This window comes from Oncorhynchus kisutch, linkage group LG17, assembly GCF_002021735.2.
Source record: "Oncorhynchus kisutch isolate 150728-3 linkage group LG17, Okis_V2, whole genome shotgun sequence".
NCBI lineage: Eukaryota > Metazoa > Chordata > Actinopteri > Salmoniformes > Salmonidae > Oncorhynchus > Oncorhynchus kisutch.
Window position 1 is genome coordinate 30399420 of NC_034190.2, and position 144179 is coordinate 30543598.

At 43.2% G+C, this 144179-nt stretch overlaps 5 protein-coding genes across 7 annotated transcripts; all 5 read left to right on the top strand.

Moving 5' to 3' along the window:
- The first annotated feature begins 25670 nt into the window (after nt 1-25670).
- On the top strand, nt 25671-56665 carry LOC116354387 (mucin-19-like). Its single transcript, XM_031793537.1, has 3 exons — nt 25671-25903; nt 29137-29203; nt 37347-56665. The coding sequence occupies exons 2-3, from the start codon at nt 29164-29166 to the stop codon at nt 56555-56557; spliced, it is 19251 nt and encodes a 6416-aa protein (XP_031649397.1). The 5' UTR covers nt 25671-25903; nt 29137-29163; the 3' UTR covers nt 56558-56665.
- A 10045-nt stretch (nt 56666-66710) lies between these two features.
- LOC116354341 (mucin-19-like) lies at nt 66711-79804 on the top strand. Its single transcript, XM_031793207.1, has 3 exons — nt 66711-68026; nt 69515-79755; nt 79787-79804. Exons 1-3 carry the CDS (start codon nt 66967-66969, stop codon nt 79802-79804), a joined length of 11319 nt encoding a protein of 3772 aa, XP_031649067.1. The 5' UTR covers nt 66711-66966.
- A 6-nt stretch (nt 79805-79810) lies between these two features.
- On the top strand, nt 79811-86165 carry LOC116354342 (mucin-2-like). Its single transcript, XM_031793208.1, has 2 exons — nt 79811-85946; nt 86108-86165. The coding sequence occupies exons 1-2, from the start codon at nt 80035-80037 to the stop codon at nt 86163-86165; spliced, it is 5970 nt and encodes a 1989-aa protein (XP_031649068.1). The 5' UTR covers nt 79811-80034.
- On the top strand, nt 85988-95974 carry LOC109906914 (mucin-2-like). The gene is made up of 7 exons (XM_031793538.1): nt 85988-93683; nt 93822-93988; nt 94315-94454; nt 94677-94738; nt 94993-95093; nt 95260-95435; nt 95563-95974. Exons 1-7 carry the CDS (start codon nt 86212-86214, stop codon nt 95656-95658), a joined length of 8214 nt encoding a protein of 2737 aa, XP_031649398.1. The 5' UTR covers nt 85988-86211; the 3' UTR covers nt 95659-95974.
- Nucleotides 95975-108762: 12788 nt separating this feature from the next.
- LOC109907431 (cytosolic non-specific dipeptidase) lies at nt 108763-130462 on the top strand. Of its 3 annotated transcripts, none has more exons than XM_020505394.2 (12): nt 108763-109118; nt 109757-109848; nt 110614-110757; nt 116916-117078; nt 123953-124041; nt 125682-125882; nt 126217-126301; nt 126642-126802; nt 127097-127261; nt 127963-128104; nt 128238-128385; nt 129482-130456. In XM_020505394.2, exons 2-12 carry the CDS (start codon nt 109789-109791, stop codon nt 129546-129548), a joined length of 1425 nt encoding a protein of 474 aa, XP_020360983.1. In that variant the 5' UTR covers nt 108763-109118; nt 109757-109788; the 3' UTR covers nt 129549-130456. The 3 variants fall into 3 exon arrangements, with proteins under 3 accessions (XP_020360983.1, XP_020360984.1, XP_020360982.1); XM_020505395.2 differs by lacking the exon at nt 108763-109118 and adding an exon at nt 109186-109245; XM_020505393.2 differs by lacking the exon at nt 108763-109118 and having other exon boundaries at nt 109627-109848; nt 129482-130462.
- The last annotated feature ends 13717 nt before the right edge of the window (nt 130463-144179 follow it).

Consider the following 144179-nt stretch of genomic DNA (forward strand, 5'->3'; position numbering starts at 1 on the left):
CTGACGATTCTCCCAGAATTTTTTTCCCGCTGCTCTATCGATTGCTACATACATGTTCTGAAATAGCTATCCTAGAAGTCGTTTGGGTCTTCAAAATGAGCGGCGTTACACAACAATTCATCAGCGATTGATTGCCTCTAACATATCTAACTAACCGGAGTATCAAAGTTGATAACATCATCATGTAGGCCACGGTTTTGGGGACCAAACAAAATAGTCAGAATGTGTTTGCGTTCTAGAAATCATTAGGGAGATGACTCAGAAGATCAATTGGCCGGAGTGATGTAGATGGGTAGTCAGGCCATTGCTTAAGATGCGCCAAGGTTTGGGATATCCGAGACTGTCATCTCAGGTTATTGAATATGAAATTTCATATTACAACAATGAAATGATTTCCCTGCACTCTGAATAGGTTGGGTAATATAAGCCTTTCAAACTTAAACTGTCACACCCTAAACAAACAAACATGATTTTGCATAGCAAGTGTAACAACATTCCTTATTAGTAAAGGCGGCTCTGATTTGAACAATTAGACAAGTTGAGTCAGCCATCCATCTGAGGGAGCTTGTATAAGTTCAGAAGTGATACATATTGCTAGTTAGAAAAAAAGGTAGCACTAAATCTTAAACTTAAACTGTCACACACCCTAAACAAACTAACATGATTTTGCATAGCAAGTATAACAACATTCCTTATTAGTAAAGGCGGCTCTGATTTGAACAATTAGACAAGTTGAGTCAGCCATCCATCTGAGGGAGCTTGTATAAGTTCAGAAGTGATACATGTTGCTAGTTAGAAAAAAAGTAGCACTAAATCATTTGTTTTCAGATCAACTATTGTATTGATCACTTTTGGGCATTGTGCCCTTTAGCTGGGTACTATCTTTAAAAGCTACTACTCCATTATTACACCTGATCTCTGTCAGAGTGACCATCGGGTTCTTGGTCACCTCCCTGACCAAGGCCTTTCTCCCCCGATTGATCAATTTGGCCAGGCGGCCAGCTCTAGGAAGAGTCTTGGTGGTTCCAAGCTTCTTCCATTTAAGAATGATGGAAGCCTTGGCAGAAGGTAGTTTGGGGAGAGGGATGAAATCGGCGGCCTTGGTGAACCGGTCAACTACCGTCAGAATGACAGTGTTGCCATCAGACGGAGGGAGCCCAGTGACAAAGTCCAGCAATATATGAGACCACGGATGATGAGAAACCGGTAGCGGCTGCAGGAGGCCAGAAAGAGCTTGGAGCCTTCTTTTGAGCACACACAGTGCATACGGTGAGGACTGCAGAGACGTCAGGGACCATTGTGGGCCACCAGAAACGTTGTCAAAGGAAGGCTAGTGTACGACGGGACCCTAGATGACAGGTCGGCCTGGAGGAATGAGCCTATTCCAGGACCCGGGACCGGACTGGATTAGAGACAAACAGCTGGTTAGCTGTGCTCCCTTCAGATCCAGGCTGGGAGCATTGGGCCTCCCAGACCAGGTTCTCAATTCCTCCAATCCACAGTGGCAGCAAGGCACAAGGTAGGGAGAATGGTTTCAGAAGTCGAGGGTGTGGCAGAGGAACTGTATAGGTGGGAGAGGGCATCAGGCTTCACATTCTTTGACCCTGAAGTTGAGGCAATTGGCTGTACGGAGATATTCCAGGTTTTATGGTAAGTCCAGACCAGGAATGGCTGTTCTGCTCCTTCCAGCCAGTGCCTCCACTCTTCCAACACCATCTTCACCACCAGGAGTTCTCGGTTGCCAACATCATAGTTCCTTTCAGCAGGATTGAGACGATGGGACAGGAAGGCACAGGGATGAAGCTTCTGGTCTTGGGCAGATCGCTGGGACAGGATGGCCCACAGTCCAACATCCGAAGCATCCAGACGCAAGGGGTCCGGATGGATGAGGATGGGTGCTGTTGTGAACTGATGCTTCAGGTCCACAAAGGCTTTGTCGACAGCTGGAGACCATTTGAACAGTACCTTGGGAGAGGTGAGTGCCGAGAGGGGGGCCGCCAGGGTGCTGTAGTCCCGAATGAAACGGCGGTAGAAGTTTGCAAAACTAAGAAACCATTGCAACTGCACCCTGGACGTTGGTTGACGCCAATCCACCACTGCTTTCACTTTTCTATCTGAACATTGCCCTCAGTAATGACATATCCCATTAAGGTGGTAGTAGAGCAGTGGAACTCACACTTCTCGGCTTTCACAAACAGTTGGTTCTCCAGGAGGTGCTGAAGAACATGAACATGTTCTTGTGCAGATCGGGGGGGGAAAACAGGATGTGGTCAAGGCACACAAACACAAACCGGTTTAGCATGTCCTGAAGCACATAATTGACCAAAGCCTGGAAAACAGTGTGGGCGTTGGTGAGTCCAAATGGCATGACCTGGTACTCATAATGTTCACTGGCTGTGTTGAAGGCTGTCTTCCACTCATCCCCCTCGCGTAGCCAAACCAGATGGTAGGTATTTTGAAGGTCCAACTCTGAAAATATGGTTGTCCCTTGGAGAGGTTCAAATGCCGAGTAGAGGTAGGGAAAAATGACAGTAATGTAATTAAGTCCCCTGTAGTCAATGCACGGATGCAGGGTCTTGTCCTTCTCCACAAAGAAAAACCCAAACGGACGGCCCCAGTGTCCAGAGACTTCTATGTATTCCTCTATAGCTTTGGTCCAGACAGAGAATACAACCGACCCCGAGGTGGTGTAGCGCCTGGGAGAATCATAAGGATGGTGAGGGGAAGGGAAGTAGCACGTGCCTTACTGAATACTTCCAGAAGTTCATGGTATTCTTTGAGGATAGCAGAGACATCCAGTCTTGCCAACATTCTGAGGAAGATGACTTGAGGAAAACTGTGCTGCTTGAAGGCAGTGGGAATGGCAAAATTGTCAAAATAAATATTGAACAAAAATAAACGCAACAATTTCAATGATTTTACTGAGTTACATTTCATACAGTTGTAACGGTTTTCTTGAGTTGAAGGAGAGTCGGACCAAAACGCAGCGTGGTTATTATTCATGGTTCTTTAATAAAGAAACTATACATGAATAGACTAACAAAACAAGAAATGTGGGGGGGAAAAACAGCCCTATCTGGTGCAAACACAGAGACAGGAACAATCACCCACAAAACCCAACACCAAACAGGCTACCTAAATATGGTTCCCAATCAGAGACAATGACTAACACCTGCCTCTGATTGAGAACCATATCAGGCCAAACACAGAAACAGACAAACTAGACACACAACATAGAATGCCCACTCAGATCACACCCTGACCAAACAAAACATAGAAACATACAAAGCAAACTATGGTCAGGGTTTGACAACAGTTCATATAAGGAAATCAGTCAATTGAAATAAATTCATTAGGCCCACAATTGCTGGGCAGGGGATTATCAATGGGTAGGCTGGGAGGGTATAGGCCCACCAACTGTGGAGCCAGGTCCAGCCAGTCAGAAAAGCCCACAAAACGGCTTTATTACAGACAGAAATACTCCTGTTTCATCAGCTGTCCGAATAGCTGGTCTCGACCAAGCAGGTAAAGAAGGCAGACTTGGAGGTCCTGGGCTGGCGTGGTTACACATGGTCTGCGGTTGTAAGGCCAGTTGGACATACTGCCAAATTCAATAAAACAATGTTCCAGGCTGCTTACGGTAGAGAAATTAACATTAAATTCTCTGGCAACAGCTCTGGGGGATATTCCTGCAGTCAGCATTCAAATTGCACGCTCCCTCAAAACATGAGACATCTGTTTAATCAGCTCCTTGTTATGCCACACCTGTCAGGTGGATGGATTATCTTGGCAAAGGACAAATACTAACAGGAATGTAGACAAATTTGTGCGCACAATTTGAGAGATAAGCTTTTTGTGCTCGTTTATTTCAGCTCATTAAACATGGAACCAACACTTTAGATTATGTGTTTATAGTTTTGTTCAGTATATTTAAGATGTGTCACGTCTGCTCCTTCTCCTCCACTCCGGCGTACAACATCGCCAGAATACTAACCAGCAGTCCTGGGATTCATCATTACGCTCACCTGTTAATCATTATGATTCACACCTGGACTTAAAACAGTTCACATGCTTCTGACTCACCGCCTCATCATTATAAGATGGCTAAAATGCCTGAAGTAATTCTGGATTGATGTGCGTATTTATTTATTTTAAAACCATTTTGAACAAACGTTGAAAAAAGCAATGAGTTTGTGAGATTGTTGGCTTTAAATGTCATGACCTAAGTTTGTTTCTTTCTCTCAGACATATTAAACACATCCAATCTGTATACAGCTATCAATTCAAAATGATTTGTGACATTTTCAAACGCAAGTGATGTGCTTCTCTTCATAGTGGAATATCTTCTCTGTGAGCAGTACAATTACACTGTTTTACATCATGAATGCCGAAGGGTTGTTATCTCTGTGTATTAAACTAATCCATGGAAACCAGTGTTCAAAAGCAGATTGAGAGTCATTGAATATTTTTAAGATGCCTAAAATTCCTGAAGTAATTGGATTGACGTGCATGGCTGTTCAGGTGATATGTCAAGTATTAAATTAGACATCAATATCACAAGTGTTAAGATCAAATATTGTTAGCTAGATATGATAGCTTTCTCAATATATTTGAATGGTTAGTGCCAACAAATATTAATTAACAATCATTTTATTTGGAGACAAAGAATTTAGACAACATTTGTTGAGAATCTGTGGCTCCATGTCTTACTTTTGGTTCCACTACAACGTTCAGAAATAAATAGCAATTCATCATAATGAAGATGCAGGATGATCAATTACCAAAATCCATTGTCACATGCAGGATGACTTTGGCTTGAGACTGTCATCTCTCACTACACAGACTGGTTGCTTCCGACAATGTACCAATGCCTCAGTTTAACACGTGTAGATGTGTGTTTCGGCATCAGTTGGGACAGAGAGGATGAGTCGGAAATGGGAAGCCCGTCACTGGTAACGTCACTGCCAGATCTGCTTCTAAACATGAGCAGAATTCCTGCCTGTTTTTTAAACCCTGCCTATCCAAACCAATTGAGAGAGTTGTCTGAAGAGGATCTTCCCCTCAACACATTTCCCCTTTTGAAAAGTCAGAGAGAGAAGCCGACATACTCCTCGGTCCTTCTGCCATTGCCTAGCTTAAGTTGCCTGACGATTCTCCCAGAATTTTTTTCCCGCTGCTCTATCGATTGCTACATACATGGTCTGAAATAGCTATCCTAGAAGTCGTTTGGGTCTTCAAAATGAGCGGCGTTACACAACAATTCATCAGCGATTGATTGCCTCTAACAAATCTAACTAACCGGAGTATCAAAGTTGATAACATCATCATGTAGGCCACGGTTTTGGGGACCAAACAAAATAGTCAGAATGTGTTTGCGTTCTAGAAATCATTAGGGAGATGACTCAGAAGATCAATTGGCCGGAGTGATGTAGATGGGTAGTCAGGCCATTGCTTAAGATGCGCCAAGGTTTGGGATATCCGAGACTGTCATCTCAGGTTGTTGAATATGAAATTTCATATTACAACAATGAAATGATTTCCCTGCACTCTGAATAGGTTGGGTAATATAAGCCTTTCAAACTTAAACTGTCACACCCTAAACAAACAAACATGATTTTGCATAGCAAGTGTAACAACATTCCTTATTAGTAAAGGCGGCTCTGATTTGAACAATTAGACAAGTTGAGTCAGCCATCCATCTGAGGGAGCTTGTATAAGTTCAGAAGTGATACATGTTGCTAGTTAGAAAAAAAGTAGCACTAAATCATTTGTTTTCAGATCAACTATTGTATTGATCACTTTTGGGCATTGTGCCCTTTAGCTGGGTACTATCTTTAAAAGCTACTACTCCATTATTACACCTGATCTCTGTCAGAGTGACCATCGGGTTCTTGGTCACCTCCCTGACCAAGGCCTTTCTCCCCCGATTGATCAATTTGGCCAGGCGGCCAGCTCTAGGAAGAGTCTTGGTGGTTCCAAGCTTCTTCCATTTAAGAATGATGGAAGCCTTGGCAGAAGGTAGTTTGGGGAGAGGGATGAAATCGGCGGCCTTGGTGAACCGGTCAACTACCGTCAGAATGACAGTGTTGCCATCAGACGGAGGGAGCCCAGTGACAAAGTCCAGCAATATATGAGACCACGGATGATGAGAAACCGGTAGCGGCTGCAGGAGGCCAGAAAGAGCTTGGAGCCTTCTTTTGAGCACACACAGTGCATACGGTGAGGACTGCAGAGACGTCAGGGACCATTGTGGGCCACCAGAAACGTTGTCAAAGGAAGGCTAGTGTACGACGGGACCCTAGATGACAGGTCGGCCTGGAGGAATGAGCCTATTCCAGGACCCGGGACCGGACTGGATTAGAGACAAACAGCTGGTTAGCTGTGCTCCCTTCAGATCCAGGCTGGGAGCATTGGGCCTCCCAGACCAGGTTCTCAATTCCTCCAATCCACAGTGGCAGCAAGGCACAAGGTAGGGAGAATGGTTTCAGAAGTCGAGGGTGTGGCAGAGGAACTGTATAGGTGGGAGAGGGCATCAGGCTTCACATTCTTTGACCCTGAAGTTGAGGCAATTGGCTGTACGGAGATATTCCAGGTTTTATGGTAAGTCCAGACCAGGAATGGCTGTTCTGCTCCTTCCAGCCAGTGCCTCCACTCTTCCAACACCATCTTCACCACCAGGAGTTCTCGGTTGCCAACATCATAGTTCCTTTCAGCAGGATTGAGATGATGGGACAGGAAGGCACAGGGATGAAGCTTCTGGTCTTGGGCAGATCGCTGGGACAGGATGGCCCACAGTCCAACATCCGAAGCATCCAGACGCAAGGGGTCCGGATGGATGAGGATGGGTGCTGTTGTGAACTGATGCTTCAGGTCCACAAAGGCTTTGTCGACAGCTGGAGACCATTTGAACAGTACCTTGGGAGAGGTGAGTGCCGAGAGGGGGGCCGCCAGGGTGCTGTAGTCCCGAATGAAACGGCGGTAGAAGTTTGCAAAACTAAGAAACCATTGCAACTGCACCCTGGACGTTGGTTGACGCCAATCCACCACTGCTTTCACTTTTCTATCTGAACATTGCCCTCAGTAATGACATATCCCATTAAGGTGGTAGTAGAGCAGTGGAACTCACACTTCTCGGCTTTCACAAACAGTTGGTTCTCCAGGAGGTGCTGAAGAACATGAACATGTTCTTGTGCAGATCGGGGGGGGGGAAACAGGATGTGGTCAAGGCACACAAACACAAACCGGTTTAGCATGTCCTGAAGCACATAATTGACCAAAGCCTGGAAAACAGTGTGGGCGTTGGTGAGTCCAAATGGCATGACCTGGTACTCATAATGTTCACTGGCTGTGTTGAAGGCTGTCTTCCACTCATCCCCCTCGCGTAGCCAAACCAGATGGTAGGTATTTTGAAGGTCCAACTCTGAAAATATGGTTGTCCCTTGGAGAGGTTCAAATGCCGAGTAGAGGTAGGGAAAAATGACAGTAATGTAATTAAGTCCCCTGTAGTCAATGCACGGATGCAGGGTCTTGTCCTTCTCCACAAAGAAAAACCCAAACGGACGGCCCCAGTGTCCAGAGACTCCTATGTATTCCTCTATAGCTTTGGTCCAGACAGAGAATACAACCGACCCCGAGGTGGTGTAGCGCCTGGGAGAATCATAAGGATGGTGAGGGGAAGGGAAGTAGCACGTGCCTTACTGAATACTTCCAGAAGTTCATGGTATTCTTTGAGGATAGCAGAGACATCCAGTCTTGCCAACATTCTGAGGAAGATGACTTGAGGAAAACTGTGCTGCTTGAAGGCAGTGGGAATGGCAAAATGGGCTCCAACCCAGGATGGTCCAAGCTGTATTCGGATTGTGCTTTTGAAACCAGGAAAATCCCAAAACCACCGCACATACATAGAAGTAATGAGGAGGAACTGTATTGTCTCACTGTGGTTACCAGTACTATGGGTGACTTCCCCTATAGAGCGGCCGTCCAGCATCCATGGGCACAGAGAGAGGCTGAGTGGGAATACCAAGCTCCAAAGCTATCTTGGCATCCTTAAGATTTTCATCATCCCCAGAGTCAATGAGCACTCGGAGAGACTTAGATTGGTCTCTCCACAGCACAAGAGCAAAAAGGGGTGTGCGGGTGATGGAAATTAGGGAACTCCCAGTCTGACTCAACATAGTACTGGTACCCACTAGAGACAGGGGTTTCCTATAGGGCAGGTAGCTATAAAGTGTCCTGCCCCTCCACAGTACAGACAATAGTTATTATTCATCCTCCGTGAGCGCTCCCAAACTGATATCCTAGTTCTTCCCAACTGCATAGGCTCAGGAGTATCCAACTCACCTGTCGTAGATTCATGAGAGAGCTCGGGTGGCTTCGACTCCGCTCGGAAGAGCTGCCTTCGTGCCATATCGGGTGCACAAGTGTGCCCTAGACCAGACCTCTCACTCTTGCGTTCCCTTAGGCGTCCTTCAATTTTAATGGTTAAAGAAATAAGGGAGTCAAAGTCCACTGGCAGTTCCTGAGCAGCTAGCTCATCCTTAACCTCCTCAGATAATCCGTGCAGAAAAGTATCGAAAAGAGACTACGGATTCCAGGCACTCTCAGCGGCAAACGTGTGAAAGTCCACTGCATAGTCTACCACAATACGGGAGTTTTGACGTCGGTCAAGCAGTTTGCTGGCAGCCTTTCTCCTGGATACCTGAGACTTTCTCCTGGATACCATGAATTCCTCTAAATGCCTGCAAATGGCAGATTGTTGTTCCCACACTGCCGTAGCCCAGGAGACCGCCCTTCCCGACACTAGCGTAATTATATAAAGACACTGAGGCAGCAGACTTTGTGGAAATTAATATTTGTGTCATTCTCAAAATTTTGGTCAGGACTGTACAATGCCCTTTTGGGTGAACTCCATCTTTACCTCTGTAGTCTGGTCTCCTTCACCAGCAGCAGTTACCATACCCGGTCTGCTAGGTGGTTGCTGCTTAAAGTCCCCAGGACATTCACAGTATTAGGCAAGACTGCCTTCTCTTCTTCTGCACCAGACGCATGGAATAATCTGCAATCCATGCTTCATCTAGATATGTTAGTACCACTGAATTAATCTAAAATCCTGATGGGAGACTCAGTTACAGAGTAGTGTAAATATTTTTTTTTAGACAGGATCATGTTGTATGTTTTAATTATGTAATGTATTGTTTATTGCTGCCTTCTTGGCCAGGTCTCCCTTGAAAAAGAGAGTTTTCCTGTGGTGAAGGAGAGGCGGAACAAAACGCAACGTGGTTAAATTGATTCATGGTTAATAAAAAAAGATAAACACAAACACTACAAAACAATAAACGTGAAAAACCAAAAACAGCCCTATCTGGTGCAAAACACAGAGACAGGAACAATCACCCACAAACACACAGTGAAACCCAGGCTACCTAAGTATGATTCTCAATCAGAGACAACTAATGACACCTGCCTCTGATTGAGAACCATACTAGGCCGAAACATAGAAATACCCAAAACCTAGAAAAACAAACATAGACTGCCCACCCAACTCACGCCCTGACCAGACTAAATAAATACAAAACAAAGGAAATAAAGCCCCTCCCCAAAGGTGCGGACTCCGGCAGCAAAACCTTGACCTATAGGGGAGGGTCTGGGTGGGCGTCCACGGTGGCGGCTCTGGCGCGGGACGCGGACCACACTTCACCATTGTCTTAGTCCGCCTCATTGTCCGCTCTCTAACCATGGCAACCCCTCTCAATGACCCCACTGGACAGAGGGCCAGCTCGGGACAGAGGGGCAGCTCGGGACAGAGGTGCAGCTGCTCGGGACAGAGGGGCAGCTGCTCGGGACAGAGATGCAGCTGCTCGGGACAGAGGTGCAGCTGCTCGGGACAGAGGTGCAGCTCGGGACAGAGGTGCAGCTCGGGACAGAGGTGCAGCTGCTCGGGACAAAGGGACAACCTGGGACAGAGGGGCTCTGGCGCCTCTGGGCTGAGGGGCTCTGGCGCCTCTGGGCTGAGGGGCTCTGGCGCCTCTGGGCTGAGAGGCTCTGGTGCCTCTGGGCTGAGGGGCTCTTTCGCCTCTGGGCTGAGGGGCGGGAGCTCTGGTAGCGCCGAACAGGCGGGAGACTCCGGCTGCGCTGGAGAGGAGGAAGGCTCTAGCGCCGGAGAGGCGGGAGACTCCGGCAGCGCTGGAGAGGCGGGACGCACTGTAGGCCTGATGCGTGGTGCTGGCACTGGTGGTACTGGGCCGAGGACATGCACAGGAAGCCTGGTGCGGGGAGCTGCCACCGGAGCGCTGGTGTGTGGAGGTGGCACTGGATGGACCGGACCGTGAAGGCATACTGGAGATCTTGAGAGCAGGGCTGGCACCAACCGCCCTGGCTGGATCTTCACCCTAGCCCGGCAGATGTGGGAAGCTGGGATGTAGCGCACCGGGCTAAGCACGCATACTGGGGACACCGTGCCAACCACCGCATAACACGGTGCCTGACCAGCACCACGCCCGCCACGGTTAGCACTGCTAGGAGCACTGTAGTGCTGAGATGGCACAGGACGTGCAAGGCTAGGGAGATGCACAGGAGGCCTGGTGTGTGAGGCTGGCACAGTCTTCACCAGACCCCTAGCACGCACCTCAGGATGAGTATGGAGAGCTGAACCAGGTGCCATTAAATCCCTGACACGCTCCGTCGGGCGAATGTCGTGCCTCATGCACCAAACCAGCAACTCCCTCATATCTCTCTCCTCCAATTTCCCCATTAACTCCTTCACAGCCTCTGCTTCGCTCACCTCCAACACCAGCTCTGGTTCTGAGCTCCTCCTTGGCTCCTCACGATAAACAGGGGGAGTTGGCTCAGGTCTGACTCCTGACTCTGCCACACTCCCCCTGTGCCCCCCCCCCCCAAAATACATTTTTGGGGCTGACTCTCGGGCTTCCGTCTGCGCCGCCGTGCTTGCTTCGCCAACCTCATTCTCCTGTAACCTTCCGCGCACTGCTCCATCGAATCCCAGGCGGGCTCCGGCACTCTCCCTGGGTCGACCGCCCACCTGTCTATTTCCTCCCAAGTAGTATAGTCCATATTCTTGCCGTCCAAACCTTCCTCCCATGTCCATTCCTCTTTTCGCTGCTGTTGCCCGTTACCACGCCGCTTGGTCCTGTTTGTTTGTGGGTGATTGTCTATGTTGATGGCTTGTTTCAGCGCAGCTCGCATTAGCTTCACGGTTGTTATTTTGTTTACTGTTTTTGTATAGTGTTTCAGTGTTCAGTGTTCTCTATATTAAAATGAATGATGAACATATATCACGCCGCATTTTGGTCCTCCGATCCTTCTCGCCTCTCCTCTTCAGATGAAGAGGAGGACGACCGTGACACTTGGTCTCAAAGGGCTTTTCCTTTAAATTAAAATAAAGATTTTAAGAAGCGAAATTGTAGGAACAGGCAGGGTTTATAACTTTGTGGCTGTTGCAACTACCATTAGTGATGACCATACTTTGCGTACTGCTTGTGGCATTTAAAGTCAGACTAGGTTATTACTCCCCTAAAGATAGATAGGATCCACACGGAAAATATGCAAAAACATTCATTTGATGAAGACAAAGAGCATATTTTCATCAGAATCATTAAGCCTAGGCCTACTAGTCGTGGCCATAATTCATCCTCTTGAGTGTTCACTGTAGTATTGTTAATCCATTTTGAAATGGTGCAATATATATGAGGAAATTTAGCAGTTAGGATTTGTTATCTGCAGTGGTTAAGGTAAATTAGACATTGTTGCACATGGTTGGTGTATATACACTGAACAAAAATATAAACACAACATGTAAAGTATTGGTCCCATGTTTCATGAGCTGAAATAAAAAAATATCCTAGAAATGTTCCATAATCACAAAAAGCTTATTTTTCTACATATTTTTTGCACAAATGTGAACGGCCGCCTCGATTCGGTAGGAAACATTTTTAATTTCCTTCCGGAAGGTTCTTCCATCTCCACAGAGGAACTCTGGATCTCTGTCAGAGTGACCATCGGGTTCTTGGTCACCTCCCTGACCAAGGCCTTTCTCCCTCGATTGATCAATTTGGCCAGGCGGCCAGCTCTAGGAAGAGTCTTGGTGGTTCCAAGCTTCTTCCATTTAAGAATGATGGAAGCCACTGTGTTCTTGGGGACCTTCAATGCTGCAGAAGTCTTTTGGTACACTTCCCCAGATCTGTGCCTCGACACAATCCTGTCTCTGAGCTCTACAGACAATTCCTTCGACCTCATGGCTTGATTTTTGCTCTGACATGCACTGTCAACTGTGGAACCTTATATAGACAAGTGTGTGCCTTTTAAATATCATGTCAAATCAATAGAATTTTCCACAGGTGGACTCCAAGTTGTAGAAACATCAAGGATGGAAACAGGATGCACCTGTGCTCAATTTCAAGTCTCTTAGCAAAGGGTCTGAATATTTTTGTAAATAAGATATTTCTGTTTTTTATTTGCAAACATTTCTACAAACCTGTTTTCACTTTGTCATTATGGGTATTGTGTGTAACGTAACAAAATGTGGAAAAAGGGAAGGGTCAGAATACTTTCCGAATTAACTGTATGTATATGTATATGTATATGTATATGTATATGTATATGTATATGTATATGTATATGTATATGTATATGTATATAACTTTATTTACATTTTATGTTTTTAAGTCGTTCTTGTCTTTTACTCTTTTGTAGAATAGCTGCTGTATGTGCTAAACCAAAAAGACAGTGAATGTTTCTGAGTGGCCAAATTACAGTTTTGACTTAAATCTGCTTGAAAATATATGGCAAGCTCTTGAAAATGGCTGTTGTCAATGATCAACAATCAATTTGACGGAGCTTGATGAATTTTGAAAATAATAATTGCCAAATGTTGCACAATCCAGGTGTGGAAAGCTCTTAGATTTTCCCTAAGAAACACAGCTGTAATCAAGATATTAGTGTTTTACTTTTCCTAAATGTTTTACAAATATTAGAATTGTTTTCCACTTTGACCATGGACTATTTTGGCAGATTTTTACAAAAACATGACAATGAAATCAATTTAAAAATAATTATATATTAAGTTGAGACATTTGTTACATTCAGCATCACTCTGTCAAAGGAAATATTGTATTCTTTCTAACAAAGATATCTACATTTCTGAATGTTGTGTATCCCTGGAAATAATCAGAATGTATGTAAACATTACAGTTTTGAAAACATGGCTTACCCACAGACAGTGGTCTCTTGGCACAACTTACCCTGGCTAAGGGGTAAGTTAAGCCACCTACAGATTTCTGTACTGATTGAAATATTACCACAATCTTTATTTACCAAACACAATTCAATAGGATAGAGAATAAGCAGAAGCATCAGCTTCCGACCTGCTCCACTACAGCCCCTTCCTGTAATCCACTATCAGCACCTTTGTCTTGCTGACGTTCAGGGAAAGATTGTTTTCCTGGCACCATACTGCCAGGTCACTGACCTCTTTATAGGAGGTTTAATCATCATCGATGATCAGGCCTACCACTGTCGCATCGTCAGCAAACTTCATGGTGTTGGAATCATCCATGGCCACGCAGTCGTGGGAGAATAGGGAGCACAGGAGGAGACAAAGCTAGCACCCCTGAGGGGCCCCCATGTTGAGGGTCAGTGTGGCAGATGTGTTGTTGCCTAACCATACCACCTGGCATCGGACCGCCAGGAAATCCAGGATCCAGTTGCAGAGGAAGGTGTTCAGTCCCAGGGACCTGAGCTTAGTGATGAGCTTGGAGGGCACTATGGTGTTGAACGCTGAGCTGTAGTCAAGGAACAGCATTCTCACATAGGTGTTCCTCTTGTCCAGGTGGGAGAGGGCAGTATGGAGTGCAATAGAGATTGTGTCGTCAATGGATCTGTTGGGACGGTATGCAATTTGGAGTGGGTCCAGGTTGTTTGGGATGATGGTGTTGATGTGAGCCATCACCAGCTTTATAAAGCATTTCATGGCTACATATGTGAGTGGTATGGGGCAATAGTCATTTAGACGGGTTACCTTGGCATTCTGGTGCACAGGGACTATCTATGTGAAGTAGCACACAACTTTCGGTTCGTGAGCTCTACTTTCAGAACTGCTGGCAAAAAATTATACAAAGTACAGAAGAATCTCTTTAAAACCAAAGAACAGTGGCTCGGCCACTTGGTAAATGACTGAGGGATGAGGCTCGGCAAATGTTATACCTCTCATAGACATTTCCTCTAATGCAAGTACTTTCATCTGCTTTAAGATGAAAATAAATGTTAACGGTTTTAAACTATACATTATTTCCAAACAAAGGAGTAAAACTAGCTTGTATTTTGTGTTCCCCCCATGCATGACAGTATGTACTAAGCGCATGTGGAATTTACAAGTTATATTTTTCAATAATCCATGGCTATACTGTTCCCAGTGAGTTTTCACAGCAACTCGCTGGCAGTGACAAATTTTAGAGCAGCTTTTTGTCCCCAGCACAAGGTGTACCTGTGTAATATATCATGCTGTTCAACCAGCTCCTTGATATGCCACACCTGTCAGGTGGATGGACTATCTAGGCAAATCACAAATACTAACAGGGATGAGGGAGCATGCAAAGCTAAGGACCCTGGGACTAAACACCTCCCTCTGCAACTGGATCCTAGATTTCCTGACAGGCTGCCCCTAGGTGGTAAGAGTAGGTAACAACACATCCTCCACGCTGATCCTCAACACAGGGGCACCTCAGAGGTGCGTGCTCAGACCCCTCCTGTACTCATGACTGCATGGCCAGGCACGACTCCAACACCATCATTAAGTTTGCCGATGACACAACAGTGGTAGGCCTGATCACCGACAATGATGAGACAGCCTATAGGGAGGAGGTCAGAGACCTAGCCTTGTGGTGCCAGGACAACAACCTCTCCCTCAACGTGATCAAGACAAAGGAGATGATTGTGGACTACAGGAAAAAGAGGACCGAGCACGCCCCTATTCTCATCGACGGGGCTGTAGTGGAGCAGGTTGAGAGCTTCAAGTTCCTTGGTGTCCACATCACCAACAAACTAACATGGTCCAAGCACACCAAGACAGTCGTGAAGAGGGCACGACAAAACCTATTCCCCCTCAGGAGACTGAAAAGATTTGGCATGGGTCCTCAGATCCTCAAAAGGTTCTACAGCTGCAACATCGAGAGGATACTGACTGGTTGCATCACTGCCTGGTAAGGCAACTGCTTGGCCTCCGACCGCAAGGCACTACAGAGGGTAGTGTGTACGGCCCAGTACGTCACTGGGGCCAAGCTTCCTGCCATCCAGGACCTCTACACCTGGTGTCAGAGGAAGGCCCTAAGGCCCTAAAAATCTTCTACTTCACGGCAAGCTGTACCGCAGCGCAAAGTCTAGGTCCAAGAGGCTTCTAAACAGTTTCTACCCCCAAGCCATAAGACTCCTGAACATCTAATCGAATGGCTACCCAGACTATTTGCACTGCCCCCCCCTTTTTACACCGCTGCAACACTCTGTTGTTATCATCTATGCATAGTCACTTTAATGACTCTACATCTATACACATATTACCTCAACCAACCGGTGCCCCCACACATTTACTCTGTACAGGTACCCCCATGTGTATAGTCTTGCTATTGTTATTTTACTGCCACTCTTTAATTACTTATACGTACTCACATTTTTTAAAACTGTATTGTTGGTTAGGAGCTCTTAAGTTAGCATTTCACTGTATTCGGAGCATGTGACTAATAAAATTAGATTTTGACGTTGACAAATTTGTGCACAAAATTTGAGAGAAGCTTTTTGTGCTTATGGAACATTCTTGGCCTCATATTTCAGCTCATTAAATAAGGAACCAACGCTTTAGATGTTGCATTGATATTTTTGTTCAGTATATTTAAGATGGATAAAATGCCTGAAGTAATTCTGGATTGATGTGCATGGCTGTTCAGGTGAGGTCCTCATTCACTGACACAAATATGTCAAGGAAAGAAATTAGATATCACACAAGTGTTAGTTTTTATGATAAAATACATTTAATTTATAGTTCAAATATTGTAGAAGCTAAGCATATGATAGATTTCTTCTTATATTTGAAGGGTTTGCTCCAACATATATTACACAATTTATTATGAAACACATGACATGAAAGAGGTTCCATGTCTTAACAATGGTTCCATTATAACGTTCAGAAATAGATATCAATTACGCATACAAATCATAATGAAGATGCAGGATGATTTAATGATCAACACCAAAACCGATTGTCACATACAGGACGACTTTGGCTTGGGCTTGAGACTGTCATCTCTCACTAGACAGACTGGTTGCTTCCGGCAACGTACCAATAATCCAGTTTAACACGTGTCTAGATGTTCCAGGGTCACATGGGACAGAAAGGATGAGTTGGAAATGGGAAGCACGTCACGTGTAACGTCACTGCCGGATCTGCTTCTAAACATGGGCAGAATTCCTGCCTGTATTTTAAACCCTGCCTTCCCAAAATAGATAAAAGAGTTGTCTATTTGAAGATGATCTTCCCCTAAACACATTTCCCCTTTCGAAACGTCAGAGAGAAGCCGACATTCTCCCCAGACCTTCTGCCGTTACGTTGCCTGACGATTCCCCCTGAACGTATTTCTGCTGCTCTATCGATTGCTACATACATTCTACATTCAGTCTGAAACTGCTATACCAAAAATCGTTTCTGTGACTTCAAAATGAGCGGCATTGTACAAAAACTCATCAGCGAATGGTTTTCTAACAAATCCAACCAATCAGAGTATCAAAGTTGATATCGTCATCATGCAGACGCATCGGTTTCTGGGATGAATCAGAACGGTCAGAATGTGTTTGGGTTCTAGAAATCATTGAGGAGGGAGGCGAATCCAGATTCATAGAGGAGAAGAAACATCAGTTGGCCGGAGTGATGTAGAAGGGTAGCCAGGCAATAGCTTAAGATGCTCCATGGTTTAGGATATCCGAGACTATGTCATCTCAGGTTTTGTTGAATGTGAAATTTCATATTACAACAATGATATTCTTTCCCTGCACTGTCTCTGTGAATAGGTTGTGCAATACAAGCCGTTCAAACGAAAACTTCCACGCCCTAAACAAACAAACATGCTCTCTTTGCCAAGCAGGTATAACAACATTTCTTAATAGCCAAGAAGGAGCTGATTTAAACAATTAGACAAGTTGAGTCAGCTATCCTCCTCAGAGAGCATGTAGAAGTTCAGAAGTGATACATGTTGCTGGTTAGAAACAAGTTGCACTAAATCATTTGTTTTTAATTCAACTATTGTATTGACCACTTTGGAGCATAGTGCCCAGCTAAAGGGCACAGTCTTTAAAAGCAACTACACCATTATTAAACCTGGGTTATTATACTGATAATAATAACAACATTTCATTTGTAGAGTGCATTTCTCAAGCTCAATTAACATAATGTAGGAGGAAAAAAACGACTAAAAACAGCATCAATACATCAAAAAGTAGAAACAAAGATCACAATGCATTAAAAAAATGACCTACTAATGAAAAAGGTAGACTTTAAGCAATCAAGCATTAGTTATTTTTTGAATGAGGAAATTGAAGCTGCCTCCTTGACATGTACAGCTAGAGCAAGATCACTTTGAGTCAAAATACAGGCCGAGATCAACAATCAGACTTAAAAATAAAAAACAGTACGTCTAAAATGTAAGCCTATTCAACATTAAACAATTAAAAACAGTTCTGTAGCAAAAAAGTTTCTGCAGCAACCTATAGGCCCAATACATTATCACTACATATTTGCTCCGCTTGAATTTAATCTTCTCAGACCATTTTGAAATTCTATACATTATTTTAAAAACGATGTATGTATATGTTCACACTGGTAATGGATCATTTGTTGTATTACTAGAGAGGCACAGCTAAGTAAGCATAATAGTTTCCTTCTATTGTTTTTACTTGATTGATGGCCCGTCTTAGTGAAGGGAGGAGCAGCGGTGAGGCTGCGTCTCACCTGACTCATTGTCCCTCCGCCCTCCTTCCCTCTGCTGAGAAAAGGGGATAAAACATGTGCGTGATAGCTCAGACACAGTGATCTGAGCGATCAAATTGGCCAGCTGTAGGCCTGCACGCTAAGAAAAGGTTCTATCTAAAAACCTAAAAGGGTTATTTGGCTGCCCTCATAGGAGAAACCTTTGAAGAAACCTTTTTGGTTCCAGGTAGAAATCTTCCGGGTTCCATGTAGAACCCTTTCCACAGAGGGTTCTACATGTAACCAAAAAGGGTTCTATCTGGAACCTAAAAGGATTCTACCTGGAACCAAAAAGGTTTATCCTATGGGGAGAGCCGAAGAACCCTTCTAGATCCCTTTTTTACAAGAGTGTATAGGTGCAATTGATTTGCTCTCTGGGCCTGCTGGGGATGTGGAGTTCAGACACATGAAATGGTTCGCTAGGGCTGCTGAATCAAGTGCACCTACCACCTACCAGCACGAAACGAATACAAAAAAAGGCACGCTTTATCGTTTTTCTTTTTATAGAAATGTTTGGTGATCAACTAGAAATGCTAGACCAGTCCATACCGATCGGCCGGTTGGTGACCCCTAAGCTAGAGCTTTCCAGTGCTGAGGGGCTGTTTTCACTTTGTCATTGTGGGGTTGTTGTGTTTAGATTGATGAGGTAAAAAAATATTGAATCAATGTTAGAATAAGGCTGTAACATAACAAAATGAGTAAAAAGTTGATGGAATACTTTCTGAATGCACTGTACTTGCTCCCAGATGGTATACTTATCCATAGATTTGGACTGAACTGTCATTTTTCTGCTGACACAAATATATACAAGGACAAATAGGGACTGTAACAAATAACTGGCAGACTGTCTAGATGCAATCAAGAGGTGGATGCAGTTGAACTTCCTGAAACTTACTTGCAGCAAAACATGTCTTGGCATATTGGCTCTAAGAGTGCATAGAGCTGGCTGAGGACATTCTCCCTTTCTCTGGATGATGACAGCATCGCAGCTTCCCCACCACCAGAATCTTTGGTGAAATCCTTTACTGTAACCTCTCATTTGAAGAACACATCCACAACATCAAGAAAGTGTCATTTTTTCATCTATGTAACATTGATTGGATCAGGGCACTGTTGTCCGCTGTGGATGCTGAGAAGCTTGTGCATGCCTTGGTAACATCTCATCTTGACTTCTGCAATGAACTGCTGGCAGGAATCCCAGTAAGGCTCCTGTCTCAACTCCAGATGATCAAGAATGCAGCTGCGAGAATAATCTCACATACCACCCCAGAAAAATAACACCTGATTTATTCAACCTCCCATGGCTGCCTGTTCAATATAGGATCAAATTTAAGATCATTCTGCTCACCTTTTAAGGTCCTCAAGGATGATGCACCTAAATACATATGCCAACTTCTAGAGAACTATTCCCCAGCACGCACTCTACGATCATCAGGCTCAAACAGCCTGGTCATACCGGCCACAACCCTGCACAGCATGAGTGACAGGAGATCCTCACATGTGGTCCCTCAGCACTGGAATGCTCTAGCTTAGGGGTCACCAACTGGTCGATCTCCAAAGCATTTCTATCTTTAAAAAACCCAACGATAAATGCGTTTATTTTTTTTGTATTCATTTCGCGCTGGTAGGTGGTAGGTGCACTTGATTCAGAAGCATTTAAGAATAAGGCTATAATGTAACAAAATGTGGAAAAGTCAATGGGTCTGAATACTTTCCAAAAGCACTGTATGTAGAGAACAGGAGTGGCCTCAGAACAGAACAGAGCCCTGTGGCTGTGGCAAGGTTTGATTTATAATTGGCAAGTGCCACAAATGATCGTTTATCAGTCAGCTAGCAGCTAAAGTATTTGCCCAAGGTCTTTAGTCTGTTGATGAGAAAGTCATGATTCACAGTGTCAAAGGCTGCTGTCATGTCCAGAACAAAAGGAAGCCAGAGTCTCCATCATCAGCTGCCTCTGTGATCTGCCATGCACGGAAGCCGGGCTGGAAGGATTCAAGGAGACTGTTGGTTGAAAGGTAGTTCTGTAGCTGTATTGAGACCACACATTCAATGATCTTTGATAGAAAGAGCAGGTTGAAAATGTCTAATTGTGTTGGGGTTTGGGGTCAAGTCCAAGGTTTCTCAACGTAGGTGTAATGAAGACAGTTTTCAGGGAATTAGGCACAGTACCTGAATCAAGAGATTCATTTATGAGTTTGGTTATAGTTGGACTGAGAAGAGTGAGGCTGGATTTCATAAGTGCTGTGAGATAGAGATGGGTATGAGTACTCGAGTACTCGAACTGACATCAAAACTCAATCTTTAACCAGGGATAAAACATTTTGGAGTCTTGAAGACATCGTTAATTTGCTTTGACTCTAGTGTTACATTTGCACATGTGCATTTGCGGGACACAAAAAATAAACCAAGCATCACACAGTTCTGCTCCCTAAATACCCTTTCCCCTCAGTGTCTCAATTGCATTTCAATGTCCCAACTTGTAACGGCAGATTTCCTCCTCTTCGTCTGAAGAGGAGTAAGGATCGGACCAAGATGCGGCGTGATAAGTGTTCATGACGATTTTAATAACAAAAGCACTGAACACTATGAAATACAAAAACAATAAAATACGTGAAATAACAAAAAACAGACACGGAAACAAACACCCACAAACCAACAGTTGAAACCCAGGCTTCCTAAAATATGGTTCTCAATCAGGGACAACGATAAACAGCTGCCTCTGATTAAGAACTATATCAGGCCAAACACAGAAATAGAAGAAACATAGAAACACAAACAGACTGCCCACCCCAACTCCCGCCCTGACCATACTGAATAAAGACAAAACAAAGAAAATAAAGGTCAGAACGTGACCACCAAAGGTGTGGGGGGGGGGGGGGGACTCCGGCAGCTCCTGGCTGGGAAACTCCGGCAGCTCCGGGCTGTCTGGCGGGAGACTCCGGCAGCTCCGGGCTGGCTGGCGGGAGACTCCGGCAGCTCCGGGCTGGCTGGCGGAAGACTCCGGCAGCTCCGGGCTGGCTGGCGGGAGACTCCGGCAGCTCCGGGCTGGCAGACGGGAGACTCCGGCAGCTCCGGGCTGGCAGACGGGAGACTCGCAGCTCCGGGCTGGCAGACGGGAGACTCTGGCAGCTCCGGACAGACGGGAGACCCTGTAGGCAGAAAACGGAGAGACAGTCTGGTGCGGGGTGCTGCCACCGGAGGGCTGGTGCGTGGAGGTGGCACTGGGTAGACCGGACCGTGCAGGTGTACTGGAAATCTTGACCACCTAGCCTGCCCAACCTTACCTGGTTGAATGCTCCCGGTAGCCAGGCCAGTGCGGCGAGGCCCAAGGAGACGCACTGGAGACCAGATGCGTAGAGCCGACTTCATGGCACCTGGCTCGATGCCCACTCTAGCCCGGCCGATACGAGGAGCTGGAATGTACCGCACTGGGCTATGCACCCGCACTGGGGACACCGTGCACTCCACAGCATAACACAGTGCCTGCCCGGTCCCTCTCGCTCTTCGGTAAGCACAGGAAGTTGGCGCAGGTCTCCTACCTGACTTCGCCACACTCCCTGTGTGCCACCCCCCAATACATTTGTGAGGCTGACTCTCGGGCTTCCAACCGCGCCGCCGTGCTGCCTCCTCATACCAGCGCCTCTCTGCCTTCGCTGCCTCCAGCTCTGCTTTGGGGCGGCGATATTCCCCTGGCTGTTTCCAGGGTCCTCTCCCATCTAGATTTTCCTCCCAAGTCCATGAGTCCTGTATCTTCGGTCGCTGTTGCCCATTACCACACCGCTTGGTCCTCTGGTGGTGGGTGTTTCTGTAATGGCAGATTTCCTCCTCTTCATCTAAAGAGGAGTAAGGATCGGACCAAGACGCAGCGTGATAAGTGTTCATGACGATTTTAATAACAAAAGCACTGAACACTATGAAATACAAAAACAATAAACAAATACGTGCAATAACAAAACCGAAACAGTACCGTGTGGTGAAAAACACGGAAACAAACACCCACAAACCAACAGTGAAACCCAGGCGGCCTAAATATGGTTCTCAATCAGGGACAACGATAAACAGCCTCCTCTGATTTGAGAACCATATCAGGCCAAACACAGAAATATAAAAAAACATAGAAACAAACATAGACTGCCCACCCCAACTCACGCCCTCACCATACTAAATAAAGACAAAACAAAGGTCAGAACGTGACACAACTGCTCACTCTACACACTTGTGCTGATAAATGCTTAAAAAACATATTTAACTAATGGGATACACAAGCAAAATTCCAAATGGAATGGTTGATTGAAGTAGGGAAATATGTGTTTCAACAATGAGCTGCAGTTTTGGAATGATTGGGTCATTTTCCACTAAGGCCACTTTGCGGTTGTAACTAGTTACCATAGACAGTAAGTAAAATGTCGAAATATTATAAAAAGTCATGAATTTAAAAGGTTTGTCATAATGTTAACAGTGTAGTTAAAGTTAGTGTTAAGGGTTAGGTTTATTAATCAGATTCTAAGACCAAAATTGTAGAAAGAGGCAGGGTTTATAACTTTGCGATCTGTGAGTGGCATTTAAAGTAAGCCTAGATTATTACCCCTCTAAAGATAGACAGGATCCACATGGATAATATGCAAAAACATTTGTTTGATAAAGACCAAGAGAGCATTTTCATCACAATCAATAAGCCTAGGCCTACACACAAAACAAAATTCGTGGCCATAATTCATCCCCTTGAGTGTTCACTGAAGTACTGTCCATTTGGGGCAATTTAATCCATTTAGAAAATTCCAAGGAACAGACATAATAAACTAAATCTAAGATATGTATATCGAAAGGAGATTTTGGTTTGTAACCCTGAATAATGTCTTTCAACTTGCCAAATTGACCTTGTTTCAAATGATCACTCTGAGAATAACTGTTCAAGAAGAGAGATGTGAACCACTTCACACTGTTCTGTTCTATTCCCTTATATTACATCATGTTTTTACTATAAAATAGGTGTCTTGACTGTGATAAGGGCTCTGGAAATATGAGCGTCTTGTCAGCTAAACTAACAAAACAAGGCTTTGCCATTGCACAGCCATAAGCTTCTACAAGCAAACGACACACTGCTGAGGTTAATACCTTTTTGTTCCAGGATATAACCAGTTGATATTGCAGTTTCAATAAATGAATCTTCAATGGCACTTGTTTTTTCATTGAAGCAATATATAGTACCAGTCAAAAGTTTGGACACACCTACTCATTTAAGGGTTTCTCTCTATTTTCTACACTGTAGATTAATAGTGAAGACATCAAAACTATGAAATAACACATATGGGATCATGAATCAAGTATCCACCCTTTGCCTTGATGACAGCTTTGCACACTCTTGGCATTCTCTCAACCAGCTTCACCTGGATTGCTTTTCCAACAGTCTTGAAGGAGTTCCCACATATGCTGACCACTTGTTGTCTGCTTTTCATTCACTCTGCCGTCCAGCTCAACCATTTTTTAATTGGGTTGAGGTCAGGTGATTGTGGAGGCCAGGTCATCTGACACATAACTCCATCACTCTCCTTCTTGGTCAAATAGCCCTTACACAGCTGATACGTTCCTATTCATTCCCACTATGCCTGTAGAATAGGAAATTAAATGAATTGTTATGATTACTGGATGAAATTAAACACCATTCAGACCAGCCTTCCTGATTAAACTTTCGTAAACTAAATTACTCCATTGTCACTTAAATCAGGCATTCGGTTTAGGAGGGCAATAGACCACAATTGGCACTGCATTTTCAGTAGTAGTAATCCATTTATAAACGAAGCATTCAAATGAGGCTGGGTTCTCTATTGGAATTCCCTTTACTTGCAATTTTGATGAACAGATCATTGCTATCCCAACTTCTCGGTGGCCAGTGTTGCGAGGCTGAGCAATGTGCTGAAAGCCAAGGGCTGTGGCCTGGTTTAATCATTTGGTTGTTGCAAAGTCTCTGTCAAGCACAGCAAATAATACATTTGATCAACAATGAAATCAGCCAAATGGGGAGATTGATATATTAGCAGAGGGTCATCTGCAGTTTTTTGTACTCTGTTTGTGATCAGTATTTGCTGGGGTTGCGTATGCTGACTCTTTGCCAAGGTCCCTGACCAAATAGATGAAAGCAGAGTAGACTGAGCATTTGTTAGATTGGTGAGGGGCCCTGTATAGCTTCTTCTGATTGGATGAGGCTCCTGCTGCAAGAGTGGACGGCTGCAGGTGGTCGGAGTGGCTGACCATGCTCCATTCTCTCAGGGGAGTTTCTAGGTCGGCAGACAGCCTGTGCATAGGTCAACCTGCCTGGCTGTGGCTCCTTTTGCAGGTTTGGGGCTGCCATGGAGGGCAGAAGTGGCCCAGTATCCAGTCTCTGCATAGGGCCTCTGGGTCTGTGAACGGTTTGGGTGTAGCTCAGTCTACCTGGATGCAGTTCTTGGGAGGGAAGAAATGGAGGGTGGTGTTGGGGGCGGTGTTTCTGGCTGTTCTCCAGCCTCTGTTAGGATCCTGTAGATACGGGTCTGGAGGAGCGTCTGGATTGTCTCAGGGAGTTGGAAGCTTCTCAGATCAAAAAGGCAAAAGCTAAAAATAAAAATGTTAAAAGCAAAGGGCAACGGTAAACCTATACCAGCACTCTTTATAAATACAGGCCCTGTTTTGTTTTTTAAGAATGTATCTCTCACACGATGGTGGTCACTTTCCGTCATATAATGTCAAGTGATTTAAGCATCTGAAAAATCTTCCTTGAGTCATTCTTGAGATAGGTGTGTGAGTGGGATTGAGGACTGTGAAACAGACTTGGTACTCACTTCAGGCCACAGAGCAAACAATATTTTACTTAAAACATTGTAATAATTATAATAATATTGAAATAAATCAATACAATATACAGTACATTTACAAGTTCATTCCACATGGCTCAAAAGTTAGGTAAATTAAAGGAAAGATTAATCCATTTTGATTTGTTACATAATGTTTGGTCATCTGAGCAATGCATGTTATATCGATTCCCAGGTTCATTTCATGTTTTCATGTGTATCTGAGCTCTCGTCGTTCACTCAGGCAGAAAATACAGGCGGTATGATGCAAAATGCATCATATGATACAAAGCGCATCATACCGGCTATTTTTCTGCATTTTGAAAGTTGTTTATCTTGCAAAGTTGATCACAGACATGCAAAACATTTTGGGACTGTATCAAGTGTGGACTAATGAATCAAATACCAAAATATAGTTTTGAGTGGATTTGTCCTTTAAGTTCAGTGAAGCAAATGTATTGCTATATCAAATACTGAAACACATTTTGAAATGTAAAACAATTGGCTGAAAACCAACAATGTTATTATATTCACACACAGATTCACCTGTCAATATTTTGTCCCACCCGTTTCTCATATTGTCCCTCCCAAAAGATTTGTACATCACCTGCAAGGCATGACAAAATTTGTGGCGTCAGAACACCTAACTAGTTTTCACCTGACCAGTTTTCTTACCAAATTAGTATCAAAGGAAAAAACAAAGATGGTATTAGCCTAAAGACCTCCCACATAAATTTACCTGCCCATTTTGTGTTCCTCCCTTATTTAATATTATCTCTTGTGCTTCCCAAAATATTTTAGTTACAGGCAAGACAAGAACTTTGGAATCAGATCAGCTCTGAAGTGATTTAACTAGTAACTACAGATACATTGGCATGACCGTATGCATTGTGAAAAGTTAGATTTCCCAAAAAACATTTAGAACAGAACTAGACAGATGATGAGCTTTTAGAATAGAGGCATATTGTGAATGTTTTTGTCATAGGCAAATTCCTTCCTCAATTGATATTTGTTGAATTTAAAGGAATAAGGAGGCTGGCAGTGGTGTTTGTTGTAGGTAAGTAATATTAGTTTTTTTTACAGTATATAAATGGAACTTGGCGGTAACAGTTTACTTACATGTTTTTTAAAAGCATATCAAATTATAATTTCACCCTGCAAAAAATACAACGCTAATGTGGATTTGACTATTATTTTATGTATTATGTGCTATATTTTAAAAACCCTCCACTTTTGATGAACTACACCTATTACTGTCACAAAATAAGTATAGAATTCAGAGTGAATTTCTGGGCACTTGCAGACCAATTGAAAACGTAACATTACTTTAGCTCTTTTATAAAGTAACACGATTGAAGTGATGCAAAATTAGGCTGATTTCTCATACATTTTTAACACAAATGTTTATTTTACTGTGAAATTTCACCAGGATGTAAAGTGCCCTCGGAAAATATTCAGACCCGTTGACTGCTTACACATTTAGTTAAGTTACAGCCTTATTCTAAAATGGATTAAATATGTATTTTTTTCTACAAACACAATCTACGAACAACACCCCATAATGACACAGCGAAAACAGGTTTTTAGATTTGTTTCATTTATTTAAAACAGAAATACCTTATTTACATAAGTATTCAGCCTCTTTGCAATGAGACTCGAAATTGAGCTCAGGTGCATCCTGTTTCTATAATGGCTGCAGTATTGAAGGTCCCCAAGAACACAGTGGCCTCCATCATTCTTAAATGGAAGACATTTGAAACCTCCAAGACTCTTCCTAGAGCAATTGGGGGAGAAGGGCCTTGGTCAGGGAGGTGCCCAAGAACCCGATGGTCACTCTGACAGAGCTCTAGAGTTCCTATGTGGAGATGGGAGAACCTTCCAGAAGGACAACCATCTCTGCAGCACTCCACCAATAAGGCCTTTATGGTAGAGTTACCAGACAGAAGCCACTCCTCAGTAAAAGGCACGTGACATCCCGCTTGGAGTTTGCCAAAAGGCACCTATAGATTCTCAGAACATGAGATACAAGATTCTCTGATCTGATGAAACCAATATTGAACTCCTTGGCCTGAATGCCAAACAGCACGTCTAGAGGAAACTTGGCACAATCACTACGGTGTAGGACGGTGGTGGCAGCATCATGCTGTGGGGATGTTTTTCAGCGACAGGGACTGGGAGACTAGTTAGGATCGAGGCAAAGATGAATGGAGCAAAGTACAGAGAGAACCTTGATGAAAACTTTCTCCAGAGTGCTCAGGACTTCAGACAGGGGCAAATGTTCACCATCCACCAGGACAACGACCCTAAGCACACAGCCAAGACAATGCAGCAGTGGCTTCGGGAAAAGTCTCTGAATGTCCTTGAGTGGCCCAGCTAGAGCCCAAAATGTAACCCGATAGAACATCTCTGGAAAGACCTGAAAATAGCTGTGCAGCAATGCGCTCTTCCAAACTGACAGAGCTTGAGAGGATCTGCAGAGAATAATGAGAGAAACTCCCTAAATACAGGTGTGCCAATCTTGTAGTGTCATACCCAAGAAGACTAAATTCTGTAATCACTTCTGGGCTGCTTCTGCAAAGTACTGAGTAAAGGGTCTGAATACTTATGTAAATGTAATATTTCTGTAAATCATAAATCAGCAACAACAACAAAAAACAACAACAAAAAAACAGTTTTTTGCTTTGTCATTATGGGATATTGTGTGTAGATTGAGGGGGAAAGACACAATTTAATACATTTTAATATAAGGCTGTAGCAAAATGATGAAAAGTTCAAATGGTCTGAATACTTTCCAAAGGCCCTGTTTATGTTTACAGCAGTTATAGTCGGTTATCAATCTGATGGCCTTAAGATAGAAGCTGTTTCTCGGTCCCAGCTTTGATGCACCTGGACTGACCTCGCCTTCTGGATGGCAGTTATAGTCGGTGTTGTGAAATAATTCACACCCTAGCAAAGTTTTCATTTTATTCTACAAAAGCTACTTTACAAAGAAGTATCGGAAATGTTTTAACTGAGATGTCTTGATTGCATTCACCCCCCTTGATATGTCATACCATATTTAAGTCTGGATTCTATTCAAATCAAATCAAAGTTTATTTGTCACGTGCGCCGAATACAACAGGTGTAGTAGATCTTACAGTGAAATGCTTATTTACAGGCTCTAACCAATAGTGCAAAAAAGGTATTATCGCTAAAGTTCTGAGCTGTAGCACGATTGGAATTTAAAGACAATGTTCCCATGTTTGCAGGATGCATTAACGGTAAACTCTGCATACGCTAAATTGAAAGTCACCTTTCTAGCATTTAGTCACCTTTCTAGCACCTTTCTAGCATTTAATCTAGCATTTAGTTCAGGTGCAAATGTTTCCTTACCAAGTTACACATTTAGTTGAATGCAGTCTGTCACAGTAGTGGTTAAAGGATAAGTAAAAACATTTACAACCAAAACTCTATTTGGTTGTTTTTTGGTGATTTAACGTTTTTGAGAAACTTACCCCAAACAGAAAATCACTTCCTTATCCTGGTTGCGTAGTATGGTGACCTGAAAAAACATGAACAATGGCTCCAAAAACACCTAAATATGTCCTTTTAGAGACAGCTCTCAGTATAGTGATGCAGGTCTTTAGATGTTGTACACTTGAAATTGTGTCATTCCGAACTTGATCTGCAATGTCATATTCCCTTTTGTGCAACGTGTGCCATTTCCCTTATCCAGCTGTTCCATTCTCTGTGCAGCCTGCTGCAACAGATAACTGCCAAAATTAAGAAAACACCATAACAAAGTGTCTTAAAAGGGCGTGGGCCACCTCGAGCCGCCAGAAAAACTTAAATGCGCTTGGCATAGATTCTACCAGTGTCTGGAACTTCCTGTGTAGAAGCACACCATGCTTTCAATATACTTTCTATCTCTCATGTGTTTCCTTTATTTTGGCAGTTACCTGTAGAATGGACAGAGAAGTATTGCTCCAGTCGCAATAAAATGTCATATAACATTGCAGATAAAGTTCAGAATAACCTGCATCGCTATACTGAGAGATTTGCAGTTTAAAAGTATGCATTTGGTTGTTTTTGGAGCCTTTGTTTATGTTTTTTGGGGTCCCCATATTACACAAGGATGAGGAAGTAATTTACTGTTTCGGTTAAGTTTTCAAAAAAATGTGAAATCACTAAACACATATCTTGCCCCTTCTATAGCATTCCATTTACATAAACAACAAATTTGTTTGTAAAAAAAAAAAAATGGAATATGACCGACCTGTCAATCTAATTTATATGTTTTTTTCTATTCAGAAAACAACTGCATGAACTGAGTTCAGAATGAAGACTCAGAATCTGACAGCTACTTTTTTCACCATGGGTATGTAGTACACTGTATTTCCTTCTTTGTTCATTTTTACATAACACATTTTGCAACTCAAACCTGAATAGATATTCATGATGTGTTGTCACGGATTAATTTAAATAATCCCAACAATGTACAATTTAAAAGGGCAGGAAGGTGATAAAATAGTCCATATCCCTTTGGATAAAGCATATGATTGTTCAAGAACATAGATACAAAATCCAAATAAAAACTTTATAAAATGTTTTAATTGATGAATATTTCATGGAGACAGTTTTGCGTGTTTCCTAGTTTACTGTAACAACCCAATGAAGAAAAAAAATATTATCACACTGCTGAATGTCATTTCCTTACATTGCTGTATGGAAAAATGTGCCATCATGTAAACAAACAAACAAAAAATGTGTGTGCTAATCTTAATAAAGTGTAAGTAATGTTCAGTAACACTTTACTGTAGGTGGTGTGGTATATGGCCAATATACCACGCTTAGGGCTTTGTTTTCGCACAACGCAACGCAGAGTGCCTGGATACAACCCTTAGCCGTGGTATATTGGTCATATATCACAAACCCCCAAGGTGCCTAATTTCTATTATAAACTGGTTACCAATGTAATTAGAGTAGTAAAAATGAATGTTTTGTCATACCCATAGTATACAGTCTGATAGACCACGGCTGTCAGCCAACCAGCATTGAGGGCTCAAACCACCAGTTTATAAAACACATTATAACATTAGTCGTACCCTGACATGCGTAGTTTTAAATAGTTATGTGTAATGGAATAAGATGTTGCAAAAGTAGTTACAATGTGTGTTATAGATGACTGTTCATCCTGTTGTCATATGCTCTAATGTCAACTGTTAATAATAACTGCTATAACACTGTCTCCATGAAAAATGTCATATGTTATTACATGCTACAGTATATAAGAGTCTAAATACCAGCTGTTATAACAAGGTGTTATGTCACTTGCCAACCTCTGTGTCAGATTATTACATTGAATGGAATTATGTGTGTGTCATTCAAAACCATGCCATATGCCATTATAAATTGTGCACAGACAGACACCTTGTTATTAATTAGAGGTGTTATAAAGCAGCTATGAATGTTCTTGTACCACAAGATGAGTTGCGAATCACAAAACATGACCATTTCAAGGATATCAAAGAAACATGGGAAAAAGGGAGCACAGATGTATTTAGAATGTTTTATTTAGACAACGAGACAATGAACTTCTTTAAGTTGTACAAACTGGACCATGTCCAGGTATAAACCCAAAAAGTATCCCGCTTTCAATGACGTTCAGCTTATAAAGGCTTCATAAAGCCTTCATAATACCTTCATAAGCACTACATAAATGTGTTACAAAACATCTATAATCGTATGTCATGTTTTATAAAGGGTTAAATGTGGCATAACTGTGTGACAATCACTCATGTTGAATATGATATAAACATGTGCTTCATAAAGGATGGCATGCACTCTAAAGTGATGTTATGTTAGTCACATTACACCTAATCTCATTCCCAGACACTTCCGCCCAAATGAACAGAAGGTCTGGAGGACCAACACATCAAACATGTCCTTCATTAGTTAGGTCTAAATTCTAATTTTAAGAAGATAAATTGTGGAAATGGGCAGGATTTAACAATAATTATGCATTTCTGACTGTGTTAAGTAGTGACAATGTCAAATACTTTACTCGGTAAGGTCACTCCTATAGAATTCTATTGTCAATCCTACAAAGCCCAACTTTGAATGGTTGATATCCCAGGCTTATATGTGCTGTGTGTTTAATAGCCTAGGGACGACATTTTACCCTTACACTTACACTTTACCCTTACACTTACCTTGATGAAAGCCCCCATACTAAAGACATTGATAGTGTCTTTCCTCTGGAACCAAGATATGTGTACTGATGTTCCTCAGTACACAATCACCCACACAACAACATAAGTTTTGCAGGTCTATCAACCCATTTAAATAGCTCTCACACCCTACAGTAACCTATGATCATGAGATAACCTTCATTAATCAGCACAGGGTTAATAACCAATTTATTTACACTTTTGTTCAGTATCCTGTAATACTTAGATTGAAGTGAGACACCTTTGGTCATTCATAAAACATCCATAAAGAGTCTGTATTGTATGACACTGTACTTAATTTAAAGTCAGACACCTTCGGTCATTTATAACACATACATAAATGCCATATATCATATGGCGCTGTACTTAAAATTAAGTCAGACACCTTTGGTCATTCATAACACATACATAAAGGCTTAATTAATGATGCAAACACAAATGTATTAACACTTAGGGAATTATCACTAACAGTTCAAACAAATAATCATTAAAGACATTTAAACCATACATTTCCTTTTATTTGTACTTTTTTTTAAACAATTCAAATACATTAAGTTTCAAAAAGTCACACAGGGCTGTGAATATTGTAGCTAGTCCCTGAGCTGGTGGTGAATTGCCTCTTGCCTCTTCCTGCTGGAGGTACTGCATGTTGGTTCCAACCTTAAAAGTAACAACAAAGAAAATTAGCATGTCTGTTCGGAAATGCCTTTGTCACACAATCTGGATAATGGCATTTCTGTGTTGCGCCAGAAACTCTAAAAGGTGAGGCTTAATTAAATGTGTATTATTATATTCCTCTATCATTTACAAACCTCATGACGTGACTATGAGACATGGCTGTATCTAAGGAGATTCGTATTTAGCTGAGCCTGCTAGGTAGCTACATTTTGGCAGTGGTGGAAAAAGTACTCAATTGTCATACTAAAAAGAAAATGATTCAAGTTAAAGTGGAAGACAACCAGTACAATACTACTTGAGTAACAAAAGTAAAAGTATAGAAAGAGGAGTGGGAGGCCACGGTGCACAACTGAGCAAGAGAACAAGTACATTAGAGTGTCTAGTTTGAGAAACATACGCCTCCCAAGTCCTCAACTGGCAGCTTCAATAGTTGTAAATGACTATTGTAGCTGAAAACGGCTCGCAAAACACCAGTCTCAACATCAACAGTGAAGATGCGACTCCGGGATGCTGGCCTTATAGGCAGAGTGTCCAGTGTCCAGTGTCTGTGTTCTTTTGCCCATCTTAATCTTTTCTTTTTATTGGCCAGTCTGAAATATGGCTTTTTCTTTGCAATTCTGCCTAGAAGGCCAGCACCCCGGAGTCGCTTCTTCACTGTTGACGTTGAGACTGGTGCTTTGCGAGCCGTTTTCAGCTACAATAGCCATTTACAACATTATCAATGTCTACACCATATATCTGATCAATTTTATATTATTTTAAATGGACAAAAAAAAGTGTTTTCTTTCAAAAACAAGGACATTTCTAAGTGACACCACACTTTTGAATGGTAGTCTATGTATATGTTCACATTGCTTTTTTAAAATTGATTTCCCAACGTTTTATGTCACTGTAAATAAGAATGTGTTCTTAACTGACGTGCCTAGTTTAAATAAAAAATAAATAAAAAGAAGACTGTCATCCATACCTTCCTAGGACCCCGTAAACGTCCCCTTTCAAATAAACGTATTAATGCCTCCCTCTGGAGGTCGGATGCATCATTACATTGATTTATATCACTTCACTGCAATGTTACTTCAAACAGGTGGTCCTTACAAAACACTTACCCAGCTTGACTGCCTTAGGGCACAGACATGGCAAAGCAATAGCTGAATTTGTCTAGAGCAGGCAAATATAAATATATAACTGTCATAGCCCTACAATAAAGAATATGACCTGCACACTTTCTTACACCTAAGTGTAAGTGAAGAAGTCATTTAACATCAGACGCAGACATATAGCATATGTTCAGGACGACACAATACAAGTCCTTTACTTAGCCCTTCTCCCCTTGTCGATAAGAGGGACACACTGTTTAAATAGTTGATTTAGACGTTCACAAATGTAACAGATTTTGACAATCACTAATGTCATGACATGTCTGGTTAAGTAATAAAGAATGTAAAATATTTTGGGTAGATGTTTCTAAAAATGGATTATAACTACATATGGACATATTATAATGTTTGAAAAAGCTTATTCATTCACATATTTGTGTGTGTTATTATATTTTATTGTGTACTAGATCATACGTGTTACATAAATAAACAATTCCAGGTGAAAGCCAAAGGTCATAGCTTTCAAAAGTCATAGCGAAACAGTGCAACACGTCTATCAGCTCAACTGGTTAACTGCTACAAAGTAATATAATTACAACAAATCAAGGTTAACTTATTTGTTTTCGCTGTCCAGTGGTGCATTTGATTTGCAAACTCATCACATGATCAGTGTCCCCGTCAGCAACACTAAAAATGTATTTCCAGATCACGGAATTTCAGAAATGTTCTAAATAAAAGTCCCCCACGTAGTAGTAGAAAAGTGTCAATAATCATATGAAAAATAATTGTTTACACATTAACAATGTTTCATATGTGTTCATTTTTAAGTGACATTTGTTTAAATTTGGGTTTTGTTCCAAAATAAAATAAATGCTCCCAATGCGAATCCCTGTATACGGAATAGTGTACATATTGGCTTTAGAGCAAGAACTATTCTGGGTGCCGCAGTAAAAGTATTGTAGAAAATATTCAGTATGGTCTGTAGAATGTATACAGTATATGGTGTCATTTCATGGGGCTCTGAATAATTAAAATCAAATCAAATTTGGAGTGTTACTGACCTTATACTCCACCCATTCCATTTGCAACGAATCACATCACGTGTGCTTACTGAAAACCCGCTAACCAAACAACAGTGCAGGACATGCTCACTGAATTAAAGGGCAACTACACTCAAAAGTAATACCCTGATGTGGTTTATGCATTGTTCTGAATTTTGATCTAATGTTGTTGTTTTTCTATAATAAAAAAAAGTGTGAAAAAAACAGAAACAAATAGGGGAAATCCGAAACCTGGAAAAACAAAACCAAGAAAATGGAATTTGGGAAAAAAACAACTATCCCTACAACAACAAAAGCCTAAATAAGTTCAGGAGTAAAAACATCACATAACACATAATCACATAATAAGTTGCATGGACTCACTCTGTGTGCTATAATAAATCAAATCAAATTTTATTGGTCACATACACATGGTTAGCAGATGTTATTGTGAGTGTTGCGAAACGCTTGTGCTTCTAGTTCCGACAGTGCAGCCACATCTAACAAGTAATCAAGCAATTCCACAGCAACTACCTAATACACATAAATCTAAGTAAAGGAATGGAATAAGAATATATAAATGTATGGGTGAGCAATGACTGAGCGGCATAGGCAAGATGCAATAGATGGTATAAAATACAATATATACATACTATGAGATGAGTAATGCAAGATATGTAAACATTATTAAAGTGGCATTATTAAAGTGACTAGTGATCCTTTTATTAAAGTGGCCAAGGATTTCAAGTCTGTATGTAGGCAGCAGCCTCACTGTGTTAGTGATGGCTGTTTATCAATCTGATGGCCTTGAGATAGAAGCTGTTTCTCGGTCCCAGCTTTGATGCACCTGGACTGACCTCGCCTTCTGGATGGTAGTGGGGTGAACAGGCAGTGGCTCGGGTGGTGGTTGTCCTTGCTGATAATTTTGGCCTTCCTGTGACACCGGGTGTTGTAGGTGTCCTGGAGGGCGGGTAGTTTGGAAGACCCATTTGTGACCAAAATTTAAATTCCTGACTGATGTCTTGAGATGTTGCTTCAATATATCCACATCATTTTCCTGCCTCATGATGCCATCTATTTTGTGAAGTGCACCAGTCTCTCCTACAGCAAAGCACCCCCACAACATGATGCTGCCACTCCCGTGCTTCACGGTTGGGATGGTGTTATTCGGCTTGCAAGCCTCCCCCTTCTTGCTCCAAACTTAACGATGGTCATTATGGCCAAACAGCTCTATTTTTGTTTCATCAGACCAGAGGACATTTCTCAAAAAAGTACGATCTTTGTCCCCATGTGCAGTTGCAAACCGTAGTCTGGCTTTGTTATGGTGGTTTTGGAGTAGTGGCTTCTTCCATGTGAGCGGCCTTTCAGGTTATGTCGATATAGAACTCGTTTTTACTGTGGATATAGATACTTTTGTACTTCTTTTCCCCCAGCATCTTCACAAGGTCCTTTGCTGCTGTTCTGCGATTGATTTGCACTTTTCGCACAAGTACGTTCATCTCTAGGAGACAGAATGCGTCTCCTTCCTGAGCGGGATGATGGCTCTGTTTATACTTGCGTACTATTGTTTGTACAGATGAACGCGGTACCTTCAGGCGTTTGGAAATTGCTCCCAATGATGAACCAGACTTGTGGGGGTCTACAATTATTTTTCTGAGGTCTTGGCTGATTTATTTGGATTATCCCATGATGTCAAGCAAAGAGGCACTGAGTTTGAAGGTCGGCCTTGAAATACATCCACAGGTACACCTCCACAGGTACACCACCAATTGACTCAAATGATGTCAATTAGTCTATCAGAAGCTTCTAAAGCCATGACATAATTTTCGGGAATTTTCCGAGCTGTTTCAAGGCACAGTCAACTTAGTGTATGTAAACTTCTGACCCACTGGAATTGTGATACAGTGAATTATAAGATCTGTCTGTAAATAATTGTTGGAAAAATGACTTGTGTCATGCAGAAAGTAGATGTCCTAAAGGACTTGCCAAAACTATAGTTTGTTAACAAGAAATTTGTGGAGTGGTTGAAAAACAAGTTTTAATGACTCCAATCTAAGTGTATGTAAACTTCCGACTTAAACTGTATGTAAAAGGCATTTGTGACCCATTTTTAGGAAACTATGCATATGTAGTGGGTCACTACTTCACAGGAGAGCCGTTTGAACGTAAACTTAAACAAAAAAATCTAAATGCGTATTCTGCCAGAAATGCCTTCTGAAACGTGAACTTTCTTGTGTCTTAATAACAAACTTGTATGCCATCTATAAATATGAATACAATTGTTAAATTACGAGGCTAATTGGTAAAGCCACAGATTGGCTGAGATAATGAGTGGGCTGGACATGCCGAGAGATGAGTTTGAATTGGTCTGCCATATAGTACACTTCTGACTATTTGAGCTGGTCAGTATGTCTAGGTAATCCTGTCTAATGCGGCGTAAAAAAAAAAAATGTATCGCGTAGTAAAACTATATTCTGATTTATTTAACACTTTTTTGCTTACTACATGACTCTATTTGTTATTTCATAGTTTTGATGTCTTCACTATTGTTCTACATTGTACATGGTAAAAATAAAGAAAAAGCCTTGAATGAGTAGGTGTGTTCAAACTTGTGACTGGTACTATATGTCTTATGAATGACTAAAGGTGTCTGACTTCATAGTAGGTACAGCATCATATGATATAAGGCATTTATGTATGTGTTATGAATGACCAAAGGAGTCTGGCTTTAAAGTACGTACAGCTTCATCACAAAGTCCGACACCTTCAGTCATTCATAACACATTCATAAAGACTATACACATAACGCCATCATGCAATATAGTCTTTAAGAGAATATGTTATGAATGACCAAAGGTGATCACTTCAAATTCTGTAAATGTGATATTTCAGTTTATATTTGTAATACATTTGCAAAAATGTCTAAAAACCTGTTTTTGCATTGTCATTACGGAGTATTGTGTGTAGATTGATGAGGGGGAAAAAAAACAATTTAATCCAGTTTAGAATAAGGATGTAACCTAAGAAAATGTGGAAATAGTCAAGGGGTCTGAAAACTTTCCAAATGCACTGTAGTGGGTTATGTCACATTTGGCATGGGTAATTATGTCACAGAGTTACGCCACATTTATAAAACCTTATAAAGCATGACATACAGTCATAGATGCTTCTTAACACATTTATGTAGTGCTTTTGAAGTTATTATGAACATAATTTAATGCGGGAATACTTATGACTGATTATGACAAATGACATTAGGTGTTATATAGATGTTATGAAGTATTTCTGAAAGCATACATAACGACACATATAGTAAAGTTTGACCTAATGTACTTCAAAATCAATAAGGAGAGTGGCTACATATAATAATTATATATAAGTGGAATTCATAACATACTGCACGCATCTGAAGAGTAAGAGTAGAAAAATCGATACTGTACTCATCAAATATACTAACCATTCATCTCATAAATCAGTGTTCGTATTCTGGAATATCCATGGAGTTTCGACAATAACCACAGCCTCCAGAAGAGCAGCTCCTTCAACAAGAGCTGCTTTAACAACCACAACTGCAGCTTCTAGGACCACATTAGCTCCAACAACAACCAAAAAAGCACCTCCTATGACACCAACCCTAGCTGCTTCCAGAACCAGAAAAGCAGCCCATACCACAACCACAACTGCAGCTCCTTGTAAAAAACATATAGCTCATTTGACCAGGACAACTAAAGCAGCTACAACGCCAACGAGATCTGCAAGAACTGCAGCTCCTACAACAACAACTTTAACTACAAAAACAAACCCAACAATACCCAATACGGTAACAACTGCAGCATCTACTACAAAAATATTTGTCAATCCTGCGACCACTACAACTGCTGAAGCTACTACAACAACCACAACAGCAGCTCTAACAGCAACCAGAATTGAAGATCCTTCTAAAATAACCACAACAACATCCCCAACGACAACTGCAGCTCCTAATACAACAACTAGAGGTCCTACGACCACTACAACAACTGCAGCACCTACAACAACAACAACTTTAGCTACTATAGCCAGCACAACAGCAGCTGCTACGACAATCACTGCAGCTTCTATAACATCTACAACAAGCACAACAATACCCCCTATGGCAACAACTACAGCTTCTACAAAAACAACCATTTTAGATCCTGCAACCACTACAACTGCTGAAGGTACTACGACAACCCCAACAGCAGCTCCTACGACACCAAAGGTAGCTGCTTCCTCAAGCACTACAGCAGCCCCTACTGAAACCAGAACTGAAAATCATTCTACAATAACCACAACAACATCCCCTACGACAACTGCAGCTCCTACTACAACAACTGGAGCTCCTACAACCACAACAACTGCAGCACCTCCTGCAACAACAACTGTAGCTGCATCCACAACCACTACTGCACCCCCTTCTGCAACAACAACAATAACAACTTTATCTACTATAACCAGCATAACGGCAGCTCCTACAACAACCACTGCAGCTTTTACATCATCAGCAGCAGCAGCAGCTACTAATACAAAAAATGTAGATCCTTTTACCACTACAACTGCTGCAGCTCCTACGACAAGCACAACTGAAGCTGCTTCCACAACCACTACTGAAGCTGCTTCCACAACCTCTACTGCAACCCCTACTGCAACCACAACTGAAGCTGCTTCCACAACCACTACTGAAGCTGCTTCCACAACCTCTACTGCAACCCCTACTGCAACCACAACTGAAGCTTCTTCTACAACAACTGTAGCACCTACGACAACCACAACAAAATCTCCTTCGACAACTACAGCTCCTACGACAACAACAGTAGCTCCTACAACGCCAATAACAACTGCAGGTCCTACTACCAATTTAACTCCTACGACAAGCACAACAGAACCCCCTACAGCAACAAGTGCAGCTTCTACTACAAAAATAATTGTAGATCCTGTGACCACTACAACTGCTGAAGCTACTACAACAACCACAACAGCAGCTGAAACAACACCAACTGTAGCTGCTTCCACAACCAGTACCACAGCCCCTACTGCAACCAGAACTGAAGATCCTTCTACAAAAACCACAACATCATCCCCTACGACAACTGCAGCTTCTACTACAACAGGAGCTCCTATAACCACTACAACAGCTCCTATAACAACAACTGTAGCTGCTTCCACAAGCACTACTGCACTCAATACTGCAACAACAACTGCAGCACCTACAACACCAACTTTAGCTAGTATAACAAGCATAACAGCAGCTCCAACGACAACCACTGCTGCAGCTACTAATAAAAAAATGTTTGCTCCTACGACAATAACTGTAGATCCTGATACAACTACTACTGCTGAAGCTACTATGAAAACCACAACAGCAGCTCCAACAACACCTGTACCTGCTTCCACAACCACTACTGCAACCCTTACTGCAACCACAACTGAAGCTTCTTCTACAACAACTGTAGCACCTACGACAACCACAACCGCATCCCCTTCGACAACTGTAGCTCCTACAACGCCAATCACAACTGCAGGTCCTAGTACCACTTTAACTCCTACGACAAGCACAGATGTAGCTCCTACAGCAACCACAACAGCAGCTAGTACAACAACTGTAACTCCTATGACCACTACAACAACTACAACAGCAACAGCAATCATAACTGTAGGTCCTACTACCAGTTTAAATCCTACAACATCCAAAACTGTAGCTCCTATGACCACAACAACTGCAGGAGCTCCTACAACAACTGTAGCTGCTTCCACAACCACTACAACATCCCCTACGACAACTGCAGCTCCTACAACTCCAGCAACAACAGCTTCTACTACAACAACTGGAGCTCCTACGACCACTACAACTGCAGGAGCTCCTACAACAAAAGCTTTTTCTGCTTCCAGAACCACTACAGCAGCCCCTACTGCAACAACAACTGCAGCTCCTTCAACAACAACTTTAGGTACTTTCGCAAGCACAACAGCAGCTGCTACGACAATCACTGCAGCTTCAATGACATCTACAACAAGCCCCAAAATACCCCCTACAGCAACAACTGCAGGTTCTACTACAACAACATCCCCTACGACAACTGCAGCTCCTACTATAGCTCCTACGACCACTACAACTGCAGCAACTACAACAGCAATCATAGCTGCAGGTCCTATTACCATTTTAACCGCGACAACAACCACAAATTCAGCTCCTACAGAAATCACAACTGTAGCTCCTACAACCCCCGCAATGTCAGCTTCTACTATAACAACTGCAGCTCCTACATTAACTACAACTGCAGCAGCTCCTACAACCACAACTGTAGCTGCTTCCACAACCACTACTGCAGCCCCTACTGCAACAACAACTGCAGCTCCTTCAACAACAACTTTAGCTAGTTTAACAAGCATAACAGCAGCTCCAACGACAACCACTGCAGCTTCTACTACATCTACAGCTACTAATACAAAAAATGTTGCTCCTACGACAACAAGAGCAGCTCCTATGACAATAACTGTAGATCCTGTTACAACTACTACTGCTGAAGCTACTACGAAAACCACAACAGCAGCTCCAACAACACCTGTAGCTGCTTCCACAACCACTACTGCAACCCCTACTGCAACCACAACTGAAGCTTCTTCTACAACAACTATAGCACCTACGACAACCACAACCACATCCCCTTCGACTACTGCAGCTCCTACGACAACAACTGTAGCTCCTACAACGCCAATCACAACTGCAGGTCCTACTACCATTTTAACTCCAACGACAAGCACAACATTTGTTCCTAAAGAAATCACAACTGTAGCTCCTATGACCACCACAACTGCAGCAGCTGCAGGACTTGCTTTCACAACCACTACAGCAGTCCCTACAGCAACCAGAACTGAAGATCCTTCTACAATAACCACAATAAGATCCCCTACGACAACTGCAGCTCCTACAACTCTCGCAACAACAGCTTCTACTACAACAACTGGAGCTCCTACGACCACTACAACTGCAGGAGCTCCTACAACAAAAGCTGTATCTGCTTCCAGAACCACTACTGCAGCCCCTACTGCAACAACAACTGCAGCTCCTTCAACAACAACTTTAGGTACTTTCGCAAGCACAACAGCAGCTGCTACAACAATCACTGCAGCTTCAATTACATCTACAACAAGCCCCACAATACCCCCTACAGAAACAACTGCAGCTCCTACTATAACTACTGGAGCTGCTTCCACAGCCACTACTGCACCCACTACTGCAACTGCAGCTCCTACAACAACAACTTTAGCTATTATAACAAGCACAACAGCAGCTCCAATGACAACCACTGCAGCTTCTACTACATCTACAGCTACTAATACAAAAAATGTTGCTCCTACGACAACAAGAGCAGCTCCTATGACAATAACTGTAGATCCTGTTACAACTGCTGCAGCTACTATGAAAACCACAACAGCAGCTCCAACAACAACACCTGTAGCTGCTTCCACAACCATTACTGCAACCTCTACTGCAACCACAACTGAAGCTTCTTCTACAACAACTGTAGCTCCTACGAAAACCACAACAACATCCCCTTCGACAACTGCAGCTCCTATGACAACAACAGTAGCTCCTACAACGCCAAACCCAACTGCAGGTCCTACTACCAATTTAACTCCTACGACAAACAGAACTTTAGCTCCTACAGCAACCACAACAGCAGCTAGTACAACAACTGTAGCTACTATGACCCCTATAACTGCAGCAACTACAACAGCAATCCTAGCTGCAGGTCCTACAGAAATCACAACTGTAGATCCTTCAACCCCCACAATTACAGCTTCTACTATAACAACTGTAGCTCCTACGATAACTACAACTGCAGCAGCTCCTACAACAACAACTGTAGCTGCTTCCACAACCACTACTGCAGCCCCTACTGCAATAACAAGTGCAGCTCCTACTACAACAACAAGCACAACAACAGCTCATTCGACAACCACTGCAGCTCCTACTACAATCACAACAACTGCAACTCCTACGACAACTACAACTGCAGCTACAACAAATGTTTTACTTATGACACTCACAACTGTAGCTCCTACTACCACAACTGTAGCTCCTGCTGCGGATGTTATGATAACAACTGTACCTACAACCACTACATCTGCAGCACCTACTATGATAACCACAGCTACAACTACAAAAAATGTAGCTCCTTTGACAACCACAACTGCAGCTCCTTCTACAGTAACTAAAGCTCCTACAGCAGGCACAACAGAAGCTCCTAAGACAATAATTTTAGTTCCTACAACAACGACCATCAGAACTGAAGCTCTTACGACAATTACAAATGCAGCTCCTACCTCAAATGTAGCTGCTACGGCGAAAACAGTAGCTTTTACGACAGCAATTGTAGCTCCTACAACCAATATATTTGCAAATCCTTCTACAACAACTGTATCTCCATTGACAACGAGAACTGCAGCTCTATCTACAACAACTGTAGCTCCTACTACCATTACAACTTCAAAACCTACAACGACAACCACAAGTGCAGCTCCATCTACAACAACTGTAGCCCCTACGACCATTACAACTTCAAAACCTACAACGACAACCACAAGTGCAGCTCCATCTACAACAACTGTAGCTCCTACGACCATTACAACTTCAAAACCCACAATGACAATCACAAACGCAGCTTATAGTACCACTTTAGCTCCTATGACAACCACAACAGCAGCTCCTGCAACAAAAACTGTAGCTGCTTTAACAACCACAACTGAAGCTTCTAGGACCACTTTAGCTCCAACGACAACCACAAGTGCAGCTCCATCTACAACAACTGTAGCTCCTACAACCATTACAACTTCAAAACCTACAATGACAATCACACCTACAGCCTCTAGGACCACTTTAGCTCCTACAACAACCACAAAAGCAGCTCCTATGACAACCCTAGCTGCTTCTAAAACCACAAAAGTGGCCCATACCACAACCACAATTCATTGTAAAAAACATGGAGCTCATTTGACCAGCACAACTAAAGCAGCTACTACGACAACGAGATCTGCAGTAACTAAAACAACTAAAGTTCCAACCACCACAACTCCAGCAACTACTAAGACAACCAAAACTGTAGCTCCTACAACAATAAGAGTAGTTCCCAAGACAACCACAACTTCAGCTTCTTCTACAACAACTATAGCACCTAAAACAACCACAAAAATCTCCCCTTCGACAACAGTAGCTCCAACAACGCCAACCACAACTGTAGCACCTACAGGAACCACAACAACAACTGTAGCACCTACGACAACCACAACAACATCGTTTTCGACAACTAAAGCTGCAACTACAACACCTGTAGCTCCTACAGTGCCAATCACAACTGCAGGACCTACTACCATAGTAAGTCCTACGACAACCACAAATGTAGCTCCTACAGCAACCACAACAGCAGCTAGTACAACAAATGTAGCTCCCACGATCACTACAACTGCAGCAGCACCAACTGTAGCTGCATCCACAACCACTACAGCAGCCCCACTGGCAACAACAACTCTAGCTCATACAACAACAACTTTAGCTACAATAGCAAGCACAACAGCAGCTGCTACGACAACCACTGCAGCTTCTATAACATCTACAACAAGCGCAACAATACCCCCTACGGCATCAACTACAGCTTCTACTACGCCAAAAATTGTAGTTCCTGCGACCACCACAAATGATGCAGCTACTACGACAACCACAGCTCCAACTGTAGCTTCTTCCACAAAAACAAGTGCAGCCCCTACTGCAACCACAACAGAAGCTTCTTCTACAACAACTACTGCAACCCTTACTGGAACCATAACTGAAGCTTCTTCTAAAACAACTATAGCACCTACGACAACCACAACAATCTCCCCTTCGACAACTGTAGCTCCAACAACGCCAATCACAACTGAAGGTCCTACTACCATTTTAACTCCTACGACAACCACAACTGTAGCACCTACCTCAACCACTACAGCAGCCCCTACTGCAACTAGAAATGAAGATCATTCTACAATAACCACAACAACATCCCATACGACAACTGCAGCTCCAACTACAACCACCGGAGCTCCTACGGCCACTACAACAGCAGCAGCTCTTACAACAACAACTGAAGCTGCTTCCACAAGCACTACTGCGGCCCTTACTGCAACCACATCTGAAGCTTCTTCTTCAACAACTATAGCACCTACGACAACATCCCCTTCGACAACTGTAGCTCCAACAACGCCAATCACAACCGAAGGTCCTACTACCATTTTAACTCCTACAACAACCACAACTATAGGACCTACAGCAGCCACAACAACAACTGTAGCACCTACGACAACATCTTTTTCGACAACTGCAGCTCCAACAACTATAGCACCTACGACAACCACAACAATCTCCCCTTCGACAACTATAGCTCCAACAACACCAATCACAACCGAAGGTCCTACTACCATTTTAACTCCTACGACAACCACAACTGTAGCACCTACAGCAGCCACAACAACAACTGTAGCACCTACGACAACATCTTTTTCGACAACTGCAGCTCCAACAACTGTAGCTCCAACAACTATAGCACCTACGACAACCACAACAATCTCCCCTTCAACAACTGTAGCTCCAACAACACCAATCACAACCGAAGGTCCTACTACCATTTTAACTCATACGACAACCACAACTGGAGCACCTACAGCAACCACAACAACAACTGTAGAACCTATGACAACCACAACAACATCCTTTTCGACAACTGCAGCTCCAACAACTGTAGCTCCTACAACGCCAATCAAAACTGAAGGACCTACTACCATTTTAACTCCTACGACAACCACAACTGTAGCACCTACAGCAGCCACAACAACAACTGTAGCACCTACAACAACATATTTTTCGACAACTGCAGCTCCAACAACTGTAGCTCCAACAACTATAGCACCTACGACAACCACAACAATCTCCCCTTCGACAACTGTAGCTCCAACAACACCAATCACAACCGAAGGTCCTACTACCATTTTAACTCCTACGACAACCACAACTGGAGCACCTACAGCAACCACAACAACAACTGTAGCACCTACGACAACCACAACAACATCGTTTTCGACAACTAAAGCTGCAACTACAACACCTGTAGCTCCTACAGTGCCAATCACAACTGCAGGACCTACTACCATAGTAAGTCCTACGACAACCACAAATGTAGCTCCTACAGCAACCACAACAGCAGCTAGTACAACAAATGTAGCTCCCACGATCACTACAACTGCAGCAGCACCAACTGTAGCTGCATCCACAACCACTACAGCAGCCCCACTGGCAACAACAACTCTAGCTCATACAACAACAACTTTAGCTACAATAGCAAGCACAACAGCAGCTGCTACGACAACCACTGCAGCTTCTATAACATCTACAACAAGCGCAACAATACCCCCTACGGCATCAACTACAGCTTCTACTACGCCAAAAATTGTAGTTCCTGCGACCACCACAAATGATGCAGCTACTACGACAACCACAGCTCCAACTGTAGCTTCTTCCACAAAAACAAGTGCAGCCCCTACTGCAACCACAACAGAAGCTTCTTCTACAACAACTACTGCAACCCTTACTGGAACCATAACTGAAGCTTCTTCTAAAACAACTATAGCACCTACGACAACCACAACAATCTCCCCTTCGACAACTGTAGCTCCAACAACGCCAATCACAACTGAAGGTCCTACTACCATTTTAACTCCTACGACAACCACAACTGTAGCACCTACCTCAACCACTACAGCAGCCCCTACTGCAACTAGAAATGAAGATCATTCTACAATAACCACAACAACATCCCATACGACAACTGCAGCTCCAACTACAACCACCGGAGCTCCTACGGCCACTACAACAGCAGCAGCTCTTACAACAACAACTGAAGCTGCTTCCACAAGCACTACTGCGGCCCTTACTGCAACCACATCTGAAGCTTCTTCTTCAACAACTATAGCACCTACGACAACATCCCCTTCGACAACTGTAGCTCCAACAACGCCAATCACAACCGAAGGTCCTACTACCATTTTAACTCCTACAACAACCACAACTATAGGACCTACAGCAGCCACAACAACAACTGTAGCACCTACGACAACATATTTTTCGACAACTGCAGCTCCAACAACTATAGCACCTACGACAACCACAACAATCTCCCCTTCGACAACTATAGCTCCAACAACACCAATCACAACCGAAGGTCCTACTACCATTTTAACTCCTACGACAACCACAACTGTAGCACCTACAGCAGCCACAACAACAACTGTAGCACCTACGACAACATATTTTTCGACAACTGCAGCTCCAACAACTGTAGCTCCAACAACTATAGCACCTACGACAACCACAACAATCTCCCCTTCAACAACTGTAGCTCCAACAACACCAATCACAACCGAAGGTCCTACTACCATTTTAACTCATACGACAACCACAACTGGAGCACCTACAGCAACCACAACAACAACTGTAGAACCTATGACAACCACAACAACATCCTTTTCGACAACTGCAGCTCCAACAACTGTAGCTCCTACAACGCCAATCAAAACTGAAGGACCTACTACCCTTTTAACTCCTACGACAACCACAACTGTAGCACCTACAGCAGCCACAACAACAACTGTAGCACCTACAACAACATATTTTTCGACAACTGCAGCTCCAACAACTGTAGCTCCAACAACTATAGCACCTACGACAACCACAACAATCTCCCCTTCGACAACTGTAGCTCCAACAACACCAATCACAACCGAAGGTCCTACTACCATTTTAACTCCTACGACAACCACAACTGGAGCACCTACAGCAACCACAACAACAACTGTAGAACCTATGACAACCACAACAACATCCTTTTCGACAACTGTAGCTCCTACAATGCCAATCAAAACTGCAGGACCCACTGCCATTGTAAGTCCTACGACAAACACAAATGTAGCTCCTACAGCAACCACAACAGCAGCTAGTACAACAACTGGAGCTCCAACGACCACAACAACTGCACCAGCACCAACTGTAGCTGCATCCACAACCACTACTGCAGCCCCTATGGCAACAACAACTCTAGCTCATACAACAACAACGTTAGCTACAATAGCAAGCACAACAGCAGCTGCAACGACAACCACTGCAGCTTCTATAACATCTACAACAAGCGCAACAATACCACCTACGGAAACAACTACAGCTTCTACTACGACAAAAATGGTAGATCCTGCGACCACCACAAATGATGCAGCTACTACGACAACCACAGCTCCTACAACTCCAACTGTAGCTTCTTCCACAAGAACAAGTGCAGCTCCTACTACAACCACAACAGAAGCTTCTTCTACAGCAACTGTAGAAACTACGACTACCACAACAACATCCCCTACAACAACTGCAGCTACTACTACAACTACCGTGGCTCCTACGGCCACTACAACTGCAGCAGCTCCAACAACAACTGTAGCTGCTTCCTCAACCACTACAGCAGCCCCTACTGCAACTAGAAATGAAGATCCTTCTACAATAACCACAACAACATCCCCTACGACAACTGCAGCTCCTAGTACAACCACCGGAGCTCCTACGGCCACTACAACAGCAGCAGCTCTTACAACAACAACTGAAGCTGTTTCCACAAGCACTACTGCAGGCCTTACTGCAACCACATCTGAAGCTTCTTCTACAACAACTATAGCACCTACAACAACATCCCCTTCGACAACTGTAGCTCCAACAACGCCAATCACAACCGAAGGTCCTACTACCATTTTAACTCCTACGACAGCCACAACTGTAGCACCTACAGCAGCCACAACAACAACTGTAGCACCTACGACAACATCTTTTTCGACAACTGCAGCTCCAACAACTGTAGCTCCAACAACTATAGCACCTACGACAACCACAACAATCTCCCCTTCAAGAACTGTAGCTCCACCAACACCAATCACAACCGAAGGACCTACTACCATTTTAACTACTACAGCAACCACAACTGGAGCACCTACAGCAACCACAACAACAACTGTAGAACCTATGACAACCACAACAACATCCTTTTCGACAACTGCAGCTCCAACAACTGTAGCTCCTACAACGTCAATCAAAACTGCAGGACCCACTGGCATTGTAAGTCCTACGACAAACACAAATGTAGCTCCTACAGCAACCACAACAGCAGCTAGTACAACAACTGGAGCTCCAACGACCACAACAACTGCAGCAGCACCAACTGTAGCTACATCCACAACCACTACTGCAGCCCCTATGGCAACAACAACTCTAGCTCATACAACAACAACGTTAGCTACAATAGCAAGCACAACAGCAGCTGCAACGACAACCACTGCAGCTTCTATAACATCTACAACAAGCGCAACAATACCACCTACGGCAACAACTACAGCTTCTACTACGACAAAAATGGTAGATCCTGCGACCACCACAAATGATGCAGCTACTACGACAACCACAGCTCCTACAACTCCAACTGTAGCTTCTTCCACAAGAACAAGTGCAGCTCCTACTACAACCACAACAGAAGCTTCTTCTACACCAACTGTAGAAACTACGACTACCACAACAACATCCCCTACGACAACTGCAGCTCCTACTACAACTACCGTAGCTCCTACGGCCACTACAACTGCAGCAGCTCCAACAACAACTGTAGCTGCTTCCTCAACCACTACAGCAGCCCCTACTGCAACTAGAAATGAAGATCCTTCTACAATAACCACAACAACATCCCCTACGACAACTGCAGCTCCTAGTACAACCACCGGAGCTCCTACGGTCACTACAACAGCAGCAGCTATTACAACAACAACTGAAGCTGTTTCCACAAGCACTACTGCAGGCCTTACTGCAACCACATCTGAAGCTTCTTCTACAACAACTATAGCACCTACAACAACATCCCCTTCGACAACTGTAGCTCCAACAACGCCAATCACAACCGAAGGTCCTACTACCATTTTAACTCCTACGACAACCACAACTGTAGCACCTACAGCAGCCACAACAACAACTGTAGCACCTACGACAACATCTTTTTCGACAACTGCAGCTCCAACAACTGTAGCTCCAACAACTATAGCACCTACGACAACCACAACAATCTCCCCTTCGACAACTGTAGCTCTAACAACACCAATCACAACCGAAGGTCCTACTACCATTTTAACTCCTACGACAACCACAACTGGAGCACCTACAGCAACCACAACAACAACTGTAGAACCTATGACAACCACAACAATATCCTTTTCGACAACTGCAGCTCCAACAACTGTAGCTCCTACAACGCCAATCAAAACTGCAGGACCCACTGCCATTGTAAGTCCTACGACAAACACAAATGTAGCTCCTACAGCAACCACAACAGCAGCTAGTACAACAACTGGAGCTCCAACGACCACTACAACTGCAGCAGCACCAACTGTAGCTGCATCCACAACCACTACTGCAGCCCCTATGGCAACAACAACTCTAGCTCATACAACAACAACGTTAGCTACAATAGCAAGCACAACAGCAGCTGCAACGACAACCACTGCAGCTTCTATAACATCTACAACAAGCGCAACAATACCACCTACGGCAACAACTACAGCTTCTACTACGACAAAAATGGTAGATCCTGCGACCACCACAAATGATGCAGCTACTACGACAACCACAGCTCCTACAACTCCAACTGTAGCTTCTTCCACAAGAACAAGTGCAGCTCCTACTACAACCACAACAGAAGCTTCTTCTACAGCAACTGTAGAAACTACGACTACCACAACAACATCCCCTACGACAACTGCAGCTCCTACTACAACTACCGTAGCTCCTACGGCCACTACAACTGCAGCAGCTCCAACAACAACTGTAGCTGCTTCCTCAACCACTACAGCAGCCCCTACTGCAACTAGAAATGAAGATCCTTCTACAATAACCACAACAACATCCCCTACGACAACTGCAGCTCCTAGTACAACCACCGGAGCTCCTACGGCCACTACAACAGCAGCAGCTCTTACAACAACAACTGAAGCTGTTTCCACAAGCACTACTGCAGGCCTTACTGCAACCACATCTGAAGCTTCTTCTACAACAACTATAGCACCTACGACAACATCCCCTTCGACAACTGTAGCTCCAACAACGCCAATCACAACCGAAGGTCCTACTACCATTTTAACTCCTACAACAACCACAACTGTAGCACCAACAGCAGCCACAACAACAACTGTAGCACCTACGACAACATCTTTTTCGACAACTGCAGCTCCAACAACTGTAGCTCCAACAACTATAGCACCTACGACAACCACAACAATCTCCCCTTCAACAACTGTAGCTCCACCAACACCAATCACAACCGAAGGTCCTACTACCATTTTAACACCTACGACAACCACAACTGGAGCACCTACAGCAACCACAACAACAACTGTAGAACCTATGACAACCACAACAACATCCTTTTGGACAACTGCAGCTCCAACAACTGTAGCTCCTACAACGCCAATCAAAACTGCAGGACCCACTGCCATTGTAAGTCCTACGACAAACACAAATGTAGCTCCTACAGCAACCACAACAGCAGCTAGTACAACAACTGGAGCTCCAACGACCACTACAACTGCAGTAGCACCAACTGTAGCTGCATCCACAACCACTACTGCAGCCCAAATGGCAACAACAACTCTAGCTCATACAACAACAACGTTAGCTACAATAGCAAGCACAACAGCAGCTGCAACGACAAGCACTGCAGCTTCTATAACATCTACAACAAGCGCAACAATACCACCTACAGCAACAACTACAGCTTCGACTACGACAAAAATGGTAGATCCTGCGACCACCACAAATGATGCAGCTACTACGACAACCACAGCTCCTACAACTCCAACTGTAGCTTCTTCCACAAGAACAAGTGCAGCTCCTACTACAACCACAACAGAAGCTTATTCTACAGCAACTGTAGAAACTACGACTACCACAACAACATCCCCTACGACAACTGCAGCTCCTACTACAACTACCGTAGCTCCTACGGCCACTACAACTGCAGCAGCTCCAACAACAACTGTAGCTGCTTCCTCAACCACTACAGCAGCCCCTACTGCAACTAGAAATGAAGATCCTTCTACAATAACCACAACAACATCCCCTACGACAACTGCAGCTCCTAGTACAACCACCGGAGCTCCTACGGCCACTACAACAGCAGCAGCTCTTACAACAACAACTGAAGCTGTTTCCACAAGAACTACTGCAGGCCTTACTGCAACCACATCTGAAGCTTCTTCTACAACAACTATAGCACCTACAACAACATCCCCTTCGACAACTGTAGCTCCAACAACGCCAATCACAACCGAAGGTCCTACTACCATTTTAACTCCTACGACAACCACAACTGTAGCACCTACAGCAGCCACAACAACAACTGTAGCACCTACGACAACATCTTTTTCGACAACTGCAGCTCCAACAACTGTAGCTCCAACAACTATAGCACCTACGACAACCACAACAATCTCCCCTTCGACAACTGTAGCTCCAACAACACCAATCACAACCGAAGGTCCTACTACCATTTTAACTCCTACGACAACCACAACTGGAGCACCTACAGCAACCACAAAAACTGAAGTACCTATGACAACCACAACAACATCCTTTTCGACAACTGCAGCTCCAACAACTGTATCTCCTACAACGCCAATCAAAACTGCAGGACCCACTGCCATTGTAAGTCCTACGACAAACACAAATGTAGCTCCTACAGCAACCACAACAGCAGCTAGTACAACAACTGGAGCTCCAACGACCACTACAACTGCAGCAGCACCAACTGTAGCTGCATCCACAACCACTACTGCAGCCCCTATGACAACAACAACTCTAGCTCATACAACAACAACGTTAGCTACAATAGCAGGCACAACAGCAGCTGCAACGACAACCACTGCAGCTTCTATAACATCTACAACAAGCGCAACAATACCACCTACGGCAACAACTACAGCTTCTACTATGACAGAAATGGTAGATCCTGCGATCACGACAAATGATGCAGCTACTACGACAACCACAGCTCCTACAACTCCAACTGTAGCTTCTTCCACAAGAACAAGTGCAGCTCCTACTACAACCACAACAGAAGCTTCTTCTACAACAACTGTAGAAACTACAACTACCACAACAACATCCCCTACGACAACTGCAGCTCCTACTACAACTACCGTAGCTCCTACGGCCACTACAACAGCAGCAGCTCTTACAACAACAACTGTAGCTGCTTCCACAAGCACTACTGCAGCCCCTACTGCAACCACAACAGAAGCTTCTTCTACAACAACTGTAGAAACTATGACTACCACAACAACATCCCCTACGACAACTGCAGCTCCTACTACAACCACCGGAGCTCGTACGGCCACTACAACAGCAGCAGCTCTTACAACAACAACTGAAGCTGCTTCCACAAGCACTACTGCATCCCCTACAGCAACCACAACAGAAGCTTCTTCTACAACAACTGTAGAAACTACGACTACCACAACATCCCCTACGACAACTGCAGCTCCTACTACAACCACCGGAGCTCCTACGGCCACTACAACTGCAGCAGCTCCAACAACAATTGTAGCTGCTTCCTCAACCACTACAGCAGCCCCTACTGCAACTAGAAATGAAGATCCTTCTACAATAACAACAACAACATCCCCTACGACAACTGCAGCTCCTACTACAACCACCGGAGCACCTACGGCCACTACAACTGCAGCAGCTCCAACAACAATTGTAGCTGCTTCCTCAACCACTACAGCAGCCCCTACTGCAACTAGAAATGAAGATCCTTCTACAATAACCACAACAACATCCCCTATGACAACTGCAGCTCCTACTACAACCCCCGGAGCTCCTACGGCCACTACAACAGCAGCAACTCTTACAACAACAACTGAAGCTGCTTCCACAAGCACTACTGCAGGCCTTACTGCAACTAGAAATGAAGATCCTTCTACAATAACCACAAACACTGTAGCTGCTTCCACAACCACTACTGCATTACCTACTGCAACCACGACTGTAGTTTCTTCCACAACCACTACTGCAGTCCTTACTGCAACCACAACTGAAGCTTCTTCTACAACAACTACTGCAGCCCTTACTGGAACCACAACTGAAGCTTCTTCTAAAACAACTATAGCACCTACGACAACCACAACAATCTCCCCTTCGACAACTGTAGCTCCAACAACGCCAATCAAAACCGAAGGTCCTACTACCATTTTAACTCCTACGACAACCACAACTGTAGCACCAACAGCAGCCACAACAACAACTGTAGCACCTACAACAACAACTTTTTCAACAACTGCAGCTCCAACAACTGTAGCTCCTACAACGCCAATCAAAACTGCAGGACCTACTACCATTGTAAGTCCTACGACAAACACAAATGTAGCTCCTACAGAAACCACAACGGAAGCTTCTGCTACAACAACTGTAGAAACTACGACTACCACAACAACATCCCCTACGAGAACTGCAGCTCCTACTACAACTACCATATCTCCCATGGCCACTACAACTGTAGCAGCTCCAACAACAACTGAAGCTGCTACCTCAACCACTACAGCAGCCCCTACTGCAACTAGAAATGAAGATCCTTCTACAATAACCACAACAACATCCCCTACGACAACTGCAGCTCCTAGTACAACCACCGGAGCTCCTACGGCCACTACAACAGCAGCAGCTCTTACAACAACAACTGAAGCTGTTTCCACAAGCACTACTGCAGGCCTTACTGCAACCACATCTGAAGCTTCTTCTACAACAACTATAGCACCTACGACAACATCCCCTTCGACAACTGTAGCTCCAACAACGCCAATCACAACCGAAGGTCCTACTACCATTTTAACTCCTACGACAACCACAACTGTAGCACCTACAGCAGCCACAACAACAACTGTAGCACCTACGACAACATCTTTTTCGACAACTGCAGCTCCAACAACTGTAGCTCCAACAACTATAGCACCTACGACAACCACAACAATCTCCCCTTCGACAACTGTAGCTCCAACAACACCAATCACAACCGAAGGTCCTACTACCATTTTAACACCTACGACAACCACAACTGGAGCACCTACAGCAACCACAACAACAACTGTAGAACCTATGACAACCACAACAACATCCTTTTCGACAACTGCAGCTCCAACAACTGTAGCTCCTACAACGCCAATCAAAACGGCAGGACCCACTGCCATTGTAAGTCCTACGACAAACACAAATGTAGCTCCTACAGCAACCACAACAGCAGCTAGTACAACAACTGGAGCTCCAACGACCACTACAACTGCAGGAGCACCAACTGTAGCTGCATCCACAACCACTACTGCAGCCCCTATGGCAACAACAACTCTAGCTCATACAACAACAACGTTAGCTACAATAGCAAGCACAACAGCAGCTGCAACGACAACCACTGCAGCTTCTATAACATCTACAACAAGCGCAACAATACCACCTATGGCAACAACTACAGCTTCGACTACGACAAAAATGGTAGATCCTGCGACCACCACAAATGATGCAGCTACTACGACAACCACAGCTCCTACAACTCCAACTGTAGCTTCTTCCACAAGAACAAGTGCAGGTCCTACTACAACCACAACAGAAGCTTCTTCTACAGCAACTGTAGAAACTACGACTACCACAACAACATCCCCTACGACAACTGCAGCTCCTACTACAACTACCGTAGCTCCTACGGCCACTACAACTGCAGCAGCTCCAACAACAACTGTAGCTGCTTCCTCAACCACTACAGCAGCCCCTACTGCAACTAGAAATGAAGATCCTTCTACAATAACCACAACAACATCCCCTACGACAACTGCAGCTCCTAGTACAACCACCGGAGCTCCTACGGCCACTACAACAGCAGCAGCTATTACAACAACAACTGAAGCTGTTTCCACAAGCACTACTGCAGGCCTTACTGCAACCACATCTGAAGCTTCTTCTACAACAACTATAGCACCTACAACAACATCCCCTTCGACAACTGTAGCTCCAACAACGCCAATCACAACCGAAGGTCCTACTACCATTTTAACTCCTACGACAGCCACAACTGTAGCACCTACAGCAGCCACAACAACAACTGTAGCACCTACGACAACATCTTTTTCGACAACTGCAGCTCCAACAACTGTAGCTCCAACAACTATAGCACCTACGACAACCACAACAATCTCCCCTTCGACAACTGTAGCTCCAACAACACCAATCACAACCGAAGGTCCTACTACTATTTTAACTCCTACGACAACCACAACTGGAGCACCTACAGCAACCACAACAACAACTGTAGAACCTATGACAACCACAACAACATCCTTTTCGACAACTGCAGCTCCAACAACTGTAGCTCCTACAACGCCAATCAAAACGGCAGGACCCACTGCCATTGTAAGTCCTACGACAAACACAAATGTAGCTCCTACAGCAACCACAACAGCAGCTAGTACAACAACTGGAGCTCCAACGACCACTACAACTGCAGCAGCACCAACTGTAGCTGCATCCACAACCACTACTGCAGCCCCTATGGCAACAACAACTCTAGCTCATACAACAACAACGTTAGCTACAATAGCAAGCACAACAGCAGCTGCAACGACAACCACTGCAGCTTCTATAACATCTACAACAAGCGCAACAATACCACCTACGGCAACAACTACAGCTTCGACTATGACAAAAATGGTAGATCCTGCGACCACCACAAATGATGCAGCTACTACGACAACCACAGCTCCTACAACTCCAACTGTAGCTTCTTCCACAAGAACAAGTGCAGCTCCTACTACAACCACAACAGAAGCTTCTTCTACAGCAATTGTAGAAACTACGACTACCACAACAACATCCCCTACGACAACTGCAGCTCCTACTACAACTACCGTAGCTCCTACGGCCACTACAACTGCAGCAGCTCCAACAACAACTGTAGCTGCTTCCTCAACCACTACAGCAGCCCCTACTGCAACTAGACATGAAGATCCTTCTACAATAACCACAACAACATCCCCTACGACAACTGCAGCTCCTAGTACAACCACCGGAGCTCCTACGGCCACTACAACAGCAGCAGCTATTACAACAACAACTGAAGCTGTTTCCACAAGAACTACTGCAGGCCTTACTGCAACCACATCTGAAGCTTCTTCTACAACAACTATAGCACCTACAACAACATCCCCTTCGACAACTGTAGCTCCAACAACGCCAATCACAACCGAAGGTCCTACTACCATTTTAACTCCTACGACAACCACAACTGTAGCACCTACAGCAGCCACAACAACAACTGTAGCACCTACGACAACATCTTTTTCGACAACTGCAGCTCCAACAACTGTAGCTCCAACAACTATAGCACCTACGACAACCACAACAATCTCCCCTTCGACAACTGTAGCTCCAACAACACCAATCACAACCGAAGGTCCTACTACCATTTTAACTCCTACGACAACCACAACTGGAGCACCTACAGCAACCACAACAAAACTGAAGTACCTATGACAACCACAACAACATCCTTTTCGACAACTGCAGCTCCAACAACTGTATCTCCTACAACGCCAATCAAAACTGCAGGACCCACTGCCATTGTAAGTCCTACGACAAACACAAATGTAGCTCCTACAGCAACCACAACAGCAGCTAGTACAACAACTGGAGCTCCAACGACCACTACAACTGCAGCAGCACCAACTGTAGCTGCATCCACAACCACTACTGCAGCCCCTATGACAACAACAACTCCAGCTCATACAACAACAACGTTAGCTACAATAGCAGGCACAACAGCAGCTGCAACGACAACCACTGCAGCTTCTATAACATCTACAACAAGCGCAACAATACCACCTACAGCAACAACTACAGCTTCGACTACGACAAAAATGGTAGATCCTGCGACCACCACAAATGATGCAGCTACTACGACAACCACAGCTCCTACAACTCCAACTGTAGCTTCTTCCACAAGAACAAGTGCAGCTCCTACTACAACCACAACAGAAGCTTATTCTACAGCAACTGTAGAAACTACGACTACCACAACAACATCCCCTACGACAACTGCAGCTCCTACTACAACTACCGTAGCTCCTACGGCCACTACAACTGCAGCAGCTCCAACAACAACTGTAGCTGCTTCCTCAACCACTACAGCAGCCCCTACTGCAACTAGAAATGAAGATCCTTCTACAATAACCACAACAACATCCCCTACGACAACTGCAGCTCCTAGTACAACCACCGGAGCTCCTACGGCCACTACAACAGCAGCAGCTCTTACAACAACAACTGAAGCTGTTTCCACAAGAACTACTGCAGGCCTTACTGCAACCACATCTGAAGCTTCTTCTACAACAACTGTAGAAACTACGACTACCACAACATCCCCTACGACAACTGCAGCTCCTACTACAACCACCGGAGCTCCTACGGCCACTACAACTGCAGCAGCTCCAACAACAATTGTAGCTGCTTCCTCAACCACTACAGCAGCCCCTACTGCAACTAGAAATGAAGATCCTTCTACAATAACAACAACAACATCCCCTACGACAACTGCAGCTCCTACTACAACCACCGGAGCACCTACGGCCACTACAACTGCAGCAGCTCCAACAACAATTGTAGCTGCTTCCTCAACCACTACAGCAGCCCCTACTGCAACTAGAAATGAAGATCCTTCTACAATAACCACAACAACATCCCCTATGACAACTGCAGCTCCTACTACAACCCCCGGAGCTCCTACGGCCACTACAACAGCAGCAACTCTTACAACAACAACTGAAGCTGCTTCCACAAGCACTACTGCAGGCCTTACTGCAACTAGAAATGAAGATCCTTCTACAATAACCACAAACACTGTAGCTGCTTCCACAACCACTACTGCATTACCTACTGCAACCACGACTGTAGTTTCTTCCACAACCACTACTGCAGTCCTTACTGCAACCACAACTGAAGCTTCTTCTACAACAACTACTGCAGCCCTTACTGGAACCACAACTGAAGCTTCTTCTAAAACAACTATAGCACCTACGACAACCACAACAATCTCCCCTTCGACAACTGTAGCTCCAACAACGCCAATCAAAACCGAAGGTCCTACTACCATTTTAACTCCTACGACAACCACAACTGTAGCACCAACAGCAGCCACAACAACAACTGTAGCACCTACAACAACAACTTTTTCAACAACTGCAGCTCCAACAACTGTAGCTCCTACAACGCCAATCAAAACTGCAGGACCTACTACCATTGTAAGTCCTACGACAAACACAAATGTAGCTCCTACAGAAACCACAACGGAAGCTTCTGCTACAACAACTGTAGAAACTACGACTACCACAACAACATCCCCTACGAGAACTGCAGCTCCTACTACAACTACCATATCTCCTACGGCCACTACAACTGTAGCAGCTCCAACAACAACTGAAGCTGCTACCTCAACCACTACAGCAGCCCCTACTGCAACTAGAAATGAAGATCCTTCTACAATAACCACAACAACATCCCCTACGACAACTGCAGCTCCTACTACAACCACCGGAGCTCCTACGGCCACTACAACAGCAGCAGCTCTTACAACAACAACTGAAGCTGCTTCCACAAGCACTACTGCAGCCCTTACTGCAACCACATCTGAAGCTTCTTCTACAACAACTATAGCACCTACGACAACATCCCCTTCGACAACTGCAGCTCCAACAACGCCAATCACAACCGAAGGTCCTACTACCATTTTAACTCCTACGACAACCACAACTGTAGCACCTACAGCAGCCACAACAACAACTGTAGCACCTACGACAACATCTTTTTCGACAACTGCAGCTCCAACAACTGTAGCGCCAACAACTATAGCACCTACGACAACCACAACAATCTCCCCTACGACAACTGTAGCTCCAACAACGCCAATCACAACCGAAGGTCCTACTACCATTTTAACTCCTACGACAACCACAACTGGAGCACCTACAGCAACCACAAAAACAACTGTAGAACCTATGACAACCACAACAACATCCTTTTCGACAACTGCAGCTCCAACAACTGTGTCTCCTACAACGCCAATCAAAACTGCAGGACCCACTGCCATTGTAAGTCCTACGACAAACACAAATGTAGCTCCTACATCAACCACAACAGCAGCTAGTACAACAACTGGAGCTCCAACTACCACTACAACTGCAGCAGCACCAACTGTAGCTGCATCCACAACCACTACTGCAGCCCCTATGACAACAACAACTCTAGCTCATACAACAACAACGTTAGCTACAATAGCAGGCACAACAGCAGCTGCAACGACAACCACTGCAGCTTCTATAACATCTACAACAAGCGCAACAATACCACCTACGGCAACAACTACAGCTTCTACTATGACAGAAATGGTAGATCCTGCGATCACGACAAATGATGCAGCTACTACGACAACCACAGCTCCTACAACTCCAACTGTAGCTTCTTCCACAAGAACAAGTGCAGCTCCTACTACAACCACAACAGAAGCTTCTTCTACAACAACTGTAGAAACTACAACTACCACAACAACATCCCCTACGACAACTGCAGCTCCTACTACAACTACCGTAGCTCCTACGGCCACTACAACAGCAGCAGCTCTTACAACAACAACTGAAGCTGCTTCCACAAGCACTACTGCAGCCCCTACTGCAACCACAACAGAAGCTTCTTCTACAACAACTGTAGAAACTACGACTACCACAACAACATCCCCTACGACAACTGCAGCTCCTACTACAACCACCGGAGCTCGTACGGCCACTACAACAGCAGCAGCTCTTACAACAACAACTGAAGCTGCTTCCACAAGCACTACTGCATCCCCTACAGCAACCACAACAGAAGCTTCTTCTACAACAACTGTAGAAACTACGACTACCACAACATCCCCTACGACAACTGCAGCTCCTACTACAACCACCGGAGCTCCTACGGCCACTACAACTGCAGCAGCTCCAACAACAATTGTAGCTGCTTCCTCAACCACTACAGCAGCCCCTACTGCAACTAGAAATGAAGATCCTTCTACAATAACAACAACAACATCCCCTACGACAACTGCAGCTCCTACTACAACCACCGGAGCACCTACGGCCACTACAACTGCAGCAGCTCCAACAACAATTGTAGCTGCTTCCTCAACCACTACAGCAGCCCCTACTGCAACTAGAAATGAAGATCCTTCTACAATAACCACAACAACATCCCCTACGACAACTGCAGCTCCTACTACAACCACCGGAGCTCCTACGGCCACTACAACAGCAGCAGCTCTTACAACAACAACTGAAGCTGCTTCCACAAGCACTACTGCAGCCCCTACTGCAACCACAACTGAAGCTTCTTCTACAACAACTATAGCAACTACGACAACATCCCTTTCGACAACTGCAGCTCCTACTACAACAAATGAAGCTGCTTCCACAACCACTACTGCATTACCTACTGCAACCACGACTGAAGCTTCTTCCACAACCACTACAGCTACCCTTACTGGAACCACAACTGAAGCTTCTTCTAAAACAACTATAGCACCTACGACAACCACAACAATCTCCCCTTCGACAACTGTAGCTCCAACAACGCCAATCACAACTGAAGGTCCTACTACCATTTTAAATCATACGACAACCACAACTGTAGCACCAACAGCAACTGTAGCCGCTACAACCACTACATTTGGAGCAGCTCCAACAACAACACCTGTAGCTGCTTCCTCAACCACTACAGCAGCCCCTACTGTAACCAGAAATGAAGACCCTTCTACAATAACCACAACAACATCCCCTATGACAACTGCAGCACCTACTACAACCACAACAACTGCGGCAGTTCCTACAACAACAACTGAAGCTGCTTCCACAAGCACTACTGCATCCCCTACTGAAACCACAACTGAAGCTTCTTCTACAACTACTATAGCACCTACAACATCTTCGTCGACAACTGCAGCTCCAACAATGCGAATCACAACTGCAGGTCCAACTAATATTTTAACTCCTACGACAACCACAATCGCAGCTCCTACTACAACAACTGAAGCTGATTCCACAACAACTACTGCAGCCCTTACTGCAACCACAACCGAAGCTTCTTCTACAACAACTATAGCACCTACGACAACCACAACAATCTCCCCTTCGACAACTGTAGCTCCAACAATGCCAATCACAACTGAAGGTCTTACTACAATTTTAACTCCTACGACAACAACAACTGTAGCACCTACAGCAACCACAACAACTGTAGCACCTACGACAACCACAACAACATCCTTTTCGACAACTGCAGTTCCTACTACAACTACCATAGCTCCTATGGCCACTACAACTGCAGCAGCTCCAACAACAACTGAAGCTGCTTCCTCAACCACTACAGCAGCCCCCACTGCAACCAGAAATGAAGATTCTTCTACAATAACCACAACAACCTCCACTACGACAACTGCAGCTCCTACTACAACAATTGTAGCTCCTACGGCCACAACAACTGCAGCAGTTCCTAGAACCACAACCGACGCATCTTCTACAACAACTATAGCACCTACGACAACCACAATAATCTCCCATTCGACAACTGTTGCTCCTACTACAACAACAGTAGCTCCTACAACACCAATCACAACTGAAGGTCCTACTACCATTTTAACTCCTACAGCATCCACAACAGCAGCTACTACAGCAACTTTAGCCGCTACAACCACTACATCTGCAGCAGCTCCAACAACAACAACTGTCGCCGCTACAACCATTGCAACTGTAGCTGCTTCCTCAACCACTAAAGCAGCCCCTACTGCAACCAGAAATGAAGATCCTTCTACAATAACCACACCATCCCCTACAACAAATGCAGCTCCTACTCCAACCACACTAGCTCATACAGCCACTACAACTATAGCAGAACCTACAACAACAACTGAAGCTGCTTTCACAAGCACTACTGCAGCCTCAACTGCAACCACAACTGACGCTTCTTCTACAACAACTATAGCACCTACGACAACCACAACAACCTCCCCTTTGACAACTGTTGCTCCTACAACAACTGTAGCTGCTTCCTCAACCACTACAGCAGCCCCTACTGTAACCAGAAATGAAGACCCTTCTACAATAACCACAACAACATCCCCTACAACAACTGCATCTCCTACTACAACAACTGAAGCGCCTACAATGCCCATCACACCCGCAGCCACAAATACCATTTTAACTCCTACGACAAACACAACTGCAGCTCCTACAGCAACCACAACTGAAGCTTCTTCTACACCAACTATAGCACCTACGACAACATCCCCTTCGACTGCAGCTCCTACTACAACAACTGTAGCTACTGCATTCCCTACTCCAACCACAACTGAAGCTGCTTCCACAACAACTACTGCAGACCCTACTGCAACCAGAAATGAAGATCCTTCTACAATAAACACAACATCCCCTACGACAACTGCAGCTCCTACTACAACAACTGTAGCTCCTACGGCCACTACAACTATAGCAGCACCTACAACAACAACTACAGCTGCTTTCACAAGCACTACTGCCGCCCCTACTGCAACCACATCTGAAGCTTCTTCTACAACAACTACAGCATCTACGACAACATCCCCTTTGACAACTGCAGCTCCTACAACGCCAGTCACAACTACCATTTTACCTCCTACGACAAACACAACTGCAGCTCCTACTACAACAACTATAGCTGATTCCACAACCACTACTGCATTCCCTACTCCAACCACAACTGACGCTTCTTCTACAACAACTATTTTACCTACTGTAGCCAGAAATGTAGATCCTTCTACAATAATCAAAACAACATCCCCTATGACAACTGCAGCTCCTACTACAGCCAATGTAGCTACTACGACCACAACAACTGCAGGAGTTCCTACAACAACAATTGAAGCTGCTTCCACAAGCACTACTGCAGCCCCTACTGGAACCACAACTGAAGCTTCATTGACAACTACAAATGAAGCAGAAATCATAACTGTAACTCATATCACACCCACAATTGCAGCTTCGACTACAACAACTGTAGCTCCTACAACCACTACAGAACCTACTATGTCAATCATAACTGCAGGTCCTACTACCATTTTAACTGCTACGACAACCACAACTGTAGCTCCTCCAGAAACCACAACAGCAGATACTACAATAACTGTAGCTCCTACCACCACTACAGCACCCACTACGTCAATATTAACTGAAGGTCCTAGTACCATTTTAACTTCTACGACAACCAAAACTGACGCTCCTCCTACAACAACTGTAGTTCCTACAATCTCTACAACCTCATCACCTACTATGTCAATCACAACTGCAGGTCCTACCACCACTTTAACTGCTAGGACAACCACAGCTGAAGCTCCTACAGAAATCACAACCGTAGCTCCGATGACCACTGAAACTGCAGCACCTACTAAGTCAATCTCAACTGCAGGTCCTATTTCCATTATAACTCATACGACAACTACAAATGAAGCTATTATAGAAATCACAACTGTTGCTCCTATGACCCCCACAATTGCAGCTTCTACTACAACTGTAGCTCCTACGACCACTACAACTGCAGCAGCTCCTATAAAAACAACTGTAGCTGCTTCCACAACTGCAGCACCTACTACGTCAATTACAACTCCAGCTCCTATTACCATTTTACCTCCTACGACAAGCACAACTGAAGCTCCTTCAGACGTCACTACTGTAGCTCCCACGATCACTACAACTGCAGCAGCTCCTACAACAACAACTGTAGATGCTTCTACAACTACTACTGCATCCCCTACTGCAACCACAACTGAAGCTCCTTCTACAACAACTGTAGCTCCTTCAATGCCAATCACAACTGCAGCTCCTACAACAACAAATCATAATCCTACAACCTCTACAACTTCAGCACCCACTATGTCATTCACAACTGCAGGTCCTACTACCATTTTACCTCCTTCGACAACCACAACTGTATCACCTACGACAACCACAACAACATCCACTACAACAACTGTAGCTCCTACAATGTCAATCTCAACTGCAAGTCCTACTACCAATTTAACTTCAACGACAACCACAACTGTAGCTCTTATGACCCCCACAATTGCAGCTTCTACTTCAACAACTGTTGCTCCCACGACCACAACTGCAGCAGCTCCTATAACAACAACTGAGGCTCCTTCAGACGTCACTACTGTAGCTCCTTTGAACCCCACAATTGCAGCTTCTTCTTCAACAACTGTAGCTCCCACGATCACTACAACTTTAGCAGCTCCTACAACAAAAATTGTAGCTGTTTCCACAACTACTACTGCATCCCCTATTACAAATCTCGCTCCTACAACCTCTACAACTTCAGCAACCACTGCGTCATTCACAACTGCAGGTCCTACTAGAATTTTACCTCATTCGACAAGCACAACTGTATCACCTACAACAACAACCACTACAACAACTGTAGCTCCTACAATGTCGATCTCAACTGCAGGTCATACTACCAATTTAACTCCAATGACAATCACAACTGAAGCTCCTACAGACATCACAACTGTAGCTCCTATGCCCCCCACAATTGCAACTTCAACTACAACTGTAGCATCACCTACAACAACAAATGCAGATGCTTCCACAACCACAAATGCAGCACCTACTACATCAATCACAACTGCAGGTCCTACTACCATCTTGACTCCTAAGACAATCACAACTGAAGCTTCTACAGAAATCACAACTGTAGCTCTTATGACCCCCACAATTGCAGATTCTACTACAACAACTGTAGCTCCCATGACCACTACAACCGCCGAAGCTCCTACAACAAAAACTGTAGCTGCTTCCATAAACACAACAGCAGCACCTACTACGTCAGTCAACACTGCAGGTTCTACAGAAATCACAACTGTAGCTCTTATGACCCCCACAATTGCAGCTTCTACTTCAACAACTGTAGCTCCCACGACCACTACAACTGCAGCAGCTCCTATAACAACAACTGTAGCTGCGTCCATAAACACAACAGCAGCACCTACTACGTCAATCACAACTGCAGGTCCTACTAACATTTTAACTCCTACGACAAGCACAACTGATGCTCCTTCAGACGTCACTACTGTAGCTCCTTTGAACCCCACAATTGCAGCTTCTTCTTCAACAAATGTAGCGCCCACGATCACTACAACTGCAGAAGCTCCTACAACAACAACTGTAGCTCCTTCTACAACTACTACTGCATCCCCTACTGCAACCACAACAGAAGCTTCTTCTACTACAACTGTAGCACCAATGACTTCAGGAACAACAGTCCCAACCACAACTGCAGCTAATTCCTCAACTGTAGCTCCTTCAATGCCAATCATAACTGCAGCTCCTACAACAACAACTCTTGCTCCTACAACCTCTACAACTTCAGCACCCACTACGTCATTCACAACTGCAGCTCCTACTACCATTTTACCTCCTTTGACAACCACAACAGCATCAACTACAACAACTGTTGCTCCTACAATGTCAATCTCAACTCCAGGTCCTCCTACCAATTTAATTCCAACGACAACCACAACTGAAGCTCCTACAGACATCACAACTGTAGCTCCTATGCCCCCCACAATTGCAACTTCAACGACAACTGTTGAATCATCTACAACAACAACTGCAGATGCTTCCACAACCACAAGTGCAGCACCTACTACATCAATCACAACTGCAGGTCCTACTACCATTTTGACTCCTAAGACAATCACAACTGAAGCTCCTACAGAAATCACAACTGTAGCTCTTATGCCCCCCACAATTGCAACTTCAACTACAACAACTGTTGCTCCCATGATCACTACAACTGCAGAAGCTCCTACAACAACAACTGCAGATGCTTCTACATTTACTACTGCATCCCCTACTGCAACCACAACAGAAGCTCCTTCTACAACAACTGTAGCACCAATGACTTTAGGAACAACAGTCCCAACGACAACTGCAGCTAATTCCTCAACTTTAGCTCCTTCAATGCCAATCCCAACTGCAGCTCCTACAACAACAACTCTTGCTCCAACAACCTCTACAACTTCAGCACCCACTACGTTATTCACAACTGCAGGTCCTACTACCATTTTACCTCCTTCGACAACCACAACAACATCCACTACAACAACTGTAGCTCCTACAATGTCAATCTCAACTGCAGGTCCTACTACCATTTTGACTCCTAAGACAATCACAACTGAAACTCTTACAGACATCACAACTGTAGCTCCTATGCCCCCCACAATTGCAACTTCAACTGTAGCATCACCTACAACAACAACTGCAGATGTTTCTACAACCACAGGTGTAGCACCTACTACATCAATCACAACTGCAGGTCCTACTACCATTTTGACTCCTAAGACAACCACAACTGAAGCTCCTACAGACATCATAACTGTAGCTCCTATGCCCCCCACAATTGCAACTTCAATTACAACTGTAGCATCACCTGCAACAACAACTGCAGATGCTTCCACAACCACAAGAGCAGCACCTACTACATCAATCCCAACTGCAGGTCCTACTATCATTTTACCTCAATCGACAACCACAACAACATCCACTACAACAACTGTAGCTCCTACAATGTCAATCTCAACTGCAGGTCCTACTGCCAATTTAACTCCAAAGACAACAACAACTGAAGCTCTTACAGACATCACAACTGTAGCTCCTCTGCCCCCCACAATTGCAACTTCAAATGTAGCATCACCTACCACAACAACTGCAGATGCTTCCACAACCACAGGTGCAGCACCTACTACATCAATCACAACTGCAGGTCCTACTATAATTTTACCTCAATCGACAACCACAACAACATCCACTACAACAACTGTAGCTCCTACAATGTCAATCTCAACTGCAGGTCCTACTACCAATTTAACTCCAACGACAACCACAACTGAAGCTCCTACAGACATCATAACTGTAGCTCCTATGCCCCCCACAATTGCAACTTCAACTACAACTGTTGAATCACCTACAACAACAACTACAGATGCTTCCACAACCACAAGTGCAGCACCTACTACATCAATCCCAACTGCAGGTCCTACCACCATTTTGACTCCTAAGACAATCACAACTGAAGCTCCTACAGAAATCACAACTGTAGCTCTTATGACCCCCACAATTGCAGCTTCTACTTCAACAACTGTTGCTCCCACGACCACAACTGCAGCAGCTCCTATAACAACAACTGTAGATGCTTCCATAAACACAACAGCAGCACCTACTACGTCAATCACAACTGCAGGTCCTACTAACATTTTAACTCCAACGACAAGCACAACTGAGGCTCCTTCAGACGTCACTACTGTTGCTCCTTTGAACCCCACAATTGCAGCTTCTTCTTCAACAACTGTAGCTCCCACGATCACTACAACTGCAGAAGCTCCTACAACAACAACTGCAGCTGCTTCTACATTTACTACTGCATCCCCTACTGCAACCACAACAGAAGCTCCTTCTACAACAACTGTAGCACCAATGACTTTAGGAACAACAGTCCCAACGACAACTGCAGCTAATTCCTCAACTTTAGCTCCTTCAATTCCAATCCCAACTGCAGCTCCTACAACAACAACTCTTGCTCCTACGACCTCTACAACTTCAGCACCAACTACTTTATTCACAACTGTAGGTCCTACTATAATTTTACCTCAATCGACAACCACAACAACATCCACTACAACAACTGTAGCTCCTACAATGTCAATCTCAACTGCAGGTCCTACTGCCAATTTAACTCCAACGACAACCTCAACTGAAGCTCCAACAGACATCACAACTGTAGCTCCTATGCACCCCACAATTGCAACTTCAACTGTAGCATCACCTACAACAACAACTGCAGATGCTTCCACAACCACAGGTGCAGCACCTACTACATCAATCACAACTGCAAGTCCTACTACCATTTTGACTCCTAAGACAATCACAACTGAAGCTCCTACAGAAATCACAACTCTAGCTCTTATGCCCCCCACAATTGCAACTTCAACTGTAGCATCACCTACAACAACAACTGCAGATGCTTCCACAACCACAGGTGCAGCACCTACTACATCAATCACAACTGCAGGTCCTACTATAATTTTACCTCAATCGACAACCACAACAACATCCACTACAACAACAGTAGCTCCTACAATGTCAATCTCAACTGCAGGTCCTACTACCAATTTAACTCCAACGACAACCACAACTGAAGCTCCTACAGACATCATAACTGTAGCTCCTATGCCCCCCACAATTGCAACTTCAACTACAACTGTTGAATCACCTACAACAACAACTACAGATGCTTCCACAACCACAAGTGCAGCACCTACTACATCAATCCCAACTGCAGGTCCTACCACCATTTTGACTCCTAAGACAATCACAACTGAAGCTCCTACAGAAATCACAACTGTAGCTCTTATGAAACCCACATTTGCAGCTTCTACTTCAACAACTGTTGCTCCCACGACCACAACTGCAGCAGCTCCTATAACAACAACTGTAGATGCTTCCATAAACACAACAGCAGCACCTACTACGTCAATCACAACTGCAGGTCCTACTAACATTTTAACTCCAACGAGAAGCACAACTGAGGCTCCTTCAGACGTCACTACTGTTGCTCCTTTGAACCCCACAATTGCAGCTTCTTCTTCAACAACTGTAGCTCCCACGATCACTACAACTGCAGAAGCTCCTACAACAACAACTGCAGCTGCTTCTACATTTACTACTGCATCCCCTACTGCAACCACAACAGAAGCTCCTTCTACAACAACTGTAGCACCAATGACTTTAGGAACAACAGTCCCAACAACAACTGCAGCTAATTCCTCAACTTTAGCTCCTTCAATTCCAATCCCAACTGCAGCTCCTACAACAACAACTCTTGCTCCTACGACCTCTACAACTTCAGCACCAACTACTTTATTCACAACTGTAGGTCCTACTACCATTTTACCTCAATCGACAACCACAACAACATCCACTACAACAACTGTAGCTCCTACAATGTCAATCTCAACTGCAGGTCCTACTGCCAATTTAACTCCAACGACAACAACAACTGAAGCTCTTACAGACATCACAACTGTAGCTCCTCTGCCCCCCACAATTGCAACTTCAAATGTAGCATCACCTACAACAACAACTGCAGATGCTTCTACAACCACAGGTGCAGCACCTACCACATCAATCACAACTGCTGGTCCTACTACCATTTTGACTCCTAAGACAATCACAACTGAAGCTCCTACAGAAATCACAACTGTAGCTCTTATGCCCCCCACAATTGCAACTTCAATTACAACTGTAGCATCACCTGCAACAACAACTACAGATGCTTCCACAACCACAAGTGCAGCACCTACTACATCAATCCCAACTGCAGGTCCTACTATCATTTTACCTCAATCGACAACCACAACAACATCCACTGCAACAACCGTAGCTCCTACAATGTCAATCTCAACAGCAGGTCCTACTGCCAATTTAATTCCAACGACAACAACAACTGAAGCTCTTACAGACATCACAACTGTAGCTCCTCTGCCCCCCACAATTGCAACTTCAAATGTAGCATCACCTACAACAACAACTGCAGATGCTTCTACAACCACAGGTGCAGCACCTACCACATCAATCACAACTGCTGGTCCTACTACCATTTTGACTCCTAAGACAATCACAACTGAAGCTCCTACAGAAATCACAACTGTAGCTCTTATGCCCCCCACAATTGCAACTTCAATTACAACTGTAGCATCACCTGCAACAACAACTACAGATGCTTCCACAACCACAAGTGCAGCACCTACTACATCAATCCCAACTGCAGGTCCTACTATCATTTTACCTCAATCGACAACCACAACAACATCCACTGCAACAACCGTAGCTCCTACAATGTCAATCTCAACTGCAGGTCCTACTGCCAATTTAACTCCAACGACAACAACAACTGAAGCTCTTACAGACATCACAACTGTAGCTCCTCTGCCCCCCACAATTGCAACTTCAAATGTAGCATCACCTACAACAACAACTGCAGATGCTTCTACAACCACAGGTGCAGCACCTACTACATCAATCACAACTGCAGGTCCTACTACCATTTTGACTCCTAATACAATCACAACTGAAACTCTTACAGACATCACAACTGTAGCTCCTATGCCTCCCACAATTGCAACTTCAACTGTAGCATCACCTACAACAACAACTGCAGATGCTTCCACAACCACAGGTGCAGCACCTACCACATCAATCACAACTGCAGGTCCTACTACCATTTTGACTCCTAAGACAATCACAACTGAAGCTCCTACAGAAATCACAACTGTAGCTCTTATGCCCCCCACAATTGCAACTTCAACTGTAGCATCACCTACAACAACGACTGCAGATGCTTCCACAACCACAGGTGCAGCACCTACTACATCAATCCCAACTGCAGGTCCTACTATCATTTTACCTCAATCGACAACCACAACAACATCCACTGCAACAACTGTAGCTCCTACAATGTCAATCTCAACTGCAGGTCCTACTGCCAATTTAACTCCAACGACAACAACAACTGAAGCTCTTACAGACATCCCAACTGTAGCTCCTCTGCCCCCCACAATTGCAACTTCAAATGTAGCATCACCTACAACAACAACTGCAGATGTTTCTACAACCACAGGTGCAGCACCTACCACATCAATCACAACTGCTGGTCCTACTACCATTTTGACTCCTAAGACAATCACAACTGAAGCTCCTACAGAAATCACAACTGTAGCTCTTATGCCCCCCACAATTGCAACTTCAATTACAACTGTAGCATCACCTGCAACAACAACTACAGATGCTTCCACAACCACAAGTGCAGCACCTACTACATCAATCCCAACTGCAGGTCCTACTATCATTTTACCTCAATCGACAACCACAACAACATCCACTGCAACAACTGTAGCTCCTACAATGTCAATCTCAACTGCAGGTCCTACTGCCAATTTAACTCCAACGACAACAACAACTGAAGCTCTTACAGACATCACAACTGTAGCTCCTCTGCCCCCCACACTTGCAACTTCAAATGTAGCATCACCTACAACAACAACTGCAGATGTTTCTACAACCACAGGTGCAGCACCTACCACATCAATCACAACTGCAGGTCCTACTACCATTTTGACTAATAATACAATCACAACTGAAACTCTTACAGACATCACAACTGTAGCTCCTATGCCTCCCACAATTGCAACTTCAACTGTAGCATCACCTACAACAACAACTGCAGATGCTTCCACAACCACAGGTGCAGCACCTACCACATCAATCACAACTGCAGGTCCTACTATCATTTTGACTCCTAAGACAATCACAACTGACGCTCCTACAGAAATCACAACTGTAGCTCTTATGCCCCCCACAATTGCAACTTCAACTGTAGCATCACCTACAACAACGACTGCAGATGCTTCCACAACCACAGGTGCAGCACCTACTACATCAATCACAACTGCAGGTCCTACTATAATTTTACCTCAATCGACAACCACAACAACATCCACTACAACAACTGTAGCTCCTACAATGTCAATCTCAACTGCAGGTCCTACTACCAATTTAACTCCAACGACAACCACAACTGAAGCTCCTACAGACATCATAACTGTAGCTCCTATGCCCCCCACAATTGCAACTTCAATTACAACTGTAGCATCACCTGCAACAACAACTACAGATGCTTCCACAACCACAAGTGCAGCACCTACTACATCAATCCCAACTGCAGGTCCTACTATAATTTTACCTCAATCGACAACCACAACAACATCCACTGCAACAACTGTAGCTCCTACAACGTCAATCTCAACTGCAGGTCCTACTGCCAATTTAACTCCAACGACAACAACAACTGAAGCTCTTACAGACATCACAACTGTAGCTCCTCTGCCCCCCACAATTGCAACTTCAAATGTAGCATCACCTACAACAACAACTGCAGATGTTTCTACAACCACAGGTGTAGCACCTACTACATCAATCCCAACTGCAGGTCCTACTACCATTTTGACTCCTAAGACAATCACAACTGAAGCTCCTACAGAAATCACAACTGTAGCTCTCATGCCCCCCACAATTGCAACTTCAATTACAACTGTAGCATCACCTACAACAACAACTGCAGATGCTTCCACAACCTCAGGTGCAGCACCTACTACATCAATCCCAACTGCAGGTCCTACTATCATTTTACCTCAATCGACAACCACAACAACATCCACTGCAACAACTGTAGCTCCTACAATGTCAATCTCAACTGCAGGTCCTACTGCCAATTTAACTCCAACGACAACAACAACTGAAGCTCTTACAGACATCACAACTGTAGCTCCTCTGCCCCCCACAATTGCAACTTCAAATGTAGCATCACCTACAACAACAACTGCAGATGCTTCCACAACCACAGGTGCAGCACCTACCACATCAATCACAACTGCAGGTCCTACTACCATTTTGACTCCTAAGACAATCACAACTGAAGCTCCTACAGAAATCACAACTGTAGCTCTTATGCCCCCCACAATTGCAGCTTCTACTTCAACAACTGTTGCTCCCACGACCACAACTGCAGCAGCTCCTATAACAACAACTGTAGATGCTTCCATAAACACAACAGCAGCACCTACTACGTCAATCACAACTGCAGGTCCTACTAACATTTTAACTCCAACGACAAGCACAACTGAGGCTCCTTCAGACGTCACTACTGTTGCTCCTTTGAACCCCACAATTGCAGCTTCTTCTTCAACAACTGTAGCTCCCACGATCACTACAACTGCAGAAGCTCCTACAACAACAACTGCAGCTGCTTCTACATTTACTACTGCATCCCCTACTGCAACCACAACAGAAGCTCCTTCTACAACAACTGTAGCACCAATGACTTTAGGAACAACAGTCCCAACGACAACTGCAGCTAATTCCTCAACTTTAGCTCCTTCAATTCCAAGCCCAACTGCAGCTCCTACAACAACAACTCTTGCTCCTACGACCTCTACAACTTCAGCACCAACTACTTTATTCACAACTGTAGGTCCTACTACCATTTTACCTCCTTCAACAACCACAACAACATCCACTACAACAACTGTTGCTCCTACAATGTCAATCTCAGCTGCAGGTCCTACTGCCAATTTAACTCCAACGACAACCTCAACTGATGCTCCAACAGACATCACAACTGTAGCTCCTATGCACCCCACAATTGCAACTTCAACTGTAGCATCACCTACAACAACAACTGCAGATGCTTCCACAACCACAGGTGCAGCACCTACCACATCAATCACAACTGCAGGTCCTACTACCATTTTGACTCCTAAGACAATCACAACTGAAGCTCCTACAGAAATCACAACTGTAGCTCTTATGCCCCCCACAATTGCAACTTCAATTACAACTGTAGCATCACCTGCAACAACAACTACAGATGCTTCCACAACCACAAGTGCAGCACCTACTACATCAATCCCAACTGCAGGTCCTACTATCATTTTACCTCAATCGACAACCACAACAACATCCACTGCAACAACTGTAGCTCCTACAATGTCAATCTCAACTGCAGGTCCTACTGCCAATTTAACTCCAACGACAACAACAACTGAAGCTCTTACAGACATCACAACTGTAGCTCCTCTGCCCCCCACAATTGCAACTTCAAATGTAGCATCACCTACAACAACAACTGCAGATGTTTCTACAACCACAGGTGTAGCACCTACTACATCAATCACAACTGCAGGTCCTACTACCATTTTGACTCCTAATACAATCACAACTGAAACTCTTACAGACATCACAACTGTAGCTCCTATGCCTCCCACAATTGCAACTTCAACTGTAGCATCACCTACAACAACAACTGCAGATGATTCCACAACCACAGGTGCAGCACCTACTACATCAATCCCAACTGCAGGTCCTACTACCATTTTGACTCCTAAGACAATCACAACTGAAGCTCCTACAGAAATCACAACTGTAGCTCTCATGCCCCCCACAATTGCAACTTCAATTACAACTGTAGCATCACCTGCAACAACAACTACAGATGCTTCCACAACCACAAGTGCAGCACCTACTACATCAATCCCAACTGCAGGTCCTACTATCATTTTACCTCAATCGACAACCACAACAACATCCACTGCAACAACTGTAGCTCCTACAATGTCAATCTCAACTGCAGGTCCTACTGCCAATTTAACTCCAACGACAACAACAACTGAAGCTCTTACAGACATCACAACTGTAGCTCCTCTGCCCCCCACAATTGCAACTTCAAATGTAGCATCACCTACAACAACAACTGCAGATGTTTCTACAACCACAGGTGTAGCACCTACTACATCAATCACAACTGCAGGTCCTACTACCATTTTGACTCCTAATACAATCACAACTGAAACTCTTACAGACATCACAACTGTAGCTCCTATGCCTCCCACAATTGCAACTTCAACTGTAGCATCACCTACAACAACAACTGCAGATGCTTCCACAACCACAGGTGCAGCACCTACTACATCAATCCCAACTGCAGGTCCTACTACCATTTTGACTCCTAAGACAATCACAACTGAAGCTCCTACAGAAATCACAACTGTAGCTCTCATGCCCCCCACAATTGCAACTTCAATTACAACTGTAGCATCACCTACAACAACAACTGCAGATGCTTCCACAACCACAGGTGCAGCACCTACTACATCAATCCCAACTGCAGGTCCTACTATCATTTTACCTCAATCGACAACCACAACAACATCCACTACAACAACTGTAGCTCCTACAATGTCAATCTCAACTGCAGGTCCTACTGCCAATTTAACTCCAACGACAACAACAACTGAAGCTCTTACAGACATCACAACTGTAGCTCCTCTGCCCCCCACAATTGCAACTTCAAATGTAGCATCACCTACAACAACAACAACTGCAGATGCTTCTACAACCACAGGTGCAGCACCTACCACATCAATCACAACTGCAGGTCCTACTATCATTTTGACTCCTAAGACAATCACAACTGAAGCTCCTACAGAAATCACAACTGTAGCTCTTATGCCCCCCACAATTGCAACTTCAACTGTAGCATCACCTACAACAACGACTGCAGATGCTTCCACAACCACAGGTGCAGCACCTACTACATCAATCACAACTGCAGGTCCTACTATAATTTTACCTCAATCGACAACCACAACAACATCCACTACAACAACTGTAGCTCCTACAATGTCAATCTCAACTGCAGGTCCTACTACCAATTTAACTCCAACGACAACCACAACTGAAGCTCCTACAGACATCATAACTGTAGCTCCTATGCCCCCCACAATTGCAACTTCAATTACAACTGTAGCATCACCTGCAACAACAACTACAGATGCTTACACAACCACAGGTGCAGCACCTACTACATCAATCCCAACTGCAGGTCCTACTATCATTTTACCTCAATCGACAACCACAACAACATCCACTGCAACAACTGTAGCTCCTACAACGTCAATCTCAACTGCAGGTCCTACTGCCAATTTAACTCCAACGACAACAACAACTGAAGCTCTTACAGACATCACAACTGTAGCTCCTCTGCCCCCCACAATTGCAACTTCAAATGTAGCATCACCTACAACAACAACTGCAGATGTTTCTACAACCACAGGTGTAGCACCTACTACATCAATCACAACTGCAGGTCCTACTACCATTTTGACTCCTAAGACAATCACAACTGAAACTCTTACAGACATCACAACTGTAGCTCCTATGCCCCCCACAATTGCAACTTCAACTGTAGCATCACCTACAACAACAACTGCAGATGCTTCCACAACCACAGGTGCAGCACCTACTACATCAATCCCAACTGCAGGTCCTACTACCATTTTGACTCCTAAGACAATCACAACTGAAGCTCCTACAGAAATCACAACTGTAGCTCTCATGCCCCCCACAATTGCAACTTCAATTACAACTGTAGCATCACCTACAACAACAACTGCAGATGCTTCCACAACCTCAGGTGCAGCACCTACTACATCAATCCCAACTGCAGGTCCTACTATCATTTTACCTCAATCGACAACCACAACAACATCCACTGCAACAACTGTAGCTCCTACAATGTCAATCTCAACTGCAGGTCCTACTGCCAATTTAACTCCAACGACAACAACAACTGAAGCTCTTACAGACATCACAACTGTAGCTGCTCTGCCCCCCACAATTGCAACTTCAAATGTAGCATCACCTACAACAACAACTGCAGATGTTTCTACAACCACAGGTGTAGCACCTACTACATCAATCACAACTGCAGGTCCTACTACCATTTTGACTCCTAAGACAATCACAACTGAAACTCTTACAGACATCACAACTGTAGCTCCTATGCCCCCCACAATTGCAACTTCAACTGTAGCATCACCTACAACAACAACTGCAGATGCTTCCACAACCACAGGTGCAGCACCTACTACATCAATCCCAACTGCAGGTCCTACTACCATTTTGACTCCTAAGACAATCACAACTGAAGCTCCTACAGAAATCACAACTGTAGCTCTCATGCCCCCCACAATTGCAACTTCAATTACAACTGTAGCATCACCTACAACAACAACTGCAGATGCTTCCACAACCACAGGTGCAGCACCTACTACATCAATCCCAACTGAAGGTCCTACTATCATTTTACCTCAATCGACAACCACAACAACATCCACTACAACAACTGTAGCTCCTACAATGTCAATCTCAACTGCAGGTCCTACTGCCAATTTAACTCCAACGACAACAACAACTGAAGCTCTTACAGACATCACAACTGTAGCTCCTCTGCCCCCCACAATTGCAACTTCAAATGTAGCATCACCTACAACAGCAACTGCAGATGCTTCTACAACCACAGGTGCAGCACCTACCACATATATCACAACTGCAGGTCCTACTACCATTTTGACTCCTAAGACAATCACAACTGAAGCTCCTACAGAAATCACAACTGTAGCTCTTATGCCCCCCACAATTGCAACTTCAACTGTAGCATCACCTACAACAACAACTGCAGATGCTTCCACAACCACAGGTGCAGCACCTACTACATCAATCCCAACTGCAGGTCCTACTACCATTTTGACTCCTAAGACAATCACAACTGAAGCTCCTACAGAAATCACAACTGTAGCTCTCATGCCCCCCACAATTGCAACTTCAATTACAACTGTAGCATCACCTACAACAACAACTGCAGATGCTTCCACAACCACAGGTGCAGCACCTACTACATCAATCCCAACTGAAGGTCCTACTATCATTTTACCTCAATCGACAACCACAACAACATCCACTACAACAACTGTAGCTCCTACAATGTCAATCTCAACTGCAGGTCCTACTGCCAATTTAACTCCAACGACAACAACAACTGAAGCTCTTACAGACATCACAACTGTAGCTCCTCTGCCCCCCACAATTGCAACTTCAAATGTAGCATCACCTACAACAGCAACTGCAGATGCTTCTACAACCACAGGTGCAGCACCTACCACATATATCACAACTGCAGGTCCTACTACCATTTTGACTCCTAAGACAATCACAACTGAAGCTCCTACAGAAATCACAACTGTAGCTCTTATGCCCCCCACAATTGCAACTTCAACTGTAGCATCACCTACAACAACAACTGCAGATGCTTCCACAACCACAGGTGCAGCACCTACTACATCAATCACAACTGCAGGTCCTACTATCATTTTACCTCAATCGACAACCACAACAACATCCACTACAACAACTGTAGCTCCTACAATGTCAATCTCAACTGCAGGTCCTACTACCAATTTAACTCCAACGACAACCACAACTGAAGCTCCTACAGACATCATAACTGTAGCTCCTATGCCCCCCACAATTGCAACTTCAACTGTAGCATCACCTACAACAACAACTGCAGATGCTTCCACAACCACAGGTGCAGCACCTACTACATCAATCCCAACTGCAGGTCCTACTACCATTTTGACTCCTAAGACAATCACAACTGAAGCTCCTACAGAAATCACAACTGTAGCTCTCATGCCCCCCACAATTGCAACTTCAATTACAACTGTAGCATCACCTACAACAACAACTGCAGATGCTTCCACAACCACAGGTGCAGCACCTACTACATCAATCCCAACTGCAGGTCCTACTATCATTTTACCTCAATCGACAACCACAACAACATACACTACAACAACTGTAGCTCCTACAATGTCAATCTCAACTGCAGGTCCTACTGCCAATTTAACTCCAACGACAACAACAACTGAAGCTCTTACAGACATCACAACTGTAGCTCCTCTGCCCCCCACAATTGCAACTTCAACTACAACTGTTGAATCACCTACAACAACAACTACAGATGCTTCCACAACCACAAGTGCAGCACCTACTACATCAATCCCAACTGCAGGTCCTACCACCATTTTGACTCCTAAGACAATCACAACTGAAGCTCCTACAGAAATCACAACTGTAGCTCTTATGACCCCCACAATTGCAGCTTCTACTTCAACAACTGTTGCTCCCACGACCACAACTGCAGCAGCTCCTATAACAACAACTGTAGATGCTTCCATAAACACAACAGCAGCACATACTACGTCAATCACAACTGCAGGTCCTACTAACATTTTAACTCCAACGACAAGCACAACTGAGGCTCCTTCAGACGTCACTACTGTTGCTCCTTTGAACCCCACAATTGCAGCTTCTTCTTCAACAACTGTAGCTCCCACGATCACTACAACTGCAGAAGCTCCTACAACAACAACTGCAGCTGCTTCTACATTTACTACTGCATCCCCTACTGCAACCACAACAGAAGCTCCTTCTACAACAACTGTAGCACCAATGACTTTAGGAACAACAGTCCCAACGACAACTGCAGCTAATTCCTCAACTTTAGCTCCTTCAATTCCAAGCCCAACTGCAGCTCCTACAACAACAACTCTTGCTCCTACGACCTCTACAACTTCAGCACCAACTACTTTATTCACAACTGTAGGTCCTACTACCATTTTACCTCCTTCAACAACCACAACAACATCCACTACAACAACTGTTGCTCCTACAATGTCAATCTCAGCTGCAGGTCCTACTGCCAATTTAACTCCAACGACAACCTCAACTGAAGCTCCAACAGACATCACAACTGTAGCTCCTATGCACCCCACAATTGCAACTTCAACTGTAGCATCACCTACAACAACAACTGCAGATGCTTCCACAACCACAGGTGCAGCACCTACCACATCAATCCCAACTGCAGGTCCTACTACCATTTTGACTCCTAAGACAATCACAACTGAAGCTCCTACAGAAATCACAACTGTAGCTCTCATGCCCCCCACAATTGCAACTTCAATTACAACTGTAGCATCACCTACAACAACAACTGCAGATGCTTCCACAACCACAGGTGCAGCACCTACTACATCAATCCCAACTGCAGGTCCTACTATCATTTTACCTCAATCGACAACCACAACAACATCCACTACAACAACTGTAGCTCCTACAATGTCAATCTCAACTGCAGGTCCTACTGCCAATTTAACTCCAACAACAACAACAACTGAAGCTCTTACAGACATCACAACTGTAGCTCCTCTGCCCCCCACAATTGCAACTTCAAATGTAGCATCACCTACAACAACAACTGCAGATGCTTCTACAACCACAGGTGCAGCACCTACCACATCAATCACAACTGCAGGTCCTACTACCATTTTGACTCCTAAGACAATCACAACTGAAGCTCCTACAGAAATCACAACTGTAGCTCTTATGTCCCCCACAATTGCAACTTCAACTGTAGCATCACCTACAACATCGACTGCAGATGCTTCCACAACCACAGGTGCAGCACCTACTACATCAATCACAACTGCAGGTCCTACTATAATTTTACCTCAATCGACAACCACAACAACATCCACTACAACAACTGTAGCTCCTACAATGTCAATCTCAACTGCAGGTCCTACTACCAATTTAACTCCAACGACAACCACAACTGAAGCTCCTACAGACATCATAACTGTAGCTCCTATGCCCCCCACAATTGCAACTTCAATTACAACTGTAGCATCACCTGCAACAACAACTACAGATGCTTCCACAACCACAAGTGCAGCACCTACTACATCAATCCCAACTGCAGGTCCTACTATCATTTTACCTCAATCGACAACCACAACAACATCCACTGCAACAACTGTAGCTCCTACAATGTCAATCTCAACTGCAGGTCCTACTGCCAATTTAACTCCAACGACAACAACAACTGAAGCTCTTACAGACATCACAACTGTAGCTCCTCTGCCCCCCACAATTGCAACTTCAATTACAACTGTAGCATCACCTGCAACAACAACTACAGATGCTTCCACAACCACAGGTGCAGCACCTACTACATCAATCCCAACTGCAGGTCCTACTATCATTTTACCTCAATCGACAACCACAACAACATCCACTACAACAACTGTAGCTCCTACAATGTCAATCTCAACTGCAGGTCCTACTGCCAATTTAACTCCAACGACAACAACAACTGAAGCTCTTACAGACATCACAACTGTAGCTCCTCTGCCTCCCACAATTGCAACTTCAAATGTAGCATCACCTACAACAACAACTGCAGATGCTTCCACAACCACAGGTGCAGAACCTACTACATCAATCACAACTGCAGGTCCTACTACCATTTTGACTCCTAAGACAATCACAACTGAAGCTCCTACAGAAATCACAACTGTAGCTCTTATGCCCCCCACAATTGCAACTTCAACTGTAGCATCACCTACAACAACAATTGCAGATGCTTCAACAACCACAGGTGCAGCACCTACTACATCAATCACAACTGCAGGTCCTACTATCATTTTACCTCAATCGACAACCACAACAACATCCACTACAACAACTGTAGCTCCTACAATGTCAATCTCAACTGCAGGTCCTACTACCAATTTAACTCCAACGACAACCACAACTGAAGCTCCTACAGACATCATAACTGTAGCTCCTATGCCCCCCACAATTGCAACTTCAATTACAACTGTAGCATCACCTGCAACAACAACTACAGATGCTTCCACAACCACAAGTGCAGCACCTACTACATCAATCCCAACTGCAGGTCCTACTATCATTTTACCTCAATCGACAACCACAACAACATCCACTACAACAACTGTAGCTCGTACAATGTCAATCTCAACTGCAGGTCCTACTGCCAATTTAACTCCAACGACAACAACAACTGAAGCTCTTACAGACATCACAACTGTAGCTCCTCTGCCCCCCACAATTGCAACTTCAAATGTAGCATCACCTACAACAACAACTGCAGATGCTTCTACAACCACAGGTGCAGCACCTACCACATCAATCACAACTGCAGGTCCTACTACCATTTTGACTCCTAAGACAATCACAACTGAAGCTCCTACAGAAATCACAACTGTAGCTCTTATGACCCCCACAATTGCAGCTTCTACTTCAACAACTGTTGCTCCCACGACCACAACTGCAGCAGCTCCTATAACAACAACTGTAGATGCTTCCATAAACACAACAGCAGCACCTACTACGTCAATCACAACTGCAGGTCCTACTAACATTTTAACTCCAACGACAAGCACAACTGAGGCTCCTTCAGACGTCACTACTGTTGCTCCTTTGAACCCCACAATTGCAGCTTCTTCTTCAACAATTGTAGCTCCCACGATCACTACAACTGCAGAAGCTCCTACAACAACAACTGCAGCTGCTTCTACATTTACTACTGCATCCCCTACTGCAACCACAACAGAAGCTCCTTCTACAACAACTGTAGCACCAATGACTTTAGGAACAACAGTCCCAACGACAACTGCAGCTAATTCCTCAACTTTAGCTCCTTCAATTCCAAGCCCAACTGCAGCTCCTACAACAACAACTCTTGCTCCTACGACCTCTACAACTTCAGCACCAACTACTTTATTCACAACTGTAGGTCCTACTACCATTTTACCTCCTTCAACAACCACAACAACATCCACTACAACAACTGTTGCTCCTACAATGTCAATCTCAGCTGCAGGTCCTACTGCCAATTTAACTCCAACGACAACCTCAACTGATGCTCCAACAGACATCACAACTGTAGCTCCTATGCACCCCACAATTGCAACTTCAACTGTAGCATCACCTACAACAACAACTGCAGATGCTTCCACAACCACAGGTGCAGCACCTACCACATCAATCACAACTGCAGGTCCTACTACCATTTTGACTCCTAAGACAATCACAACTGAAGCTCCTACAGAAATCACAACTGTAGCTCTTATGCCCCCCACAATTGCAACTTCAATTACAACTGTAGCATCACCTGCAACAACAACTACAGATGCTTCCACAACCACAAGTGCAGCACCTACTACATCAATCCCAACTGCAGGTCCTACTATCATTTTACCTCAATCGACAACCACAACAACATCCACTGCAACAACTGTAGCTCCTACAATGTCAATCTCAACTGCAGGTCCTACTGCCAATTTAACTCCAACGACAACAACAACTGAAGCTCTTACAGACATCACAACTGTAGCTCCTCTGCCCCCCACAATTGCAACTTCAAATGTAGCATCACCTACAACAACAACTGCAGATGTTTCTACAACCACAGGTGTAGCACCTACTACATCAATCACAACTGCAGGTCCTACTACCATTTTGACTCCTAATACAATCACAACTGAAACTCTTACAGACATCACAACTGTAGCTCCTATGCCTCCCACAATTGCAACTTCAACTGTAGCATCACCTACAACAACAACTGCAGATGATTCCACAACCACAGGTGCAGCACCTACTACATCAATCCCAACTGCAGGTCCTACTACCATTTTGACTCCTAAGACAATCACAACTGAAGCTCCTACAGAAATCACAACTGTAGCTCTCATGCCCCCCACAATTGCAACTTCAATTACAACTGTAGCATCACCTGCAACAACAACTACAGATGCTTCCACAACCACAAGTGCAGCACCTACTACATCAATCCCAACTGCAGGTCCTACTATCATTTTACCTCAATCGACAACCACAACAACATCCACTGCAACAACTGTAGCTCCTACAATGTCAATCTCAACTGCAGGTCCTACTGCCAATTTAACTCCAACGACAACAACAACTGAAGCTCTTACAGACATCACAACTGTAGCTCCTCTGCCCCCCACAATTGCAACTTCAAATGTAGCATCACCTACAACAACAACTGCAGATGTTTCTACAACCACAGGTGTAGCACCTACTACATCAATCACAACTGCAGGTCCTACTACCATTTTGACTCCTAATACAATCACAACTGAAACTCTTACAGACATCACAACTGTAGCTCCTATGCCTCCCACAATTGCAACTTCAACTGTAGCATCACCTACAACAACAACTGCAGATGCTTCCACAACCACAGGTGCAGCACCTACTACATCAATCCCAACTGCAGGTCCTACTACCATTTTGACTCCTAAGACAATCACAACTGAAGCTCCTACAGAAATCACAACTGTAGCTCTCATGCCCCCCACAATTGCAACTTCAATTACAACTGTAGCATCACCTACAACAACAACTGCAGATGCTTCCACAACCACAGGTGCAGCACCTACTACATCAATCCCAACTGCAGGTCCTACTATCATTTTACCTCAATCGACAACCACAACAACATCCACTACAACAACTGTAGCTCCTACAATGTCAATCTCAACTGCAGGTCCTACTGCCAATTTAACTCCAACGACAACAACAACTGAAGCTCTTACAGACATCACAACTGTAGCTCCTCTGCCCCCCACAATTGCAACTTCAAATGTAGCATCACCTACAACAACAACAACTGCAGATGCTTCTACAACCACAGGTGCAGCACCTACCACATCAATCACAACTGCAGGTCCTACTATCATTTTGACTCCTAAGACAATCACAACTGAAGCTCCTACAGAAATCACAACTGTAGCTCTTATGCCCCCCACAATTGCAACTTCAACTGTAGCATCACCTACAACAACAACTGCAGATGCTTCCACAACCACAGGTGCAGCACCTACTACATCAATCACAACTGCAGGTCCTACTATCATTTTACCTCAATCGACAACCACAACAACATCCACTACAACAACTGTAGCTCCTACAATGTCAATCTCAACTGCAGGTCCTACTACCAATTTAACTCCAACGACAACCACAACTGAAGCTCCTACAGACATCATAACTGTAGCTCCTATGCCCCCCACAATTGCAACTTCAACTGTAGCATCACCTACAACAACAACTGCAGATGCTTCCACAACCACAGGTGCAGCACCTACTACATCAATCCCAACTGCAGGTCCTACTACCATTTTGACTCCTAAGACAATCACAACTGAAGCTCTTACAGACATCACAACTGTAGCTCCTCTGCCCCCCACAATTGCAACTTCAACTACAACTGTTGAATCACCTACAACAACAACTACAGATGCTTCCACAACCACAAGTGCAGCACCTACTACATCAATCCCAACTGCAGGTCCTACCACCATTTTGACTCCTAAGACAATCACAACTGAAGCTCCTACAGAAATCACAACTGTAGCTCTTATGACCCCCACAATTGCAGCTTCTACTTCAACAACTGTTGCTCCCACGACCACAACTGCAGCAGCTCCTATAACAACAACTGTAGATGCTTCCATAAACACAACAGCAGCACATACTACGTCAATCACAACTGCAGGTCCTACTAACATTTTAACTCCAACGACAAGCACAACTGAGGCTCCTTCAGACGTCACTACTGTTGCTCCTTTGAACCCCACAATTGCAGCTTCTTCTTCAACAACTGTAGCTCCCACGATCACTACAACTGCAGAAGCTCCTACAACAACAACTGCAGCTGCTTCTACATTTACTACTGCATCCCCTACTGCAACCACAACAGAAGCTCCTTCTACAACAACTGTAGCACCAATGACTTTAGGAACAACAGTCCCAACGACAACTGCAGCTAATTCCTCAACTTTAGCTCCTTCAATTCCAAGCCCAACTGCAGCTCCTACAACAACAACTCTTGCTCCTACGACCTCTACAACTTCAGCACCAACTACTTTATTCACAACTGTAGGTCCTACTACCATTTTACCTCCTTCAACAACCACAACAACATCCACTACAACAACTGTTGCTCCTACAATGTCAATCTCAGCTGCAGGTCCTACTGCCAATTTAACTCCAACGACAACCTCAACTGAAGCTCCAACAGACATCACAACTGTAGCTCCTATGCACCCCACAATTGCAACTTCAACTGTAGCATCACCTACAACAACAACTGCAGATGCTTCCACAACCACAGGTGCAGCACCTACCACATCAATCCCAACTGCAGGTCCTACTACCATTTTGACTCCTAAGACAATCACAACTGAAGCTCCTACAGAAATCACAACTGTAGCTCTCATGCCCCCCACAATTGCAACTTCAATTACAACTGTAGCATCACCTACAACAACAACTGCAGATGCTTCCACAACCACAGGTGCAGCACCTACTACATCAATCCCAACTGCAGGTCCTACTATCATTTTACCTCAATCGACAACCACAACAACATCCACTACAACAACTGTAGCTCCTACAATGTCAATCTCAACTGCAGGTCCTACTGCCAATTTAACTCCAACAACAACAACAACTGAAGCTCTTACAGACATCACAACTGTAGCTCCTCTGCCCCCCACAATTGCAACTTCAAATGTAGCATCACCTACAACAACAACTGCAGATGCTTCTACAACCACAGGTGCAGCACCTACCACATCAATCACAACTGCAGGTCCTACTACCATTTTGACTCCTAAGACAATCACAACTGAAGCTCCTACAGAAATCACAACTGTAGCTCTTATGCCCCCCACAATTGCAACTTCAACTGTAGCATCACCTACAACATCGACTGCAGATGCTTCCACAACCACAGGTGCAGCACCTACTACATCAATCACAACTGCAGGTCCTACTATAATTTTACCTCAATCGACAACCACAACAACATCCACTACAACAACTGTAGCTCCTACAATGTCAATCTCAACTGCAGGTCCTACTACCAATTTAACTCCAACGACAACCACAACTGAAGCTCCTACAGACATCATAACTGTAGCTCCTATGCCCCCCACAATTGCAACTTCAATTACAACTGTAGCATCACCTGCAACAACAACTACAGATGCTTCCACAACCACAAGTGCAGCACCTACTACATCAATCCCAACTGCAGGTCCTACTATCATTTTACCTCAATCGACAACCACAACAACATCCACTGCAACAACTGTAGCTCCTACAATGTCAATCTCAACTGCAGGTCCTACTGCCAATTTAACTCCAACGACAACAACAACTGAAGCTCTTACAGACATCACAACTGTAGCTCCTCTGCCCCCCACAATTGCAACTTCAATTACAACTGTAGCATCACCTGCAACAACAACTACAGATGCTTCCACAACCACAGGTGCAGCACCTACTACATCAATCCCAACTGCAGGTCCTACTATCATTTTACCTCAATCGACAACCACAACAACATCCACTACAACAACTGTAGCTCCTACAATGTCAATCTCAACTGCAGGTCCTACTGCCAATTTAACTCCAACGACAACAACAACTGAAGCTCTTACAGACATCACAACTGTAGCTCCTCTGCCTCCCACAATTGCAACTTCAAATGTAGCATCACCTACAACAACAACTGCAGATGCTTCCACAACCACAGGTGCAGAACCTACTACATCAATCACAACTGCAGGTCCTACTACCATTTTGACTCCTAAGACAATCACAACTGAAGCTCCTACAGAAATCACAACTGTAGCTCTTATGCCCCCCACAATTGCAACTTCAACTGTAGCATCACCTACAACAACAATTGCAGATGCTTCCACAACCACAGGTGCAGCACCTACTACATCAATCACAACTGCAGGTCCTACTATCATTTTACCTCAATCGACAACCACAACAACATCCACTACAACAACTGTAGCTCCTACAATGTCAATCTCAACTGCAGGTCCTACTACCAATTTAACTCCAACGACAACCACAACTGAAGCTCCTACAGACATCATAACTGTAGCTCCTATGCCCCCCACAATTGCAACTTCAATTACAACTGTAGCATCACCTGCAACAACAACTACAGATGCTTCCACAACCACAAGTGCAGCACCTACTACATCAATCCCAACTGCAGGTCCTACTATCATTTTACCTCAATCGACAACCACAACAACATCCACTACAACAACTGTAGCTCGTACAATGTCAATCTCAACTGCAGGTCCTACTGCCAATTTAACTCCAACGACAACAACAACTGAAGCTCTTACAGACATCACAACTGTAGCTCCTCTGCCCCCCACAATTGCAACTTCAAATGTAGCATCACCTACAACAACAACTGCAGATGCTTCTACAACCACAGGTGCAGCACCTACCACATCAATCACAACTGCAGGTCCTACTACCATTTTGACTCCTAAGACAATCACAACTGAAGCTCCTACAGAAATCACAACTGTAGCTCTTATGCCCCCCACAATTGCAACTTCAACTGTAGCATCACCTACAACAACAACTGCAGATGCTTCCACAACCACAGGTGCAGCACCTACTACATCAATCACAACTGCAGGTCCTACTATAATTTTACCTCAATCGACAACCACAACAACATCCACTACAACAACTGTAGCTCCTACAATGTCAATCTCAACTGCAGGTCCTACTACCAATTTAACTCCAACGACAACCACAACTGAAGCTCCTACAGACATCATAACTGTAGCTCCTATGCCCCCCACAATTGCAACTTCAACTACAACTGTTGAATCACCTACAACAACAACTACAGATGCTTCCACAACCACAAGTGCAGCACCTACTACATCAATCCCAACTGCAGGTCCTACCACCATTTTGACTCCTAAGACAATCACAACTGAAGCTCCTACAGAAATCACAACTGTAGCTCTTATGACCCCCACAATTGCAGCTTCTACTTCAACAACTGTTGCTCCCACGACCACAACTGCAGCAGCTCCTATAACAACAACTGTAGATGCTTCCATAAACACAACAGCAGCACCTACTACGTCAATCACAACTGCAGGGCCTACTAACATTTTAACTCCAACGACAAGCACAACTGAGGCTCCTTCAGACGTCACTACTGTTGCTCCTTTGAACCCCACAATTGCAGCTTCTTCTTCAACAACTGTAGCTCCCACGATCACTACAACTGCAGAAGCTCCTACAACAACAACTGCAGCTGCTTCTACATTTACTACTGCATCCCCTACTGCAACCACAACAGAAGCTCCTTCTACAACAACTGTAGCACCAATGACTTTAGGAACAACAGTCCCAACGACAACTGCAGCTAATTCCTCAACTTTAGCTCCTTCAATTCCAATCCCAACTGCAGCTCCTACAACAACAACTCTTGCTCCTACGACCTCTACAACTTCAGCACCAACTACTTTATTCACAACTGTAGGTCCTACTACCATTTTACCTCCTTCAACAACCACAACAACATCCACTACAACAACTGTTGCTCCTACAATGTCAATCTCAGCTGCAGGTCCTACTGCCAATTTAACTCCAACGACAACCTCAACTGAAGCTCCAACAGACATCACAACTGTAGCTCCTATGCACCCCACAATTGCAACTTCTACTTCAACAACTGTTGCTCCCACGACCACAAGTGCAGCAGGCCCTATAACAACAACTGTAGATGCTTCCATAAACACAACAGCAGCACCTACTACGTCAATCTCAACTGCAGGTCCTACTACCAATTTAACTCCAACGACAACCTCAACTGAAGCTCCAACAGACATCACAACTGTAGCTCCTATGCACCCCACAATTGCAACTTCAACTGTAGCATCACCTACAACAACAACTGCAGATGCTTCCACAACCACAGGTGCAGCAGCTACTACATCAATCACAACTGCAAGTCCTACTACCATTTTGACTCCTAAGACAATCACAACTGAAGCTCCTACAGAAATCACAACTGTAGCTCTTATGCCCCCCACAATTGCAACTTCAACTGTAGCATCACCTACAACAACAATTGCAGATGCTTCCACAACCACAGGTGCAGCACCTACTACATCAATCACAACTGCAGGTCCTACTATCATTTTACCTCAATCGACAACCACAACAACATCCACTACAACAACTGTAGCTCCTACAATGTCAATCTCAACTGCAGGTCCTACTACCAATTTAACTCCAACGACAACCACAACTGAAGCTCCTACAGACATCATAACTGTAGCTCCTATGCCCCCCACAATTGCAACTTCAATTACAACTGTAGCATCACCTGCAACAACAACTACAGATGCTTCCACAACCACAAGTGCAGCACCTACTACATCAATCCCAACTGCAGGTCCTACTATCATTTTACCTCAATCGACAACCACAACAACATCCACTACAACAACTGTAGCTCGTACAATGTCAATCTCAACTGCAGGTCCTACTGCCAATTTAACTCCAACGACAACAACAACTGAAGCTCTTACAGACATCACAACTGTAGCTCCTCTGCCCCCCACAATTGCAACTTCAAATGTAGCATCACCTACAACAACAACTGCAGATGCTTCTACAACCACAGGTGCAGCACCTACCACATCAATCACAACTGCAGGTCCTACTACCATTTTGACTCCTAAGACAATCACAACTGAAGCTCCTACAGAAATCACAACTGTAGCTCTTATGCCCCCCACAATTGCAACTTCAACTGTAGCATCACCTACAACAACAACTGCAGATGCTTCCACAACCACAGGTGCAGCACCTACTACATCAATCACAACTGCAGGTCCTACTATAATTTTACCTCAATCGACAACCACAACAACATCCACTACAACAACTGTAGCTCCTACAATGTCAATCTCAACTGCAGGTCCTACTACCAATTTAACTCCAACGACAACCACAACTGAAGCTCCTACAGACATCATAACTGTAGCTCCTATGCCCCCCACAATTGCAACTTCAACTACAACTGTTGAATCACCTACAACAACAACTACAGATGCTTCCACAACCACAAGTGCAGCACCTACTACATCAATCCCAACTGCAGGTCCTACCACCATTTTGACTCCTAAGACAATCACAACTGAAGCTCCTACAGAAATCACAACTGTAGCTCTTATGACCCCCACAATTGCAGCTTCTACTTCAACAACTGTTGCTCCCACGACCACAACTGCAGCAGCTCCTATAACAACAACTGTAGATGCTTCCATAAACACAACAGCAGCACCTACTACGTCAATCACAACTGCAGGGCCTACTAACATTTTAACTCCAACGACAAGCACAACTGAGGCTCCTTCAGACGTCACTACTGTTGCTCCTTTGAACCCCACAATTGCAGCTTCTTCTTCAACAACTGTAGCTCCCACGATCACTACAACTGCAGAAGCTCCTACAACAACAACTGCAGCTGCTTCTACATTTACTACTGCATCCCCTACTGCAACCACAACAGAAGCTCCTTCTACAACAACTGTAGCACCAATGACTTTAGGAACAACAGTCCCAACGACAACTGCAGCTAATTCCTCAACTTTAGCTCCTTCAATTCCAATCCCAACTGCAGCTCCTACAACAACAACTCTTGCTCCTACGACCTCTACAACTTCAGCACCAACTACTTTATTCACAACTGTAGGTCCTACTACCATTTTACCTCCTTCAACAACCACAACAACATCCACTACAACAACTGTTGCTCCTACAATGTCAATCTCAGCTGCAGGTCCTACTGCCAATTTAACTCCAACGACAACCTCAACTGAAGCTCCAACAGACATCACAACTGTAGCTCCTATGCACCCCACAATTGCAACTTCTACTTCAACAACTGTTGCTCCCACGACCACAAGTGCAGCAGGCCCTATAACAACAACTGTAGATGCTTCCATAAACACAACAGCAGCACCTACTACGTCAATCTCAACTGCAGGTCCTACTACCAATTTAACTCCAACGACAACCTCAACTGAAGCTCCAACAGACATCACAACTGTAGCTCCTATGCACCCCACAATTGCAACTTCAACTGTAGCATCACCTACAACAACAACTGCAGATGCTTCCACAACCACAGGTGCAGCAGCTACTACATCAATCACAACTGCAAGTCCTACTACCATTTTGACTCCTAAGACAATCACAACTGAAGCTCCTACAGAAATCACAACTGTAGCTCTTATGCCCCCCACAATTGCAACTTCTACTTTAACAACTGTTGCTCCCACGACCACAACTGCAGCAGCTCCTATAACAACAACTGTAGATGCTTCCATAAACACAACAGCAGCTCCTACTACGTCAATCACAACTGCAGGTCCTACTAACATTTTAACTCCTACGACAAGCACAACTGAGGCTCCTTCAGACGTCACTACTGTTGCTCCTTTGAACCCCACAATCGCAGCTTCTTCTTCAACAACTGTAGCTTCCACGATCACTACAACTGCAGAAGCTCCTACAACAACAACTGTAGCTGCTTCTACATTTACTACTGCATCCCCTACTGCAACCACAACAGAAGCTCATTCTACAACAACTGTAGCACCAATAACATTAGGAACAACAGTCCCAACGACAACTGCAGCTAATTCCTCAACTTTAGCTCCTTCAATGCCAATCCCAACTGCAGCTCCTACAACAACAACTCTTGCTCCTACAACCTCTACAACTTCAGCACCCATTACTTTATTCACAACTGCAGGTCCTACTACCATTTTACCTCCGTCGACAACCACAACTGTATCACCTACGACAACCACAACAACATCCACTACAACTTCTGTAGCACCTACAATGTCAATCTCAACTGCAGGTCCTACTACCAATTTAATTCCAACGACAACCACAACTGAAGCTCATACAGACATCACAACTGTAGCTCTTATGACCTCCACAATTGCAGCTTCTACTTCAACAACTGTAGCTCTCACAACCACTACAACAGCTCCTATAACAACAACTGTAGCTGCTTCCATGAACACAACAGCAGCACCTACTATGTCAATCACAACTGCAGGTCCTACTAACATTTTAACTCTAACGACAAGCACAACTGAGGCTCCTTCAGACGTTACTACTGTTGCTCCTTTGAACCCCACAATTGCAGCTTCTTCTTCAACAACTGTAGCCCCTACGACAACAACTGTAGCTGCTTCTACAATTACTACTGCATCCCCTACAGCAACCACAACTGTAGCACCAACGACATCAGCAACAACATTCCTAACGACAACTGCAGCTAATTCCTCAACTGTAGCTCCTTCAATGCCAATCACAACTGCAGCTCCTACAACAACAGCTCTTGCTCCTACTACCTCTACAACTTCAGCACCCACTACGTCATTCACAACAGCAGGTCCTACTACCATTTTGCCTCCTTCGACAACCACAACTGTATCACCTATGGCAACCACAACAACATCCACTACAACAACTGTAGCTCCTATAATGTCAATCTCAACTGCAGGTCCTACTACCAATTTAACTCCAACGACAACCACAACTGAAGCTCCTACAGACATCACAAGTGTGGCTCCTATGCCCCCCACAATTGCAACTTCACCTACAACTGTAGCATCACCTACAACAACAACTGCAGATGCTTCCACAACCACAGGTGCAGCACCTACTACATCAATCACAACTGCAGGTCCTACTACCATTTTGACTCCTAAGACCATCACAACTGCAGCTCTTATGACCCCCACAATTGCAGCTTCTACTTCAACAACTGTTGCTCCCACGACCACAACTGCAGCAGCTCCTATAACAACAATTTTAGCTGCTTCCACAAATAAAACAGCAGCACCTACTATGTCAATCACAACTGCAGGTCCTACTAACATTTTACCTCTTTCGACAACCACAACTGTAGCTCCTACGACAACCTCAACAACTGTAGCTCCTACAATGTCAATCTCAACTGCAGGTCCTACTTCCATTTTACCTCCTACGACAACCACAACTGAAGCTAATACAGAAATCACAACTGTAGCTCCTACAACACCAATCAAAACTGCAGGTCCTAAAACCATATTAATGACAACCGCCACTGCAACTTCTACTACAACTACAAATGCAGGTCCTTCAACCACCACAACTGCAGCGCCTACTACAACTAGAACAGCAGCTCCTACAAGTACAACCACAATTGCACTTCCTACCTCGACAACCACAACGGCAACATTTACCTCAACTTCTACGGCTTCAGTGGCATCAACTAGGTAAGCAAAATCATTTAATATATATTTATTGTGAATCAAGGAAGCCTTGCAACAAAGAACAATGTATCTCTGCCATTAACCACAAATGCTTTCAGAAAAACATACAAAATGTCCAAATGTATTATCATTTTCTCTCAGATTTGGCACAGTGGTGGTTTTTGTAAGACTAGAGTTCCAGCTCAACACAGCAGTCCCCAGTAAGGATGTCGTCCTTGGTGCCGTCGACAAGAAACTGTCTACACAATTCAGGACCTTCAAAATTCAAAGAAACACTCAAGCCACCCTCCAGAATGCAACTTATATCAGTGAGTTGAACAAATTCGGCTTATATCATGAAGTATGATTTTAAAAACTTTGAAAAACACATTTCCTCCTAAAATTCAAGACAATTAAGTCTGCTTAGAATAATTGTTTATTAACAAGTAAACAATTAACTGCTACCACTTTCTAAATACTTCTTAAATGTGGCTTTTCCACACAGAATCAGCTTTGTTGAAACTCATCAATTCTAACAGGTCATTTTGTCTGCTGCTATAGTAAATTGTAAATGAGAATTTGTTCTTAATTGATTTGCCTAGTTAACTAAAGGTTAAATAAAATAAATATAGTGATGTTTTTTTTGTGCTCACAGAACTTTCAGATACTTCATTTGCTGTTGATCTTGGTTTCAAAATAACCAATGTATCCATGGAGGAGAGACTGCTTCAAAGTGCTAGAGTCACTTTCACCGATGATACCTACAGCCAGATACAGGATTCAATTAACAGCCTAGTAAGATACTTTTTCGTACTAGATTACTCAATCTAGGATATTGTACTGTAAAGTTGATCAACAGAATTCAACAGGAATGTTTAAGCGCCATATTGGCCATATTAATTGGCCATATTATTTGGCCATAATACATCTAAAAACATGGACATGAAATCCATAACCATCCATGGTCTTGTCAGATCATCTTAATAATTCATAACTTAATTTTATGTCTCCTTTTAGCTGCATGATATTCTCAGTGAACCAAACGGCAAACAATTTGACTTTCCCAAAGCCAAATTTAGGTGAGTACAACTTCAAGCCCTCTCAAAACAACCCAGTTTTCTTAACTGCACTCTTTAGAATGTCTGCTGATTTCATACAGCTGCTGTCTATACGGCTAAACAGGATGGAGGGAGCATGTGTTGTATATGTTCCAGTTGTGGATCAGTACTACATATGATTTATATGATCTGATATAATGATTATTTCCATGAATAGGTCTTGTTCACACATTCCACAGTTCAACTCTCACAGGAAACCATTTGTATCTTTACAGTGTTGTTGGCAATCAAATCAGGGCAAACGTGACGTATGTATACAAAGAGAAAGACGTCAACCTCCCTAGTGCCTTTCTAGGGGATGTTTTAAAAGTCTCAGGTACGCTGATTTTGTTGTCATTGTTGTCATGATTGCTATGCTTTTTTGATGCCAGTGAGTCATCAAACTGCATGTAACAACTTGTGTGTAACACTCAAATGTGAAAACAATTTCATATATCACAAGTTTATAATACCCTCTAAATATTGTTCACTTTGTATTCTAGGTCTCCTAACAACCACTGTTGCACCAACAACAACTACCACCACCTCACCACCTACTACCCCTTTGCTGACCACTCCTTTCAGTATAAGTGACAGAGGTTTTCCTGGCTGGGCTCTGGCCATTATCATCCCCTGTGGCATCGCTATCATTCTGGTACCCCTGTGGATCCTGCTATGTGTACGTGTAGGCTTGTGTTCACTTGTGTACTGTGTATACTATTTACATATTTTACAGAGTATTTAATAAATCTCTGCAATGATTTGATTTTACATGTGATTGATACTTCTCCATCCTTGTTTTGCAGTGCATGCTATGTGGCGGCTGTGCAGCTTTAAGGAGACGCTGGCAACGACACAGAGCTTACAACGTACAGTACACCACAAGAAACGGCATCTTCTGAGGTGACAAGACTATCAACATAACAGCCAATCATCTATATCTGCTCATCATCACAACAAATAATATATTTTTCATGTAATCCATACACCATTACTTTTGAGAAGAGAGAACAGTATTTCTCATTTTAGTCAAAGCTACAGCTGAGCTGGTATATTATGCATTTATGTAATTTAATCATTTATATACACAGAAATATTATTTTTGTCATTTCCCCTGCTGATTTAAGCTATTAACTCACTATATTTGAAAGTCTGCAATACAGCACTTGTTTCTTTATCATACAATTTAACACATGTAATAAAAGCTTTTCAAATCAACATTAACTGGAGAAATAATGTCTGCAGAAATCCTCTTAGAATTATTTAAACATTCTATAACGCAACAATTGTTAACACTTTGCTCTACGTGGGTAAGGTATTCATAACACCTTTAAGAGTTTTAATTTGAAATCGCCTCATGAATGATGTTGAATAAATGGATTACGGTTGTTATGAATAATCCTTCAAAATTCACAAAGGTCTCATGATTGGCTTCATAAAGGTGTTATGAAGGCCTTATCTGTATACGCTCCTATAGTAAATTGTTGACCAACAATTTAGCGGCAATTTAGATATCTTCAGAGTTTTTGAAGAATTACACCATAGAAGTAGAAAAAAATAAGGTGGAAGCGACACAAGTGAAAGCAGAGTTCAGGTTATCAAAAATGCTGAATTAGCAGTTGGTGATGATGGCCAGGTAAACAAAACCAATGCATGTATAACGGTCTCCTTGTCCATAGACAGCTTACAGGGAACCAAATACAATTCAGCAATTGCAAGTGATGTTGAAAGACTGTTTACAAACATACATGATAGTGAAATTGAGACCTTGTCTTGCCATTAAGAAGTACTTTATTTCATTAAAAAGGCCCAGTGCAGACATTCTCAATATCAAATCATTTCTGGGTAACAAATATCTATTTGAATGGCCCTCTAACTGGTAATTACTAGTGGGAAACTCGTCTATCTTCCTTGAACTCCAAGTGGGAGGTGGAAACTAATTGTGAAGTTGTAAATACCTGTTGGATGCATTCACCTGAACTCGTTGAGAAACACCCGATTGGATAAGGGCCAACAAGCTGTGTCAACCATAAAAGTACAGCTATCAGGCTTGTAACCCTATAGCGTTCAAAACCATATTAGCTTTTTAAAATGTTTAATAGTTGCAGGGTAATTTCCTAAGTAGGTGACATAGTAGGCCGGTAATCCAGAGGTTGGGCAAAAGTATAGAAGTCAGAAGTATTAGAGGATGTTTCCCACTCGTAATTACCAGTTGGAGGGCCTTTCAAATGTATTTTTCCCAATCGTATGTGGTAAACAGAGAATGATAGAGATTTCTTTATATGTCCCTTTATGCAACCTAAATTTATGAAATGTTTACTCACAAGTATAATTCATCTAAGTATGCAAAGCTGTGATCAATGCAAAGGGTGGCTACTTTTAACAAATCAAAATAGAGTTTTGATGTCTTCACTACTATTCTACAATGTAGAAAATAGTTTTAAAAAAGAAAGAAAAACCCTTGAATGTGTAGGTGTGTCCAAACTTGGCTGGTACTGTGTAATTATTTATATATACATACACAATTCTGACTTCCAGTTACGAACGCAGAATTAGACAAAAATGATCCTAATTAGACTTGGCAGTCAATTTTGACACTAGTCTTTTGACTGTAAAAAAAACAGGGATCTCTAAAGTTGCCCTTATCAGATATGAAGTTAAGACACAGATGCAGACCACGTCAGATAACCAATAGTTGAATAAACCAAAACGGGCAGACAAATAGACAGGTCAAGGCAGGGGTAAATAGTCCAGAGAAGAGAGGGAAAGTTACAGGACGGCAGGCAGGCTCAGGTCAGGCAGAGGCCGGTAATGCAGTGGTTGGGCAAAAGTACAGGACGGCAGGCAGGCTAAGGCAGAGTGGTCAGGCAGGCGGGCTCAGAGACAGGACAGGCGGGCTCAGAGACAGGACAGGCAAGGGCCAAAACCAAGAGGGCGAGAAAAAGAGACTGGGGAAAAGCAGGAGCTGAGACAAAGCGCTGGTAGACTTGAACAGACAAACTGGCACAGACAGAAAACACAGGTATAAATACACAGGGGATAATGGGCGACACTTGGAGGGGGGTGGAAACAATCAAAGGTAAATCAAAGGTAAAGGTAAAACAGGTAAAACAGATCAGGGTGTGACAGTACCTGGGCACATAACCGGTTGATCGGCAATGAGGGCTGGGTCCAGGATGTCTCTAGCGGGGACCCAGCACCTCTCCTCCAGGCCGTAACCCTCCCAGTCCACCTGGTACTGGAAACCCCTGCCCCGTGGTCGAACACTCAGGGAGGTGTCTCACTGTGTATGCCGGATGACCATCAATGACACGGGGAAGAGGGCCTGGAAACAGAAGGCAAAGGGCTGTGAGACACGGGCTTAATCCTAGATACATGGAAAGTGGGGTGAATACGGAGGGTACGTGGTAACAAAAGATGAATAGCAGTGGGTCCAATAACTCTAGAAGGGGAACGGGCCGATGAACCGGGGGGGAAGTTTACAGGACTCCACCCGCAGAGGCAGGGAAAAAATACATAGTTATCTGATTGTGATTAGCTCTGTCTTACCACCTCTGGAGATATATCAGGCACACATTGTGCCTGGATATCTCAAAAGTGTTTAAATCGTCACTATACCATCCTCTAAAATCATTGACAGGTAGCACAATTGACTGATGGCATCAATATGTCTTGATATAAAAAATAAAATAAAAAATATATATATTTTGAAAGCTGATGTGTCAAATAATTTACAGACAAGGACAGGCCAGGAAATCTGGTCACAATTCAGACACGCACGTCTACAAGTAAATGTTATTGGTTGCATGTCTGATAATACAAACAAAATGTGGACAAGATGTATTCGCTGGGAGTCAGGATGCAGAAGGTGAGTTTAATAATAATAAAAGACAGATAAACAAGACAGGAGAAGCGCACTGAACGAGACAAAACCAATATTGCCTAATGACTGAGGGCAAAATAAAGAGAGAGTATTCAAGGTGATGATGAGGTCCAGGTGTGCATAATGATGGGGAGCAGGTGTGCATAATGATGGAGAGCAGGTGTGCATAATGAGCAGGTGTGCATAATGATGCGGAGCAGGTGCGTGTAAGGATGGTGCCAAGACCGGTGGTTAGTAGACCGGTGACTTCGAGCACTGGAGCATTGGAGAGGGGGAGCTGGAGTAAGGAGTGACAGCTCATGACATGTGGTACTATTAACTTATGACATCAATATATGTCCTAAAATAAATAAATATTATTTTTGAAGTATCTGTCAAATAATTTGCATTAAGGGAGGGACTGGGAAATCTGTTCTCAATGCAGACACAGTGGATGGATGGGAGATCATTTTATTTGTCACATACACATATTTAGCAGATGTTATTGTGGGTGTAGCAAAATGCTTGGGTTCCTAACTCCAGTAATATCTAACAACTCACAACAATACACACAGATCTAAAAGTAAAAGAATAGAATATATAAATATTAGGACGAGCAATGTCGGAGTCCGGAGTATAAATATATATATATGTGATGGGATGTATAGACACTATAGATATGTGGATAGAATATTTTGTATATCTGCAGAATGCATAGGATAGAATAGTGTATATACAGCAATAGTTGAATAGGATGGCATTGACTAGAATACAGTATGAAATTGGTAAAACATTATGTAAACATTATTAGTGCCCAGTGATTCCATGTCTATGTTAATGTACATAGGACAACAACCTCTAAGGTGCAGGGTTGAGTAACCGGGTGGTAGCCGGCTAGTGACAGTGACTAAGTTCAGGGCAGGGTACTGGGTGGAGGCAAGCTAGACATATTTTAACCAAGTGTATATCTGACAAAAGTTGATCAGATAGTGATTGGATGATGTGAATATGTGAATGTTTTGTTTATTTATTTTTTTGCATCAAAAGATAAACACTTGCACATTTCAATTCTGAATAAAACAGTATGGCTTTTCTATCCTACATTTTAAAATAAATATGACCAAATACGTTCCACAGAACAAGAGCAACTGAGCGTACAGAATACTAAACTCAGCAAAAAAAGAAATGTCCTCTCATTGTCAACTGCGTTTATTTTCAGCAAACTTAACATGTGTAAATATTTGTATGAACTTAACAAGATTCAACAACTGAGACATACACTGAACATGTTATACAGACATGTAACTGAAATGGAATAATGTGTCCCTGAATACAGGGGGATTCAAAATCAAAAGTAACAGCCAGTATCTGGGTTGGCCACAGTACGGACATTGCAATTTATTGCCTTGGCCACATTCTGCAGTCCTCATGCATCCTTGCAGCATGCCTAAGGCACGATCACGCAGATGAGCAGGGACCCTGGGCATCTTTCTTTTGGTGTTTTTCAGAGTCAGTAGAAAGGCCTCTAGTGTCCTAAGTTTTCATAACTGTAATTACATACCATCTCTAAACTGTTAGTGTCTTAACGACCGTTCCACAGGTGAATGATCATTAATTGTTTATGGTTCATTGAACAAGCATGGGAAACAGTGTTTCAACCCTTTACAATGAATATTTGTGAAGTCAGCGTTCCAATTCATCCCAAAGGTTTCCACTGAGGATGGGGTCAGGGCTCTGTGCAGACCTGTCAAATTCTTCCACACCGATCTCGACAAACCATTACCTCACTTTGTGCACAGGGGGTATTGTCATGCTGAAACAGAAAAAGCCTTCCCCAAACTGTTGCCACACTGAAGCACTGAATCGTCTAGAATGTCATTGTATGCTGTAGTGTTAAGATGTCCCTTCACTGGGGCCCAAACCATGAAAAACAGTCCCAGACCATTACTCCTTCTCCACCAAACTTTACTGTTGGCACTATGCATTGGGTCAGATAGCGTTCTCCTGGCATCCATCGAACCAAGATTCGTCCATTAGATTGCCAGATGGTAAAGCGTGATTCATCACTCCAGAGAACGTGTTTCCACTGCTACAGAGTCCAATGGCATTGAGCTTTACACCACTCCAGCTGAGGCTTGGCATTGCGCATGGTGAACAGGCTTGTGTGGCTGCTCAGCCATGGAAACCCATTTCATGAAGCTCCCGACTAACAGTTCTTGTGCTGACGTTGCTTCCAGAGGCAGTTTGGAACTAGGAAGTGTTGTAACCGAGGACAGACGTTTTTTACACGTCACGCACTTCTGCACTCGGTGGTCCCATTCTGTGAGCTTGTGTGGCCTACCACTTTGTGGCCGAGTTGTTGTTGCCCCTAAGAGTTTCCACTTCACAATAACAACACTTACAGTTGACCGGCGCAGCTCTAGCAGGGCAGAAATGAGAATAACTGACTTGTTGGAAAGGTGCATCCTATGACGGTGCCATGTTGAAAGTCATTGAGCTCTTCAGCAAGACCATTCTACTGCCAATGTTTGCATGGCTGTGTGATCGATTTTATACACCTGTCAGAAACGGATGTGGCTGAAATAGCTGAATCCACATACTTTTGTATATACAGTGTATATACATTGCCTTTGGAAAGTATTCAAACCCCTTGACTTTTTCCACATTTTGATACATTACAGCCTTATTCTAAAATGGATCAAATAAAAATCTCAACAATCTACACACAATATCTCATAATGATGAAGTGAAAACTAGTTGTAAATGTTTTTGACAGAAATACCTTACTTACATAAGTACTTAGACCCATTGCTATGAGACTCAGAATTGAGCTCAGGTGCATCCTGTTTCAATTGATCATCCTTGAGATGTTTCTACAACTTGATTGGAGTCCACCTGTGGTAAATTCAATTGATAACTTGAAAATAAAAGAGAGCCGCACACTCTAGGAGCTCAGATGCAAAAATGTAATTACCAACGTATCGACAGCCAAGCTGTCTTCATCAGGGTATTGGCTGTCGAAACGTTGGTAATTACATTTTTGCATCTGAGCTCCTAGAGTGTGCGGCTCTCTTTTATTTTCAAGTTTTCTACTCCGCTAGCCAGCACCTCATCTTAATAGGTGTGCGTTTCTTTTTCTTCTAAATTCAATTCATAAAACATGATTTGGAAAGGCACACACCTGTCTATATAAAGTCCCACAGTTGACAGTGCATGTCAGAGCAAAAGCCAAGCCATGACGTCAAGGGAATTGGCCATAGAGCTCAGAGACAGGGTTGTGTCAAGGCACAGATCTAGGGAAGGGTACCAAAACATTTCTATAGCATTGAAGGTCTCCAAGAACACAGTGGCTTCCACCACTCTTAAATGTAAGAGGTTTGGAACCAACAAGACTCTTCCTAGAGCTGGCTGGCCAAAACGGAGCAATTGGGGGAGAAGGGCCTTGGTCAGGGAGGTGACCAAGAACACAATGGTCACTCTAATAGAGCTCCAGAGTTCCTCCAGAGAACCTTCCAGAAAGACAATCTCTGCAGCACTCCACCAATTAGGCCTTTATGGTAGAGTGCCAGACGGAAGCCATTCCTCAGTAAAAGGCACATGACAGCCCACTTGGAGTTTGCCAAAAGGCACCTAAAGACTCTCAGACCATGAGAAACAAGATTCTCTGGTCTGATAAAACCAATATTCAACTCTTTGGCCTGATTGCCAAGCATCACGTCTGGAGGAAACAGCAGCATCATGCTGTTGGGATGTTTTTCAGCGGCAGGGACAGGGTGACTAATCAGGATCGAGGAAAAGATGAACGGAGCAAAGTATAGAGAGAACCTTGCTCCAGAGTGAAGGTTTACCTTCCAACAGGACAACAACCCTAAGCACACAGCAAAGACAACGCAGGAGTGGCTTCGGGAATAGTCTCTGAATGTCCTTTGATTGGCCTACCCAGAGCCCGGACTAGAACCCGATCGAACATCTCTGGAGAGACCTGAAAATAGCTGTGCAGGAATGCTCTACATTCAACCTGACAGAGCTTGAGAGGATCTGCAGAGAAGCATGGGTGAAACTCCCCAAATACCAAATAAAAACTTTTAGCGTCATACCCAAGAAGACTCGAGGCTGTAATTGCTGCCAAATGTGTTTCAACAAAGTACTGAGGAAAGGGTCTGAATATTTATGTAAATGTGATAAAGATTTATTTATTTTTATTAGATAAAATGTAAAAAAAAAACAGTTTTTGCTTTGTCATTATGGGGTAGTGTGTGTAGATTGATGGGGGGGGGACAATTTAATACATTTTAGAATAAGGCTGTAACCTAACAAAATGTGGAAAAGTCAAGGGGTCTAAATACGTTGACTGGTACTATATATATATATATATATAGTATATATATATATATATATATATAGTACCAGTCAAAAGTTTGGACACACCTACTCATTCAAGGGTTTTTCTTTATTTTTACTATTTTTGTACATTGTAGAATAATAGTGAAGACATCAACACTATGACATAACACATATGGAATCATGTTGTAACCAACGGCTGTCGTGGGAAGAAGGTGAGGACCAAAGCGCAGCGTGGTAAGTGTTCATCTTATTTAATGAAAAAAACGGAACACTAAATAACAAACAACAAAGAAACAATCAAAACAGTTCTGTCTGGTGCAGACACGCTAAGACTGAAAATAACCACCCACAAAACACAATGGAAAACAGGCTACCTAAATATGATTCTCAAACAGGGACAACGATTGACAGCTGCCTCTGATTGAGAACCATACCAGGCCAAACACAGAAATAGAAAATCATAGACAAACTAACAGAGACAACCCACCCAACTCACGCCCTGACCATACTAAAACAAAAGACAAAACAAAGGAACTAAGGTCAGAACGTGACAGTGTTAGATTCTTTAAAGTAATCACTCTTTGCCTTGATGACATCTTTGCACACTCTTGGCATTCTCTCAACCAGATTCACCTGGACTGCTTTTCCAACAGTCTTTTTCCACATATGCTGAGACCTTACTGGCTGCTTTTCCTTCACTCTGCGGTCCAAATCACCCCAAACCATCTCAATTGAGGTCGGGTGATTGTGGAGGACAGGTCATCTGATGCAGCACTCCATCACTCTCCTTGGTCAAATAGCCCTTACACAGCCTGGAGGTGTGTTGTCCTGTTGAAAAATAAATGACAGTCCCACTAAGCGCAAACCAGATGGGATTGCATATCGCTGCAGAATGCAGTGGTAGCCATGCTGGTTAAGTGTGCCTTGAATTCAAAATAAATCACAGACTGTGTCACCAGCAAAGCTCCCCGCACCCTCACAACTCCTCCTCCATGCTTCACGGTGGGAACCACACATGCAGAGATCATCCGTTCACGTACTCTGCGTCTCACAAAGACACAAAAAAACTCTAATTTGGACAGATTTCCACCAGTCTAATGTCCATTGCTCATTTTCTTGGCCCAAGCAAGTCTCTTATTCTTATTGGTGTCCTTTAGTAGTGGTTTCTTTGCAGCAATTTGACCATGAAGGCCTGATTCACGCAGCCTCCTCTGAACAGTTGATGTTGAGATGTGTCTGTTACTTGAACTCTGTGAATAATTTATGTGGGCTGCAATCTGAGGTGCAATTAACTCTAATGAACATAGCAGAGGTAACTCTGGGTCTTCCTTTCCTGTGGCGGTCCTCATGAGAGCCAGTTCCATCATAGAGTTTGATAGCTTTTGTGGCTGCACTTGAAGAAACTTTCTAAGTTTTTTAAATGTTCCAGATTGACTGACCTTCATGTCTTAAAGTAATGATGGAATGTAATTTCTCTATGCCTTTTTGAGCTGTTCTTGCGATAATATGGACTTGGTCATTTACCAAATAGGTCTATCTTCTATATACCACCCCTACCTTGTCACAACATAACTGATTGGCTCAAACACATTAAGAAGGAAAGAAATTCCACAAATTCACTTTTAACAATGCACACCTGTTAATTGAAATGCATTCCAGGTGACTACCTCGTGACTACCCTCCAGGTGACTACCTCAACTGGTTGAGAGAATGCCAAGAGTGTGCAAAGCTGTCATCAAGGCAAAGGTTGGCAACTTTGAAGAATCTAAAATCTAAAATATATTTTGACTTATTTAACACTCTCTTACATTCCTTTCACATTTCCACAAACTTCAAAGTGTTTCCTTTCAAATGGTACCAAGAATATGCATATCATTGCTTTAGCGCCTGAGTTAGAGGCAGTTAGATTTGGGTATGTCATTCAAGACGAAAATTGAAAAAAAGGAGCGGATCCTTAAGAGGGGACTCATGCACAGATACAGGAAAACAAATAGAAATGTTAAAGGCAAAGATCACATTCCCGGTAAACACTGCAAACACTGCACTGTCAGTGTCTCCTGACCCCTCCTGTCTCAGCCTCCAGTATTTATGCTGCAGTAGTTTATGTGTCGGGGGGCTGGGGTCAGTTTGTTATATCTGGAGTACTTCTCCTGTCCTATTCGGTGTCCTGTGTGAATCTAAGTGTGCGTTCTCTAATTCTCTCCTTCTCTCTTTCTTTCTCTCTCTCGGAGAACCTGAGCCCTAAGACCATGCCCCAGGACTACCTGACATGATGACTCCTTGCTGTCCCCAGTCCACCTGGCCATGCTGCTGTTCCAGTTTCAACTGACCTGAGCCCTAGGACCATGCCCCAGGACTACCTGACATGATGACTCCTTGCTGTCCCCAGTCCACCTGGCCATGCTGCTGCTCCAGTTTCAACTTCCACCTGACTGTGCTGCTGCTCCAGTTTCAACTGTTCTGCCTTATTATTATTCGATCATGCTGGTCATTTATGAACATTTGAACATCTTGGCCATGTTCTGTTATAATCTCCACCCGGCACAGCCAGAAGAGGACTGGCCACCCCACATAGCCTGGTTCCTCTCTAGGTTTCTTCCTAGGTTTTGGCGTTTCTAGGGAGTTTTTCCTAGCCACCGTGCTTCTACACCTGCATTGCTTGCTGTTTGGGGTTTTAGGCTGGGTTTCTGTACAGCACTTTGAGATATCAGCTGATGTACGAAGGGCTATATAAATAAATTTGATTTGATTTGATACGACGGCTCAACCGGAAATTGCCTTTCAAAGCTGCAATGCCTATAACCTGCGATCTGATTGAATCATGGCCTTAAAAAGAGTATATATAGATAAGGATAGAGTAGACCCATGGCTATTCAACATGGGTATTTATTAAGAAAATGTTGCTATTGCTTGACAAACAATATAGACTAGAGCTATATCAAATTTGGACTCATCAGTCCAAACAATGTATACTAGAGTTTTAATATGGTTAAAACTCTCACGTTGATCTCATTGGTCAGTCCGTGCATCAATGGCTCCGTTTATAAATTGAGTGGCTTTATTGTTCCAGCCTCATCCCACAGCTTTGTAGCAAAACAAGTGGCAGGGCTGTCTGTTTGCTGTTCTTTGAATTACGGATGTACAGCGTTAAGATGTTTGGCAATGAGTGAATGCTCTGGATTTTCAAGTGATTCATACTAACAGTTAGGATTGCATGTCCTGACAACACACCACAAAGGATATTGACAACAATATTCACATATTCTGCATATGCAGAGGTCTCCCTCTGGGATTTGTTATTACTGTATATGTAATTAAGTGTGTACCTGACTCATACAGAGTTTTGCTAACACATTCACCAGAAAGGGCAGTGAACCACTGGCATGTCAAACAATGCAAGACAAATATGGGCATTTATCTGCAGACTTCAAAATATTTCCCTTGTCCTATCAAGTTTAAAAGGCAGGTATTGTAAAACCAGATTATCAATGTTTTTTGTGTCCTCGCATGCATAAAGTTTTTTTTTAAATGACTGTGTATGCACATTTGACCTGTTTCAGGAAACTAGGTGTATGTCACACATCAGTTTCACAGGAGAGGCATTTGAACGTAAACTGAAAATATATTTATTTTAATCTCGAACACGTGAACTTTCAGGTGCCTTGCCTTATGGCAAGGTGCTCCATCATGCTGGAAAAGGCATTGTTTGTCACCAAACTGTTCCTGGACGGTTGGGAAAAGTTGCTCTCGGAGAATGTGTTGGTGACATTCTTTACTCATGGCTCTGTTCTTAGGCAAAATTGTGAGTGAGCCCACTTCCTTGGCTGAGAAGCAACCCCACACATGAATGGTCTCAGGATGCTTTACTGTTGGCATGACACAGGACTGATGGTAGCACTCACCTTGTCTTCTCCGGACAAGCTATTTTCCGGATTCGCCAAGCAATCGGGAAGGGGATTCATCAGAGAAAATGACTTTACCCCAGCCCTCAGCAGTCCAATCCCTGTACCTTTTGCAGAATATCAGTCTGTCCCTGTTTTTCATGGAGATAAGTGGCTTCTTTGCTGCCCTTCTTGACACCAGGCCATCCTCCAAAAGTCTTCACCTCACTGTGCATGCAAATGCACTCACACCTGCCTGCTGCCATTCCGGTGAAAGCTCTGTACTGGTGGTGCACCGATGCCGCAGCTGAAACAACTTTAGGAGACGTTTCTGGTGCTTGCTGGACTTTCTTGGGCAACCTGAAGCCTTCTTCACAACAATTCAACCGCTCTCCTTGAAGTTCTTGATGATCCGATAAATGGTTGGTTTGGTGCAATCTTACTGGCAGCAATATCCTTGCCTGTGAAGCAGGCACAGCAATGATGTTTCCTTGCAGGTAACCATGGTTGACAGAGGAAGAACAATGATTCCAAACACCACCCTCCTTTTGAAGCTTCCAGTCTGTTATTCGAACTCAATCAGCATGAAAGAGTCATCTCCAGCCTTGTCCTCCTCAACACTCACACCTGTGTTAACGAGAGAATCACTGACATGATGTCAGCTGGTCCTTTTGTGGCAGGGCTGAAATGTAGTTTAAATGTTTTTTGGGGATTCAGTTCCATTGCATGGCAAAGAGGGTCTTTGCAATTAATTGCAATTCATCTGATCAGTCTTCATAACATTCTGGAGTATATGCAAATTGCCATCATACAAACTGAGGCAGCACACTTTGTGAAAATTAATATTTGTGTAATTCTCAACTTTTGGCCAGGACTGTATTCAGATCCTTTACTCAGTACTTTGTTGAAGCACCTTCGGGAGAAATTACAGCCTCGAGTCTTCTTGGGTATGACGCTACAAGCTTGGCACATCTGTATTTGTGGAGTTTCTCCCATTATTCTCTGCAAATCCTCTCACGGCTTCACCGGCTTCACCGTATGGATGGTGCCAGGTTTCCTTCAGACATTATGTCTTGCATTCCGGCCAAGGAGTTTAATCTTGGTTTCATCAGACCAGAGAATCTTGTTTCTCATGGTCTGAGAGTCCTTTAGGTGCCTTTTTGCAAACTCCAAGCGGGCCGTCATGTGCCTTTTACTGAGGAGTGGCTTCCATCTGGCCCCTCTACCATAAAGACCTGATTGGTGGAGTGCTGCAGAGATGGTTGTCCTTCTGGAAGGTTCTCCCATCTCCACAGAAGAACTCTGGAGCTCTGTCAGTGATCATCGGGTTCTTGGTCACCTCCCTGACCAAGGCCCGTCTCCACCTGATTGCTCAGTTTGGCCAGGCAGTCAGCTCTAGGAAGAGTCTTGGTGGTTCCAAACTTATTCAATTTAAGGATGATGGAAGCCACTGTGTTCTTGGAGACTTTCAATGGGGCAAAAATGTTTTGGTACCCTTCCCCCAGATCTGTGCCTCGACACAATCCTGTCTCGGAGCTCTACGGACAATTCCTTCGACCGCATGGCTTGGTTTTTTCTCTGTCATGCACTGTCAACTGTGGTTCCTTATATAAACAGGTGTGTGCCTTTCCAAATCATGTCGATTCAATCGAATTTACCACAGGTGGACTCTAATCCAATCTTAAGGATGAACAATGGAAACAGGATTCACCTGAGCTCAATTTTGAGTCTCATAGCAAAGGGTCTGAATACTTATGTAAATAAGGTATATTTGTTTTATTTCTGCAAATTGGATTTTGCGGAGCCGCTGGGTACCGGTTTATGGCCCGTGACGTGAACGGGCAAAAGCGGTGAGGGAGGAGTGCTCTTCTCAAATTGAACAGTAATTTGCGCAGGTCATGTTGTCTACAAGGTAGTTTGGTGCTTCGCCCAGGTCATGTTGTCTACAAGGCAGTTTGGTGCTTCGCCCAGAAATATATATTTTCCCCAAAAAATCTGTTTTAATTTTCATTGTGAATGCAGATAAAGCGTTTTTATAACATAATCATACTCATTTACTCATCGTGGTTAATTACGTCATTTTTGTTTGGAGCCGTGGGCTTTGAACAGAGCACCCCGAGCTCACGCCCGGTAGGCAGCCCGGTTCCAAAGCGAATCCCAACCAACTTTCACCCGGTGCAAAGCACGTCTACATGGGCGCCCGGGACAGATTAATCGAATCCCCTCATTTAATACACCCGCGAGAGGAAGAAGCGCAGCACAATCTTTTTCTACAGTGAGTAAGCAAAAGTGCCGGATGGTGATGACTGTCATTTTCTGAAATGTCTTTGCAACACAGTTGTAGTCATATTTCACAATATATTTCGGAGCTCATTTAGCTTGCTCTACTGACTTGTTAAATAGTAAGCTAAACTTGCCAGTGTTTGCTAGCTAGCTGGCTAACCAATGTAGCTAGCTAAATTGGCTTGTTATTGTTTTGTAGCTAGCTTTATTGGTGCATTACTTTTTCTTACCCTGAAAGCATCGTGCTAACGTTACATACAGTAACTTTACTAATTTAGCTCCTGTAGATGACTGTTCGCTAAGTACAGTAGCTAGCTGAGGGTGACTTGCCTCTGTTTGCTGACCATCACATTCCCAGCAACAGGTTTAGAATCTGTTCCAAAAAGGTTTAAACTATGTTGCCATAAAAAAAAAAATATTGGCTACAAGTTGACTGTTACTTTGTTATTTGTAATGTTCAGGTTTTGGAGATAATGTCATGCGGTCACAACTAACGTACTTCTGGTGTCACAGTCAGCAGTTTGGGAGGAGCTAATGGTCGATAACATGTTACAGTAGATTGTTGAGGCATGTGCATTGCCCCCTGTCAGTTCGTAGTCCAAAGTAACGTTAGTCTGTCTCTCCCAACAGCTCTTAGACTCCAGCAAACTCTTCAGCCAAAGATGGCTCATCTTCCAGCACTTTTTAAATATGTGGACGAACACCAGGAGCTGTACATTGAGGTAGCCTTTTCTCATTACTTGAATTATGATAATGCATTTAGTCATGTTTTACTATCTGCGACTTCACTGAGTTGATTCATGCATTTGGGGCTAGCCATATTAATGTTTTGACGAACATTACTTTGCATGTGAATCTCAAATTTATATTAAATTATTTAATTTCTTAAACTTCAGATTTAGAAGGACTTGATAAGAACAGAGTCAAATCTTAGCCTGCCATGACCAGGCTATTGCTTTCACTTCTCCAACCCCTTTAGATCACGAGTAGCAAGAACTGACATGGTAGCAAAAACAACACCAGCACATAAGATAGGACACCACACCACTGTATGGTATTAGGTTTAGTGCCTCAGACTTCACTTCCTTGCCACAAGAACCAAGTAATGTGTTTGTGGGTTTTCCTATTCATAAGCTTGAAGAACAAGTATAGGGCTGGGAATTGCTAGGAACCTCACAATACAATATTATCACTATACTTAGGAATCAATATGATGTGTATTGCAACAAGATTATTTGATAAGTCATAGAAATAAAAGTGCTAAAAACAAATTGACTCCTTATTTAAAAAGACGACAGAGAACTATGAAACTTGATTATTGAACATGAACTGAGTGAGTATGAAATTGGCTTCAAAGCCTCTCAATTGAAAAGGCATTTTTTTTATTGGCATGACAAATACTTGTTGCCAAACAAACAATGTTGAACAATTCAAAATAAATATCCTACATTTAAAAAACACTCTTTCTCGCTCTACTCTGCCTCTAGCGTCTTGCCCAATGGGTGGCTGTGCAGAGTGTGTCTGCCTGGCCAGAGAAGCGCGGGGAGATCAAGAAGATGATGGAGATGGCAGCCAAGGACATTGAGAAGCTGGGGGGCACAGTGGAGATGGTGGACATTGGAAAACAGAAGGTAGGACTTTGCACTGTGTGCGATAATAAACTATTCATACCTGTGACTTATTCCACATGTTGTGTTGAAGTCTGAATTCAAAATTACTTAAATATATAGAATTTCACCCATCGACATTCAATACACCATAATGACAAAGTGAAAGTGTTTTTAGAAATGTTAAAGAATGTATTGAAAATGAAATACAGAAATATCTCACACCCATGAGTCAATACATACTTTGGCACCGATTATAGCTTGGAGTCTTTCTGGGTAAGTCTCTTAAGAGCTTTGCACACCTGGATTGTACAGTATTTGCACATTTATTTTTTTTTTTAATTCTTCAAGCTCTGTCAAGTTGGTTGTTGATCATTGCTAGACAGTCTTGCCATATATTTTCAAGCCGATTTACTTCATAACTGTAACTAGGCCACTCAGAAACATTCAATGTCGTCTTGGTAAGCAACTGTGTAAATATATATATATTTTTAAATGTAACCTTTATTTAACTAGGCAAGTCAGTTAAGAACAAATTCTTATCTATAATGATGGCCTACACCGGCCAAACACGGACAACGCTGGGCCAATTGTGCGCCGCCCTATGGGACTCCCAATCACGGACAGTTGTAGATTCAAACCAGGGTGTTTGTAGTGATGCCTCAAGCACTGAGATGCAGTGTCTTAGACCACTGCACCACTCGGGAACCCATATATTCAGCCTTATGTTTTAGATTATTGTCCGGCTGAAAGGTTAATTTTGTCTTCCAGTGTCTGTCAGAAAACAGACAAACAGGTTTTCTTAGCTCTCTTCTGTTAGTTTTTATCACACAAATTCCCTAGTCCATGCCGATGACAAGCATACCCATAACATGATGTAGCCACCACCATGCTTGAAAATATGAAGAGGGGTGTTGTGTTGGATTTGCCCCAAACCTAAGGCTTTGTATTCAGGACAAAAAGTAACTGTCTTTGCAACATTTGTAGCATTTTCTCTTAAGTGCCTTATTGCAAACAGGATGCATGTTTCAGAATATTTTTATTCTGTACTTTCTTCCTTTTTTTCACTCTGTCATTTAGGTTAGTTTTCTGGAGTAACTACAATGTTGTTGATCCATCCTCAGTTCTCTCATATCACAGCCATTAAACTCTGTTTTAAAATCACCATCGCCTCATGGTAAAAATCTCTGAGCAGTTTCCTTCCTATCTGGCAACTGAGTTGGGAAGGACACCTGTATCTTTGTAGTGACTAGGTGTATTGATACACCATCCCAAGTGTAATTGGTAATTTTGCCATGCTCAAAGGGATATTTAATATCTGCTTTAAATTTTTTACCCATCTACCGATAGGTGCCCTTCTTTGAATTCTCCTTCTTGTTCTCAAGTCAGTCATGGGGATATTATATGTTGTGGAGGGGCTATGAATTGTGTGCCAGAGTCAACATTATGTTTGTAAAACATAGCCGCTACCAACAAATGTATTTTGAAACAATCTACAAAGACAGCTTTGAATGGATACATTAACTATGAGCAGGAAGATATACACTATATATACAAAAGTATGTGGACACCCCTTCAAGTTAGTAGATTGCCTCACCTGTTGCTGACAGGTGTACAAAATCGAGCACACAGCCATGCAATCTCCATAGACAAACATTGGCAGTATAATGGTCTTACTGAAGAGCTCAGTGACTTTTAACGTGGCACTGTCATAGGATGCCACCTTTCTAACAAGTCAGTTGTACAAATTTCTGCCCTGCTAGAGCTGCCCCGGTCAACTGTAAGTGCCGTTATTGTGAAGTAAAAACATCTAGGAGCAACAGCGGTTCAGCCGTGAAGTCATAGGCCACACAAGCTCACAGAATGGGACCGCCGAATGCTAAAGCAAGTAGCGTGTAAAAAACGTCTGTTCTTGATTGCAACACTCACTACCGAGTTCCAAACTGCCTCTGGAAGCAACATCCGCACAATAACTATTTGTTGGGAGCTTCATGAAATGGATTTCCATGGCAGAGCAGCCGCATACAAGCCTGAGATCACCATGCGCAATGCCAAGTGTCGTCTGGAAAGGTGTAAACCTTGCCTCCATTGGACTCCGTAGCAGTGGAAACGTGTTCTCTGCAGTGATGAATCATGGTTCACCATCTGGCAGTCCGACAGACAAATCTGGGTTTGGCGGATGCCAGGAGAACACTATCTGCCCAACTGCATAGTGCCAACCAATATTCCCTACATTTTTGCCACTGATCAAATTTCAGATCTGCTGTCTGCAAACATTCTGTACAACTTCCAATGCATTTACTGTGAACACTGAGGCTGTACCTGCTTAAAGTTACAGCTATAACAGTGGCCAAGTAGCTATTTGATCATAATGTATGCCTACAATGAAAAACAATGTCGAAAAATGCATTCCATAACATTTTAACATAGAATAACTATTTCCATCATTCAGCCTACAGTAGCAGCCAATGCAGTTCAATGTAGGACATTAACCTGTTTATGACTGAAAATGTTGTTTAATGCAAGAAACCACTACAAATAAAATGCTTTATTATTCCCATACCATTATTACAGGGAATCAGACACATTATACTACTCTCTCCCTATTGGCTACTTAGCTTATTCAAGCCTGTCTCAAAATACAACACTGCCACTTTAAGACAGTTATTTACCTGACTCACTTTTCAAAGATAAATGTACATCTTTTATGCTCTTGTGGGAAGTAATCACTCCACTATTACTGACTACAAATTATCTATAACTGGGCTAATATCTCACTAAATAGCAAAGGATATGAACAATGTGCACACGTGGCTACATGCATCTCTTGCTTTGATCTCAAAACAAGTGCATCTAATCACGAACACAGCTGTAAACACAGTCCAGTTCAAAGTAAATTACACAGATCCATATAGTGCCTTCGGAAAGTATTCAGACCACTTGACTTTTTCCTAATTTTGTTAGGTTACAGCCTTATTCTAAAATGGATTAAATCGTTTTTTTCCCCCCTCATCAATCTTCACACAGTACCCCATAATGACAAAGCAAAACAAGTTTAGACATTTTAGCAAATTTATACAAATGTAAAATGTATCACATTTACATAAGTATTCAGACCCTTTACTCAGTACTTTGTTGAAGCACCTTTGGCAGCAATTACAGCCTTGAGTCTTGGGTTTGATGCTACAAGCTTGGCACACTTTTATTTAGAGAGTTTCTGCCATTCTTCTCTGCAAATCCTCTCAAGCTATGTCAGGTTGGATGGGGAGCGTTGCTTTACAGCTACTTTCAAGTCTCCAGAGATGTCAGATCGGGCTCTGGCTGGGCCACTCCGACATTCAGAGACTTGTCCCGATGCAACTCCTGCGTTGTCTTGGCTATGTCCTTTGTTGTTGTCCTGTTGAAAGGTGAACCTTCGCCCCAGTCTGGGGTCCTGAGTGCTCTGGAGCAGGTTTTCATCAAGGATCTCTGTACTTTACTCCATTCACCTTTGCCTCGATCCTGACTAGTCTTCCAGTCTCTGCCGCTGAAAAACACCTCCACAGGATGATGCTGCCACCACCATGCTTCAATTTAGGGATGGTGGCAGGTTTCCTCCAGACGTGACGCTTAGCATTCAGGCCAAAGAGTTGAATCTTAGTTTTATCAGACCAGAGAATCTTGTTTCTCATGGTCTGAGAGTCCTTTAGGTGCCTTTTGGTAAACTCCAGCTGGTCTGTCATGTACCTTTTTTTTACTGAGGAATGGCTTCCGTCTGGCCACTCTACCATAAAGGCCTAATTGGTAGAGTGCTGTATAGATGGTTGTCCTTCTTGAAGGTTCTCCCATCTCCACATAGGAACTCTAGAGCTCTGTCAGAGTGACCATCAGGTTCTTGGTCACCTCCCTGACCAAGGCCCTTCTCCCCCTGATTGCTCAGTTTGACCGGGCAGCCAGCTCTAGTTCCAAACTTCTTCCATTTAGAAGGATGGAGGCCACTGTGTTTTTGGGAACCTTCAATGCTGCAGAAATGTTTTGCTACCCTTCCCCAGATCTGTGCCTTGACACAATCCTATCTCAGAGCTCTACGAACAATTCCTTCTACCTCATGGCTTGGTTTTTGCTCTGACATGCACTGTCAACTGTGGGACCTTATAGACAGGTGTGTGCCTTTTCAAATCATGTCCAATCAATTGAGTTTGTCACAGGTGCACTTCAAATAAGTTGTAGAAACATGTCAAGAATGATGAATGGAAACTGGTTTCTCCAGAGCTCAATTCTGAGTCTTATGGCAAAGGGTCTGAATACTTATGTAAATGTATTTTGTTTTTTTATTTTATAAATTTGCAAAAATGTCTAAACCTTTTCGCTTTGTCATTATGGGGTATTGTGTGTAGATTGAGGCTTTTTTTATTTAATCCATTTTAGAATAAGGCTGTAACCTAACAAAATGTGGAAAACTCAAGGGGTCTGAATACTTTCCGAAGGCACTGTATATGGCAATAGTCTATTTGCATAGGCCGACTGCATCTCTGATTGGCTATGTCACACCGGTCTGTGTAGACTACGGGCTCAGTCACGTGCAATAGAATCCTACTCCTATGTGCTCTGCCTACAACATAATCTCTTGAATAGTTTGCTTTGTTTCATTGTGTTGCATTGAAAGTGGCTAATATTGGATTGACTAGGAAACATTGATAATGTTAATTAACAGGGAAAACTCTAGAAAGTTGAGTGAAGTTCAAGCTTGTGCTTCTCTCTGTGGGCAGATATTTCTTATGCGCTCTGCTTGGCATTCCTGGGGAGCGCAACTTAGAGGGAACATTGGTGCCAACTCTAAAGTTTGGTGGAGGAGAAATACTTTTCTGGGGCAATTTTTTATGGTTTGGGCTAGCCCCCTTGGTTCCAATCAATCAATTAATCAAATGTATTTATAAAGTGCTTTTTACATCAGCCGATGTCACAGTGCTATACAGAAACTAAAGCCTAAAACAGCAAACAGCAAGAAATGCAGATGTAGAAGCATGGTGGCTAGGAAAACTCCCTATAGAGGAACCAGGCTCTGAGGGGTGGCCAGTCCTCTTCTGGCTGTGCCCGGGTGGAGATTATAACAGTACATGGCCAATATGTTCAAATGTTCATAGATGACCAGCAGGGTCAAATAATAATAATTGCAGTGGTTGTAGAGGGTGCAACAGGTCAGCACCTCAGCAGTAAATGTCAGTTGGCTTTTCATAGCTGAGCTTTCAGAATTAGAGACAGCAGGTGCGGTCGAGAGTGAAGAAAAATCTTAACGCTACAGCATACAATGACATTCTAGATGATTCTGTGCTTCCAACTTTGTGGCAACAGTTTTGGGAAGATCCTTTCCTGTTTCAGCATGACAATGCCCCCTTGCACAAAGTGAGGTCCATACCGAAATGGTTTGTTGAGATTGGTGTGGAAGAACTTGACTGGCCTGCACAGACTACTGACCTCAACCCCATCAAACACCTTTGGGATGAATTGGAATGCTGACAGCGACCCAGGCGACCCAGGCCCAGGCCTCAATGCCCGACCTCACTAATGCCCTTGTGGCAATGTTCTAACATCTAGTGAAAAGCCTTCCCAGAAAAGTGAAGGCTGTTATAGCAGCAAAGGGGGGACTAACTCCATATTAATGGCCATAATTTTGGAATGAGATGTTTGACGAGCAGGTGTCCACATACTTTTGGCCATGTAGCATATTTATCATGCATTAGTCCTGCACTTCAGGGCTACCTGGTCTTCCTTGTATTTTAAATGTGTGGTGATAACGTTTTATCAATCGGTACTTGTTGCCCAGCTACATTGTCTGCATAGATTGTGTTAACACCAGCCTATTCAGCAGTCAAACTGTACATAACATTTTGAGTTGAAATGCATCTGCTCCCTTTACTTTCATTGTATATAATATACCCTAGTCTTTCCTCACTTAGTCCTCTTCTTCCTTGTGGAGCATGAAAGGCTTCCAGGAAAGAACACTGCTGCCGATCCTCTGGCCGGCTCAGACCCCCTTGATCTCCTTCAACCCTGACTGGTTTGCTGTATCTGTTGCTTGAAAGTCTGTCTCTTCCTCTTCATCTTTCACCTGGTAATTTCTTTCATGTCAGTGCAATGGCGAGAAGAGGAAAATATGGATTTTTAGACCATTGAGTGAGACCTTTTCATTTTTGCCCCCTCAGCTTCCCTCCGGGGAGGAGATCCCCTTGCCACCCATCATCCTGGGTTCCTTGGGCTCCGACCCGGGTAAGAAGACTGTGTGCATCTACGGCCACCTGGATGTCCAGCCAGCTGCCATCGATGACGGCTGGGACACGGAGCCCTTCACTCTGGTGGAGAAAGATGGTGAGTAGCTATTCCAAAGCACAAAAAAACAGAACAATGCTGAAACATCAAAATCCATGCCAGTGTTGAGATTTGGACTTTGATGTTTCAGCGTTGTTCTCCTTTTGGGGAAGTATGATTTGCATTGGCTTGTGCAATTTAGGTTACTTCTTACTCTTTGTATCAACAGTGTAACTTACTACCTTCTAGGCAATGTTCACACGTGCAGCTCCCCTGGGACTGCTGTGCAGTAGAAATGTCAGCCCTTGCAGGGAAGCATGAGATTGAACATCGCTTACTTTTTCTAGGTTTCGCCTTTACTTAACACTATCAACAATTCCCTCTACTGTGCGAATTGTGATCTAATCAATGCAACATTAGCCACTTTATATGAAACATACCCAAACAATGAACTAGGTAAGATATTTTCTTGTAGGCAGAGAGCATTGGAGTAGGATTCTATTGCTTTGACAGGCACGACTCAGGCCCATACTCTACACAGACCAGTGTGCCATAACCAATCAGAGCTGCAGTATCCCTATATGCAAATAGACCTTTGCCATATATGGATTTGTGCCATTCACTTTGAACTGGACTGTTTTTATAGTCATGAGTAGATGCGCTTGTTTTGAGGTCAAAGCAAGAACTGCATGTAGCGTTATTAGCCCAGTTATAGCTAATTTCTAGTCAGCAATAGTGGAGTGGTTACTTCCTACAAGAGCACAAAATGTGTGCATTGCCAGCCATATTTGAAAACCAAGTCAGGTAAAGAGCTTTTTTTTCTGTAAGGGACAGTGTTGTACAGTGTGTTTTTTTTTATTTTTAAACAGGAATTTGTCTGATTCTATGTAATAATGGTATGGGAATAATTCAGGAATTTTATTTTGTAAAGTGGTTTCTTGCTTCAAACAACACATTTTCAGTTACCTTGCCTGAGTGGATAAACAGGTTGTCAATCCGTACATGTTTTTGAAGTCTCATTGAATGTAGGCCTACCCCGAGGCGGCAGGGTAGCCTAGTGGTTAGTGTTGGGCTAGTAATCGAAAGGTTGCAAGTTTGAAATCCGGAGCTGACGAGGAACAAAGGCAGTTAACCCATTGTTCCTAGGCTGTCATTGTAAATAAGAATTAAATAAAGCTAAAATAAAAAGAATAAACATTGAACACCACACATTTCCATGTTAAAATGTTATGGGCTGCATGTTCTCCAAATATTTTTTTTAATGGTAGGCCAACATGATCAAATAACCACAGTAGCCTACTTGGCCACTGTTATAACTAACTTTAAGCAGGTACAGCCTCAGTGTTCACAGTAAATGCGCTGGAAGTTGCACAGAATTTTCATGACATTCAAGTTGAAAACTCTGCAGACTTGAAACTTACTCAGTCCCGAAAAAAATATAGGGAACATTGCTTATAGGTTTCACGATTTCTGTTGGTTCTTGTTTTGATTTCTGTTGGTTCTTATCCATTGTTTTTGTCTTTTATTCCTTTTTATCTAAAACCATTTCTACATGGCATCATGCTCCATGACTACTGAATAAAAAATCTAATCTGCTAGCAGACTGCAGTTGTATGTGGCACTCCTTTAACCATTTCGCTGCTAGTCTACGAAAGCTACAGAACACTGTATTCAAGGTGTAAAGAGCTATAAAGGTGTGGCATGCCCATAAATGATTGTGGTATCTTGGTCATAAGCCCTTTAGACATAGCCAATAGTCCAGGGCATACAGTGCATTTGGAAAGTATTCAGACCCATTGACTTTTTCCACATTTTGTTACGTTTCCAAGAACGTTCCGTTATTCTAAAGTGGAATTTAAAAAAAATCCTCATCAATCAACACACAATACCCAATAATGACAAAAATTGTTTAAAAAATATATGAACCTTCGCCCCAGTCGGGGGTCCTGAGCACTCTGAAGCAGGTTTTCATCAAGGATCTCTCTGTACTCCATTCCTCTTTCCCTCGATCCTGACTAGTCTCCCATTCCCTGCCGCTGAAAAACATCCCTACAGTATGATGCTGCCACCAACATGCTTCACCGTAGGGATGGTGCTAGGTTTCCTCCAGACGTCAAGCTTGGCATTCAAGACAACGAGTTCAATCTTGGTTTTATCAGACCAGAGAATCTCTTGCTTCTCATGGTCAGAGTCCTTTAGGTGCCCTTTAGACAACTCTTCCAAGTGGACTATCATGTGCATTTTACTGAGGAGTGGCTTCTGTCTGGCCACTCTACATAAAGGCCTGATTGGTGGAGTGCTGCATAGTTGGTTGTCCTTCTGGAAGGTTCTCCTATCTCCACAGAGGAACTCTAGAGCTCTCTGAGTGACATCCCTGACCAAGGCCCCCCCCCCCCCCCCCCCCCCCCCCCCCCCCCCGATTTCTCAGTTTGTCTGGGCGGCCAGCTATAGGAAGAGTCTTGGTGGTTCCAAACTTCTTCCATTTTTAAGAATGATGGAGACCACTGATTGATTTGGTACCCGTACCTAGCTCTGTGCCTCAAAACAATCCTATCTCGGAGCTCTACGGATAATTCCTTCGTCCTCATGGCTTGGTTTTTGCTCTGATATGCAGTTTCAGCTGTCGCACCTATAGACAGGTGTGTCCCTTTCCAATCAATAGAATTTACCACAGGTGGACATGAATGAAGTTGTACAAACATCTCAAGGGTGATCAATAGAAACAGGCAGCACCTGAGCTCAATTCCAAGTCTCATAGCAAAGGTTCTGAGTACTGAGTAATTTAAACTTATTTTTGCTTTGTCATTGTGGGGTATTCTGTGTAGATTGAAAATTTGATAAATTTTAGAATAAGGCTGTAATGTAACAAAATGTGGACAAAGTCAATGGGTCTGAATACTTTCCGAATGCACTGTTTCTCAGTTAGTTGCAAGTTTTTCAATGTCTGCCCTAATGGACCTAAACTCCAAACTACAGGTTACATGTGTGGTAGTCTAGGCTGTTTTCAGGGTCACTTGCATTAAAATGGGTTTATAATGATTGGATCAAATTAGTGTTTGATAAGGAACTTTTCTCAATGGTCAGCAATCCCTTACTAGAAACAGTCTCGTTACCATCAAGTCTTGCCCATCAATGTCCCCACCTTGGGGCGGCAGGGTAGCCTAGTGGTTAGAGCATTGGACTAGTAACCGAAAGGTTGCAAGTTCAAATCCCTGAGCTGACAAGGTACACAATCTGTCGTTCTGCCCCTGAACAGGCAGTTAACCCACTAGGCCGTCACTGAAAATAAGAATTTGTTCTTAACTGACTTGCCTAGTAAAGTAAAGGTAAAAAAAAAAAAATGTCCCCACCTGTTTTTTGGGGTTTGTTTTTTCTTGATGTCGCTACGACTTGATTGGAGTCCACCTGTGGCCAATAAAATTGTTTGGAGATGATTTAGAAAGAAACACACCTGTTTGTAAAAGGTCCCACAGTTGACACTGCATGTCAGAGCAGAAACTATACCATGAAGTCCAACGAACTCTGTCAATCTCAGAGAGAGCGTTTTGATGAGGCATTTATGAGGTGTAAAACCATTTCTAGAGTGGTGCAAGTTTCCAAGAGCACAGTGGTCCCCTTCATTGGAAGTGAAAACAAAAAAATTGAACTACCCAGACGCTGCCTGGAACTGGCCATCCGACCAAACTGAGCAACTGGTCAAGAAGGACCTTGGTCAGGGAGGTGACAAAGAACCTGATGACCACGCTGACAGAACTACAGAGTGTCTTGGCTGAGATGGGAGAACTTGCCAGAAGGACAACAGTCTATCCAGCACTTCACTAATCTGAGCTTTATGGGAGAGTGGCCAGACAGAAGCCACTCCTGAGAAAAGGGCACATGACCGCATGCCTGTAGTTTTCAAAAAGGCACGTGAAGGACTGAGATCATAAAGCAGAAGCTTGTGGTCTGCCAAGACAAAAATGAAACTTTGGCCTGAATGTAAACCGTTATGTCTGGAAAAAAACACACGGCTCATCACCCGTCTAACAACATCCCTACCGTGAAGCATGGTGGTGGCAGCATCATTCTGAGGATGCTTGTCACCGGCAAGGACTAGGGAGGGACTGGGAGAATGGTATAAATGGAGGGAACAGTGAATGGAGCAAAATACATGCAAAGCCTTGATGAGAACCTGCTTCAGAGTGCAAACGACCTTACATTGGGGGAGAAAGTTCCAACAGGAACGTGACCACAAGCATACAGCCAAAGCAATTCTGGAATGGCTATAGAACAAGAATGTGAAAGTCCTTGAGTGGCCCAGCCAAAGTCCAGACTTGAATCCCATTGAAAAGCTGAAGAAAGACTTGTAGAAAGAAGATTGCTGTTCACTGCCGCTCATTTAATTTAAGAGCTTGAAAAAATGTAACGAAGAATGGGAGATGATCACCAAATCCAGATGTGCAAAGCTGATAGACATACCCAAGACAACTCAAAGCTGTAATCACTGCCAAAGGTGCTTCTATAAATTATTGACTTGGGGTGTAAATACCTATGTAAATTAGATTACATTTTCAATAAATGTGCAAACATTTCTATAAATGTGTTTTCATTGATGGGGTATTATGGGTGTGAAAAACCCCCACAATTTAATCAATTTTGAATTCGGGCTGTAACAAAATTTGGAATAAGTCAAGGGGTATGAATTCTTTCTGAAGGCACTGTATATTTAGTCTGGCTTTAGTTTTGTCTCTAGTCTGGTTTCAGTGTGTCATGCAGAGATGTGTCAGCAGCATTTTCCTTTCATGCTGACAGGTCGTTACTTGTTATCTTGTGACAGTCACCTGACCGTTGCTATATTCTCTTCACCACTCATAAATCAAACCGTCTCCCCCTTTGATGACCTAATTTACTTCTTTTGACTCTTGATATGTTTCACAGGGAAGCTAGTACTGATTTATTTTTTTCCTTTTTAAGTAGCATTTTTTTCAATGTCTTTTATTGGTCTATAATAGGCTTGGGTGTTATTCCGTGTATACCGGGGCATTTGGAAAAAGCCATACATTTTAATATTTGTAGCTACTTAATACCTGCAGTCAACTTGTGCAATATATTAGGAGATAGAACCGATAGTGTTCACTTCACCTCCTACATTATGACGCTTACCTTAGTTCCACAGAACAGTTGAGCCAGTCATGTGTTTGTGCTATTTTCAGAAGGAGAAGGCAAGAGCTGGTGAGTCCATCGTGTTGTATATTGATCAGTGAGTCTCTGTTGTGCAGCGCACATGAAGGGATGACGTTACACTTGTATGCATTTCACTACTAAATGTTTGCCATCATATCTTATGGCTTTCTTCAGAAGTCAAAGAGCTCTGGATGAGTTATCTGTACAGTTGCAATTTTTGGCCTGTGCTTCCTACTATTCCCCCCCACCTTTCTTCTCCCCTCTGTTCCATGTACACGTGCTGCTGTTCCTGCATCACAACTTTGTTAATTTTTACAATGTCTCTGGTTCACTTTTGCTTGTAAATGTCCACTCTCTCACCAATTCGGTATCTACTAGCCACGCTTGTGTAACTTATAGCTGGTTTTGCCGGTCTTTGCAATTAGTTATGTTTGTTTTTTGCTCGTTAACATTTAGACAACAGTGTCTGTGATTTCGCTATTAGTTTGAAAAGCGGTCTTTATATGTACCACAGAAGAACCAAGAAATGAAGAGCGACACCAAGGCTGTCTTTTTGGCCTTCTATGTAGATCTGCAATGGTATTACGAAAGGGCAGGAATACATCAGTCTTCAATGCACCATCTGACAAGTTGTTCTCTAGAGGAGCATGAAGAAAAGTAAAACATATCCTGTCTCACATCTCCAATACATTGCTTGGGGCTTTCAGTGTTGACAGTATTACATACAACTCATGTACAAAAACACTGTAATGCAAACAAGCTACAACTGAAAATTGCATTCATCCCATTCAAACCTTAGAGCTAAAACTACATCTCCCATAATGCAACACTAGCATACGTCGGCAGCTCAGCTAACCATCGGCATCACAGAAAGACATGCTAGCTAGCAACAGCAATAGTTTTTATCACTCTGTAAAACTATATAAATAACAACGATAAAACTGTTACATGTTTCGATAGTTTCACACTCCCTTATAACAATACCTATAGCGTTAACCTTGGGATGCTTTATTTATTTAACATTATGGTCTTCTACACAGGAGTAAGGAGAACGGGAGCTATCAGTAGTACCAGGGTGTTAGTAGGTGACGTAAGCACCCAGATTAATTAAAATACATTTAATGAAATAAAAACTGAAGATGTTATTATCATCCAACTACTGTAGCTGCCTCCTTAACATCATCAGGCAGTACTAGTAGCGCAACAAATGAAAATATAAACCAAAACTAAAGTTTCTGGCGATCATAGCGATCTGATTCCCCCTTCTGTCTGAACTTGGAACATTCCTGTTCGCGGGCTTGGGACACTGACCCTAAACCTGGATGTTCTGCGTTTGTGTACTATTCTAATAATTGGAAGTTTGATGGAATAACCATTTGAACTCTCCTACATTTGTGCTAATTTGGTAGCATTCTGGGAATGGAGGCCAATGGGCTTTTCTTGCGTTTTTAGCGCCCCTTGTATGTTAAACCGGTAATACGATAAATCCCAGGATGAGAGTAGGATGGTAATGAAAAAAATCTTTATACCGCCCTAGTCTATAATGATATCTCATTTGAATGACTAAAGGCTGCAAGAGTTTTCCAAGATGATATAGTAGATCATTATAATTTCTAAATTTTCTTATGGTTTTAGTCATTCACGCTTTAGATTTATTTTTATTTTTACTAAGACACCTATGGCTTGCAGATTATGTAGTCCATCATCATCACCATCATCATCATCATGATCCTCATCATAAAAACATAATCAGCAACTTAATCCCCTGCAGGGAAGCTCTATGGCCGAGGCTCAACAGACGACAAAGGTCCAGTGTTGGCCTGGTTCAACTGTATCGAGGGCTACCAGAAGATCCAACAGGTAAGACACAGCACCACGACTTGATAAGTAGCACTCACTGAAGCTCGCCCAGGACAGAGAGAACCCCATGGTATTGTTTTCTTCAAAACAGTTTTAGTACAGGTGCCCTTTTCTTGGTTAGGCAACTAATAACATGCTGGTGTTGAGATGTCAGCTACAGGGTAAAAAGCCTCTTCGCTTTAAGACTTTTCATCTTGATTACAGTTAATCACATCAGTGTTGTCAGCAGCATGGCCGTCCAAAGGTCCTCAAGTAATCTTTATCTCCTATCATCAGCGTTTAATGATTGAGCTGACCTATGTCTTATACTAGCTCACTGACATTGTAATCATGGAGGTACAGCCAGAGGAGGATGGGCATCCCCTCTTTATTCCTCCTCTAGATAGTTTTTTTTGGGGGGTGTGGGCTGGGTTACTGGAAGCACTTTGACACTGATGCTTGAAAGCTGGAGCTATATAAATGTAATTTAATTGATGATTGATCTCCATTTGTCAAAGTTAAACACAGGACTGACGGTGCTTTAGAAGTTGAAGTAGTCTTTTGTCAGCCTGCCAGGTACATTAATTTAGTATCTTGAATAGTATGTGGTGAATAGATCTACCTGTATGTATCAAATCAAACTTTGTCACATGCACCGAATGCAACAAGTGTAGACCTTACCGTGAAATGCTTACTTACAAGCCCTTAACCAACAGTGCAGTTCAAGAAGAGTTGAGAAAATATTTACCAAATAAATAAAGGTAAAAAATACATGTAGGTAGGAGTGACATGACAATGCGTAGATAATAAACAGCGAGTAGCAGCACTGTACAAACAAATGGGGGGGGGTGTGTCAATGTAATAGTCCAGTGGCCATTGAATTAATTGTTCAGCAGTATTATGGCTTGGGGGTAGAAGTTGTTAAGGAGCCTTTTGGTCCTAGACTTGGCGCTCCAATACTGCTTGCTGTGCGGTAGCAGAGAGAATAGTCTATGACTTGGGTGAGTCTGACAATTTTATGGGGTTTCCTCTGACACCGCCTATTATATAGGTCCTGATGGCAGGAAGCTTGGCCCCAGTGATGTACTGGGCCATATGTACTACCCTCTGTTGCGCCTTACGGTTAGATGCCAAGCAGTTTCCATACCAGGCGATGATGCAACTGACCAGGATGCTCTCAATGGTGCAGCTGTAGAACTTTTTGAGGATCTGGGGATCCATGCCAAATCTTTTCAGCCTCCTGAGGGGTAATAGGCTTTGTACCCCTACCACCTGGGGGGTGGCCCATTTAGTTCCACGGTCCTTAGCTTAGTGATGAGCTTTGTGAGCACTACGCTGATCTGTAGTCATTGAAATTCTCGCATACATGTTCCTTTTGTCCAGGTGGGAAAGGGCAGTGTGGAGTGTGATTGAGATTGCATCATCTGTGGATCTGTTTGGGCGGTATGCAAATTGGAGTGGGTCTAGGGTATCCGGGAGGATGCTTTTGATGTGAGCCATGACTAGCCTTTCAAAGCACTTCAGCAGAGACCAGTTGGTTGTAATCTGGTTATGTGACGTCTTCTCAACAACATTTACAGCCAGAAAATAGCGTCATTAAGATTTCATGTGCCATATTTTGCCTGCTGAGATTCTCATTCATACCTCTCTCATGGAAACAGGAGCTTCCCATCAACATCAAGTTCTGCTTCGAGGGCATGGAGGAATCTGGCTCAGAGGGCCTGGACGATCTGGTGTTCGCCCGCAAAGACACCTTCCTGAAGGACGTGGATTACGTCTGCATCTCAGACAACTATTGGCTGGGCAAAACCAAGCCCTGCATCACCTATGGACTGAGGGGGATCTGCTACTTCTTCATTGAGGTGAGGCCATAGAGTTAGCTAGAGGGCTCTTCCCACAAAAAAAAAACTGTGATTGTCATTGTGGTGAAGCCATAGAGTTAGACCAGCGTTTCACAAACTCTATGCACGTTTTGTTTTTTGCCCTAACTACACAGCTGATTCAAATTATCGAAGCTTGATGATTAGTTGATTATTTGAATCTGCAGAGTTGTGCTAGGGCAAAAACCAAACATGCTCCACTTGGGGTCCTGAGGACGGAGTTTTGGAAACCCAGAGTCAGACAAATCTAGAGGGTGCATTTACCACAAACTGTGCATGGATCATAGCCCTGCTTTAAACCTTCTTGTTTTGTCAGATGGCGTGCTGTGACAAGGACCTCCATTCTGGGGTGTTTGGGGGCTCTGTCCATGAAGCCATGACCGACCTCATCGCACTGATGGGTAAGTTGAATCAGGTGTGCTGATGTGCTGCAATAGTATTATCATAGAGATATATAAGGATATAGGTATGAAATAATTGGATGGGTATATGCAACAGCATTGTAGCCCTTCAATAGAATCAAACAAAATCCTAGAATGAAATCTATACAAGTGCCTAGGGGGTTTTGTAGGGGCTTGGGGGGTTGTTTCTGGACAGGGCATATGATAGCTCTGCGTCATCGTGTTCATAATGCACCAAACAAAGAGACTGAAACTCGGCGCGACTCATTTTAGTTTTTCATTGTGAAATGTATTCTGTTGCGTGCAATTGTGAACCTGGCCCTGGTGTCTCCTCCTTCAGGCTCCCTGGTGGACAAGAAGGGGAAGATCCTGGTCCCGGGGATGTATGAAGATGTGGCCAAGGTCACAGACGAGGAAAAGAAACTGTACCAGAAGATCGACTTTGACATGGTGGAGTATGCCAAGGACGTTGGAGCTGGGAAGCTCCTACACGACACCAAGGTATGGATGGTTATGTTCAAATACTTCAAAAATGAAGAGTCCTTCGTTCTTTCCTACCTCCCTTTAATCAATCACTGATCTTAATTGGTTGCATTGGTTAAAGTAATAGGGTGGTAACCTTGATCTCACTGCTTACGTATGCATTTCTGAAGTGTTCAAACAGGGCCAATGTCTAAAATTACCAACTCGTTTTAAAAGCAATATTGGTTGATTCTCAGTCAATTTAAGTGATTCATTCCCAATGTTCTCTGGTTCATATTGTCCTTTGCTCTCTCCTCTGACCCTCGTCTACAGGAGGCTATCCTGATGCACCGCTGGAGGTACCCCTCCCTCTCCCTGCACGGCATAGAGGGGGCCTTCTCCGACGGAGGTGCTAAGACCGTCATTCCCCGCAAGGTCATCGGCAAGTTCTCCATCCGCCTGGTCCCGGACATGGACCCCAAAGTGGTGGAGAAACAGGTAGAAACCTCTAGAATTTAGGTAGAACTCAACTCAGGTTTTTAGATCATTTCTGGCCTTATTCTTTTAAGTGCAGGTCTGGGATCCATTCCCCTACCTCAAATCCTAACACCTCAACATGTTAGGCTGACATATGAAGAGTGTTAAAGGTCGGCTCAGTAATAAGTTGAATTCAGTTCTTTAAATACAGGACTAGGATCAGGTATTTAGATAATTTAATTAAAGGTCTTATCGAATAAGCACATTGCATGTTCTAGACTTTTGGATGAAATCGTAGTGGACAAGCATCCCCCACCACGGGTCCATTCCTTACATTTAAATTCACTCTCAAACATTAGGTCCGTCTATTAGTGGTTACCAACCTTTTTTTAGGTTACTGTACCACCACCTGCATTTTGTTCTGTCCGGAGTATCCCTGAAGTACCCCATAATGTGCATTTTACCAGAAGGCCCATGGTCTCAGGAGTCTTCTCAAGTATCCTCTGTGCATAGGCTAAGTACCCCAAGGTTCCTAGTACCCCTGGTTGGGAACCACTGCTCTATTAGCCTGTAATACAGTATATGCCATACACAGACAGCCCTGATGGCATTCTGACTATCTGTCCTTTTCATTACTGTTCATAAAATATTTTTGATCTCAATGAGACTTTAATATGAATGTGGAAACATATATTTAGAAATGTATGTATAATCCTATCAAGGTTATTGGCCACCTGGAGAAGAAGTTTGCTGAGCTGGAGAGTCCCAACAAGCTCAAGGTGTACATGGGCCATGGGGCCAAGGCCTGGGTGTCTGACTTCAACCATCCCCATTACATGGCTGGTAGAAAGGCCATGAAGACAGGTGTGTGGATACACAGGCAAACCCTCTCACTCAGACACACGCACACAGACATGCACACACAACACTGGTCTAACTTAAATATTTATAACATTTTTGAGCAATAATGTCTTGTTCTCTCCTTTTCTCCACATAGTGTTTGGTGTGGAGCCTGACCTGACACGGGAAGGTGGCAGCATCCCCGTCACGCTGACCTTCCAGGAAGCCACCGGCCGTAACGTCATGCTGCTGCCCATGGGCTCATCTGACGACGGAGCACATTCACAGAATGAGAAACTCAACAGGTAGGCTGCCACGGTTGTCTTTTTATCTATACGCTGTCTGGATGCATGGGACTGCGATAATGGCGTGTCTCGGGACCTGAGATATGAAAAAAAAAACATTTCTATTTCACACATGCATTGAATACACACTTGCACATGTGTTAAATATGACAAATATATGCACCCACATTATTATTATTAGCTTCTCGGTGGAGTCTTAATGTACATCTTGTTGTTTAATTCAATGATGTTACACGTCTACAGTGCATTCGGAAAGTATTCACACCCCTTGACTTTTTCCACGTTTTATGTTAGTCTTATTCCAAAATGGATTTTTTTTAAATCCGCAATCTAAACACAATACCCCATGATGATGAAGCGAAAACAGGTTAACATTTTTGCAAAACTGAAATCACAAGTATTCAGACCCTTCACTCAGTACTTTGTTGAATCACCTTTGGCAACGACCACAAACTCAAGTCTTCTTGGGTATTACGCTACAGACTTGGCACACCTGTATTTGGGGAGTTTCACCCATTCTTCTCTGCAGAGCCTCTCGAGCTCTGACAGGTTGGATGGGGAGCGTCGCTGCACAGCTACTTTCAGGTCTCTCCAGAGATGTTTGATCGGGTTCAAGTCCGGGCTTTTGCTGGGCCACAAGGACATTCAGAAACTTGTCCCGAAGCTAGTCATGCGTTGTCTTGGCTTGGTTTTTGCTCTGACATGCACTGTCAACTGTGGGACCTTATATAGACAGATGTGTGCAAATCATGTCCAATCAATTGAATTTACCACGGGTGGACTCCAATGACATTGTAGAAACATCTCAAATATGATCAATGGAAACAGGAGCTGAGCTCAATTTCAAGTCTCATAGCAAAGGGTCTAAATACTTATCTAAATAAGGCATTTCTGTTTTTATTTTTAATACATTTGCATGAATTTCAAAACCTGTTTTCGCTTTGTCATTATTTTGTGTAGATTGATGGAAAAAATGTATTCAATCAATTTTAAAATAAGGCTGTGATTTAACAATGTCAAAAGGGAAGGGTCTGAATACTTTCCGAATGCACTGTATGTAAATGTATATGAATATATGTCTATGGTTTACTTTCAGGACAAACTACATCCAGGGCATCAAGATGCTCGGCGCATACTTCCACGAGGTCTCCCAGTTGGAGTAAATGAACTAGCCAGACCTGAGTGAGATGTATCCCTCCGCCTCCTGAGCTTGTGGACCCAACTGTTTTAATTTTCATAATGTTTTAAGTTTCATAATGTTTTCCATGAACTGCTGCTGCTGTACAGCAAAGCAGATCCTTGAAGATGTTCCTTTAGTAATTTGTAATATCTCCCAACGAGGTGATAAGTAGAGGAAAATAATATAGAAGTATTGATTATTGTATTGTAGAAGTGCCATCTTGTATATCTTCATCTACTTTATCAGAGTGTTATAGATTAACTAAACCAAACTCGACAAGGAAACGTGGACAGTATATACCCCATTACACTTCCATGATGTCACAGCTTTGTTGTGGTGTATTTATGAAAGTGCTAACAGACAACAGCACACTGACACACACTCATTTCCTCCATTTGGAGGGCTTGGAGATGATTTTATACCTGATCAATTTTTATCTTACGATGTTAGCTTGGTTGGGAAACCTCCAACTGTAAAAAAAGAAACCAGCACACCCATTTCAGCTAATTTATTCCTGTTAAATACTATGGGTAATCATTTATGAAGAAGTTCACTCAGGAAGCAGAACATTGCAGTATGTCTTGAAATGTATATTGCAGTCTTAAAACATGAGTAGACCAGAGAAATGAACACACAGGACATAGCCATAGACATCTGCAGATATTGGAGGCATATATTCAGAAGTATTCTAAGTGATGAAAGTATCTCCATACTTTTGCATTACATTAAATAGTACAGTATACAAAATGGCATCTTGAGTGAGCAATTCAAGGTTCTCTTTCAAACTGGAGCATGACTTGACCTGTGTAATGCATCTATTTTCTCCCTTGTCACTGTGAAACAACAGGCAACTGTCACATGCCAATATATTCAATAAATCATAACATCAGTCTTTTATCATGCTTCCAATATCCTGAAAACTTCCCATGTCATGCCATCAATCCAAAGAAAACATAATCCATACATTTCAAATGTGATTTTTGGCTTCTTTAATTTCCACAGTCATACAAATGTAATGTGACTGAACCTTCCCACTGGGCGCACTGGTTGAATCAACGTTGTTTCCACGTCGTTCCAATTAAATTACGTGGAATTAGCGTTGAATTGATATGTGCCCAGTGAGTTGAGGCTCAATCCCAAACTGATCCCTCCTTCCCCCTGGGCTTTTCATTTGACAGTTCATGAAGGGGAGTCAACGGGCCTAAGGACAGTGTGGAGGGATGGTTAATGATAGAACCCAGGAGTGACTGAATGGGGTTGATGTTCCTATCCAAGCTACAGGATGTGCCCTTGGTTGATTTCAAATGTTGATTTGTGTGTGTGTTTTGACAGGTGGAATGATGTAACCAGTGGGGTTGTCCTGTTGCAGACAGGTGGAATGATGTAACCAGTGGGGTTGTCCTGTTGCAGACAGGGGGAATGATGTAACCAGTGGGGTTGTCCTGTTGCAGACAGGTGGAATGATGTAACCAGTGGGGTTGTCCTGTTGCAGACAGGTGGTCAGACTCATCCTGCTGGGCAGTCTTGTTTTGATTGACATTTGGTTGAGTTTTCAACTAATGTGCAATCAACAAAAAAAATCACCGTCATTGGATTTATGTAAAAAAATTAATGAAATTCCCGTACCTTGATTACTTTTTGCAAATCCAATCATTTCCACACGATGATTCAATGTCATCCGATAGTTGTGGAAACAACATTGATTCAACCAGTTTTTGCACAGTGGGATCCACTAGTGGTTCTGGGGGGGCAGTGCTTTTGTGACAACAATGTTGTGCCACCCCCATAAATGTGGAGTTTGAAATTATTTTTACATATCAAAAATTAAGTTATCATTCTTTTTTTTACATCCATTATTAGACAGTGGCAACGATGATGATTAATGAACATGGTGTTTTGCCTGCAATGCAGTGAAGAAAACGATATGACAACAACGTCTAATGTAGCTGGCCCCTCTAACAGTACAACTGGCCCAGCTTGGCCCCCCCAGTTGAAATGGTCTAGAACCACCACTAGTGGGATCTTCCACAGCCCAGAGGTGCAGAAATCGTACTGCCAGAGGAGTTGGGGAGATCAGAATGGGCATTCTGTTTCATGTTGGTATTGTCAAGTGCTAGCCCGTCTCCAGATCCAACCTGACACCAGGGTTGTGTTCATTAGGCACCAAATGGAAGAACATCAACTGAAATGCGAAGGTACAGCCTGCACTTTTTCAATAACAACCGTTTGTTTTAATTCTCCAAACATTTTGCAGGTGTATGCCCTAGTGAGCACGATCCATTGTACCACTGTAGACGTAGAAGCCGATTTCGCTTCCTTAAAATCCCCAGAATGAAGATGACTCAAGAAATCTGTAATTTTTACGTTTTGGCCAAGGATGTTTTAGTTGCGAAATTTTACATCTAAGGTGTTTGGTGCAGTTAAAAAAAAACTACGTGTTGTCTTATGTAAATAGTCGCAGCTGCAGGGCAGGTCAACCCCACTGTCTATGCTTTTTCGATAGAGAGCAATCACTGCAGCTGTTCACCCTATGTTAGTGGGCAAATGTATATCGTCAAAAAACAACCCAACCTTCATTTACCCGGTTTGACGCACAGATGTTCCAAACTCCGTTTAAACGAGACAGACTTTATGACAAAAAAGTATCCTATTTAACGTTGTAGTGAATTTTGCCACTAGAATAATTGTTTCTCATATCGATGCCACATATGCTGCTTTCAAAGGGATGCGTTGCTAAAACAACCCCTTGGTCTGCTAAAAAAGGTTTAATTTACACCGATGATAACCACCAGAGGGCGAAAATATATTGATCAATAATGGTTGCAATTGATGTTCTAACGAGAGATTACCTCGTGATAGTATGTATACTGGCCAATGCTGGTTGCAATTGACCCATGTAGGCTAATTAGGACATGCCTTTGGAAGATGTCAGGCAGCAAAAACAACCCATCTCCTCACCCTGTGGAATGATAACATTGTGGCATTGTGGGCACTAGAGGGCGACACAAAACCATGTATTTTTCTTGAGTTCACCAGTCAGTAGCTGAACTAAAACGTCCAGGAATATTTCGAGTAGGCCACTGGTACCAGAGTATTGAAGGCTTACGAGCACATGCCACTTTAATCAATACACTTGCGATACCAATTGGTGTTCAAAACAATTGGCCTAGTTGGCCAGAGTCTAGGCAATCTAGTCTAGATTATCTAGATCAATGCTATTTAATTTGTCCTTTAAAGGGATTTGTAACATAAATCAATTCAGTCATGCAGGATGGCTAAAGGTGTCAAATTACTTCCCATAAATCAGCCAGCTGTTTGTGAAGGTTTCTCTTCTAGTCATAGTCCTGTGATGTGAGTTGCTTACATGTATTTGAACATTTAACTACTCTGTAGACAATATTTACAGTTAGCCTCCCCAACCCCATGAAAATGTTTACAATTCATGTACGAACTCCTCAAAACTGTTTATAAACCCCACATAGTAACATCCTCAACCCCTTTTCATAGCAATGGTTACTGGTTACCTTTTAACAAAGGCACTGGATGTAATCAGTTTGATCAACAGCAGGTTCGTTACAAATGTAATTCTTACTTGATATGTTTCAAATATCCTTTGTTGGTGAGAATTGAGTTATTCAGACCATCTGTCAATATTTTTACAAGTAGAAGTGTTTTGTTATGAAGGTTAAAGAAAGGAAATGAACTACATTTAAGGCTTCCAATCTAATGGTCAGGGATTTAGGATTCCCTAAGTAATGTCTAGTCAAGATGTTCAAAGTGTAATTGATGTGTCCATTACGTGAAGAATTCCATGTAATTATAGTCAATAAGTGATGTAAATGGGTTAAATGGGCTCACTAAAAGCAAACCAAATCCCCAAAAGAGAGGCTAATAATTCAAAAATAATCAATGCAGATAGCTGAGTAGTTAATTTGTCTGTGTGTTCACTTTCCATAATAATATATTCAGTTAGATCTAAAACAAAATCGGTCTGTACCAATTAGAGATGATATTCAAGACACTTGGACAGGTTAAGTGTTCAACATACACCATTATTCTTCCTCGGTGATATAGGAAAGCTTACCTCTTAAGCCTACTTTGAGAGGGATCATTGGCTAGCTGACAGTCTCTCGGCAAAATGAATATTTTTTTGTTAAGAAAAGCTATGACATTTTAGTGGAGAATTATTCACCTGTATTTTTTGGCTCACTGGAGGATTAACTGTATAGTACATCTGCATGTATCAAAATGTTGTTCAATTACTTACCACATGAAACCACATAATGCTTAGTTTTAGGCTAACTAACATTTTTCAGTGTTACGGGTCCTACTAATTATCACAAACAACCACAAACAACCCCAAATGGGTACCCCAAACAACCAAACACAAACAGGGTACCACAAACAACTACAAACGACCCCAATCAACCACCAACGACCCCATACAACCACAAATGGACCCCACAACCACAAACAACCCCATACAATCCCAACCAAGTACAAATGGGTACCCCAAATGACTACAAATGGATACCATAAACAACCAGAAATAAGTACTACAAACAACCACAAACATGCACAAATATCCACAAACTATCGCAAAAATATTCCCAAACAACACCAAACCTCCCCATACAACCCCAACCAACTACAAACTGGTACCCTAATCAACCACAAACAGGTTCCCAAACAACCCCAAACAATGATTAGCATCCAGCTGCAGATTATGCACGCTGAGGCCACCTCAAAACATTCGCTTGCGTCTCAGACTGTATTTGTTTGTCTCAGTTGGGACAGTATGTGCACATGCAGTGCTCTAACACCCTAGACTAATCTGTCACTAGCTCTGGTCCAGGGCATAGGTAGTAGCTAGGCAGCTCTGGTCCAATCTAGCTCTGGTCCAGGGTGTAGCTAAATTAGTGCAGACCAGAACTGGCTAGCTAGTAGCTACGCCCTGGACCAGAGCTAGTGACAGATTATAGCCCTGGTCCAGGGTCTTAGAGCACTACACACCACTGAGACACAAAAATACAATCTGAGATGCAAGCGCATGCACTTTAAGGTTTGCAGACTAGGTGGCCTCAGCACACATAATCTGCAGCTGGTTGCTTCTTGTTGTTTGGGGTACTGTACATACCTGTTTTATTTTGGGGGGGTTACTTTTGAGTTATATTGTGTACCTGATTGTGGTTGTTTGCGTTTGCCCTGTTTGTGGTTGTTTGGGGTTGTTGTGGGTACCTGTTAGGAGAACCTTTTTGTGGTTGTTTGGGGTTGTTGTAGATACCTGTTAGGAGAACCTGTTTGGGGTTGTTGTGTGTACCTGTTAGGAGAACCTTTTTGTGGTTGTTTGGGTTTTCCCTGTTTGTGGTTGTTTGGGGTTGTTGTAGATACCTGTCAGGAGAACCTGTTTGGGGTTGTTGTGTGTACCTGTTAGGATAACCTTTTTGTGGTTGTTTGGGTATACCCTGTTTGTGGTTGTTTGGGGTTGTTGTAGATACCTGTTAGGAGAACCTGTTTGGGGTTGTTGTGGGTACCTGTTAGGAGAACCTGTTTGGGGTTGTTGTGGGTACCTGTTAGGAGAACCTGTTTGGGGTTGTTGTGGGTACCTGTTAGGAGAACCTGTTTGGGGTTGTTTGGGGTGATTAGTAGGACCCCACCCAATGTACCTGGACTGTAAACTGTTGCTCAAAGGCATGGGGACGTGTACCCTTCTCTGTAGGCTTAATTTGCAGACAATAACTACAAGTTGTTAAACAGAGAGCAGGTATATCTGCGTAACACTACATTTCATGGGTTATATCATTGAAGGCTAGAGTTGTCGAATTCCTAGTGGTCAGAACTTTCAACTTGTGTCTCAATTTGAGTTGGAGGCCCCATTTATTTGTATTTTCTTTTCAGGGTTTGTTTCAGATAATCTACTATTTTGGCTTTCAGCGTGTAACCACCAGACATCCACACCCTATCTTCAATTGTCTGCTTCGTAACACTTAGTATCAATCTATGTAGGCGAGATGCCATGCAGAGACTTATAGTTAATGGAGATGACATCAGAGGAGATTCGAGGCGATGAATAAGTCATTCTTGGTCTCATTTCAAACATGAAAGATTCATACCACCAATTTAGATGACAGTATTAATTTAACATGACACTGCATTAATGGTCGATTTCAGTTTCACAGAACTCATTTAAATGGATTGGAGTCCCTTAATTTGATGAGATGTGATGGCTGAGAGCTGTAATGTCTCTCTTTCTACTCTCTCTTTTCCTCTCTCCCTTTGGCGTGTTTAATGCAAGCAGGCGTCCCAAAATGGGATGTCCGCTGGGGGCTAGACCCGCTGTGTGAGTGTGAGAGAGTGTGAGAGAGTGAGTGAGTGAGTGTCTGAAAATGAAGATACTGCGGTATTCCACACTCAACTGTGAAACACACACCCATTTTTCTAGACCTTCCTGGCAACAGTTGCCATTCAAACACGGGTTAGACCACCAGGATCTGATTTGTCACATTCCATACTTGTAGTGAGTGAAGCGTACTTGAATGTATTAGCAGTCCTCTGTGTGCCGGCAGCTCTCCTCAGCATGTCTCCCAGCATTGACTAAGTAGTTGTTAAAACCTTTTTACTTTTCATGTAGCACCTCAAATCAATTGTTATTATGCAGGCCCAATCATGCTTTGCTATATAGCCCACTAATGCTTGCCTGGTCTGGCTTAGCTACCATTGTCAGTCTGCCTATTCCTATTAGGCTTTGCTAGTCTAATGACGAGCTGAAGCCAGTCTGGCCAAGCTAGTACAGTCCCAGGAATTAAGTCCCCCATGTTACACTGTGCTGGTCAGTGGGGGTTATCCCAGTCTGGGGGTTATCCCAGTCAGGCTAAGTTAGTTGGCAGCAATGACACCCTCAGGCCTGTGGTTCATCTTCAAACATACTACCCCAACAGCAAGTAGCTAGGCTACTTAGCAACCATGACACTCTTAGTCCTGTGGTTCATCCTTAGCCATGCTAACCCAGTAGCAGGTAGCTGACAGTGGCCTGATAATGACTCTCTGCACCCCTGGTGATGGATGGCATGCTCGGACGCGCTCCCTCTCATCCTGACAGGCCCCGGCTGGCTGATTTATTAATGACAATAATTAGGCGTAAACCTCTACAACCAAACCAGAGTGATTAGTGCCTTTAATGATGGAGGGGAGTGGTGTGGGGAACCTGATTAATGCTCACCGCCCTGACCTTTTGCATTCTGCCTTTGTAGAGAGAGAGAGGAGGAGGAGGATGAGAGGAAGAGGATGAGAGCACTGAAGACGTCTGCTTACAAGTAAGGTGTATTCCTTGTCAATGCCTTCAGTTGTAAACTGAGAGGTTATTGTACGTCCCTTCCAACCACATCACTCAATTCTGTGTGATTTTTGTGCTACTTTCTTTTTCTTCATTAGTACTGTACAATGTAGTTTGACATGTTTACGTTTCCATTTTTAACTGAACGTTCTTGTTTAATTAAAGGGGCAAACTGTGATTGCTACATACATTTTTGGACTTTTAAATTCATGATATAAATCCAGTGATTCTTGAAGATAACTTATACATGCCTCATGAGCTTAGTTCAACCATGTTACCCCATCAGAACCAAAAATAGAAGATTGTTTTATTTCTTTGATTTGCAAACAATATAATTGTAAACACACATGGTATAGCCTCAAAACATGGTTAAAACTTTCATTTGGATCTCATAGATGGTCAGTCCTTGCATCCATAGCTCTGTTTCTGAATTTGAGAGTGGCTACATTTCTCTAGCCCCATCCTTCAGCTATTTACCAAATCAGTGGCGGGGTGGTGGCTTTGTTATCATTTGAGGTGCAGATTGCCCCTTTAAGTAGCTGACAGATCTCCCAACTCAAAGAATTATGAATCGAATTGAGGAGGAGTTGAACAAGAACTGAAGTTGAGATACAGTGCTTGGAGAGTCCATGGGTGAAGAGCCAAACATTAAACCGAGACACGGTTCAATTACGCAAGTCAATCACAATGTTCACAAGTTAGAAAAGACAAGCAATGCCACAAGCTCCAGTAAAACAGGAGCTTGGTCGAACCAAATCACTTGTGCATTAACTGGGCACATGCACTCCTTTCTGATAATAAAAAAAAGAAGCATCCAGTAGGCTGACTGACTGCAATGAATGAAAAAAAATGTCAGAATCTTTATTTGGGTCAGGCTTGAGTTGGAGAAGCTGGCAGCTAATGACCTACAGGAAATGGAGATCAAAGTGAAGAGGACTATAGCACCATCTTATGGTGCTGATGTGCTTCAGATCAGACTAGCATTGACTTTATCAGTGTACTCCATCTGTGGGATAAAGCTGTTCACTAATCACAACACTATCTATGGTTGTTGGATTTGACATTAGCCAGAAATGGAACTGGTGTGGTTTATGAAGAGTGACAGATTTGTCATAGTTTAGAAGCTGAAATACGGATACAGTAATGTTGTGCTAGTGTAAAATTAGGTCAATGTAGACAAGTACTTGTCTTGTCATGACAAGCTTTGGCTCGAATGAAACTGATGTATTTCACACAAACATGAGGTTTTACCCCTGGTTATGACTTATTTAATATCCACTCAAATATTACTAAATCATGTTCTTTGACTGTCTCTCCACATCTGGGGTTATTGTTTTCTGTGTCTGAAAATCAGGAGTAGACTAACATGCAACCTTTCCCCTTGTGGTGTTGTGGCAACTCAGAAGGTCATTGATATGGGTGTCACATGATGGCAGAGAGCATCATTTAAGTGGGTAGATAAAAAAAAAATCAAATCACATTTTATTTGCCACATGCGCCGAATACAACATTTCACCTTACAGTGAAATGCTGACTTACAAGCCCTTAACCAACAATGTCGTTTTAAGAAAAGTAAGTGTTAAGAAAGTATTTACTAAAATAAACTGAAGTTAAAAAAACGTATACAAAAAATGAAAGAAGAAAATAGAAAAATAACAAATAATTAAAGAGCAACAATAAAATAACAGTAGTGATGCTATATGCAGGGGGTACCGGTACAGAGTCAATGTGTGGGGGCACAGGTTAGTCGATGTAATTGAGGTGATATGTACATATACAGTGGGGCAAAAAAGTATTTAGTCAGCCACCAATTATGCAAGTTCTCCCACTTAAAAAGATGAGAGAGGCCTGTAATTTTCATCATAGGTACACTTCAACTATGACAGACAAAATGAGAAAGAAAATCGAGAAAATCACATTATAGGATTTTTAATGAATTTATTTGCAAATGATGGTGGAAAATAAGTATGACTATAAGGTGGCTGGAGTTTTTGACCATTTTTAGAGCCTTCCTCTTACACTGCCTGGCATAGAGGTCCTGGATGACAGGAAGCTTGGCCCCAGTGATGTACTGGGCCATAAACACTACCCTCTGTATTGCCTGGCAGTCAGAGGCCGAGCAGTTGCCATACCAGGCAGTGATGCTACCAGTCAGGATGCTCTCGATGGTGCAGCTGAATAACTGTTTGTGGATCTGAGAACCCATGCCAAAACTTTTCAGTCTCCTGAGGGGGAATAGGCGTTGTCGTGCCCTTTTCACAACTGTCTTGGTGTGTTTGGACCATGATAGTTCGCTGGTGATGTGGTCATCAAGGAACTTGAAGCTCTCAACCTGTTCCACTACAGCCCCGTCAATGAGAATGGGGGTGTGCTTGGCCTTCTTTTTCCTGTAGTCCACGATCATCTTCTTTGTCTTGATCACATTGAGGGAGAGGTTGTTATCCTTGCACAAAACTGTCAGGTCTCTGACCTCCCTATAGGCTGTCTCATCGTTGTAGGTGATCAGGCCTACCACTGTGTCATCGTTGGCAAACATAATGATGGCGTTGGAATCTTGCTTGGCCATTCAGTCATGGGTGAACAGGGAGTACAGGAGGGGACTGAGCATACACCTTTGAGGGGCCCCCATGTTGAGGATCAGTGTGGCAGATGTGTTGTTACCTACTCTTACCATCTGGGGGAGGCCTGTCAGGAAGTCTAGGATCCAGTTGCAGAGGGAGGTGTTTAGTCCCAGGGTCCTTAGCTTAGTGATGAGCTTTAAATGCACTATGGTGTGTAACGCTGAGCTGTAGTCAATGAACAACATTCTCACGTAGGTGTTCATTTTGTCCAGGTGGGAAAGGGCAGGTTGGAGTGCAATAGGGATTGCGTCATCTGTGGAACTGTTGGGGCGGTATTCAAATTGGAGTGGGTCTAGGGTTTCTGGGATAATGGTGCGATTCAATGTACGATTCAATCTTAAAACATTGATACTTCTTTAATATTAGATTTTCTGCACAAGCTGCACAAATAGACACAGACCCTTGTCTTACCAGAGGAAGCTGTTCTGTCTTGCTGATGCATGGAAAATCCAGCTGTATGTTACCTGTGATGTCGTTCAGCCACGACTCTGTGAAACATAAGATATTACAGTTTTTAATGTCCCGTTGGTAGGATAGTCTTGATCGGAGCTCAACCAGTTTATTATCCAATGATTGCACGTTGGCTAATAGGACTGATGGTGGAGGCGGAGTACACACTCGCCGTCGGATCCATGTCGGATTTTCTTCATGCGGTTGATTGGGATTTTGGGATTGGGATTTTGGCCTTGTCTGGTGCCTGAAGTAAATCCTTCGCATCCTACTCATTAAAGAAAAAATCTTTGTCCAGTACGTGGTGAGTAATTGCTGTCCCGATATCCAGAATCTCCAGAATCTCGACGGCGGCAGAAACATTCTGTTCGAAATAAGACACACACAATAGCACAATAAGTTAGGATCCTGTAAAACGGCAGCTATCTCCCCCAGCGCTATTCTGTCAGCTTCTGATCCCAGGTGAATATCCCACTTCTATTACCAATGTAGAAGTAGTTAGTATCCCACTTCTGACACCAGTGTATCAGTGTTTAGTATCCCGCTTCTGACACCAACATAGCAAAATCTGTAGAATTCCAATTCTAACAATAATGTAAGAAATAGGTTAAATATATCCCACGTCTGACACCAGTGTAGCAAATATGGGAGTAGCTTGACTTAAACCAGCACACGTCAAAGCACAGCACACTTCTGTTATGTCAGGACACTGTAACAGTGTTAGCTGTGGTTGCTACAATACCAATATAATATAAAGTGCCAATTGTAGTGTGGTTTAAGTCGACTCACGCCTCCAGTGAATTCTGCGTCACTGAATTGGATGACTCCCCTTCTCCTGAAATCTCCTAGTTTGTTTGCTCTCTCCAAAACATGAGTCTGATCAAAGACCCATAAAGTTGCTCAAAACAACATGATCTGCAGAAGTAGCAGAAACTGTTGCCGGGACGACCCACAGCAAACAGCCTGCAGGCAAATATTACCCCAATCCCTCATCTTTAATGGAGGAAACACAAGGCTGCAAGGTGATTTCTACTCTGCTCTTCTGACGGTGCACAGCCACTCACACTGGACAAAAGCCAAATAACCTGTCTGGGAACGCGGAACACCTCACCAACAGTCAATGAAATTGCAGGGTGCAAAATTCAATCAACAGAAATCTCATAAATCAAATTTCTCAAACATACATGTATTAAGCACCATTTTAAAGATACAATTCTCGTTAATCCAGCCACAGTGTCTGATTTCAAAAAGGCTTTACAGCGAAAGCTCCACAAACGATTATGTTAGGTCACCACCAAGTCACAGAAAAGCACAGCGATTTTTCCAGCCAAAGAGAGTTGTCACAAAAAGCAGAAATATAGAAGAAATGAATCACTAACCTTTGATGATCTTCATCAGATGACACTCATAGGACGTCATGTTACACAATACATGTATGTTTTGTTCGATAAAGTGAATATTTATATCCAAAAATCTAATTTTACATTGGCGTGTTATGTTCAGTAGTTTCAAAACATGCGGTGATTTTGCAGAGAGCCACATAAATTCACAGAAATACTCATAATAAACATTGATATTAGATACAACTATTATACATGGAACTTTAGATAAACTTCTCCTTAATGCAACCGCTGTGTCAGATTTAAAAAAAACGTTACGGAAAAAGCATAATCTGAGTACGGCGCTCAGATGACAAATCAAGCCAAACAGATATCCGCCATGTTGGAGTCAACATTTAGTCAGAAGTTATAAATATTTACTTACCTTTCTTCATCAGAATGCACTCCCAGGAATCCCAGTTCCACAATAAATGTTTGATTTGTTCGATAAAGTTCATCATTTATGTCCAAACACCTCCTTTTGTTCGCATGTTTAGTAAACAAATCGAAACAGCTAGAATCAGCTAATTCTAGCAGGCAATGTCGGACGAAAATTCCGAAAAGTTATATTACTGGTCGTAGAACCATATCAAACGGTGTATAGAATCAATCTTTAGGATGTTTTTATCATAAATGTTCAATAATGTCCCAACCGGAGAATTCCATTGTCTTGTAGAAAAGCAATGGAACGAGAGGTAACTTTCTCATGATCGCGCATCACGAGGCTGTGGCTCTCTGCCAGACCTCTGACTCATTCCCTTCTCATTCAGCCCCCCTTCATAGTAGAAGCATCAAACAACGTTCTAAAGACTGTTGACATCTAGTGGAAGCCTTAGGAAGTGCAAGATTACCAATATCCCACTGTATCTTGAGTTGAAAAACTACAAGCCTCAGATTTCCCACTTCCTGTTTGGATTTTTTTCTCGGGTTTTTGCCTGCCATATGAGTTCTGTTATAATCACAGACATCATTCAAACAGTTTTAAAAACTTCAGAGTGTTTTCTATCCAATACTAAAAATATGCATATATTAGCATCTGGGACTGAGTAGAAGGTAGTTTACTCTGGGCACGCTATTCATCCAAAAGTGAAAATGCTGCCCACTAGCCCAAACAGGTTTTAATGAGAGCGTTCCTTTTCTCCTGCATCACGTGGGGACGAGGACATGCACTCAACAGCCCAAATTATCCTCCCCACTCACTGTGTTTCTCTGCACTCCTTAAATTATTTATCAGGTCTTAAGATTCAGTGAAACATTGGTTTAATATGGACACACCACACGTAAACAGCCTCGTAGAGTCATTGAATTGCTAGTTTGTGTTGAGCTTTTTCTTCTACTCTCTCTTTCCAACATAGGAGATGTTGGGTGTAGTGGAAGCCCTGACGACATCATGCAACTCTTAAACTTTATTGTGAACTCTAAACCTGTGAATTTATAGTCTTTTTTTCTCTCTCTTAATCTCAAATGTATTGTGATATCCCTACATCTTAAAAGCCCAAAGGATGTATGTCTCAACTCAAGCCTGCATTTGGTACCTCCCTTCTTTGCCTTGTTCAGATTAAACCATCCGTTCTGCATTGTCTGTAATGTGTGTGTGTGTCTGTGTGAGAAGCCTAGTCCTGACAGCAAAGGGCTACAGCTCACTAGCTTCTTCTCCCAGAGCAGTCGCCACTTAACTAGACCTATTTTGTTTGGCCGATCCTCTTCTACTTTACCATTTTATAATCCTCAAATGGAATCTAGTTAAAATGAAACATTTTTACTTTCGGCACTACCCGTCGCAGATGAGAGGGAATCTCCGTGTTAGACGATTATAATGTCACTCCCATGATCCTCGGCGCCCATTTTAATTGTAAATCATGGCCTCGTGATGCGTCAAAGGATGTCGGTAGTAGGCAATTAAATGGCAGAATATAATAGAACAAATTATTGCCTGTCAGACTTTGAACAACACAGTCGGTATTGGAATTACACTTAATCATCATGTGCATTAGAGGTATCATTGGAATCCTGCTTAAAGATGAACATGAAACTGACTGCATTATTAAAACCTCTTATTGTGATGGCCATTTATTTGGGGGTTACTGTTCAACATGTAAGGTTTTCGTCAAACACAGAATAATTAAAAGCCTGCATCATCCTAAATCTATCAAGCAAATAAACCAAATTGTGAAAAATGGCTAATTTTCCTTTGCTTGGGAAATACTTAAAATTGCTAATTTTTCCAGAGTATTTTATAGGAGAGAAGGCGAATATTAAATAGTTTTAACCAACAAGGAGATGAGACCCTTTTTTGCATAATAAATGTATCCATATAAACGAGGGTACATTCTCACTAGTAAAACTACTAATCTGTTTTAAATCAGACTTTAACTTTTGGCTTTGGAAGGGATCGTTTCATTTCTGCTCATTGGGACCGAAACAGATGCCACTTGCTCATCGTTTAAAAACCGAGAGGAGATACGATTGATAATGAAAAAGTGTCCCGCATTCACAAAATATGGTGTTATTTCAGGATAGGGTAAATATTTTGTCAGTTTGTGATATTGTATCATATGTCATTTTGTAACGGCTTTTGTGAGGAGTTGATAAGACACTTGAGCAAGTGTATGAATGTTTGAGAAACATATGATAAAAAACAAAATACTATTTTGAATGCCTTATCATACACTCATTTGACAGAAGATCACATAAATGATTATGATAAGCTTTGTGGCATGCACTGTCTAAGACAGGTCTGTTTTCGAAAGAGTCCACCTGGCTGCAATGCAAATAGGTCCTTCAATGTGTCTAATTCAGCTTCTTATTATTCAATTGGAGCAAATGCGATT

Excerpts from the sequence above, each read along its gene's own strand:
- LOC116354342 (XM_031793208.1), top strand. The coding sequence starts at position 80,035 with ATGTCCCCCACAATTGCAACTTCAACTGTAGCATCACCTACAACATCG. Across the intron at positions 85,947-86,107 it reads ACAACTGTAGCTCCTACAAT|GTGCAGCACCTACCACATCA; the intron begins GTCAATCTCAAC and ends CTACAACCACAG.
- LOC116354387 (XM_031793537.1), top strand. The coding sequence starts at position 29,164 with ATGAAGACTCAGAATCTGACAGCTACTTTTTTCACCATGG. Across the intron at positions 29,204-37,346 it reads AGCTACTTTTTTCACCATGG|TGTTCGTATTCTGGAATATC; the intron begins GTATGTAGTACA and ends CTCATAAATCAG.
- LOC109906914 (XM_031793538.1), top strand. The coding sequence starts at position 86,212 with ATGCCCCCCACAATTGCAACTTCAACTGTAGCATCACCTACAACATCG. Across the intron at positions 94,455-94,676 it reads AGGATTCAATTAACAGCCTA|CTGCATGATATTCTCAGTGA; the intron begins GTAAGATACTTT and ends GTCTCCTTTTAG. Across the intron at positions 95,436-95,562 it reads CCCTGTGGATCCTGCTATGT|TGCATGCTATGTGGCGGCTG; the intron begins GTACGTGTAGGC and ends CTTGTTTTGCAG.
- LOC116354341 (XM_031793207.1), top strand. The coding sequence starts at position 66,967 with ATGTCAATCTCAACTGCAGGTCCTACTACCAATTTAACTCCAACGACA. Across the intron at positions 68,027-69,514 it reads TACATCAATCACAACTGCAA|GTCCTACTATCATTTTACCT; the intron begins GTCCTACTACCA and ends TCCCAACTGCAG.
- LOC109907431 (XM_020505393.2), top strand. The coding sequence starts at position 109,696 with ATGTGCATTGCCCCCTGTCAGTTCGTAGTCCAAAGTAACGTTAGTCTG. Across the intron at positions 109,849-110,613 it reads ACCAGGAGCTGTACATTGAG|CGTCTTGCCCAATGGGTGGC; the intron begins GTAGCCTTTTCT and ends CTCTGCCTCTAG. Across the intron at positions 126,302-126,641 it reads CGACCTCATCGCACTGATGG|GCTCCCTGGTGGACAAGAAG; the intron begins GTAAGTTGAATC and ends CTCCTCCTTCAG.